Source organism: Malus sylvestris, chromosome 5, assembly GCF_916048215.2.
Source record: "Malus sylvestris chromosome 5, drMalSylv7.2, whole genome shotgun sequence".
Taxonomy (NCBI): domain Eukaryota; kingdom Viridiplantae; phylum Streptophyta; class Magnoliopsida; order Rosales; family Rosaceae; genus Malus; species Malus sylvestris.
This window is the reverse complement of record NC_062264.1, coordinates 28,062,084-28,206,262: the sequence shown is the minus strand read 5'-3', so window position 1 is coordinate 28,206,262 and position 144,179 is coordinate 28,062,084. Positions and strand designations below refer to the sequence as shown.

Genomic DNA, 144,179 nt, shown 5'->3' with positions numbered 1-144,179 from the left:
AGCAACACAACCCGCAGAAAAGTTGGAGAAGGTCTTTATCTCAAAAGATTATCCGGGTCGCATGGTGAAGATTGGCACCCCCTTGTCACCACCCATTCGGTTGGCATTGATCTCTGTTTTGCAAGAGAACACTAAGTTCTTCGCCTGGTCATACGAGGACATGCCTGGCATCTCTCCTGCTATCATCTGTCATCGCTTAAGTATTGACCCCAAGACCAAGCCAGTGAGACAAAAGCGAAGATCATATGATGATGAACGGTACGAGGCAATGAAGGCATAAGTTGAAAAACTCAAAGGCATAGGCTTCATCTGTGAAATCTATTATCCAACGTGGGTCGCAAATGTTGTCCCTGTTAAGAAGAATTCGACCGAGGAAAGTCTCCTGCTCCAAAAGGTCTTGTGGAGAATGTGTGTCGATTACACCGACCTAAACAAAGGATGCCGAAAGATAGCTTTCTTCTTCCTCTCATAGATAAACTTATAGACTCTACGACAGGGTGTGAACTCCTGAGCTTCATGGATGCTTACTCAAGATACAACTAAATCCTCATGAACCCTCCAGACCAAGAACACACAGCCTTCACTACAGACAGGGGACTATATTGCTATAAAGTCATGTCTTTCGGCCTAAAGAATGCAGAAGCGACTTATCAGAGACTGGTCAATTTAATGTTCGCCGAGTAGATTGGGAAGAGCATGGAAGTTTACGTTGATGATATGCTAGTCAAGAGCAAACATGTTGACCAACACATCACCAACCTATCTGAAACTTTCACCATTCTGAAGAGGTATCAAATGAGGTTGAACCCTAACAAATGTGCGTTCGGCGTAGACTCTGGCAAATTCTTAGGCTTCATGATAAGCCAACGAGGCATTGAGGCTAATCCCGAGAAGATCAAAGTAATCCTCGACATGAAGGAACCAGTAACTTCAAAAGACATCCAGAGCCTTACTGGCAAAGTAGCAACCTTAACTAGGTTCATCTCTAAGGCCACATACATATGTGCTCCTTTCTTCAAAACACTTAAGGGAAGTAAGAAGTACATTACATAGACTGATGAATGTGCCGAGGCATTCAAGAACCTCAAAGACTACATGAGTAAAGCCCATATGCTCTCCAAACCTGAGGTTGGTGACACTCTCATTATCTATCTATCGGTATCGGCTTCAGCAGTAAGTTCTGTTCTCATTCGAAATGATGGTAATGTCGAACGACCTGTTTACTACGCTAGCAAAGCCTTACAAGATGCAGAGACACGATACTCCAAGATTAAGAAATTGGCTCTAGCATTGGTCATGTCTGCTCGAAAACTTCGCCCTTACTTCCAAGCACACTCCATTATCGTGCTTACCAATCATCCTCTTCAACAGATACTCCAAAGTCCTGAAACTTCGGGGCGAATGATCACATAGGCGATAACATTGGGTGAGTTTGACATCTCCTACCAACCAAAGCCAACAGAGAAGGCCTAAGCATTGGCAGACTTCATTGCCGACTTCACATATCCTGTTGACATTGTTTCTACACCTAAAGAAGTGGTTTCATTACCCTCGGAAGCTTAGAAAATAGAACCAACAACCCCAGCATGGAGTCTATATGTTGATGGCTCGTCCAACCGACAAGGTTATGGAGCATGACTAGTCCTTACGACCCCTGACAAAATGGCGATGAAGTGTGCTCTTCGTTTCACATTCAAGGCGTCGAACAATGAGGCCGAATATGAAGCCCTCATAACAGGCTTACGTTTGGCCAAACACCTTGGGGTTAAATAAATTGATATCTTCAGTGACTCCCAATTGGTGGTTAACCAGGTCACCAACAACTTTGACATTAAGGATAGCTCCATGGCAGCATATCTGGCACAAACACAATTGTTGCTTAAGCACTTCCACTACCAGATCACCCAAATTCCTCAAGCGGCAAACTGCCATGCAGATGCTTTGGCTCGCCTCGCCTCAGCGGTGGAAGACAAGATTGGGAGAAAAATTCAGATCGAATTGTTGGCAGCATCAAGCACCATGGCTGCGGAAGTGTGCAACTTACAATAGGGGGATAATTGGATTACCCCGATTTGTAGATTCCTTGCTCACGGCACCCTTCCAAATGACAAAGTCCTAGCTAAGTAGATTCGATACAAGGTTACCCGTTACTTGATCATTAATGACTAACTCTACAAGCAGGGTTTTAACCTACCCTACCTAAGATGCCTTACGCCTGCAGAGGCGGAAACTGTCCTTCGGGAAATACATGAAGGAGTTTGCGAAGATCATGCTGGATCTCGATCCCTAGCACATAAGGCTTTTTGCCAAGGATATTACCGGCCAACACTCCACCAAGATGCCATCAGAATATCCCGTTCATGTGATAAGTGTTAACGCTACACAACTATTCCTCACTCCCCTCCCAAGCCGCTTATTCCTATGATCAGCCCTTGGCCCTTCGCCCAATGGGGACCTGATTTGATCGGCCCAATGCCAGGAGAGAAGGGCAAGGTCCGCTATGCAATCGTTGCAGTTAACTACTTCACAAAGTGGGCCGAAGTAGAACCTTTGGCAACCTTTACTGAGGCAAAAATAATAGACTTTGTACAGAAGAACATCATTTGCAGATCGGCATTCCTAATGCGATAGTCACTGACAAGGGGTGATAGTTCGACAACAATAATTTAGGATGTTCTGCTATAAGTTCAACATCAACTTATGTTTTGCCTCCCGAGCTCATCCCCATTCTAATGGACAAGTTGAAGCCATCAACAAAATAATCAAGCGAACTTTGAAAACCAACTTGGACAAGGCTAAAGGTTGTTGGCCAGAATTTGTACCCCAAGTTCTTTGGTCATATCGCACTTCGTATCGGACATTAACAAAATAAACCCCATTCTCACTTGCCTTTGGTACAGAGGTAATTGTCCCAGTTGAGCTTGAGTAAGCAACGTTCTGAGTCTAGAACTACGTCCAAAGTGAAAATGATAAACAACGTACCCTCAACTTATATCTAGTCGAGGAACATAGAAACCAAGCTCACTTGAGGAATGTCGCCTACAAGCAGTGCATCTCTAACTACTATGACTCAAGGGTCAAACCTCGTTCTTTCAAAGTGGGGGACTGGGTATTGAAGAAAAGATTACTCTGCGACAGAGTCCCGAGTGAAGGAACACTTAGTTCAAACTGGGATGGACCGTTTGAAGTTGTTGGCAGTAGTCGCCCTAGCTCCTACAAGCTTAGAAGCTTCGATGGCAAGACCCTTGGCCATCTATGGAACACTGATCACTTGAAGTACTATTACAAGTAAACTCACATTGTACAAGTGTTAAGCTTCAGTCGTTCGGCATCCTATGTAACGAAGACCATTTGGCATGAACTCAATAAAGAGGTGATTTAGACAACTTGGTCTTAATCCTCTTACATTCCCAGCAATCAAACACTCGGGTTCAAAGCTTCAACATGAATGCTCCCAACAGGAAATAAAGTATAAGTATATGTCAACAAGACTATACAAATAAACGAACAGTTCCACAATATATTCGTTCAATCTTACCCAAGTTATGGCTTATATCCGAACGAAAGATTTGCTCAAACATAGCCAGACATTCATCAATGATAGTGCAAATACTTGGTAATTAACATCAAACTATACGGTGCAAAGTCGTAAGCATCTTTAAATAAAAAGTTCTCAGGCTTACAACATGGCATATGCCATACAAACAACAAACTAGTACATCCAGAGTACATGGGACATGCCACACAAACAACAAACTAGTACATCCAGAGTACATGGCACATGCCACACAAACAATAAACTAGTACATCCAGGGTACATGGCACATGCCACACAAACAACAAACTCGTACATCCAGAGTACATGCAGAAAAAGAGGGCACTACGAGTCATCCTCATCTGAGGCCGAACCCCTGACAATATCATTATGAGTTTCAACCTCATCGTCATCACCACCTTCCTCACTCTCCTGAGACTGCTCACCGATACTAGCCTCTTTATCAGAGTCATCATCACTACTACGATCAACTGTGAGGACGAAGGCTTCACCTTTTTTTCGGTACTCATCCATCTCATGACGGTACTTTTGGATAATGTTTCCATTGTCGTAAAGCTCAAGGACGGCCATCCATTTCTTTTCTCAAAATTAGCCGCCTGGATGCAGTGAGGTCTAAAGGCATCGTGAAAGGCCTGGGAACCTAAAAACTCCTGCACGGCAGCATCCCTCTCAGTTGGGATACTCATATTCAGCCCAAAAACCTTAACCAAGGCATTATCCAACTCCTCTTTAACCTTGGTAACCTCAAGGATGGCTGTTGTTTGTACCATACTTAGGGCTTCCATATTTAGATCTCTTATAAATACTCGGGAGACTCAAATGTAATTATGTAATAAATGAAGGGCAAATATGAAAAAAGAGGATGAGCCCTTAGTCTATAAAAGGGCCTCTTCACCCTCACAATCCTCAAGCCTCACTCTCACATTACGAAGCCTCACATCCCCTAAACAGAGGCTCTTTCAAACTCTCTTTTTCTCTAGGGGACTCCCCTCACACTTGTAATCCATACATATAGTTAGAGAGAAATACAATCAACATCAGTGTGAACGTAGCCCAAACATTGGGGTGAACCACGATACATCTTGTGTTCTTTACTTTCTTGCAGATTCACGGTCGGATTTACGTTGTTCCAAGACCCTTCCGGTTTTGTGCATCAACATTTGGCGCCGTCTGTGGGAATCGACATGAAAAGCTATGTCGGTTCTTTTTCATTTTTTCATCTCACCACCATGAAACCTCACCACAACCTCTACCGTGAATCTGCAAAAACCTAAGAACCAAAGCTTTCCCAAATCCTACACGAGAGAAAGATATGATCACCTGCAACAACACCAAATCCCAGATCCCATATTTTTTTTGCTTTTCTCTCTGTTATTTCCTTCCAATCCAAACAACCAATTTTTTGAGCAAATAAAAGGGAACGAGCGAGAAAAGAAAATCTGGCTTCCCATCTCAGAGACCTCAATTTTCCTAATTTTCCCGAGAAAATAAGGTAGAAAAATGATGCAGAGGCAGCAGCAACATGACCAGCAGTCCAGGGTTTGGTACGAGCTGTCTGCTCTGGTTCTCAACCTCCTCCGATCTCCTTCAACGCCATTCAATTCTCCGATAACTCCACTGTGATGATGCCCCCGACTACGTATGTGTCGTCGTTGAGTGGCCGCTGGCAGCGTCGACAACGCAGATCTCACCGGCGAGATTCGCGTCGTTGATGCTGGGGATTTTGATGGCTCTGATGCTGTGCGGAACTGTGACTTTCTGCTTTAGAGCAACACATAGTAGAGAGAGAAAGAAGCCAAAAGAGAGAGAGAGGGAGAGGGATGGATTCATCGTCAGAACCCGAAACTCCGTTGCCGAACATCTACATACAGCCGGAGTGGTCCGAGGTAGCAGATAGTATAACATACGATTCAGTCACTTGGCCGCCACCCATTGCCTTAGTATGTGGCGCTAAAAACTGCAGAAAATCCACCTTTTCCCTTCACCTCCTCAACATTTTTCTCCGAAGGTATAAAAAAGTTGGTTACTTGGATACAAATGTCGGTCAACCAGAGTTCAGTCATCCTGGTTTTGTATCTCTCACTGTAATAGATGAAGTCACTCCAGATTTGACAATCCCGCATCTGAAGACACTGGAAGATAGACAGAGATGGCGGAGATGGTGTTGGGGGACAATGGATTGTTCTTGAACCATGTGAAGAGCGGCGCCACGATTCGCTTCAATGCATTTGATGCTCTGGTGGGGTGGAAGAAGGAAGCTCTACCGGCGGTTGAAATTCCTGCTGCAGCTCAATGGAAATTCTGAACTAAACCTTCCAAGCAAGTTATACTGGACTATGATTATACATTCACAACGCCATACTCTAGAAGTGAAACTGTTAAGTTTGATGCAAACAAGGTGTTGTGTGCGGACCTGCAAGCCTGGTGAACTCAATGATGGATCTACACCAAAGAAATCCAAAGAAATCCAAGCTGGGATTCACTGTGTACCCTTCTCCCCAGGTTTCTACATCTGTTATGGAGCCTTACAACAATGTTCTCTCAACCCATTCTCTGCGGGAGCACACTGATGTGTCTGTGTTGCTTGACAATGATGCCATCTACGACATCTGCAGAAACAAAAGCAAAAGAGAAAAACAAAAGTAAGAAAAAGAAAAAGGAGAAGGATAAAGAGAAATCATGATCAGGCTGCACATGTTTGTGGATAAACTTCCCGAAAAAAAAAATGGGTACGGTAAAGGCAAGCCATCAGAACATGCCATCAACTTTTGAAAAAGAAAACTTTCATTATGCATGTTCCCATTTTGAAAAACCTACCCGGAGAACATGCAAAAGTATCAAAGTATGAGAGGCCATGCCTGGTGACCAAACATGCCTCCACGTGAAGGTTTCCTCCAATAGCTGGACCGCTGAGGTTGATATGAAGGGAGAAATCTTGCTATTGCCAAGTCCTAGCAGTCTTTTTTGAATGATGTAATTTACTTTTCTTATCTTTTGGAGACATCTGTATAAACCCCATCAGAGGGTAATTAAAAAAAAACAGCAAGCCCAAAATAATGGGCTGGAATGTTATGTGGAGGGCGAATGCCCATATGCCCAAAAGAGCCAGGCCCTATGGCTCCAAAATTATTCGGCACCCTGCCGCTACTATCACCAACCAGGTGATTAAAAGTACGCCCAGTACTCCAAAATTATTCAGCACCATGTCGCTATTATCACCAACCAGGTGATTAAAAGTACGTCCAGTACTCCAAAAATTATTCGGCAGCCTGCTGCTATTATCACTAACCAGGTGATCAAAAGTATGCCCAGTACTCCAAAAATTAATCGGCAGCCTGCCACTATTATCACCAACTAGGTGATCAAAAGTACGTCCAGTACTCCAAAATTATACATAAGCATCACTCATGTCAATCATACATAAACATTCATGAGCATCACTCATATCAATCATACATAAACATTCATGAGCATCACTCATGTCAACATTCATGAGCATCACTCATGTCAACATCCATGAGCATCACTCATGTCAATCAACATAAACATTCATGAGCATCACTCATGCCAATCAGCTTTAAAAGCTTCATTTACAGAGCTCTAGCTTCGAAAGCTTCATTTACAAAGCTCCAGCTTTCAAAGCTTTATTTACAAAAGCTCCAACTTCAAAGCTTTACTTTCAAAGCTTCACCTATAAAGCTTCAGTGCATGGTATACAAAGACCGCATCCGAACAATCGCCACTTTAGCCCATACATGGATTGAATTTGAAGTCTCCAGCCAACAGACTCTATTGACTGAAGACTTGGGGGACTACACTATGTACCATATATTGGGTTTCCACAACTGGGCCTCATGAAAAATACTTGGGGGACTCTAGCCCATTATTTATGTAATGAGGAGCGAACCCTTATTATATAAAAGGGACTCCCTCACTTTCATTAGAAAGTACCCATTATTCATGTATTGAGGAGCGAACCATTATTTTATAAAAGGGACTCCCTCACCTTCATTAGAAAGCATCGCCGCCAGCTGAGCAACCGCTTCGCCGCGAGCATCACTCCTAACCCATCACTTATGTATTGAGGAGCGAGCCTTTATTTTATAAAAGGGGACTCCCTCACCTTCATTAGAGAGCATCGTCGCCAGCTGAGCAACCACCTCGCCGCGAGCATCACTCCTAACCCATCACTTATGTATTAAGGAGCGAGCATTTATTTTATAAAAGGGACTCCCTCGCCATCATTAGAGAGCATCGCCGCCTAGTGAGAAACCGCCTCGCCACGAGCATCAACTTTAGCCCATCATTTATGTATTGAGGAGCGATCCCTTATTCTATAAAAGGGACTCCCTCACCTTCAACGCCACAAGCCGAGCCAACTAAGGCAACATAAGCCACAAGCAGAGCAGCCTCGCAACATGTGCTACTTCTAGTTGAGCATCATTTCAGATTGGGCACCGCCTCATAACGAATATCAGTTCTAGACGACATCTAGTTACTTCGGCCCACACATGGACTGAATTTCAAGTCTTCAGCCAAAAGACTCTCTTGACTGAAGACTTGGGGGACTACTGTTTGTACCATACTTAGGGCCTTCATATTTAGATCTCGTATAAATACTTAGGGGACTTAAATGTAATTATGTAATAAATGAAGGGGCAAATATGAAAAAAAGGGATGAGCCCTTAGTCTATAAAAGGGTCTCATCACCCTTACAATCCTCAAGCCTCACTCTCACATTACGAAGCCTCACATCCCCTAAACAAATGTTCTTTCAAACTCTCTCTTTCTCTGGAGGACTTCCCTCACACTTGTAATCTATACATACAGTTAGAGAGAAATACAATCAACATCAGTGTGGACGTAGCCCAAACATTGGGGTGAACCACGATACATCTTGTGTTCTTTACTTTCTTGCAGATTCATGGTCGGATTTACGTTGTTCCAAGACCCCTTCGGTTTTGTGCATCAACAGTTGTCTTCAACTGTTCCTTAGTCGCTTCTAATTGTTTTTTGAGCCTCACGTTCTCACCATTCCGCCTCTTCAAACTCTCAAAGTTTTTATTCTTAAGACGGATGGCATCAGCCAAAGCTTTGCTCATTTTTCTGGATTCATTCACAAGCTGCTTATTCTCTTTAAACTTTGCCTTGTACTACTCGACCTTTCGTAATCTGTCATCATACTCGGTTATGACTTACATGAAAAGATGATAGTCACTACCAAGAAAAAGAGGGGAGAAAGTAAAGAAATGACAGAGTAACACTTACATAAGAAGATAGCCTCATCATCCGGTCATGATCTGATTCGTTCTCATCAGCGGCTCGCCAAGCTCATCAACAGTGGATCGACGTCCTGTCAGGCAATTATTGACATACCTAAAACTACTTGGCTGCATGGCAACCTTCAAGTTATTCCAATGGATGCTGCCAACCTCTTCCTTGTACTTCCTCTTACGGCTGGAGCCAAGGTCACCTTCTTGGTCAGTAGACTCCATGGTTAAAGGAAATATAGGGTTGATGGTAGAAAGAGAAGGCAGCAGTCGTCTCTCCTCCCCTGTAACTATGGTAGCAGCACACCCGATGGCCTCAACTTCAGCCTTCTTTGAGGCAGCAATCTTGAGGACCTCCTCTTGTGACTTAGGTTTAAGGGCTGGCCTCACCTGGTGCTTACAAGCTTTCTTGTGAAACAAAATGTCGTCTACGGGAACTAACATGGGTGCTTTCCCTTTCTTGGCGCTAGTCTCCCCTTTCTGCCCACTTTCTCCAATGAACAAGAAAAATCAAAGTAAGGAATGTAACTTTGTAAAAGAAAGAGGGGGCGAAATGAAAGATACAACTTACTTGCTTGTCTCTAGCACTCCGACACTAGGGGCTGGAAACCGTACTTTAGAAATATGGGTCGTAGCTTACCCAAATGTCTATCATTTTTGGGCACCCTCAACACCTTCTCTACGTCAGCTAGCTCCCGTCCGAATAGCTTAATGGTTCCTCTCATCACTGCACGAAGAAAAATGTTAGAAGCAAGAGAAAATCACAACAAATATCAAATAATGCAAATAATGGATACATTACAACCTACAGTCTGGAAATGAGTAGGAACACGTCGCTCAGGCGTGACACCCTTAGCATACTCCCAATCATTATAAAGAAAGCACTAATGGTTTTTCCAAGTGCAGTACGCCTTTTTCTTACCAAAGACAATACGCTATCTCTCACTCTAACATGCACACTCGGCATACCTAGTGCATGTTTTCATCGGGCGCATCTTATATCAATAGCGCCACTAATGAAAGGAAGGCTCACCTAACCCACATTCCATCCAAATAATATAAAACCCGATCAAGGTATCCCAAAAACTAGGGTAGAGTTGCCCAGGTGCATATCCAATGAAAGACAGCATCCGTTGCAACTAGGGGTGCAAAGGCAGCTTCACCCTTAAAGTCAATAATATATGGGTATAGAACATAACATGACCCTTGGGTGGTTCAGAGGACAATTCTTCATGATGCACCAAACACATTCCTACACTACGGAGGATACTACATGACTGACTTAGGGTCTCAAGTTGTTGTTCGCTATCTAACAAGTTTTGCACTAAATGGTCTGCTGTGAACTCAGAGCGAAATATGGGTATGGCGTCATAAACAATCCCCTCACCCACTGACAAGAATGAGGAAGAACCAATATTGGCTAAGGCTTGACAATTGTGAAGATCACCCAATCTCGAATTTTTTGTACAAGACTCCAACAAAGGCCCTGAAGACTCCAACATTGCAAGCTCAAACCTAGAGTACGAGTTAGGGGAGCCCTCATCACTAGGACTTCCAGACTTTGACATCTCCAACAAACAGAAACAAACTCTATCACCACATGAAAGATCGAAACATAAGGAAGTTTCTAGGGTATGGAGAAAAGCTCAATCAGTTCATTATGTTTTCAACCAAATACATGAACACTCAAACAATTCAACAAGAATGAAAGTATGCGATCTAGTGGAGAAGACTACCAACCTGAAGATGGTGCAAAGCAATCTCGGAATCCCTATCAACTATAAGAGCACTTTGTCTCCAAAAATCACTACAAAATGAGCAAATGAAGACAATGAAAATAGTGGAAACTTATCATTCTTATAGGGTTCAACATGGCCAAAGAAATTCAAAATTCAAAATTCAAAATTCAAACCATGAGAAAACCCCACATGGAAAGTCTTCAAACTCCCACACAAGCTAGGGAGTTTTCAAATTTCAAACTTGCAGCACCCATTTTCCCCCTCAAAAAAAAAAATCCGAAAAAAAAGGGAGAAGGTGAACACATTAGCTTCATCAAAGGAGTTCAACAACAATTTTCAAAAGCTTCACACACTCTTGATCAAGACAATGTGAAGCAAAACCAATTTATGGTGCCAACAAAAGCTTCATCAATGGAGGGCAACTATAAATGTCAAAAGCTTCACATACTCTTGATCAAGATAGTGTGAGGCAAAATTAATCATGGTACCCAACAAAGCTTCAACTCCAAAGCTTCACCAACAAAAGCTTTAACTCTAAAGCTTCACCTACAAAGCTTCAACTCCAAAGCTTCACCTACAAAAGCTTCAACTCCAAAGTTTCACCTACAAAGCTTCAACACCAAAGCTTCAACACAAAAGCTTCACCTACAAAGCTTCAACACAAAAGCTTTACTTACAAAGCTTCAACACAAAAGCTTCACCTACAAAGCTTCAACACAAAAGCTTTACCTACAAAGCTTCAACACAAAAGCTTTACCTACAAAGCTTCAACTCCAAAGCTTCACCTACAAAGATTCAACACAAAAGCTTCACCTACAAAGCTTTAACTCCAAAGCTGCACCTACAAAAGCTTCAACTCCAAATTTTCAACACAAAAGCTTCACCTACAAAGCTTCAACTCTAAAGCTTCACCTACAAAGCTTCAATTCCAAAGCTTCACCTACAAAAGCTTCAACTCCAAAGCTTCACCTACAAAGCTTCACCTACAAAAGCTTCAACACAAAAGCTTCACCTACAAAAGCTTCAACACAAAAGCTTCACCTACAAAAGCTTCAACCCAAAAGCTTCACCTACAAAAGCTTCAACACAAAAGCTTCACCTACAAAAGCTTCACACACTCTTGATCGAGATACTGTGAAGCAAAATCAATTCATAGTACCCAACAAAGCTTCAACCTCAAAGCTTCACCTACAAAGCTTAAACACCAAAGCTTCACCTACAAAGCTTAAAATATATATATATATATTTTTTTTTTCTGAAATTCGAAAATTCGAAAATTCGAAAATTCAGAAATTCGAAGAAAAAAAAATTCGAAAATTCGAAAAAAAAAAAAAATCCTAGGCATTCTCTTCTTTGGGCCTAACAACTTTCATAACAAATATATATGAAGCAGGAGTTTTGGGCTACCACTTAGAAAGGAAAATTGTGAAGTCTTGTTACTCTAGAAAATTGGCTACTAGCAAGACACCTCATTCGTCAACTCCCTCGACCGAAGACTTAGGGGACTCCTACCATATGCTACTGCACCTTGATACTCCGAAGTCTCATGACCATTCAGTGACTTGGATTTTTCAAGTCTCCAACCGAAAAGTTTTCCTCACTCGGGAAATTAAGGGAGCATTACCTCAACCTACATGCTTCACTCACAAAGTTTCAACATACAAGCTTCAACAACAGAAAAAAAATTCAAAGAACTTAGTGAATGAGGCCTTGATGTATTTAACACAATACGTTGAAATGAAGCAAAGCTTATTTATTGATATCTCCAATAAGTTACAAATATGTACATATACATGAATCAAAGTAAACAAATAAGAGGGATCATTCACAAAGGTTGCTCAGGAGAAGTCTCAGCAGTCGGCAAAGCCTTAAAAAGAGGATGTACCGGAGAGTGATCATTCAGAGCCTCAGTACTGGGCAGAACCCTAGTAGGAGAAGGCACCGAAGGTTGATCATTTGGAGCTTCATTATGCAGTACAGCCCCAGAAGACGAAGGCAATAAATGCCTTTGGAACAAACCCACAAACCTTTGATGATCAAGTAAAATCTGACCATCAGATTTCTGCAGCTGGTCAAGCTTCCTCATCATGTTTGTAGCATAGTCATGTGCGACCCTGTGCAATTGTTTATTCTTATGCTTGAGCCCTCTGATCTTCTGTTTGAGACTTATCACTTCAACTGCCAATGATTCAACTTGGCGGGTTCGAGTAAATAGGCGTTGGGCCATATTAGACACATAACCTGCACACTGAACACTGAAAGCCAGAGAATCCTTAACAGCCAACTCATCAGACCGTTTGGAAAGTAGTCTGTTATCTTTGGAAGTGAGAAGGTTCCTGGCCACCACCGTAGCGGTCATATCATTCTTCATCACAGATTCCCCAACGGTAAGAGGACCAGTACGAGATAAGAAGGATGGGCGTAATATGTTGTCTTGAGGAGGCATAGCTGCCTCTTCACCAAAGTTTAAGTCAAAACGACGGTCGAATGGGCCAGATATTTTCAGAAATGATGAAGGAGAAATGAGGTCCAATAAATCTCTGAAGTATGAAAATAAGAGGAAAATTCCTACAAGCAATAACTCTCTGAACATACTTCTTGCACACAATTGATGTACTTATAAAAGAAAGGGCAGCAAGGTCGTTTGTTCAAAAATCGAAAAGGCACTACTCTCCGGATTTTGAGAAGCAGATTTTCTTGAGTAAAATATGTCGACAATTCCCACACGCAACATCAGCTCCTCGGGTACCACAGATAACTTTGCCAAAGATCTTTGACAAAGTTTAGATACATAAAATTTGAAGGTCCAACTACCCTACCATTACACACAAGGGTAAAGGAACAACACCACTGCTTGATAACTGGAAAGTCCCTATGTGTGTCTACCTCCTTGCTCCATGGCAAGGTAAACTGGCAAAAATGCCCAACCTTTACTCACATCGAGAAAACACTCCCAACAAGATTACTTGCTCAAAAATCGAAGAGGCACCGCTCTCAGAATCTCGAGAGCCAGACTCCCACCAGGATTGTTTTCTAAAAAATCGAAGAGGCACCGCTCTCTGAATCTCGAGAGCCAGACTCCCACCAGGATGTAAGCTAAGAAGAAAGAGATCACAGACAGTAATCTTAGAGAGAATTCAGAGAAAGAGAATTATAGAGAGAGAAAGATATTTCTATTTCTTTTCTTAATGACCAAGCTATTACACTGGAAGAGTTTATATACTACACCTCTTCTTACATTTGTATATTCTTAACAACTATAACTAACTCTCCTAATCTGTTTACAAGTGTCACCATCCTATGTGTACATTATCTCTAACATCCCCCCTCAAACGCATGCATGGTAGAAGAACCAAGCATGAGATTGCTACAATGAGTTCGAAAGAGGGGAGCACTAAGGCCTTTGGTAAGGATATCGGCAAACTGCTCTCCTGAAGATACAAACTGCACAAGTAACTTCTTTTGAGCAATCCGTTCACGAACAAAGTGAACATCAATTTCAATATGTTTGGTCCGTTGATGTTGAACGGGATTGAACGAAAGAGCAATGGCGGACAAATTATCACAGAAAAGCACATGAGCACAAGACAGAGGAATGTGCAGGAATGTAAGAAGTTGCTGAATCCAATCAAGTTCAGCAGCAGTGGAGGACATGGCTCGATATTCAGCTTCGGTTGACGAACGGGAAACTGTTTGTTGTTTCTTAGAAGACCACGAGATGGGATTAGAGCCCAAGAAAACAACGAACCCAGTTGTAGAGCGCCTGTCATTAGGATCACCAGCCCAGTCTGCATCACTAAAAGCTTTTAAACCAACTTCACCAGCAGCATAAGTAATTCCAGAAGACAAGGTGCCTTTCAAATAACGCAGAATGCGTTTGACAGCAGTGAAGTGAGACACCATAGGGTTTTGCATAAATTGAGACACTTGATGGACTGAAAATGCAATGTCGGGACGAGTGAAAGTGAGGTACTGCAGGGCACCAACAATACTCCTGTATGTCCCAGGTTCTGAAAATGGAACTCCATCATCCTTCAGTAACCGATGATAAGGTAAGCAGGGAGTGTCACAAGGTTTGCAATCACTCATCTCAGTCTTGTGTAACAAATCTTGAATATACTTGGTTTGAGATAAAAACATCCCAGTTGCTGTGCAGGATATTTGAATGCCCAAAAAATAATGAAGTGTGCCCAAATCCTTGATTTCAAACTCAGTAGTAAGGGACTGGATGACCTGTTGTATAGCAGCTGTAGCATTCCCTGTCAAGATAATGTCATCTACGTAAAGCAGTAAAATCACTATCTCAGAACCAACATGCTTTACAAATAGAGACGAATCAGAATAGGTGGAGTTGAACCCAAGGGAAGGAAGGAAAGCTGTGAATCTCTCATTCCAGGCCCGGGGGGCTTGCTTCAAGCCATACAGAGATTTATGTAACTTGCAAACAAAATGAGGATGCACAGGGTCTGCAAAACCAGGAGGTTGTGCCATGTAAACCTCTTCCTGCAGTATGCCATGCAAAAATGCATTCTTGACATCAAGTTGTCTTAAAGACCAATGAAACTGAGCAGCTAAGGCCAAGACAAGCCTTACTGTGGTAGGCTTAACCACTGGACTGAAGGTCTTCCCATAGTCTAATCCTTCCTCTTGACTGAAGCCCTTTGCAACTAAGCGAGCTTTATGTCTTGCAATAGAACCATCCGAGTTCTTCTTTATTTTAAAGATCCATTTACAGCCTACGAGGTTTTTCTGAGAGGGCAGAGATACAAGAGACCAAGTACCTTGAGAATGCAGGGCAGCAATCTCTTCCTTCATAGCAGCCAACCACACAGAGGATTTCATAGCAGTCTTATAAGAAACCGGCTCAATGAGAGACATATCAACATCTGCAGATGGTGCTAAAGAACTGAAAAACACCTTGGGTTTGAATATACCATTTTTACTCCTGGTCTGCATATGATGCATATTCAATGGTGCAATAGGTAACACCACTTGTAACCGATCAGGACTAAACTCAGGATCCACAGGGAGAGAATGAGTAGTACGTGGTGTAGCAGTAATGGAGGGAGAAGAAGATAAGGAGGAAAATGTAGGTGAAGCAACCAGATTGGGAAAATGAACAGCAACACTAGAATCAGGGGATGGAGGGACAGGTGGATAGGTTGAGGAAGAAACCCGAGGATGAGGCATCACCAAAACATTCTGATGGTTAGGAACAGGTGTAAAAGATGAAGGTGGACAAGCTATGGCACCACTGAGTTGTTTGGACAATTGGAGGAGACTAGGATAAGGAAATTCATTCTCATTGAAGACAACATGTCTGGAGATAAAAAACTTTGCTTTGGACACCTCATAACAGATATAACCCTTATATTGGGAAGCATACCCCAGAAAAACACACTTGGTGGTCTTAGCTTGAAGTTTGGAGGTGTTGTAGGGTCTAAGTAAAGGATAGCAAGAACAACCAAAGACACGAAGATGAGTAATGACAGGATTTTGGCCATACAAAACTTGAAAGGGAGATTGATTTTGTAAAACTGGAGTTGGCATCCTATTGATTAAGTAAATTGCTGTGTGGCAAGCAAAGGTCCAGAATTGAGAAGGCAGGGTGGCATGTTGTAACAAAGTGACAGTAGTTTCAATGATATGCCTATGTTTCCTCTCAGCTAATCCATTCTGTTCAGGTGTATAAGGACAGGATTTATGATGTACAATACCATTAGATTTCAGAAAAGTTTGGAGCTTATTACTAATATATTCACCCCCTATCAGTTTGTAGTATTTTCACAGAAGTAGAAAACTGAGTGGATACAAATGCACAAAAGGTAACAAAAACATCAGTGAAATCAGATTTATTGGATAAGGGAAACAACCAACAAAACCGAGTGCACTCATCAATGAGAGTAACATAGTATTTATAGCCATCAATGGATGTACATGGTGCAGGACCCCAAAGGTCACTGTGAACAATTTGAAATGGTATGACAGACTTGACATGAGTGGAAGGAAATGGTAATTGTGTGAATTTCCCTTTAAGACAACTTTGACACATATGAGAGACAACATCCTTATTACATGGAATATTTGCTTGTTTAAGAAGTAAAGATACTACAGTATTGGAAGGATGTCCGAACCTAGTATGCCATAGACTGGAACCAACAAGATGTCCAAGAAAAGCAACATGTGAAGATTGAGAAGGGAGAAAGCTAGTAGAGAGTGAGTGGATAGGATAGAGTCCATTACTGCACGGGCCCTTGTACATGATTCTCCCTGTGCCCTTGTCCTGAATCCAGAAGTAAAATGCATCAAAGATTAGCCAGCAATTGTTGTCCAAACACAACTTATGAACTGACAATAAATTCTGTGTCAATTTAGGAACATAAACAATGGAACTTAATGTGATAGGATTTTTAGAAGTGTTAAGAATAGAACTGCCAATGTGAGAAACTCGCAAACCTTCACCATTGGCAGTTTGAACAACTTCATTGCTAGGATATGGAGAAGCTATGGACAGATTGTTAAGATCAGCTGTCATATGTGTAGTAGCACCAGAATCTGTCAACCATACTTGTGGTGATTGAGAGGTAGATGTCACAGAACCCATATGTGAGGATTGAGATGTGGGAGAAAAGATAGTATTCATAGCTTGCAGGGAAGAGGGTTGAGAGCCATGCAACACAGGAGGCACATTGTAAGAGTATCCCTGCATTGGAGTACCTGCCCGTTGAGAAAACTGAGATCCCATATAGGAAGGCCCATTTTCATTGTAGAAACAATACCAAGTTGTATGATTGAACTTGCCACAGATTTGACACTGTTGGCGATCAGAAGACTTATTGTAACAATAAGGGGCAGTGTGACCTTCAGCATTACATAATTGACAAGTCGGCAAGAAAGGTGCTGAGGGCGACGGACCAAGAACACCTGGAGTAGGTGTGGGGAAGACATGAGTTTGTGTATGATACATTGGTCGAGGAGTGTAGTATCTCTGACCTCCATTGAACTTGCCCTTCCCTTTGTTCTTGTGAACATACGGCTTGAAACCTCCTGAAACACCATATGACTGACCCCCAGTATGATGAAAAGAATGACCACTGCCAGAGTTAAATGCCTGATTAGAACCTTTGTGCACAGTGGATGAGGTATTATTTACAACCATAGCAGACAGAAAAGGAACATTAGGATGGCTGTCAACAATTTCTTATTCAGCAAGGAGTTGAGTCCGAAATTCTTTCATAGTCATAACACTTTCTCGGCCTCGAATAACCGTGCGGAATGTATTATACTCTGGAGGCAAACCATTAAGAGCCAGAATAATGATGTCTTCATCATCAAGAAATACACTAGCAGCAGACAAGTAATCCCTTGCTTCTTTGATCTTCTGTAAATATCGAGTGATAGAATCTGACCCCTTTTTAATGTTTTGAAGATTGGACTTCATCTGAAAAATGCTAGTCTTGGAAACAGTAGAAAACTGTTCCTTAAGCCGAGTCCACAACTCCCGAGAACTAGCACTACCAATGGCACATGACATAGCTACTGGGGACAAGGTAGCAGTAACAAGCTGCATAAGTGCTCGATCATGTAATTTCCAAACAGTATATTCATCTGTTTCTAAACCAGAGGAGGAAGTAGCAGAATTAGCTCCAGAATCACCAGAATTAGGAGCAAACCGAGCAGGACAGGGTGTGGAACCATCAACAAACCCCATGATTCCATTACTTTCCAGTAACAATTGCATTTGGAAATGCCAATTAAGATAATTCGAATCATCAAGCTTAACATTGATAGATGTTGAAAGAATAGAAATGAGAGCAGTAATAGGCGACTGAAGAAGTTGTAATTGAGATGCAGTCACCATTTATGCAGAAAGAAGATAGAAATCCGAGAGGAGAATTATCACAAACACCTGGTGTGCACCCTCTTGAAACACCGATGCAAGAAGATCAAGAAAAACCAAGAACCTCAGAAATCACAGAAGAAGAAGACCAGAATACGTCCAAGCACACAGAGATGAATTGACATCGAGAACAAGCAAGAATCACAAAGTGAGAAGATGTGCGGAAGCAGCCGAAGGATCGAAGAAAACAGCAAGAGCGAAAATGGCGATTGATACCATGTAAGCTAAGAAGAAAGAGATCACAGACAGTAATCTTAGAGAGAATTCAGAGAAAGAGAATTATAGAGAGAGAAAGATATTTCTATTTCTTTTCTTAATGACCAAGCTATTACACTGGAAGAGTTTATATACTACACCTCTTCTTACATTTGTATATTCTTAACAACTATAACTAACTCTCCTAATCTGTTTACAAGTGTCACCATCCTATGTGTACATTATCTCTAACACAGGATTGCTTTCTCAAAAATCGAAGAAGAAGATGACGTCGAAACAACGTCATTCCTGGTTCTGCGTCTGGCTGTTGGGCACGGCTCAGGAATTGAGTCGTTTGGCTTGGCTTGGTGCGAGCGTGGCTTCAAGCCACGACTCCAGCGTTTTATTTATTTATTTTTTCAATTTTCAGATCTGTAGTATTTAGGGTTTTCAGAACCCAAAAATTTATGCTTCTATTTTATTTCGATTCTTTGACTCACATATTCCACGTAGCAAAGTAATGCATGAAACATATATATATATATATATATATATATATATATATTTATTTATTGACAAATATATAAACATATACAATATATATATATATCGGAAGGAAAATATAAACATAGGGGGTTCATGCATCATGGGGAATGTTTTCATGCTTCACGATCGTTTCAAATATCTTACTTTATTTTAAGCGTACCTGATTGGCATAAAACAACAAAAGCCTTTGAATTTGTAGAAGATCATTCTCGGAAAGCCAGAATTGCATCTCAAATGCGTTGTATCACGTTCAACACAGAAAAAATTAAATTGAATCAATACCATGTAGATCAATTAAATAAAATAATAAATTAATCATAAAAAGAATGATTCAAACGTAATACTCTCCTGATTGAAGAATAAATTCTCTTGTTAGCGCAGCGTCAAGAGTGTGCTGATAACGTGTTGTATGCATAATTTACTGAACAATTATGAAGCCTAGAGAGAAAGGGAAAGTGCGGCAATAGTAGAGAGAGATGTGTAATTGTGGGATGTGTTTGATTCACCCTCATTGTGCCTTTATTTATAGTAGTAGGTTAGGTAAAAAAATTTCCTTGTAGGATTACAACATTTAATAGATAATCAACTCCTAATAAGAATATAAAATACATTTTCATATCTACTAAGATTTACACAATCACATTTATATTCTAATAGGAGTGCAATAGTTTTATTAATTTTGCTTCAATAACATGATTGGTCGGTCGGGGATCCCAATTTAGATGAGCCGGGCATTTTTCAACTTTTCATTCTTCCCCTCTTCAATTTCTAGGTCAATTGTGGAAATCGTCTCCCCATTTGATGTTGTTGATTTCCATTCCCTCTCCCTTCTCAACTTTGTGAAACTGATAATTCTTCCCCTTTGATCTATCTGCAAGCGAAGGATTTCTCTTTAAACACCTCTCTCCTCTTTCCAAGTACTATGGCCGGTGAAGGGGAAGAAAAAATCAAAGCAACTGCGGCTCAGCCTCCTAGAGGCCTACCACTAAATTGCCTGCTGTGGCCAAATTGGCTGCTGTGGCCATTGTTGGTGGCGATCGGCGCTCTAACTGTTCTTTTGGTCGCATGGCGGACAAAAACGTATGGCCCCGATTTCCGAGTCCAATCGGCCATCGTCTCCCAACTCAACGCGACTCAGTCCCAGTTAACCGCCACCTGGGACCTGTCCGTGGTGGCCACAAACGGCAACCCCGGCGAAGTTCACGACATGTACATCAAGAGACTGATGGCGTACATCTTCTACGGGGACAAAGAGAGGATGATGATGCTGGCAGTGAAGCCGGTGGGTATACGGCCGCGTCTCTTGTTGTCAAGCAAGAGGAACCAGGCCACAGCCAGTTTCCAACTCCAAGCGGTGGAGATGTACGTGGGACAAAATGTGTCCCAGGAAATATTGCAAGGGCTTAGCGCCCCTGGCTCTGCCTCTGGCGCTCTGGTGAGATTTGGTCTCAAGCTCGAGGTTTGGTATACGGGTATCGGCATGGTGTCGGATTTTAGAGCGCTCTTCTGCGACGGAGTGGTCGATTTTGGGGTTTCTCCGGTCAATTATGTTAATCATGGGACTGGGATTTCGACAGTTAAGGAGGGTCAGTCGACGGAATGCTATTATTACGAGGCAAAGGATTTTTATTACTAAGAAATAACTTGTAGACGTTTTTTTTTGTTTTTTTGTTAACAAACTAGCAGTTACTAGTCTCGTATGGAGGAAGTTGATTTCTGTTGGTTGAATTGGAAATGTTGGCATTGCAATGCTGCGGTTTGTTGTTCTTTTGTTGAATGAGTAGGTTTCATTAGTGTCGTATGGGAGTTGCTGTGTGTGACTGGAATTGGAAATGTTGCATTGCAATCCTGTTTGTTGTTCTTTTGTTGAATGACTAGTTTTTGTTTACTTCCGTTCGATTTTTCTGCAGAAAATAAGTCGATCAGCTTCAGGAACTAAATGACAGCTCTTTCTGGAACTAAAAGTGATCTGATTGAGAATGATGTCTAACTCTTTCTGTGGGTTGAATTGGAAGTGTTGGCATTGCAATGCTGCGATTTGTTGTTCCTTTGTTGAATGAGTAGGTTTTACTAGTCTCGTGAAATGTTGCTTTGCTATCCTGTTTGTTGTTCTTTTGTCAATCAAGGGACCAACTGCGTCCAAGGATTAGGAACAATTTGTGTCTTTACATTGCCACTAGTGTTGTCCTAGCCAGGAAGCACTGTTAATAGACTCTTGATTGGTTGATCATGTTCATACTATTGCATCTGACTTTCAGTCATACAGATACGAGGATACTGTGTTTAACCTATTTTTTTATACACAAAGCACGATGCTTCGGTGAACTTCTCGGATTCAAGATAGAGCTCGTTAACAGTAAGCCCTCCTGTGTCTCACTACACCTCAGCTTTATTCTTTCTTTGCTGGTGAACTGCGTTAGCTGAACAAAGTTTGTAATCCCTATGCACTGCCTATCAACGGCTCCATTGAAATCCACAGTCGGAAAGGTATTTTGTTTTCAACTAAATTACAGCTCTTTCTGAAACTAAAAGTCTAATTGAGAATGATGTCTAACTCTGACAGTAAGAGGAGGCGATAACTGAATCTAGAAGGTAGACATATTATATTTCTTGAGGATCTTAGCATGGACATTTCTATCGATATTGAAAGAGGGCACATGCTATGTACACTATATATATATATATATGTATTGATAATATGCATGTCAGAATTTGCTCAAGGAATTGTTAGTGCTGCAAGTAATCAAAGCCAAACAAGGAGTGGTTTTGGCCTTCCAGCCCATTTTACGTTGGCATAAGTAGTCATGACTCATGAATTATGTTAGTCATGACCCATTTTACCTTGGTTTTTGTTAAATTTGTTTTCTCTATCTTCCTTTCTATTACTGCCACCCCATCTGTCGCTTTGTGTGTTGAGTTTTTTCTTCCTTTTTGTTTCACTTGTTCAGGAGAAATCCGAAACTTATCAAGTAACTAATCGCACCAAAACCAGGCACCGACCATCCATTTCCATTTCCTCTCTTCCCTTGTATGTGAATCATGTGTGAAGATATAAGTTAGAAATGGATTGCGTCATTTTCTTGATTAAGTTGGGAAATCAATTTATTAGACCTTGGTGGTGTGGCAAATTGAGGACAACGATTATTGAAACGTTTGATGCATTAAGCTCTTTAATTTGCTCCTGTAAACTAAAGCTGCACAGATTCATGTCCTACTAGCATTAGGAAAGAACTACGTTTTCTATACAGTTAGATTAGGAATCCTAAACGCAGAATTGGAATAAGAATAAATGTGTACTTTCCTATCCCATATAGAATAGGAGCCTTAATTAGAAATAGGGATTGGAATAAGATATCATAGAAACAGAATTGGAATAAGATATCCCCGTAGAAACTCGGTTGAGTTCAGTATCCCATTAGAGGGTTGCTCATTTTACCATCCTTCGTACTAAATGGAAAAATCTATGCTTAGGGCTACTTCTATTTGGTGAAAGTAACTTCTGGGTGTCGCGTTATTTTACATTGAAGATGAATAGAGATTGAGGGTAAGTAGAGTGTGAAAGAGTTTTTGGATTTGGTTGAGTTCAGTTTTATGCTTCTTGTTTGGTACTAGCTAAGTTCTTGTTTGTACTTGGTGGAATCAGCCGGAGTAAGGATTTTGTGACACGTTGTTTATAGTATAAGACTAGCATTTAAGCCCGCGCGATGCCGCGGGTTGCAAAACTATGTTATACGTATGACATAAAAGCTACCTCTCAACCCATGCCAAAATGTTCCCAATCAAGATCAATCACAATTGTCACAGAGCAATGCTCTGATCAAAGCTTCTAAAAAGGAACATAGCTAATAAGATGTAATAACTATCAAACTCATATAAATATAAACACATATTCCATTACATTTCCAGTAAACTAAAACTCAAAAACTCTTTTTGACATTGCATTGTAAATCCCCTTCTAGACCAGAAAAGATAACCATATTTCCAAAAAAATATTTTATACACGCAGATAGATAATCAGGTAAACACATTATCCACTGGTTTACCATATGTTTTCCAAAAAAAAAAATTCAAAATTTTCATGCAATAAATTGGCCAGCGGTGCTGAATACTAAATTACGAATACAATTATATGTACTTGGCAAATGTGCCTTGAAGCTCAGAAATACAAAATACACATTAAAAAGCAAGGAATCGTTAACCCATTAAGGAAAATGTGCCTTGAAATGGGGGTACCGGGCAAATGTGCTAGGCAAATGTGCCTTGAAGCCAAAAACTCAGTAAAAAGCAAGGAATCGTTAACCCATTAAGGAAAAACAACAAAGAAAGCCTTTGGGTTACCATCGTCGAATGGTCTCATTTGCCTTGAAATGGGGGTACCGCCCGAGCTTGAATTTTCATGCCCTGAAAAATTCAGAAAAAGGACGTGTTTCGATCCCCAGATAGACGCATTCTACATAAGCAAAATACATGAAAATATAATGAAGTTCAGAAATCCAACCATGTTGGTTAAATTCCTCGTGCCAGGTCGCTCAAGGATGACCTGGTTTCACAATTCCAACTCGTGTGCATTTTTGTACACCATTTTGCACAGCCCTAAGATCCTGTATTACAATTTGAATTTCGCTTACACATGCATACACTACAAAAGTAGTACACTGATTTAAAACAAAGACTCTGACTTATCACTTGCAGCCATGTTTCCAATTGCTGCATCTCTTTGTTTTATTAATTTTTCTTTATAATCAAACATAAATCACATCGATAGTTCAAAGACCAAAAAAAAGAAAAAGAGAAAATAGAAAATCATATTGAGAACCACTACCAAAACACATTAATAATCTAACTAATGAACGCGATTTTAGAAACAAACCCCTGTTTGAGTGCTACCGATCAGATCCTGCCCTTGCATTGCTATTTCCACAGAGCACTCTCTACACAAAATCCCAAAAAAAAATTAATACATAGTAACCAACAAATAAAAAAAATATCTTCTTTTTCAATCATTTTCTCATATGGGGAACAACCTACTAATACCCTTCATGGCCAAAGCACTAAGAATAATTCATATATGTTTTTCAATTTTTAAATCACATACACAGCGGAATATAAATCTTAAAACTTTTATGACAAAAACAGATGCACTATTTTTCCAGACTCCCAAAGAAAAAAACAAAAGAAAAGGCAAGTGGAAGCACAAAGCTTGTGAAATAATTGCACAAATCTTGTGAAATAATTATGAATATTCTATAAAGAATCACATGCAGATCATTACCCGATTAATCACCAAAAGATCACAACAAAAATCCACTGCTAGAAATTGAAAGACATAGCATATTATCAGTTCAAGATTCTTAAAAAAAAAAAAAAAGTTTTACAACAAAGCAAGCCAATGAACAAAATCCACGAAGAAAATCGCAAAATTCCAAAACCTCTAAAGGATTATGAAAACAAAGACGCACCCAGAACTAAGAGCTCAGTGGAAGCTCCGTTTACACAAAAGCTATAACCAAATGTAAAATTTGGATTTTTATATTGTTTCTTCATTTTTAACAATATATGGACGGTGGTATCTTGGCTTCAAATTTTGAATTTGTAAAGGTTGCTATCATTTGATACACAACTGCAAAATTTGGATGCTCCAGTGGAAGATCAGGCTGCAAATTCAAAATTCAAAACACAAAAATCTAAATTAAACACAATTTAAAAGCGATTTAATAGTTACCAACGTTAAATCCACCATGCATCTAATAAAAAATACAAAATTAAACAAAATAAATACAGAAATAAGAAAAGGGTACCACATATTTGCATGTTGCTGATGCTCTTATTGAAGAAGTTGAACTTGAAGATTCTATTCAAGTTGAAGAGGAAGTTTCACCTCAAGAGTCTATTGCAAAGAACAGAGGAAAGAGACAAATTACCAAGCCAGCTCGGTATAGTGACTATGTTGCTTTTGCTCTTCCTATTATCATTGATGATATTCCATCCAATTTCGAGGAAGCCATTGAGAGTAAGGAGAAGAAGAGGTGGTGCAATGCCATGGGTGATGAGATGAATTCTCTCTTGAAGAACAAGACTTGGGAGTTAGCTAAATTGCCTAAGGGCAAGAAAGCTATCGGTTGCAAATGGGTGTATGCCAAGAAGGAAGATGCTGATGAGAAAAGCAATGTGAGATTTAAAGCAAGATTAGTTGCTAAAGGGTATGCACAAAAGGAGGGCATTGACTACAATGAAATCTTTTCTCCGGTTGTGAAGCACTCCTCAATTCGTATTATGTTAGCTCTTATTGCACAATATGATCTTGAGCTTGTGCAACTTGATGTGAAGACGGCTTTCCTGCATGGTGATTTGAATGAAGAGATTTATATGTGTCAACCAGATGGGTATATAGTGAAAGGGAAGGAGAACTTGTTTTGCAAATTGAAGAAATCACTATATGGCTTGAAGCAATCTCCAAGACAATGGTATTTGAGGTTTGATAAATTTATGAGAGGCCAAAATTATTCTAGAAGTCAATATGATCATTGTGTGTACTTCAAGAAGTTGCAAGATGGGTCTTTCATTTATTTGTTGATATATGTTGATGATATGTTGATGATATGTTGATTGCATCAAAGAATGTCGAAGAGATTGAGAAATTGAAGAAGCAAATGAAGAATGAGTTTGAGATGAAGGATCTTGGTGAAGTGAAGAAGATCCTTGGCATGGAGATCACTAGAGATAGAGAGAAGGGTTTGGTCAATTTGAATAAAAAACAATACCTTGAGAAGTTGATTCGGAAGTTTGGAGTTCATGATTCAACTAAACCGGTTAGTACCCCTTTGGCTCCTCATTTTAAATTGAGTTTTCTACAATGTCCTAAAACTGATAAAGAGAAGCTGCAAATGAAAAATATATCATATGCAAATTTGGTTGGTAGTTTGATGTATGCAATGGTATGCTCTAGACCGGATATTGCTCATGCAGTTGGCATGGTGAGTCGATATATGCATAATCCAGGTAAAGAGCATTGGCAAGCAGCTAAGTGGATATTGAGGTATCTCCATGGTACTCGAGATGTTGGTTTATGCTTTGAGAGGGATGACTCTGGTATTGGTCATTTTGCAGTTGGTTATGTTGATTCAGATTATGCAGGTGATATGGATGGAAGGAAGTCTACTACAGGCTATGTGTTTACTATGGCTAAAGGACCAGTTTGTTGGAGGTCCATTTTGCAGTCGTCTGTTGCCTTGTCTAGAGGCTGAATATATGGCAGTTGTTGAAGCTATAAAGGAGGCCATTTGGATACATGGGCTGATTAGAGATTTGGGGGTTGATCAGAAGCAGGTGGAGGTACATTGTGATAGTCAGAGTGCCATTTATTTGGCTAAGTATCAGGTTCATCATGCGAGGACCAAGCACATAGATGTGCGTTATCACTTTGTTCGTGAAATTGTTGGTGAAGGGGAAATCATTCTCCAGAAGATTCCAACTAAAGACAACCCCGCTGATATGTTGACTAAGGTTGTTAGTGTAGCCAAGTTTGTTCACTGTTTGAACTTGGCTCACATTATGTCTATATAAAGAAGGCGTTGAGCAGTAGGAGTTTTGGAGCATTTGGCTCGGCATGAGTTGTTCTCTTGCTAGTGTTTGGGAGTGATTTTTGTGTTGATTGTGTTGGTTGGCTTATCATGATGTTTTCGAAATTTGGCCAAGGTGGAGATTGTTGAATTATGGCCAAACAACTTTCGGCTATTAAAAAAGCAAAAGAAAAAAAAAGACAAATGATTATGTTTATTGAAAAGAAAAAAGGAAAGTCATGATGATGTTTGTAAAGTAATCATTATGTCTTTACTTTGGTTTTGTTTATTGGGTGTTGAGGATGGATGAAGGTGAGTATACGGAAGTGAGAAAGAGAGATGAAGGGTGCACCATTTTTTTTCAGTTTTAGTAGCCCATCTTTGAGAGAGCAAAGAGAGCTGCAGAGAGCATAAAATTGAGAGCAGAAAAAGAAGAAGAAGGCGCTCTTCTCTTTGGTTAGTAATCATCCACCAAAGTAGTTGTTGTAATAGCTTTGAGCTATATGTATAGAGAATTAATTATTCATTATATTTCTTTCTCTATTTGTTTATGTGGTGTGTGAGAGCTATTGGGTGTATTGGGTTATTTGGGTTATGAGATTGCCAACACTTTGTAAACTCTCATTTGGTTGATAGTGGATTATTAGGTGAGCTCATACTGCTCCGAGGACGTACTCCAGTTACACTGACTGTTGAGGAACCTCGTTAAAATCTTGGTGTTCTTTTATATTTTGTTCTTGCATTTTCATTTGATAAATTTCCTATGGGTTAGTTTGAGTTGGTTCCAACGGATTTGGTGCAATCCTAGCACAACAGTTATTGTCTCCTCTCTTCCTTTAAATAAAGAGACACCATACCGTCACTTTGAGTTCGAAATGGAAACAGAAATAGCATACTAATGGCAAGACCTGATCGAGGAAATCTCCGATGGAACATCTGGATTTGGCCTCATAGTGTTGGCTCGGTATAGGTTCTTCCCCGCGACTTGGCAAACTAAGGGTTGGAAAATTGAGGGATTAATTGTGTTGTAAGCCTCATACGGCTATGCAAGACAAAGTCTAGCCATAGGAGGGACATGGTTTGAGTCTTAATTAATTATTGATTAAGTTTTAGGTACACATTAATCTTGCGATTTTTTTCTTCGATCACATTACTGATATCAATTGTAATTGAATGCTACATACATTGTTGTTGAGACATGTACGGTTTGGGCTCGAAGGCCATGAAAAGGGGCGTTCATTGGGTAACTGATAGAACTAAGAAAACATTATGCAACTTTAGCTATAACCATGCTCTAATCTTTCCAACATTTAATTTTGTCGTTGTAATGTTATAGTTGTTGATTTTATTTTTATTTTTTTTATATCAACTATAGTTGACGATTTTTGAATGAGTGGATGAAATATCCTCCCCTTGTGTAAAATTGTGTTTTCAATTGTGTTTCTCTTTGAATGCGAAGTTCTTATGTGTGCTATACTTATCACATTAGGTGAAGTTGTAGGACTATATTAGAGCTGCACATTTGTATGTAACTTAGATTAAGGATTGCAGAGATTGATTTCAATAATACTTGTACTCTAATAAGGTGAGTGTATTACTAAATTTTATAGTTATAGCAGTCCTGATACGATTAGTAAACCTAATCAGATATGAATACTAGTGATAAAGTCTTGTTCAAGTAGAATAACATAAAAGGGAAGTTCCCTACTCAGATCTACCTCTTTTATTATATAACACAGTCCGTGCTCTCACATTTGATACACACAGAAATAACCCTTCTAGCCCCATTGAAAAACAATTGTGCTTGATAGGCTAGGCCTAGGCTAGTTACTCTGGGACTAATTTCATTGGAGAAATCAGGGTGCAAGAGGCCATGATTGGCCCTTTGAGGATTTGGTTTCGGGTTATCTTTGTTTTGTTTTTTTTTCGACAAAATCAGTACTCAATGACCAACTTTGCTAGACCAAGAAGGCTACCAATATGTTATGGCTGATTACTATATTGCCCTCATGTTTGTATTCATTATAGAGCTTGTCGAAGATAAAAAAGGGTAATTGATAATTCCCATGCACTCCCGTTGACAAGGAAAATTTGAAAAAATAACCAAAATTCGGGCACCAAATAGAATTATGGTCACCCTTTTAGATTTTGATAATTATAACTAAAAATTGAAATGAAAGTACTAATATTGTGACAACCCATCCCTAGTTTGACCGTCTCTTCGTGATGCATATGAGCTATTATTTTACCGTATTCTCGAAGTACTCGACGGTACGAACGCATAGGTGCAAGCGGAATTGAATTTGGACTTACGACGAAAATTTTACAAACTACGAAGTGCAATGGGCGTTTTGGTAAATTCACATTACGGAGATATTTTTCTGTATTTTTATTGGTGACTTTGAGCTATGTGCCATGTGGGGCCCACACCCCACTCTTTCCTTCTTTTCCGTGTCTCCCAATCCCTAGAAATTCCATTTTTTTCAACTCCCCATTCATTTGCTGCCACCTCATCTCTCATTCCCTCATTTCACTCTCTCTCATCTCCCAACTCTGTCTCCACTATCTCTCTGCAAGTGCAGAGAAACTGGACTATACCACCTTCGTTGTTCCGGCGAGCACCACCGCCATGAACCTAGGCTAGTCACGAACCATTGTTGGCTGCCATGATTTCCTCTCCCCCTCACTTCTCTCCCACTCGCTGTTTTCCTCGTCTCTACAGTTATGCAAACATTACCACAACGGAGCATTGTTGTCTTCCGTCGAAACCATCGAAGAGAGATCACCATCGCCGTCATCCAGTCAATTCAGTGCACCCTGGTTCGAGTGTGGCTGCAAAGTGGCTCTCGCCACTGTTCATTGTCTCCTCCGGCGAACCTTCATTTTTCCGACAAATGTGAACCTCGAAAACCCCAAAGTTCTTCGTAGATCATGTTTTGTAGCACGATTAGGGTAAATTTGAGGGATTTTAGTGATGTTGGATGTAGAAAACACCCTTGGAAATTAACCCAGCTTTCTAGCAAGAGACTTGGCGGCTTCGAGCCGTTTTCTGGCCACGACAGGTTCCCATGTTAGTATATTTCTCTTCCTCTCATTTCGAGCTTCAAATTGGTATATTAGACTGCTAGTTTTTGTTGAGTTTTGAAGCTAGGTGAAGTCGGGAACATTTCGAGGCCAAGTTTCCCGGGTTCCGACAGTTGCTGTGGCAACTGGCTGAAGAAGAGGAAGGAAAAAAAGAAAAAGAAAAAAAAAGGCCCAAGCCCAAACCCATCCCAAACCATATAGGACGTTTACCTAGGATCCGACCGGCCCAACTTCTAATTGGATCTGGAATATTCTTTGGAATATTCTTAGAATATTCCTTGTGTAGTCTTTTTCAAAATTTCTCGGAAACCCTCCTAGGCTAATTTCGACGCCCCGAGTCCGTTTTGACATCCATTTAGTGAAATTCCAAAGTTTTAACATAGTTGACCACCGGGGCGTTCGGTTGACTTTTTAGGGTTGATTGTTGACTTTTTATAAAATTTGCCCAAGACCCCTCTTAGCATATTTCGACGACCTGATTTCAAATCCGCACTCTGTTTTCCCAAATTCAAACGTTTTAATGACGTTTTACTAATGGGTCCCAATATTATGCTTAGGTGCGATTACCGTCAGAGACTCTGGCTTTTCTAGTTCGAACGGTTGCGACCTCGCAAGTATCTATGAGTGACTATTTTCTTTTATATATATATATATATATATAGTGTGTGTGTGTGTGTGTATCTATGAGTGAGTCTTTTCTTTTATATATATATATAGTGTGTGTGTGTGTGTGTGTGTATAATTGTTGGTTTCCATTTAGACATTTCATGAAGAGTTTTCTACAATACGCCTAGATTAGCGTGACGTTCATAAGATTTACCCTGTTGATGAAGTTTATGCAATTATACTACGTCCTATGCGATGCACAGGTATGCGTATTAGTATAGATACTTTAATAGTATTTATGGTTATGAATAGTATTTCATTGACTAGGGTTATTGAATTATCGAATTATCGATTTATCATTGCATGACCATATTTGCGTTATCTTCTCATCGTGTACTGTACTAGTGTTAGTACTCGCCCGGGCCAGGGTCAGTCTTTCATGTGTATGTTCACATTGCACCGTACACTCACTTTGGATCCATTGTAGGTGCCAGTCCTGTCCTAGATTGCTATAGGCAATTAGGACTCGTATGTGCATGCCAGTCTTTACATGATTGTATTACTAGAGCGTAAATTATTATTACCAGTCATGTTCATGTCAGAATACCTTTGTATGAACTCGTGTGTCAGCATATGTGTAACATATCGTATTTTTAATATGTATACGTTTGTTTAGTAAGTTTGTACAATCCCACAATTGTGAAAAGGACAACTAATTGCCACCAAGCTACTTACGTGGAGATTTCTGTATGTGAATTTGCATGCACTAAGCTGAAGGTGTCAATAAAGTTGCATGCAATCAACATGTGTTTGTGACTCACAGCTTTATAGGAAGAGCTGTCCAATTAATGGCTTAGTTTATCCAAGAGCCAAACGTATTAGATGTGCTGTCCATTTGTTCCAATTAAAGCATAGGGTTAGTCGGCATAGCATTACTATAAATAGGGATCTTTGCTTCAATGTTTTTGAAAATGAGCTAGCATTGCAATGCGTGCTTTGGAGCTCACGTACTATACACTGTGATTTCTTTCTTAAACTTATTAAACCTTTCTAGGGTTGTACTAAGGCTGATTTTCTGGGATACTTGAGGCTGATTGGTACTAGCTTCTTCTTGGGAGACTAGTTTCTTAAGCTTTTTTTTTTTTAAATAAAATGATTTTAACTCTGGGCTATTGACTTTACTTATCAACTCGATAAGGAGATCTTCTTGCTCTTCTTGCTTATTGATGACTGAAATCTTTTTACAACAAGCATTTGTACATCCTATTGTAATGTCTGGGGATGAAAGACTACTTGAGGAATTGTTGGAAGAAAACGAATGAGAACCTAAATCATCTTCTGATTGACTATTGTCTATGTCTTTTAATTCTAAAACTTCAATTAGTTGAAGTTTCTCTTCATCAGAGATTTTCAATTGGTTGATTGTTTTCTCGACTCTGCATTTGTTTGCATAATGACCGAATTTGCCACACTTGTAGCATTTTTCCTTTTTGGTTTTGGTTTTTAGAGTGGAATTTTCCTGAGGATTTTTTCTTCCACTTGTTTGACTTGGGTTTTTCGTAGAATTTATTTGGTTCAAAATTCTTATTTTTGTATTTGTTGTATTTGGGATGTCTCCTACTAGAGTATCTAGTTGTGTATCTATTGTAGGCTTCTGATTTTTTTTCTTTTTGTTGGATGGAGAAATAGGAGGTAATCTGTATTGTTCACAGAATGTTCCTAATTCGTATTTGGCTATTGATTTGTCTTTATTAACTTGTTTTGAAATTTTCATATCAATACACATTTTCAATCCTTCCTTCTGGATAATGTTAATAATATTTCCATAAGTAAGGGTATGATATGGTATGATACCTTCTTCATTAACTAAGACAGTTCTGATTTTGTGGGCAAATAGATTTTGTAATTCATTAATGAATTTTTCTTTCCAAAATGGTTGATTACTATCTTCTCTAAGCATGACTCTGGACATGAAAACATCTTTGTACCACCTAAAATCACTTAAGGTTGGACATCTTAAATTACTAAGTTGGTCATGAATCCTAGAGGTGACATTGCTAGATGTTCCTATGAAATGTTCTATGATAGTGAAGAGTAATGTGTTGACTGCATCTGGGACTCATTGTCCTATATGTTCATCAAAGATAGGTAATCCTTCCTCATTTTTCTTGACTGCATTTCTAATCTCATTTCATGATTGTTCAGTGAGATGTTTTTCCCACCAAGAATTGAGCATTCTTGTGAATCCAATGACCAAGAGGTCGACAACTTGTGATTGGCTAAGGTTATGATTGGTAATATAATTATTAGCAACCATAGAGATATGTTGTAATTTGTTTAAAAGTTCTTGTTCTGATCAATGGCGGATCCAGGATTTTAAACTCGGGGGTCTTATTAATAAAGGTCAAAGAATTTATAGACAAAAATAACTTTGAAAATATGGTCCTTTTGTCTTGAGCTTGAACTACCCGAACAACTAGATGGTCCTATTGGCTTTGGCTTAACATTTTTTTTTCCATATTTCTTATTTCTAAACTACATATTTAACAGAAAACACAAAACATATACCAATTAACCAATAAACAAAAATTCCATATTTCTATTTCTAAACTACACATTTTACAAAAAATACAAAACATATACCAATTACCCAATAAACAAAAAATTCCATCTAAATTCTAATGATCAAATGAGTATAAACATATAGCATATCAACAATCATATCAATAATAGACTAAAAATCGTCATCAATATCTAATATAATTTAATCGAGATTAGATTAGAATACCAAAAAACTTACTTGAATTGTGAACCAAATAGTGGTGGCCTAGAGATTTGGGGAGGTATGATATTGGAGTAATAAAATTATAATATGAGATTGGGTGTGGGATTTAGAATTTTAGGGTTTTGAAATCTGAGGAGTTGGGAATTGGAAATTGGATGAATATGTTAAAGCTCGGCATTGGGGGAAGCAGAAGAGAAATTTGGGTGAATATGTTATTGGGCATTGGGGGAAGCAGAAGAGTGGGAAACGGGGGAAGGGTGGGACAGTGGGGAATGATGTGGGTTGGGGGTGGGATTTAAAATAATGGACAAACACTTTGGGTGGGATTTAAAAAACAATTTAAAACAATTGGCCAAAACACTGTCGTTTTGGGCCAATTATTTTCTTTCTTCTCCAACAAGAAGATGTCGTACCTGCAACCTGCACTGCATGAGGGGTTCCCGAAAAATTTCTAACAGCGATTTAGGGTCGCCAAAGGGTCCTGGGACCTCCCAGGTCCCTCTATGGATCCGCTACTGGTTTTGATAAACCATTTATGTTCCATTCAAAGAGTTTATCGATTGAGACGGAAAATTGATTTTGGATGTTTCTTTCCTCAAACTGAATATCCGGAGGTGTTGGCCTTGGATACCAATTTTTGGTAAGAGACGTTGGATTGAATTTTTTGTGTGTGATTCGTTTGAGTTCAAGGTTTTGAAAGGCTTGTTCTACTTTCCTAATGGAATCTATTTCAGTATCGTTTTTCGAATACCAAATTGTAGAAATTGTTTCTACTCGAGACTTTTTTGGGTGTTGTAAGACATTGACTGTCTTTTCTTGTTTTAGTTCTTGCAACATTTGTTCTATTTTTTACTTGTGGAAATTGTTATCAAAGCGATGTGCTAGAGGAAGACTCTGGGAAATTGATTAAAGGTTTTTCCTTATGTGTTGTTTTTGGCTGGAAAAGTTTATCTATTTTTGTTTCTATTTTGTCTAATTGTTTTCCTATAGTATGTAGACTCTGGTTTGTGAAATTGTTTTGTTCAATAATTGGTTTGACTCCTGGATCATCTTTGGGAAGTTTGAAAGGAGTGGCTGGTACTTGTGTTTTTGCAGTTGAGATTAAAATTGTTTCTTGTGGGGGGGTGACTAGAAGAAACTATGGTTTTATCTTCTTTGACCCAATTTTCTTTGGTGATGACCTCTAGTCTGTTTTTAGATTCATAATATTTTCAACGAAATCAAAGAAAAATACTTCAAATCTGTGTTTTCTCATCAAATTGGTCCATTTTTCATAAATGTCCAATTTTTGTTCTTGTGTGTATTTGTTTCAAAAAATGTTCTTACGAGGAATGTTTTTTATTGCTTTGATGTCAGCAGTGAGTTTCTTCCATCGAATTTTGAAGGGTTTGTTGAGTACGAGCAATTGGTGATTGACTTGACTTGCTTCAAAGTCAATACTGTTGGAGAAGTTTGTTCTCCTTGATTTTGAGTATTGGGTCGGTAAACAGGATGAGTGACTTGGGAGGTTGTTTCAATTGATTTCAATTTGATATTTATCAAGTCATTGATTAATTCTTGTTGAGTGACCGTTGAACTGATTTCTATTGCCTTTAATGTTTTATTGACTAATGAATTGATTAAGTCTTGATCTCGACCCACCATAATTGCTGATGTGGATCCAGAAAAAGAATTCCTATTTGGATATAAGGATCTATGAGACTGAGCAAATTCTTGTAAATGGACATTTGATTTTCTCGCTGGACGATCAAAGTTGATTTTAACTGTTCTGTCAAAGTATTGTTCTATGTTGTCTAGATTGACTAAACTATTTTGGATACTAACTAGTTTGCTTTCTTTAATCAAACACCAATATGAAAGCAGATTGATATCTGACCACCTAATGGTTTTGGGTATTTTGATGTTGGTGTTTTCTTGGTTGGTTTGGATTAAAAGTGTATGGTCTCTAGGACTTTTGGCTAAAGCCTGGAAGTTCATGTTTGTTCATGTGACCTTGTAATAGATTCTGTAAATTAAAGCTAATGGTTGGACTCCTTCAAGGACTTGATATCCTGAAGTTTTGATGTTTAATGTGAGTGCTTTCAGCATTTGAGGATCTGAAAGACTTATTATGAGATATGGGAAACAATCAAAATGAATTGGTCCATTGTAAAGGTTGGTTCAATCATTCCAAGAATACTATCACTAAAGTCAGTGAATCTTGCATCTCAGAGACATAACAAATAGAGGTATTGAGGTCTCTTCTTGTTAAGGGTTTGACCGTTATTTGAACTAGACCTATATGAATGTAGTTATGACCATCTTTTATGTGAGTTTTGATTTGATTTGATGGGAATAATTGACAAGTTTCATGTTCTTTACTAAGAGCATATGCTTTTTCAACTATTTTGACATGGTGTTCATTTCTAAAAGAGACTACTGACCATTTCTTTTTGTAAATATTTTTTGTAGAAACTTTGGGGATATTCCAGTCTCCAAAGTCCACACTGTTATCTATTTGAAATTCTAATTTTTGTTCTTCATTTACTATGTCTGGGATTGTTCCTAAACTGGACCTAGAGCTAGTGCTGGTCATTGAATTAGATCTAAACAATCTACTCATATTGTTCAAAATCCAGACTTACAAAACAGAAATCCTATAAGCTTACCTTCCTCGATTGCTTGCTAAATTCCCTTTCCGTTCATGCGATCAGCTCATGCCAATCCTATGGACTTCTTATTTGGAACACGCCTTACTGTTTGGGTTGGGAATAAAACAATTAACTTAGAAGGTTAACAAACAAGATAAACTGTGTTGAAAGCTGAAAGATGAACAATTGAGATGATTATAAATATGATAACCCAATTACCACTCACTTGGCTCTGATACCAAATGACGCGAAACCAAATGTAATATGGGTGTCTAATGATGATAAGGGCAATTAGGAGGACAATCTTGATGATCATAGGATGAAGATGATAATTGGTGTGAAGGGTATCCACGATTAAATATAGCATGAAACCAAGTGTGATAAACAAATAGATAGAATTGGACAAATGTTTTATTGGTATTTACCTTGAATTTGAGATACTCGATGAATTGACTGTGAGAAAGAATTTTTAGCCATTCAAAATCAATAGTTATGAAAATATTCTTTATAATGAAAATAATGAATTCAAAGTAATGATGCAGATATATTTGAAAATAAGTTTTATTGAAAACTTACAATTGATTTATTGGCGATTAAGTCAGTAATTTGGAATGAATGCAAGGATATTGGTGCACACAGGCATCCTTGATCTTAAACTTAAAGTGTTTACAATTTTGGACTGAGATATTGTAAGCTGAAATTGTCTCTATTCTTGAGAATACGCAGAAGGTTCAGCCTCCTTGGAATGAACTTAAGACTTGATTAAATAGGCTGATAGTTGTTGATGATTGAAGCGGGAAACTCGGATGTACCATGAACTGGAAAGATGCTAAAGCTGATGGGTGAAAATGATGGTGTCGAATGACTGTAGAATCATGCGGTTTGAATGATGGATAAATAGTAAAAAGTGATTTTATTCTTCATGAATAGTAACTTGTCTGGAATCTGGAATGATGGCTACTGCTTTTGGTGCTGAAAATGACATGTTTCCTACTAGGGTCACATGCCAACTTGCTGGATGTTCACATGCTGAATTATTCGAATGGGTCATGGGAATCCTGATAATCTGCCCACTGGGCTTTCTGGCTTGATGAATAAGTTGGTTGCTGCGAGGATGCATATGAGGATTCTGAATCTGAGTCTTCAGGATGGAGCATCGCTGCTTCTGCAAGTAAATGTTGGGCTAAATCTTTAAGCTGAGATGATTTTTCTTTCTTTTTTTTATCCTGATGACTTGGATGATTTGGCAATGCCTTTGAGGGATGATGATGGACTAATGTCTGATAGAGATTGTTCTGGAATGATTGGCAATGCCTGTTTTATTGGTGGTAGTGGTAGAGTGGCAGGAAGCCTCATTTGCGGGTTGTGGCGAGGAAGTCTTCGTTCAAGAGCAGACATGCTTCCAACTTTGCTCATGGCAGTGATCATGTCTGCTCTTGAACGAAGACTTCCTCGCCACAACTGAAAGCATTCACATGGTCTTCAATTGTTGTCAACACGACTCATAATTACTCACAAATATATGAGCCAAACACAACAGTTTTGAGTCATTATTTGCATTATAATACCAAATAATTCTGCAGCAAACTGGTACTGTGCTTCGAAATGGTGTCCCCACTAGAATCATCCATCTCTTTGGTCGTGCACTTTTATCTTTGTTTGGTTTTTTTGTTTGTTGTATTCTTATTCAGGGAGTCGCATGTTCATCAAACCTACATATATATCAGGTTTATTAGATCTGACCATCATGTTCCTATGCACCAAACTATCAGTTTCATTCAACCTGCGTATCAGGTTTATATATTACAACCAAACTACCAAGTTTGCTACACCTGCATATTAGATTTATTAAACTACATATCAGGTTCATTTAAAAGAAACCTACAGGTTCATTCAGTCTAAACAGATGGTTCATTATCCTAGGACCTAAAGAGAAAAATAATCCTCTACTCAAATATTTAGCTTCAAATACAATTCCTATTGATTGAAAATTGTCGAAAGTATATTGGTTCATGTATACCAGCTCAGCAGATTCTGAAAATTTTCTCCAAGCAACAGCAACTTACCGCATCTTCCATATGGATGCAGACTATCTAATTGGAATCACCATTCGAATCCAACGTGGGTTATTGTTGAGACTATTAATCTCATATCGAGAAAGAAAAGAAATTTTGCATGTGGTTATCCCAACATATTAATAGAACTCTCACCATCAACCAAAATTCTGTCAAAGTACCATTCTAACCATCTAATTAAAACTAAACCTGGATAAGAAATATGAGTAGTAATGTAATTTCATACAACTATAATTTTGCTTTTTTTCTTTCAAAACTTCACCTACATGTAATTTTAACATATTTATAATTAAAAAAATAAAGGTAAATTAATTAAAAGGACTTGAAAACTTTGAGTTTTAACGATAAGGACAAAATAAAGGGTAAAGTGAATAGTAACATGTTTGATTTTTTAGTGTAAAAATATGGTTTTTCGTTAAAGTGAACAATACCGCGGGCTTTTCGGTAAAACTCCCAAAAAATAAAACTCTCTCCCTTCTCCCCACTCGCACGTTCTCTCACTGTCTTCCTCCCTTCTTCCATTTAAAAAAAAATTACACACATTTTGTGTGTGCCAATATGCTAGTAAGTAATTCGATTAATCTTCATTTTATGGTCCACGTCATCCGATTTGTGTTGTCCACGTGTTAAATTAAAAAATTCATTACAGGTGAGGTAACGTGTTCAAACTATCAATCTTACATCGATAAAAAAATCTTGCATGCGTTTATAAGTAATTGATAAACTTCACCAAATTATTTTTTAGTGCTGATAAAGCAACCCATATGTCCAATTTTCTCACCTACCTGCTAATAAAAACTTTATGACATATTTAACCATTTGTCAAAAGACTTTAAAACCCCTATTTAAAACTAATTTAATATATTTCAGACAAAAGAAAAAAGGAAATAAAAATAAAAAAGGTAAAAAATAAGATGAAGAGCCCAGTCTGTTTCTCCCTCTTCCTCCCACTCCTTCCCGTCTTTTTACCCCAACCCAATTCTCTCTTCCCCTTCTCTCCCATTTATCCCTCCTGAGTCTCCTCCATCCCCCCTCTCGCCTCTCCCCTCTCCCACAAACCCTCTCCATAGCTTTTTTTTCTTTCTAATTTTCAATTTGTATCAGGAAATGTGGTAAGAAATTTCGACTTAAGTTCATGAATCGAGCCGAACGTTCATACTGACTCCGGTTTTCATCTTGACAGAACCGCCAGAAACTGACCGAACTATTTTTTATTTTTATTTTTATAAATATCTAGTTCACTTGGCCCATTTTATATATAGACCCAAATGAAATTTAATAAGTCCAAGCCTAAAAGCCATAAATAAACCCCAAATGTTTAAAGCTAGCATTATTTTTTTTTTTTCGTCATCTCTTCCTCTCTTCTTCTTTTGCAGCGCACCGCTTTTCCATTTTCTTCAGTTCTCTTCTTCATTTCTTTCTTTGGTTCTCCTCATCCATTATCCCAACATGTAACCTCCATTTCATAATACCCCAAACATAGGTTTTCTTTCTTGTAACCTATGATTTATGTGTACTAATCGTTTATTTAGCAGTGTTGCAGGAAGTAGTATTGTTAGTCATTAGTTGAGTTTTATATTTATTGTTGGCATAGATTTGTGTATGGCATGCTCTAGCTCGGTATAGGGGTGGACTAAAACTAGTTAGGGGTGGGCATAAAAATCGGGAAGTAGAAGATTCGAAAAAATATATATAATTTTGGTTAAAAACGTAAACCAGTATGAACTGAATTGGAACTTTTCGACTGTTATAAAACGAAAAATCACGATTTAACGGTTATTTTAACTCCGATTTTAATTATTTTTTATAGCTACACTCCTTGATCCTATATGAATACAATGAATGAATTCGATCTTCAATTTAAAATATTTACACTAGTGGATACCACAAAATCTTATGTTATACTTAATGAAAGTATAAATAAACTCTAATTGTTAGTTAATCTATCGTTTTGATGGGATACGCATCCTACAAAACTAATTTTAACTATCCAACCGTCAAACTTATTTGTATATACTTTGATATCGCATACACGAAAAATCGCAAAAAGCAAACATTCAAAGATCAAGTAAGGAGACAAAACTTTTCGACGGTTACAAACAAAAAATCACGATTTAACGGTTATTTTAACTCCAATTTTGATGATATTTTACAGCTACATTCCTTGACCCTACATGAATACAATGAATGAATTCGATCTTCAATTTAAAATATTTACACTAGTGGATACCACAAAATCTTATGTTATACTTGATGAAAGTATAAATAAACTCTAAATGTTAGTGAATCTATCGTTTTGATGGGATACACATTCTACGAAACTAATTTCAACGATCCAACTGTCAAACTTGTTTGCATATGCTTCGAGATCGCATACTTCAAAAATCGCAAAAACAAACATTCAGAGATCAAGTAACGGGATAAAACTTTTCGACAGTTATCAACGAAAAATCACTATTTAACGGTTATTTTAACTTTGATTTTGATGATTTTTTCCAGCTACACTCTTTCACCTTATGTGAATACAATGAATAAACTCGATCTTCAATTTAAAATATTTACACTAGTGGATATCACAAAATCTTATGTTATACTTAATGAAAGTATGAATAAACTCTCAAGTGTTAGTGAATATATTGTTTTGATGTGATACGCATTCTACGAAACTAGTTTCAATGATCCAACCATCAAACATGTTTGTATATACTTCAAGATCGCATACGCCAAAAATTGCAAAAAAACAAACATTCAGAGATCAAGTGACGGGACAAAACTTGTCGACGGTTATAAACGAAAAATCACGTTTTATGTGACAACCCGTCCCGAGATATGATTATCGTTGACGTGAAATGACGGAAATACCCTCGAACGTTAATTGATGTGTGTGAGATTTTATTGGGTTAATTATTTTAGAGTGGTGACCCAATTAGAAATAAGTTTTTCTTAGTTTTTGATTGATGGCTTTTGGACCACACACTTACCCATCTTCTCTTTCTCCTTACCGTACACTCTCTCTTCACTATCTCTTCTCTTTCTTCGTACAGGAAAACCCCAAAATCCTTGCAAACCTTGTAGATCGAAGGTATTGAGAGCACCATTGTATTCCTTGCAAGCTTAGGATTACACCTATACCAATTTTAGAATGTAGAACCCCCATTTTCCCCGAGAACCCGAGAACCCAGAAATCTGCACTGTTCATGCACAAGTAAAATCGAAGGTTTCAGTGATTTTGGAGATCATAGGGAGCTTTTAGACGTCTCCACGAAGCTCAGAGTAGTTCGTTGACGTGTTTTGGACGTCGGGATTGTGAGTTTCAAGCTTGACCGGATTTTGTGGAATTTCTCTGGCGAGATCCCGTGACTTTTGGAGCTTCAAATTGTTTTCTGGCGACGACAGCGGTGACAGGAGGAGTGCCGGAGAAGAAAAGAGAATATTCCGTTATTTTAATAGAATATTCCTAACGGCGTCAGGTTAGTTTTAACGGAATCTATTAGATTTGACAGAATATTCCTTAACTGCCGTTACTGTTCCGTTACATGTGCCAGGCACGTGGCGGCGCGTGGGAGCTCGAAAAAGTATTTTAAAAGTATGGGGATGATCCTGAGGTTGTGTAGGTCACTGTAGTATATTCATATACTCAATTTGAGCTATATATGAGAAGTTATTAGCTAGTTTAGTTTATGTGCTTTAAAATAACGTATTTATAGCTATTTCTCATATAGGCGAGACCTATCCAGATGACGAGCGTAGCTAGGTTAGGCGTGTGGGTTACAACCCGGCTACATATCAGTGAGTGGCCTTTTGTTTTCAGTATATATCTATATACTTGATATATTTCCCAGAAATGCATTTTAAAGGAAAGTATGCTTTAAAAATATGTGGACGCTCAGGTAAGTACCAGGTAAGTTATGTTTGATTATGTGAAATATTGATAATGGAAATGTGAACTACAAACGGCTTGATCCCTGTTTAGGGTACGTAGGTAGCCTAACGTAACATTAGGTGCAGCCATACAACATATGAGATGAAATAAATGAGATATAAGTTTGTTTGAGGAATTGAGTAGTGTGATAAACATGTTTGGTTGATAATGCAAGATATGATTGAGAAACGATGAGCTCATAAACCTGTACCCCGGGTGATTGTGATTTAGCCAAAGAGAGCTGGCACATGCCTGTATATTATGTCACCTCCCGCACCATATGCTCACATAGGATCCAATTTAGGTGCACAGCTTGTCGTACAAACCACAAGAGATGGTTCCGACTCGTAGGTGACTAGCGATTTATCGCACAACTAGCATGAAAGCGTAGCATTGAGCATAACTATATTACACCCAGTCTTGTCGTACAGACCATTTCAGTGGTTCCGACTTGCGTGCAGTGTAGTGTGGTACAGGTCACTTGAGGTGACTCCGGCTAGATTGATTGATGAGCTATGAATTCATGCCGTACAGACCTCTGTATGGGTTCCGGCTGATATGTTGTTTTCCATGAGCTTATTACCACTTGTGTTACTTATTCTGTAATACGTTTTTGGCATGGCATACTTATGTTTATGATTATGTGAAGCATGATTTGAATATATATACTTATATTCTATTTCTGGGACAATTATACATGTTTTATGGCGAGGGGTTAGAGCTTTTGATAAATGAAATGGTTTTGAAAAGCATTGTTTTTGCCCACTCACGCTTTTGTTTTGCGCCCCTCCAGGTTTTAGTTAAGCTTTTTCATTGGTGGCTCACGAGGATTGATCGGAGGTTCTGACAAACTATCACAAAAGTAGGATTCACCTTCGGGTGTTATATCTTAGTAATTGTCCTTGACTGCAACTAGACATTCTTATTGCTCTGAATATGTATTTTTACACTTAGACTCGCACTAGCATCCTTTCTTAGCTAGTATTGCTAGTGATTCGGTTTTTATTTATTCGTAATTTTATTTATATTCTTAGCTTCCACACTGTGCATATGGTTACGTCACTCTCACGTGACGGCCAGCACGCCCTCCTTGGGACGGGGTGTGTCAATTGACCGGTTATTTTAACTCTAATTTTGATGATTTTTTACAGCTACATTCCTTGACCCTATATGAATACAATGAATGAATTTGATCGTCAATTTAAAATATTTACACTAGTGGATACCACAAAATCTTATGTTATTCTTAATGAAAGTATAAATAAACTCTAAGTGTTAGTGAATCTATCGTTTTGATGGGATGCACATTCTACAAAACTAATTTCAACGATCCAACCATCAAACTTGTTTGTATATGCTTCGAGATTGCATACGCCAAAAATCGCAATAAATAAAAATTCAAAGATCAAGTAACGGAACAAAACTTGTCGATGGTTATCAATGAAAAATCACGATTTAACGGTTATTTTAACTCCGATTTTGATGATTTTTTATAGCTACACTCCTTGACCCTATATAAATACAATGAATGAACTCGATCTTCAATTTAAAATATTTATACTAGTGGATACCACAAACCTTATATTATACTTAATAAAAGTATAAATAAACTTTAAGTGTTAGTGAATCTATCGTTTTGATGGGATACGCATTCTACGAAATTAATTTCAACGATCCAACCGTCAAACTTGTTTGTATATGTTTCGTGATCGCATACACCAAAAATTGTAAAAAATAAACATTCAGAGATCAAGTAACGGGATTTTTTATATGTTTCGTGATCGCTATCGTTTCGACGGTCATCAATGAAAAATCATGATTTAACGGTTATTTTAACTCCGATTTTGATGATTTTTTATAGCTGCACTCCTTGACCCTATACGAATACGATGAATGAACTCGATCTTCAATTTAAAATATTTACACTAGTGGATACCATAAAACCTTATGTATACTTAATGAAAGTATAAATAAGCTCTAAGTGCTAGTGAATATATCGTTTTGATGTGATACGCATTCTACGAAACTAATTTCAACGATCCAACCGTCAAACTTGTTTGTATATGCTTCGATATCACATACGCCAAGTAACGGGACAAAACTTTTCAACGGTTATCAACGAAAAATCAAGATTTAACGGTTATTTTAACTCCAATTTTGATGATTTTTTTACAGCTACACTCCTTGACCCTATATGAATACAATGAATGAACTCTATCTTCAATTTAAAATATTTACATTAGTGGATACCACAAATCTTATGTTATACTTGATGAAAGTATGAATAAACTCGTAAGTGTTAGTGAATCTATTGTTTTGATGGGATACGCATTCTACGAAACTAATTTCAACGATCCAGCCATCAAATATACTTCAAGATCGCATATGCCAAAAATTGCAAACAAGAAACATTCAGAGTTCAAGTAATGGGACAAAACTTTTCGATGGTTATGGACGAAAAATCACAATTTAACGGTTATTTTAACTCCGATTTTGATGATTTTTTACAGCTACACTCCTTGATCCTATATGAATACAATGAACTAATTTGACCGTCAATTTAAAATTTTTGCACAAGTGGATACCACAAAATCTTATGTCATGATGATCGATGAAAATTGAGGATTTTGTAAAAGGATTAACATGCAAGCTTTGAGTTCCATTGACAAGGTTTAAACTTTTGAGGAAGGCTTCTCAACCTTGAAAACAAAAACGCTTTCATTTTGCATATCCTTGCACATTTGATATTTTGTAATAGACTAGTAGTGTATGGATGTTTGTTTATTAGGCTTTTATTTTCGAGTGTAGATGTAGTACTTAAACGACAAATGTGTTTTAATGTTTTGAAGTAATATTTATGTGGCAATGTGTGGTATGTGGAAATTTTGGCAAAGTGACCTGACTTGTTAAGGACCCATTAAGATAATAGGTGTGACACGACACAACCTGTTAAGATAACAGGTGTTACACGAACAAGATAATCACGACCCGTTTGCCAGGCCTATCTAGCTCGGTATAGGGGTGGACTAAAACTAGTTAGGGGTGGGCATAAAAACCGGGAAGTAGAAGATTCGAAAAAATATATATAATTTTGGTTAGAATCGTAAACCAGTATGAACTAAACTAGAACCGTTGTGAACTGAACTGTACGGTTTTAGTAATAAATTTGAGCAAAATTGCACTGAACCGAACCGTTGATATTTTTCAATTCCGATTTGAAAGTGGAACTGAGCCGAACCAGATCTTGCCCACCCATATATTGGAAGGCATTTACATCGGAAATGGATACTAATGTATTTTGCACACATCTACACGTTTTTATGCTTGTGTTTATTAGAATTTTAAAAATAAAATATATAAAGAGATCAAATATAAAATGATTGCTAACAGTTTTTTGTGCCAACCTTCAAATGATATTTCGTTGTTGAAGAAGTTGTTCATATATTTAATGACTGTTTTTGGATACCTACCTTACCTTTATTGGGAAAACGATAGAAAGCTCGTCGAAAAATTCGGGAGTGACTGTTCGGGGTTCTCAAGTTTTAGTTCCAGGTTTGGAGGAACGAAAGGTATGGTTGTGATCAGGGGATTGAAATGAGGACGGTGGTGGTGTTTTGAAGGTCGATCCGCATGAGTTGGGCGGTTTTGTTTGTGTTACATAGAGAAGAGGGAGGATGAGGTTAAAAAGAGAAGAAGACAGGAAGGGGAGAGAGATTGTGTGTGTCGGTGGTATGGTTTCCCATAAAGGAAATACTTCTATAAATAGAAAATACGCAAATTTGACCTCCGAACTTCTATATGGTTGGCAATTTCCCACCTAAAGTTAATTTTAGCTGATTGTCCCGTCAGCTTTCATAATTAGCCAATTTTCCTCTCAAAATTTAATTTCAGCCAATTATCCCCAACTTTTAGAAATAACCAATTTTTCCCTTGACGCTAAATTTTAAAAAAATTTATCCAATTTTTCATCAATTTTGATCATGAGGACAACACATGACAATTGAATGGGAGCTAAAAGAATGGAAAATTGGTTGAAAGTTGGATGAAATTTTTTAAAATATAATGTTAGGGGGAATTGTATATTTATAAAATTTTAAGGGGGTAGTCGACTAAAGTTAAAGTTTAGGAGAAAAATTGGCTAATTATGATAGTTTAGAAGTTAATCGGCTATAATTAAAGTTCAGAATAAGTTTGGGGAGAAAACTGACAAATATCTTTAGAAAATATTCTACACAAAAAGACAACGGGATATTTTCTTAAATAGGAAACTGATATTTTCAAAACAGTCCGTGAAAATGATTACCAAATTGACCTTAAAGTCCCGTGCTTTGTAAAATATTTGTTCTAAATCCAAATTTATTTCCGTTCCACTTGCGCTCATGCGTTTATGATGACGAGTAATACAAGAATATAACGAGAAAAAAGACAATATGAATTAAGCTCAAATGTCCATGTAAAATTTCACTTTGCCCAACATGAGCACTTTTGTCAAGTTACCACTACCGGGAGAAAAATATACAAAATTGAGGACGAGTCGTCTCCTACAGCCATCAAATCTTATAAAGATGTTGACCCGTACTCTTTTATTTGCTGATTCCTCTCATTGAAATTTGTCGTGTTGCACAAAATTAGTTACGGATTGCAATGAAATTTGCCGTGTATCATTCAAGAGAGAACAATGAAAAGGAGAAGAAATAGGATGCCACAAATAAAAGTTGTGAAGCACTAATCCATTATTTGTCGTCAGAAGCAAGTTTGACGTCAACCAATCCGTGACCAATAACGGATCAGAAAATGTGGAAGAAGAAAGGTAACACGTCTAACATCAAATTATGATTTCAACGCTAGGATGCATTAATAAAGGACAACGAAAGATTTTTTTCATTCTTTTTTTTTTGAAAATTCGGGCATGGCTGCCCAAATTATTACCCACAACCAACATTACAACACAAGGATCCAAAATGTACAACACAGAGGCCCAAAAACAAAAAACACAAACAAACAACAGAAGCCCAACCAAAAGTTGAGACTAAAGCAAAGAAACACAGAAACAACCGGAGCCGACGCGTTTTCCGCCATAGCCGCTGTGGCAACCACCAAAACCGCAGCCGTGCATGTCGATCCAGCCAAAGTCGCACCCCAAACAACGCCGCACCTCACCGAAATGAACAGTGATGTCGTACCCGTGGTGTCATGTATAGCTTGCGCAGTTGTCGAAGATGCAAATAGCATCTGCTGCAAACTTTGAATTAGAGTGCACGTAAAACAATTAGCAAAAAAAGTTAGGAGTTTTCCCGCAAAACAAAATGGTGAAGAGAAACACACATTCATCATAGATACTTCTATGCAAAAGAGTTCAGTGTTATTGAGAAGGCATGTATTTTCCTTTTTTGAAGATTGGGAAGACATGCTAGACCACTACCATAAAGTCTACCGAATGCCAGACAGGCCCATGTTGCCAAATTACATCAAATTCTACCATCAACCGTGCAAATTTTGAATTTCTCCCTAGAAATACAGGAACAGATGCCAATAACTAGTTTGTTTAAGTGGGGTTCTGAACGTCATAGTGTATAGAATTGCTTGTCATATCAGGCTATAAGCGTTCCAGCAGGACTTCTTTGCTAACGTAATTAGTGTATTATGGATGTGGATCCATTCAGCCATCGAATTTTCAAAGCGAATGCAGCAAAAAGATATCAAAGAGCAGGCAATCATGCCTTATGACTACGTGCCATTACTGTCCGTATGAATGCAAACAAGAATACCATACAAAGCTAGGCTCACAGGTGATGATGGCTGCAACGATCATCAATAGTATAGGTCAGACCCCAAGAATAAAAACATAACGGGAACCCCAGAAGATAGGGAAGGATGGAACCATGGAAGGAAAATTTTAATGCTTAACTGGGATAACCTCCAGGGAATAAAGAAAGTATACAAGCAACGTGATCAGTAGGTAGAATGTCCATGATCCTTTCGTCATCCAGGTCCTCTCAATGACTACAACTAGAATCCAACTTTTTTTCTGCAGAAGATTTTGGAAATTTGGATATAACAGTAAATGCAGGAAACTTGAAAACCAAGAACACATACAAACCTCAGATAATAATTTCTCATCCTTGTGATAAGAATTTGATAATTCTCCAGCAAGTTCTGCATGCTTTCTCCTGTACACATATTAGATACTCCAGTAAAAGAAATGTGAAATGTAGCAGATAAGAAACAATTGAAATGTACACATATTAGATACTCCACTATACAAAGCATAATAAATTGACAAGTAAAAATGCATTGTACCTGAGGGAATGAAGATCAAGATGGATGTGCGCTTCATCTGATGATACAGTTGAATATCAGAGTGCGCAACGAACAATACTAACAAAGTAATAGAAATATTATTGATATCAAACGAGAATGCCGAAACGGCTACAAAACCCTAAGAGACTACATTGTGAATAACTTATTAAAACTAACTAATACAAGCACTACTATATATAATGAAAACTAAAGCAAACCCTAATCCTTAAAGGATATAGAAAACTAAAGCACAATCCTAACCCCAATAGGCAAGGAAACGAAACCTGAATACTAATGGGCAAGAAACTCTAATATCCTTGTCCCACAAGAAAACCACAAACAATAATAAAATAATAACTAAATTTTCCAACACCCCCCGTCAAACTCATGGCGGTATACAACATGGGTTTGCAAACAAGCAGATGTGGATGCAAGCTCCATTAGGCCGACAAGACAAGACAAAGCGAACAAGCGAGCAAACAAACGAACGAACAAACAAGCATGCGAGCATGGTAGTGATGCGAAGATGCGAGTTTTTGTAGCAGCGGTGGATCATGCAGGTGAAGTGGGGCGAGTTGAACTGGTGCAGATGCAGCAGATCTTATACTGGTGCAGGAGTGGTCCAGGAGTGGGTGATTCTGCAAGAGGGCAGGGTTGCAGCAGGTGGGTCGGGTCAGTCAGATGCGGCAGCGGGGATGCGGGTACAGCAAGTGCAGTAGCGGAGTCAGCGGGTCATGGTGCGGACGGCGGTGGACAGCTACAGAATCGATTCAAGCAGTGGAGTTGTGATTGCAGGGTGGCGAGGAATGCAATGTCGAGGGTGTGAGTTCAATGAATGACAAACAGCAGTGCGAAATGGCTCCAGCGCGGCCCGGCTCTGGTGGCTCAATTCCGGCATGGCTTCAGAAGACAAATTGATAATAACCAAAGCAGATTAAATCCTGAAGGATTGAACCTGCTCTGATACCAAGTTGAATATCAGAGTGCGCAACGAACAATACTAACAAAGTAATAGAAATATTATTGATATCAAACGAGAATGCCGAAACGGCTACAAAACCCTAAGAGACTACATTGTGAATAACTTATTAAAACTAACTAATACAAGCACTACTATATATAGTGAAAACTAAAGTAAACCCTAATCCTTAAAGGATATAGAAAACTAAAGCACAATCCTAACCCCAATAGGCAAGGAAACGAAACCCTAATACTAATGGGCAAGAAACTCTAATATCCTTGTTCCACAAGAAAACCACAAACAATAATAAAATAATAACTAAATTTTCCAACAGATACTTGAGATTCAGGTGCCATTAGAATTGCTTGCTGCTGAGCATTCTCAACTTGAGCTTCCACCCATTGTCTTTCACTTGTCCCAAAACTGCACAACATTCAGCAGTAACAGAGTCAGCAGGGATTCCAAATTTACTGACAACAAAAAAATGCTAGCATGAAAGTTGACAAGAAAAAAGGTTTAACCAGCCACAGATATAGAAATACCACATCTATTCGAGTACCATAAATAGGAGAGAGAGAGAGAGAGAGAGAGATTGATGATGATGGGGGAGATTGAACAGAATACAAATAACTAAAATGGAAAATATACTATATACCTCTCAAGGGCCAGAGAAGTAAATTAAGTTACTAGAATATACCCTCTCACTCGGATTACACAAAAGGAATATATCTCGAATTTCCACCATACTATTTATCTGTCAGCTTTTTGTACCTTGTTTTTAAATTTTCTTAAAGGAACTTTTGTAGCTTCTTTGTATATTTCTTAAAGGAAATAAAAGGATTGAAGTAAATAATAACAACAATTGTTCTAGTTTCTCAAAGAGGATGTAGGAATCTGAATCCAACAAAATAAGTAGGCATCATTCTATCAATTTCTATAAGTTAGAAACTTTCTGAATAGGGGAAAAAGTTACATACATTGAACGAATTCGTTGAAACTCAGAGACGCTGATGATGTGATTTTTTAAGATCTGCTGCAACAAAAAGGCCAAATAAAAGGCGTCAATATTGCTACTCTATATAAGTTAAAACAGCTAGGTAACTCTAGATTATGGATATTCACTTGCGCAAAGCATCAAAATTTGCATCAAAGTGATGGTGACATGAATACATATGGTTGGCATACATATTAAGTTTCTGTACATGATTAAGGCTGTGTATGGAATCACTACTCTACCACACCAGCGAATTGGACAAGTAGTTTATTAGAAAAACAAAAATAATCTTGCAAATCATAAAGTTGCAGCAATGCTGGCTAAATTTCCGACCTAAGTGAAAGCAACACTGGCTGACGAGTACATCAGAAGCTTGATGAGTAAGCATGTCAAATTGAGAATGCAGATGTCTAAGCTGACCCTGCCAACTGTAAAGCTTCAGCTTTATAGGCCAAAGTTGCATCCCTAAGGAAGGAAAGAAGTCTGTAAGTAGCTGGAGCAGGATTCCGCAATGCATCATCACTAGGCAAAAAAATGATTATGATTCTGTAATCCAAGAATCAATGGTACATCTAAAGATACAAAATGTCCATATCATACTGAACCTGAAAACTAGTTTTATTAGATAAAGTGAAGTTAGAACCAACTTGACATGATGTTAAATTACGAACGAGGATAAACTGCAAATCTAACACATGCAAAGAAACTTTAATAAGACCTATTTCACAGTCCATCATCAATGTAATTGCCAGTCATATCTTATACCAGAAAAAACGTGTCATAAAATCTTTAGTCCAGGTGATTCCATCAAGTACAAACAAGAACTTAGCTAGTACCAAACGACATGCATAAGCCTGAACTCAACCACATCCAGAAACCCTTTCACAACCTGCTTGCCCTCAAACAAATCAAGTCAGAACTTCAATAACCATCGCACCAAAGTAGTCAGATAGATCCAAAGCAAAAGGTAGCACAAGCAACGCTATCGTATAACGGATACTATGAATACAGGATATCAAATCTTCCACTACAAGAACAATCAGGGTGTCAGATGATTAATGAAGAGCATGGCAAGGAATCTTGAGAAGCAAAACCAAGATGAAGTGCAAGAGTTCAAAAGGCAACTAGCCGACTGATCAAATTACCCGAGCATGGAAAGACAGGAAATGTGGTGCTGCCGAGAATGGCCAACTACATGAAATGTGGGGCTGTCTACTAATTATTCCTAAAGAGTAAATAATCAGGAGTTGGGGGATGAGAAAACACATGTTTTGTCGGCATCATACATACACAAAAAGCACTATATCATCCACAACTATAATTCAAAGGACTGGCATTTTCTTCAAACATCTAAAATCAGTCAATTTGCTTATATACATCATTTTTGTTTGGTTCGGTTTGATGTTGCTAGCGTTTTTGCTTTACCCACGAAAGCTAAAAGCGATATCAACCAAATCTGGAGAATTCACAATAAGAATGGAATGTAATAAGCATACCGTGATAAACAGACATCCAATTCCTTTTACCTTCACCAACTCCGACAACATAATACAACAAGGTGCAGAGGGAATTATGACTAGGAAATCGCCCTGCACCTTGCAGGCTTCCCTTCAAGTATATCATTAAGTATATCATTAAGATGAAGAAGAATGTTACATGATTCACTACCATATAACAGATAAAATCACTAAATTACGTAATCGGTTTAATGAGATAAAAACATTAAATTAGGTAATCGGTTTATGAGCCCAAACCCTGCATTTCCCAACAGCAATGTATGTAATACGCAATCAAATCCGATAAGAAAAGACATCACTGGATTAATTTGAAATTAAGTAGCATCAATTTATCTCCAATTACATAACACTAGTCTGTCAACTGCAAGGGACTACATTTACCAACCCATAATAAAGAGTCAAACGATTACCAACACATAATAAAGAGTCAAACGATTTCCCTGCTACGGGTAGAATCGAACTCGCACAGCCCCATGCCGGGGCAGGAGAGCCGCAACAGACGGAATTCCTCAGGCTTCGAAGTGGTGGGAATGAGCCGATACCGAGCCATCACATTCAGGTGGACTTGGATTATCCCTCTGGAGATTTCCTCGATGAGCTTTTCACCTAAGTAGGCACGATCAGTTTGCATTTTGAAACTCAAGGTGTCCGTCTGGTTGGTCTCGCTGGTTAAAAGCAAGGGAGGAGGCAATGACTTGGTAGTCACCATAAAGCTGCCGCCAAGCCAGCGATCGTGCAAGAAGAGCGTGGCCTGTAGACGATCGTCAAAGTAGAGGTAGAAGCCGTGCTTGCTGTTGGGGTTTGTGACTACGAGCTTCAGCTTCCATTCAACAGTACACTCGGGCCCGGCCGCGCTGAGTCGGGAAATGGTAATCGACTCAACACTTACCTCCAATGGTGCCGGAAAAGGCGAGTAAGCCCTATAGCAGACCAGGATGAGGAACACAATACTCACAATAAAAGCAGCTAAACTGTTCACGACTAGAAAGGGCCGCTTGCTATAATCGGCCCTCACTGTTGAATAAGTATTGAGAACGAACACCGATGGCTTCATGACGATGAGGAGCTAGGTGGATCGATCAATGCCATTGGGAGAAAAGATGAACAACACGGGCCGAGGGAAAGATAACTAAAAGGATTATACGAGGAATCAATTAGAACCATTAACAATTTCATAGATTTCGAACCCAAAACAACAAAATCGATCAGAACCCAATAATAACTTCACAATCTACAAAACAAAATCATAGAAACAGGTCGTCGGATTTGGAATTTACCAAACACTGGACTACACTTATTAGTAGTTCAGTCCATTCCAATGAAACTTAATGAGTCCAAACAAAAATGCCCTAGGCGTTTGTTGCGCCAAACTATTTCGGACTGGACTAACTTCAAAGACTAAGCTGGAATGGTTTAGACTAGACTAAGCTGGACTAATTTAGTGAAGCGGTGCAGTGTTGGACTAAGAAACTGGATAATAACAAATTATAATATTATATTATTTAATATATAAATTATTAATATTTTATTATGATCTAGGTGATCGGAGATGACGAGGAGTCTATCGGAAGTGGTTGTTGAGCATGACGAGGACGAGAGAGGATAGTCTTAGCTAGTCACATGGTTATTGGGAGGTCTCGCTAAGACCTCTTAGTGAAGGGTTTTGTCCATGTTAGTCCCCTTTAGTCTCATTAATGTTAATCCCAGCATGGAACAAACACGGTATTGAACTAACAGCTAGTCCAGTCCAGTCCAGTCCCACTTAGTGAGGGCAAACAAACGCTTATAAGTTTATTGATGCCTATTTCACAATTTGTAAATTAAATTGGGATAATTGACACTTATTTGTTTTGGCGGAACTCAAATTGGAGACTTTTCTAAGAGCATTGTTGGAAATTTTAATATTATTATTACTATTATAATTATATTAAATAATTGAGTGGAAATTAGAAGTGGTGTCTTTTGGTAGAAATATGAATCTATCATAATAAAGAGTCGTAATTTTTTACTCTTCATAAATGGTCGCATGCTTTATAAAGAAGTATCTCAAATCTAAAAATAGGGAAGCCTCCTATAATCATAAAAACAACTTTTCATCATATATATTCATATTCATACATATAGTGCACTAAAAATTAGATAATCTCATTGAATCTATATGAGAGCATTTTCAACACAAATGTGTTTCATTTGAGCATTGTAATTTGGAGTGCTACTATTAGAAGGACGTGGCTATTGTATTCTGGGAGACAAGCACCAACCAACCATGAGCACCGTAGTGGTGCGTAAACTTATCTTAAGGACAGAGTGTCCAACACTTGTCTCGACCGTGTTTTCCAGGTTTTTCTAATCCATTAGTCAAGTTCGTTTAACATTGGTTAATCATGTGCATGCATTACTTTTACGAACGGAGCCACTATAGGCTTAGAGGGGTGGATGTCCCCACTCAGTTTTTTTGTTTGTTTGTTTGTTTTGTTTTGTTTTTCTCACAAAGATTGTACAGTTTTGCATCCCAATGACCGACCCTAAATAAAATACAATTAAACTCTATATGTTAATTGGTACTATAAGGGAAATGCTAAGGAGACTCTTCTAAAAGTGGGTCTCTCAAGGAACTCTCCATCATTTCATGTTTTTGGCACAATTTCGTATTAACATTATAAAACATTGTGCCAAAAACATGAGGTGACGGAGAATCCATGGAGTGTCCCACTTTAAGAGAGTCCCCTTAGCATTTCTCTTGGTATCAATATGATTGACTTCTCCAACAATGATTCTAAGTGTTTTGTATGAAAAACTTTATGGATTAATATGTAAGTGTTTTGTTTAGTAAATTTTTTTAGCTTTTTAATTGTGACTTTGTTGTTTAAGGATGCCCCCATTCACACAAATCTCTGGCTTCATCCCTGATTACTTTGATATATAATTGCATGAATTTTTTATTCATTTTCTATGTGATTTAATATGGTAATTATACCCTATTTTCCCAACAATCTTAAGACAAGATTAGGTTTGGTTGCTATAATCTTGTCATCAGTTCCGAATTGCATTACATAATTGGTAATTCATAAATGTTGTTTTGCATGATTGCATACTTGGGTTTTCCATGTTCGTTTTGATTATTAATTTAATAAGTGCATGATCACTTTGTAGACAACATGTGTTGTATTCATACATGTATTGTTTCGAAGAACATGCCAACTATATATGTGTTGTTGTTGTGTTTTTACATATGCTTAATGTCGTATAAGGTTCTAAAAGTCGTTAGGCGCTAGTCGGGCGGTGGGCTAGGGTCTAGCGCCTAGGCGGTTAGGCGGGGCCTAGGCGGATTTAAGTAAATCAATCATATTTCGTGTAAATAAGTGTGCTTATACTTGAAATATATATAATTTCGTCATAAACTACAAAATAAAATGCATATATATTTTGAAGTATTGGAACATAATGAAAACATGTGATATAAGGATATAATGTGTGTTCATTTAAGTATGCAACAAGTCTCTTACAATTTATTAGAAAAAAACAAAATGCAAAATGAAAGTTATTTATTTTCTGTCTAAGTGAGTTGTGACCTAGGCGAGTGTTTAGGCGGGTCTAGGCGGGTCCCTAGGCGGTCTAGGCGGTGCCTTAGTAGGTCTAGGCGCCCTCACGAAGATGTGATAGAATATGAGATGTGATATTTATTTTTTTTAAGAATTAACGTTTAGTCTGAGAAAATTAATTATATTTTTATGCAACCCTCACGAAGTTATAATTTCTGCAAACCTCATGAAGAGTTGCGACCCTTCATGAAAAGGAGATATCCAAACAAAGAAGAAAACGGTTTCTATATGGAAAGTAACACTATTCCTTGCCTGGAAATGGCAAGCCTTGCACAATGCTTAGTTTTCTGCATGCAAATATAGATACTTTCATTTCATGGAAGCAAATGGCAGAGTCATCACGGGTTTGGTTGGAGGATGGAAACACTCGGTTTGTTTAGTATCCATCGGTGAAAGATGGCTTGAAATATATATATATATATATATATATTTCATAAATTAGACAAAATCTGAATACAGTATGTGGTTTCCTATTTCTAAGTATGGTGAAATAGTATGTAATGGTATTAAAACAAACACAATGTGAGTAAATTGTGGGGGAGTGACATAGTTAATTTGAGATTATATGTTAACAATAAAAAGTAATTTGCTTCTAGAATGAGATAAAGATTATCTTTTACAATTGTGATTTTAAGCTATTGAAAGATTAGAGATCTTTTGGCAAATACCTTAAAGGTGAGGGAGTTTACCAAAGCATTAGTAAACTATTTGGTAATTAGGTCCGGATATATGTTTGGAGGACTTAACGTCAGAAAACAACTACTCGTAAACAAAATTAATTTTCATGCATGGATGAAATTTGTGATGGTCATACATTAAAGAGATAGTCAGCCTAGTGGATCCACTTATTAAGGTTTGACTAGAGAGTAAGTTGTATCATCGAGGGGAATGAGTTAAAAGCCCGTAATATAGTAGTCATAGTGGAACCCAACCTAGTTGACGGGAGATCTCAAGATCTAGGTTCAAAAATACAACTAAATTATGACAAATCAAAGTAGCATTATGGAGATATATTCTCATTCTACCCAGGCAAGACAAGTTGGAGTATCGCTTGGACAACCTCTAGAAACTTGCTCGAGTGGCTAAATAGGTTACAAGGTCTTTAATGTATTAAAGAAGGATGGAATTCTAATAACCTTTCCACTCGATTCTCGTTATTTTTTACTTGAATTTTCTCATTTACCCTTTTAACTTTCTTCTTACTCATGCTTGATGATCAAAACTAGGTAATTTTTAGATCACTCTGTAACTTTGCAAAATCAACAAAATTAGAAATTATTTAAATGTCAGTTCACATTGTCCATATTTTAATTCGTTAAGTGAAGAACATGGTTTGTCAATTTTATAAATAACCATTCATAATTTTCAATTGAGTTATGTTTTTTTTATTTATAAAAATGATCACTAAGAGTAACCTAAAAAGACCAAAGTGGATGATTAACTCCGGGAGGTCATATCATGGAAGTTAGAAGGAGCTCCTCCAGACAAGGGTGCAAACACTGGAGATCAAATACATAAAACTATCACCATTTTTGTTCAGTAAGATTCCAACTTCTAGCGGTTTTTCTTGGTGGGCTGAAATGACGTCCTAGCCTAGGCCCCTTCCTCTTTGGCCCATGCCATTGAACTGGCCCATATTTTCGACAACAAGCACCAACGTTGTAAGGGTCATTTCCGCCCATTCCCCACCTAGCCCTCCTCCATAGCACCTGCTTCATCGTCATCTCGTCCACCCCTATCTCCCAAACCAGCTCCGCCCTCTACGGCCAGATTTGAATATGGTCATCTTTTTAACCTTTTTTTGAGATCTAGCTATTCAGTTGCAATAATTGATTGAAATTCAACGATTAGATTTGAATATATCCAAAGTTAGTTTAATTAAATTAGCCATAAACTTAAAGTATAAACATAAAACTCATAAATTATTGAGCGGCTATGTTTAGCGCCTTCAGTTGGGTGAAGATGGTATATGAGTATAGCCTGATACTGTTTATTTCAAAATAATATTTTACAGGACTATAAATTTTGTTAGGACTATATCTAGCCTTTTCGGTTAAAAATAGGCTTAGGTTTCTATGGTGGGTACTTGGAGAGTAATATCTTATTCTTTGGGCCCTTTATAATAAGCTCAATAGGCCCCCCAATTCTGTCAAAACCCCAACTCAAAGCCCTATAAGTTTATTGATACCGTATTTCATAATTTGTAAATTAAATTGGGATAATTGACACTTTTTTATTTTGGCGGAACTCAAATTGGAGACTTTTCTAAGAGCGTTGTTTGAAATTTTATTATTATTATTATTATTATTATTATTATTATATTGAATAATTGAGTGGAAATTAGAAGTGATATCTTTTGGTAGAAATATGCGTCTATTATAATGAAGAGTCGCAACTTTTGACTCTTTATGAATGCTCACATGCTTTATAAAGAAGTATCTCAAATCTATAAATAAGGAAGCCTCCTACAATCATAAAAACAACTTTTCATCATATATATTCATATTCATACATATATTCATACATATAGTGCACTAAAAATTAGATAATCTCATTGAGTCTATATGAGAGTATTTTCAACACAATTGTGCTTCATTGGAGCCTTGTGATTTGGAATACTACTATTACAAAGATGTGGCCATTGTACCCTGGGGGATAAGCGCCAACCAATCATGAGCACCATAATGGAGCGTAAACTTATCTTAAAGACAAAGTGTTCAACACCTGTCAGAAGATTAATGAAGAGCATGGCAAGGAATCTTGAGAAGCATAACAAGATGAAGTGCAAGAGTTCAAAAGGCAACTAGCCGACTGATCAAATTACCCGAGCATGGAAAGACAGGAAATGTGGTGCTGCCGAGAATGGCCAACTACATGAAATGTGGGGCTGTCTACTAATTATTCCTAAAGAGTAAATAATCAGGAGTTGGAGGATGAGAAAACACATGTTTTATCGGCATCATACATACACAAAAAGCACTATATCATCCACAACTATAATTCAAAGGACTGGCATTTTCTTGAAACATCTAAAATCAGTCAATTTGCTTATATACATCATTTTTGTTTGGTTCGGTTTGATGTTGCTTGTGTTTTTGCTTTACCCACGAAAGCTAAAAGCGATATCAACCAAATCTGGAGAATTCACTATAAGAACGGAATGTAATAAGCATACCGTGATAAACAGAACGTCCAATTCCTTTTACCTCCACCAGCTCCAACAGCATAATACAATAAGCTGCAGAGGGAATTATGACTAGGAAATGTAGCCCTGCACCTTGCAGGCTTCCCTTCAATTATATCATTAAGATGAAGAAGAATGTTACATGATTCACTACCATATAACAGATAAAATCACTAAATTAGGTAATCAGTTTAATGAGATAAAAACATTAAATTAGGTAATCAGTTTAATGAGCTCAAACCCTGCATTTCCCAACAGCAATGTATGTAATGCGCAATCAAATCCGATAAGAAAAGACATCACTGGATTAATTTGAAATTAAGTAGAATCAATTTATCTACAATTATATAACACGAGTCTGTCAACTGCAAGCAACTACATTTACCAACACATAATAAAGAGTCAAACGATTTCCCTGCTACGGGTAGAATCGAACTCACACAACCCCATGCCGGGGCAGAAGAGCCGCAACAGACGGAATTCCTCAGGCTTCGAAGTGGTGGGAAAGAGCCGATATTGAGCCATCACATTCAGGTGGACTTGGATTATCCCTCTGGAGATTTCCTCGATGAGCTCTTCACCTAAGTAGGCACGATCAGTTTGCATTTTGAAATTCAAGGTGGCCATCTGGTTGGTCTTGCTGGTTAAAAAGCAAGGGAGGAGGCAATGACTTGGTAGTCACCATAAAGCTGCTGCCAAGCCAGCGATCGTACAAGAAGAGGGTGGCATGCAGACGATCTCCAGAGTAGAGGTGGAAGCCGTGCTTGCTGTTGGGATTTGTGACTACTAGCTTCAGCTCCCATTTAACGATACACTCGGGCCCGGCCGCTCTGAGTCGGGAAACGGTAATCGACTCAGCACTTACTTCCAATGGTTCCGGAAATGGCGAGTAAGCCATATAGCATACGAGGATGAAGAACACAATACTCACAATAAAAGTAGCTAAATTGCTCACGACTAGGACGGGCTGCTGGCTATAATCTCTCCTCATTGTTGAATAAAAATTGAGAATGAACACCGGTGGTTTCATGACGATGAGCTAGGTAGATCGATCAATGGCAGTGGGAGAAACGATGAACAACACGGGCCGTGGGAAAGATAACTAAAAGGATTATACGAGGAATCATATCAGAATCCATTAATAATTTCATAGATTTTGAACCCAAAACAACAAAATGGATCAAAACCCAATAATAATTTCACAATCTACAAAACAAAATCATAGAAATAGGTCGTCGGATTTGGAATTTACCAAATGAGGAGAGCAGGTAGAGGGAGTAGGACGTTGAGGAGGATCAGCGAGGAGGAGGACCGGCGAGAAGGACGACCGAGAATGAGGAGCAAGCAACGCTTTCGAAGACGGGCTTAGCAATCCTGTGAGAATTGGGGTTCTCGCCAAGAACTTTTAGCGAAGGGGTTTGTCGGAGCGAGTACCGGCTAATCCCATTAAACTTAAACCCATGCAAAACAAGAGTACACTAATAACTAGTCCAGTCCAGTCCAATGAAACTGAGCCCGAACAAAAACACCCTATAAGTTTATTGATGCCTATTTCACAATTTGCAAATTAAATTGGGATAATTGACATTTATTTATTTTGGCAGAACTCAAGTTAGAGACATTTCTAAGAGCATTGTTGGAAATTTTAATATTATTATTAGTATTATAATTAAATTAAATAATTGAGTGAAAATTAGAAGTGGTGTCTTTTGGTAGAAATATGCGTCTATCATAATGAAGAGTCTCAATTTTTTACTCTTCATAAATGGTCACATGCTTTATAAAGAAGTATCTTAAATCTATAAATAGAGAAACCTCCTATAATCATAAAAACAACTTTTCATCATATATATTCATATTCATACATATAGTGCACTAAAAATTAGATAATCTCATTGAGTATATATGAGAGCATTTTCAACACAAATGTGTTTCATTGGAGCATTATAATTTGGAGTGCTACTATTAGAAGAACGTGGCCGTTGTATTCTGGGAGACAAGCGTTAACTAACCATGAGCACCGTAGTGGGGCGTAAACTTGTCTTAAGGATAAAGCGTCCAACACTTGTCTCGACTGTATTTCCAGGTTTTTATAATCCATCAGTCATGCTCGTTTAACATTGGTTAATCATGTGCATGCATTACTTTCACGGATGGAGACACTATAGGCTTATGCCCCCACTCAGTTTTTTGTTTCTTTGTTTTGTTTCGTTTTGTTTTTCTCACAAAGATTGTACAGTTTTGCATCCCAATGACCGACCCTAAATAAAATACAATTAAACTCTATATGTTAATTGGTACTATAAGGGAAATGCTAAGGAGACTCTTCTAAAAATGGGTCTCTCCAAGAACTCTCCATCATTTCATGTTTTTGGCACAATTTCGTATTAACATTATAAAATATTGTGCCAAAAACATGAGGTGACGGAGAGTCCATGGAGTGTCACTTTGAGAGAATCTCCTTAGCATTTCTTTTGGTATCAATATGATTGACTTTGATGAGTCCATATTATACCATATATTTTACCCTTATCTTAGTATTAATATATTAGTTATGTTGATAGAATTTTGATACTTTGAGTTATATTTCTAATGTAGGACATTCAACTTCCTCTAGAGCAAAAAGTGATCAAACGGATGAATTTTGGAGTGATTCCAATTGAGGATGTTCGTGAGTCTTTCCAGATGATTGTATCAAAGTTTCAGATATTTCTACCAAGTCGTTTGACCGTGGAGATAAAATAAAGGCCCAGCGTGCAGCTTTCCCAGATTGACGTTTCTGGACATTTTAGGTATTTTGGAGGTCAAGATGGCACATTTTGAGGAAGATTCTGTGGATCTGTATGGGACGTCTCCAACTTTTAAAAGAGACCTTTTGGGACCAAATCGGAGTTGATTTGTTTGGTCAAAAGTCGATTTTCTGAGAAGTCTGAATTTTAGTTCAAATAGGAAACCTTTTATTTTCTGGTTTATTATTTTATTATGTTTCCTAGTTTTATTCTAAGACCTTTGAGTGTTTTATTTTGTATTAGTATAAATAAGGTTTTTTAGCCATTAGGGTTGGGGGGAAGGAAAGGAGGAAGCACGCACACTTTAGAGAGCTTTGAAGTTTATTTTCTAGGTGTTTTCTATCCTTATTCTCAATAATATTTTGTTTTATGATTGTTGGTAACTAAGTTCGTTTGCTACGGCAAAGCCTTGAGCCTTAGCAAGAATATGTAGTCCTTATTCAATTGCTTATTGTGGATGCAAATTTTCTCCTCCTCGATCTTGGACGATTTTGCACCTACAAAACAACTAGCACCTTAGGTTGATCAAGGCAGAATACAGTTTCTGCTCTCCACAATTTTGGGCTCCAATATACATCAGTGGGTACATTCAAGCACACAGATAGAGATTTATGAGCATGTGAAGAACATTATCATGCATGAGACGCAAATAAGACTCCTACACTAGGAGGAGAGTGAAGAGACATACATCAGACATTCATTTTCTAATTTTCCCTAATCTAAGCTTAGACTTGAAATTGAATTTAGAGGATTAAACATTTGTACCTCTGAGTGGGTCGACACCAAGATCGAAGTTTGGGGGTGGATCTCCACATTTTGCCTTCAGAGCAATGAACAGATAAAGAAGATGGGACTTGCGGATGAGCTACAGGGTGTTTGTTTGTGTTGTGGATGAGAGATGCAAGACTGGGGAGGAAGAGAGCCCTCACGGCTCTGGGCTCGAGGCTAGACAGAAGCAGCTCTACGTTTTGGGGTTGGAAATGGGAAATGAGAAATGAGAAATGAGAGCTAAACTTATTTATATATGAATCTGCCAGGTTCACATCAGAAGGTTTCGCAAGTGTGGGCTTGCCCGTCTTGGTCAGCGCCTCTCCCATGGCTTCAGGTCCTGATTTCGAATCCCAGGTGTGTCCATTCCCTTTGTTTTATTTTTAGGACTTATTCTTTTTGTTCCTTTTCGTTTATTTTGTTTTTCCACACCTTGAGGACAATGTGTGATTTAAGTTTGGTGGTGGGAAATAAGAAATTTTAGATTTTTAATTTTTGAGTCAGTTTAAAATTTCGTTTTTAAGTTAATATCCATGGATTTTTTTAAACGTTACAACAAATGGACATGGTGAAGGTTAATCTCACAGTAGAGTCTTTTATATTTATCGTCAATTAGACACTAATTCGGGAATTATACTTTGAAAATTTGCACATTCATATCAACATGGCTTGTGGGGTGTGAGATTGAAGCACTTGCTTTTTGCCTAAGTATATTTTAATTTTTGTTTAAAATAAAGTAAAGTTAGTTATTGTTATAAATAAAATAATAATTGTCCTACCCGAGGCTTTGCCTAGTAACCGAGCCAGTCCTGCCTGATCAACAATGTTTCTCGCATCAAACGGTAGAGTTTTGGCATGGGACAGGGTGGTTAGTTAGTTTCGTAGTCTTTCTAGCTCGGGTTAATAAGTCCTTAGGGGTGTTCTACACCTAGTGACCTAAAGCCCAAGTGATTTGGGAGTCATTGACCTAAAGCTCGTTACATGGGTTGGATCGAAAGTTTAATGGAACTAACATTGCACGACAACTACTGTTATTGAAAAAAAAAATTGAAAAAAAAAGAGAAAAAAAAAAATATATCAAGTTATTATGTGTGAAGTGTTAAATAAAAAGATGAGTGGTAGGGATTTTAATCGAGTCTCCTTAGCTATGTTGGTTCACTTTTACACCAAGGAAGTTCATGAATTCTTTTCTAATTGATTCTAAATGGCTTAGACTCTATGATGGGATTGGTTAAAACTTTTGAAAAGATGTTTTAATTTTTAACATTTTCTATGGATGGTGACTTGAAGGTGAAAATTGTCTTAATTAATGTTTGTTTAAGTTTCTAGTTTGTTAGTTTTTATCTTTGTTTTTTAGTTTTGTTTTATTGAGGACAAGCAAAAAGCTAAGTTTGGGGGTATTTGATGAGTCCATATTATACCATATATTTTACCCTTATCTTGGTATTAATATATTAGTTATTTTAGTAGAATTTTGATATTTTGAGTTATATTTCTAATGTAGGACATTCGACTTCATCTAGAGCACAAAGTGATCAAACGGATGAATTTTGGAGTGATTCCAATTGAAGGATGTTCGTGAGTCTTTCAAGATGATTGTATCAAAGTTTCAGATTTTTCTACCAAGCCATTTAACCGTGGAGATGAAATAAAGGCCCAGCGCACAGCTTTTCCAGATTGACGTTTCTGAACATTTTGGGTATTTTGGAGGTCAAGATGGCATATTTTGAGGAAGATTCCTTCTGTGGATCTGTAGGGGACGTCTCCAGATTTTAAAAGAGACCTTTTGGGACCAAATCGGAGTTGATTTGGTTGGTCAAAAGTCTAATTTTATGAGAAGTTCGAATTTTAGTTCAAATAGGAAACCTTTTATTTTCTGGTTTATTATTTTATTATGTTTCCTAGTTTTATTCTAAGACATTTGAGGGTTTTATTTTGTATTAGTATAAATAAGAATTTTTAGCCATTAGGGTTGGGGGGAAGGAGAGGAGGAAGCACGCACACTTTAGAGAGCTTTGAAGTTTATTTTCTAGGTGTTTTCCATCCTTATTCTCAATAATATTTTGTTTTATGATTGTTGGTAACTAAGTTCGTTTGCTACGGCAAAGTCTTGAGCCTTAGCATGAATATGTAGTCCTTATTCAATTGCTTATTGTGGATGCAAATTTTCTCCTCCTCGATCTTGGACGATTTTGCACCTACAAAACAACTAGTACCTTAGGTTGAGGCCAAAAGCCTCACGTGCTCACGATGAATTTTAGAGAGAAATAGTGTTTAGAGTATTTGGGATTTTAGAGAGAAATAGTGTTTAGAGTATTTGGGATTTTTTTTGTAAGAGAATTGGAATGACTGGTGAAAATGAGAGCCTATTTATAGGGCTAGGGTTCTTGATTTAATATGATTTTGGGAGTTATGTGATTAATTGACTAATTAATTTGGTAAAATAGGATTATTACCAAATGAATTAGCTAACTAATGGGATGAATAAGCAAAGTATGGCCAATTCCTTTTCTAGCAATAGATGGCCGGCCATTTAGTGCATATTTGGGGATATTTGGTAATTGAGATTTTATGAAATAATTAGCTAATAATTCCCTATTTATCTTAGCTAATTATTATCATAAAAGGGAAAGATATGGTAGAAAAGGTAGGAAATAAAAGGAGATGGCTGGTTCCTTTGGGGGAGTGGGTAATCGGCCAAAAGAGGTATCTTTTGGGTGTGATTGGTGATTTAATTGGTTGATTAATGAATTTAGGAATTAATTCATTAATTAGCCAAATTGATGCTTTCATTGAGAGTTGAAATCCATACTCGTAGAAGACTCTCGCACAAAAAGGTTTTTTTCTTTATTTTCTAGTCCATTTGAATATTTTTCGTACGTTCTTATTGTTAGAATTTTTTACTTGCAAAGGTTCTTTGATAAAACGTATAAGCAAAATTTAATGGCTAGAAATTTAGAAAATTCCACAAGTGAAATTTCTAATGTTCAAGAAATGGGATTGCGGAGATTCGTGAGGCTAAATGAGACAATAAGTGGAGCAGCACCACCACCACGAGTTTCCACCATGAGAACCACCACGGTGGCTACCTCGGTAGCCACCCGTGGCAAGGTCCATGGTGCCTTCACCACGGCTCAAGCTGTGCCATCCAAGGCTCACAACACTAAGGCCACGGCCCAAGTCGTGCCATCCAAGTTTGCACGGGCCCGGGCCCAAGCCTCGCATTCGCATGCATCACATACTAAATAGCATGTTCCCACCAAGCAACCTGCTCTCGCGGCCCAGCCTGTTCCTGCCAAGCAGCCTGTTCTCGTGACCCAGCCTGCTCTCGACGAGCAGCCCACTCCCATGGTCCAGCCTGCTTCTGTCGAGCAGCCCACTCTCGTGGCCCAGCCAGCTCCCGTCGAGCAACCCACTCTCACGGCCCAACCTGCTCCTGCCAAGCAGCCCGCTCTCGTGACCCAGCTTGCTCCCGACGAGCAGCCCACTCTCGTGGCCTAGCCAGCTCCAGTCGAGCAGCCCACTCGCACGGCCCAGCCTGCTCCCGTCGCCTTCCAAGCAGCCCAAGTCAGCCCAAGACTATCTCAACCATCCGGGCCTACCATCGAGCTGGGGGCATTCTCACCATATTTTTTCGGGGATTTGACATTTCCCAACTCAAATCTCGCGCCCGGAGTCTACCACCCTTCCACTACCCAAGGAGGCGCATTCTTTCCAAGCTCTTCCAATCCAAATGGCGAACAACACTTGTCTCGACAAGTCATAGAGTTGACGAGCACCCTTGCACAACAGACAACCTTGGTGAATCAACTTTTGCAACTCATCGGGATCCAACGTGCCCCGGACGAGGTATCCCGAATAAGGACAAGGGCAGATGGACTTTTCCAGTAGTGTCCCGGCAAGCAGCCACGAGCCGAACGTTTGGGCAGTGTACATTCCCGTCTTAGCGCACGAATGAGCATACACTATTGACTAAGCCCACGGATGAACATACATTCACGGTTGGGGTCATACTCCGATAGTCAACATGAGCAGCCTTTCGGGCAAAGTGTCAATTCGGGGCTAAGCCCACAAGGAGCATCCTCCACCTCACATCAGAGTAGGCAGCACGATTGACGGAGAGAAGCAGTCACTCAATCCAGCTCAAGTTCAACCAGCAGCCTGCGAAGAACTCGCTCGCCTGCTAGGAACACACCACATGCACTGCATCCGCGACATATACGAGCTAAACACATGGAAGAGCAGCGTAGACCAGCAAGTCATGGCTGAGGGCAGCTGAGAGCTCCACTACCCTAACAAAGGCAAATTCAGGAAGAAGTAGAGAGACTCTTAAGCAAGTGATTGCATAATTTCCAACGCAACGAGGTCATCGATGAGGCACTACGACGGAACATGACCAACATAAGCAGGTCACCCTTCACGGACGAGATCGAGCAGGCAGAGCCTCCACGCGAGTTCAGCATGCCACATTTCACATCTTTCAAAGGGGATGAAGACCCGAAGAGACACTTAAAGCGCTACCGAAGCGCAATGATCCTTTATCGAAACAACGATGATCTCATGTGCAAGATATTCACCACCACTCTACAAGGCGAAGCGCAAGATTGGTTCTACACCCTGCCGCCACAATCCATCCGAAATTTCTACAAACTTTCTTTGGTTTTCACCAAAGAATATTCATCTTATCGCTCGATCAAAAAGAAGTCTGACCATTTGTTCGACATCAAGAAGAACCCAAAGGAGTCGTTTCGCGACTATGTGAGGAGGTTCAAAGTAGAGAAGGCAAAAATAGTCGGATGCAACGACTCGATAGCTAGAGCAGCCTTCCAAAAAGGGCTTCCACCAGATCACCCGTTATTCAAAAAATTGATCATGAAAGAAGATCTAACTCTAGCATACTCTTTTGCTTTGGCAGAGAAGCATGCACTTTAGGATGAGGCTCGCCAATGCACATTCAAGGACTTGAAGAAGTACCCGACATCACCTCCCTAGAAGCAGCGAATGACTTATTCGCATGTTTGACGGTATCTAAAGTAGCAATAAGCTCTACCATCATGCGAGAAGAGCTGGGGACTCGACTACCTGTATTTTACAGTTCAAAAGCTATCCTTGATGCTATTAAAAATTCAAAAGCTAACTTTGGCGATAATTGTTATAACCCAAAAGCTTAAGTTTTACCTTGAAACACAAGTAGTCATCATCATGACGCACTATTCCGCCGAATCCAAACCAGCAACGATAAAGGCGTAGACCCTGGCAGATGCAAGTTTTCTGACGAACGCAACAACTCAGCCCAACGATGCCCCGAAGGCAGCCTAGCACACTTTAGCCACACCTGCTCCCTCAGTGGAGATTTCTGGCGTTTGCATGTCGACGACGCATCTAACTATGAAGGCTCGTGAGCAGTCGTGGTTCTTGCCACCCCAGACGTTTCAATGCTCAAGCAGGCGATCACTCTAAACTTCAAAGCATCTGACAACGAAGCAAAGTAAGAAGCCCTACTAGCAAGCCTTTGAATGACAAAAGACTTGGTGGTGAAAAAGCTTTCAATTCATTCCGAGTCTTAGCTAATCTCCAACCAGACTACTAGGGGCAAAGGCATGATGATCGTGGCAACTGACTACTTCACCAATAAGAAAAGAAAATGGCCAGACGAACTCCAAGGATGTCTATGGGCATATTGCACAACCAAAAGACGAGCAACCGAAATGAGATGGCCACAAGCTTAGATCTGGCAGAAGAGAGGCGCGAACAGACTATCACTCGCATTGCAGCCTAACAGCATTAGCTCATCTCCAGCTACAACAAAATGGCCAAGATCCGGCAGTTCCAGCCTGGAGATCTGGTCATAAGAAAAACCTTCATCATTACCAGCAGAAAAGGCTTAAAAAATATGGATCTCATCTGGGAAAGTCTGTACAAGATCAGCAGAGTAGGTGGCAAGATTCGGCAGCATCAGCTCCTCTCCAGCTACAACAAAAGGGCCAAGATCCGGCAGTTCCAGCCTGGAGATCTGGTCATAAGGAAAACCTTCATCATTGCCAGTAGAAAAGGCTCCAAAAATATGGATCCCATCTGGGAAAGTCCGTACAAGATCAACAGAGTGTGTGGCAAAAACAATTACACCTTCGCCACCATAAAACGACAAAAATATCGAAAAACAGTGGAACGCCTACAATCTGAGGAAGTACCATGTGTGATCTCTCGCTACATCAAAGCCCAAAGACTCAAGCAACTCGACGGGCACTACCTCACCAGCCGAGGATTATCCAGTTGTTATGCAGTTCTTACTTTACATCTAAGTTCTCATTCGTTTAACTCATTTTTCAATGAGGAATTCAGAAGTAATCACGACTTGGCTTGGTTGCATGCTTACAACAACCGATCACTCCTACACTTCAAAAGAAGACCGCGCCTTTCTTAAGGACTTACCGCAGGAATTGTGCCCCCGAGGGACCAACCATGCTCTCCAGTGCGAGAGGGTAAACTAATTGCTCTCCAACGCGAGAGGGTAAACCAATTCCCAAACACCCACATGGGTCAGCTCTCCAAGAACGGGAGGATAAACTCTACACTCCGAATATCCAGACGTGGATGAGTCGGGTTGCCCTAGTATAACTAGATGCACGATGGCTTGTGCCGGGATTCCTAGAAGTAGCCGCAATGGTATTTTTCAAGGCTTAGCTAATTGAAGGATTTTGGGTCTCTTGGCCTAATACGTGGGGAACCGGGCCCTAAAGACGGAGAGGGCACATTACGCAGTACATCCGATGGACGGCTGCCCTGGAATCCTAAAGCTGCTACCGAGTGCACTAAGGTAGCCTACAAATTCCAGAAGATTGCCTACGGCTTGCCCTTCGAGCAGTAAAACCGCACTAGACTTATACAACCACACATTCTTGTGAAAGGTTAAACAAGCTAGCACGCATATACGAAGTTTTATCCACTGCCGACATGCTACGTAGTCGATAAGCTTCACCTCTGCCAAGCACAGAATAACCTACACCAAGTCCTAAAGTGTTGTGATACTTGCTACGCAACCTACAGAATTGGAGAAAGTCAAGGTTAACAGCCTAGTGGTTACGCGGACTTGTCTGCTTCTGTAAGTAAGGCATTCGGCTGCCAACCCAATGGCTAACAACTTTGCAAAGTTCTACACCAACACCTACGGCTGCATAGGCTACGCGAGCTTGTCTGCTTATAAAAAAGTAGCATGTTTGCCACTGGTCTATCAAGTCTAAAGGTTAGGGCATGAACAAAAGAAGCAATAATGAAGAAAAGCTAAGGAAAACATGTTTATAAACAACTAGCAAAGGCCGAATGAGTTCAAGCAAAACAAGAGCTACAAGGAAAAACAAAGAAAATCTTAAAGGCTACCTAGATGACTACACTTTAGTAGCCTGGACATCCCACGACTATTCGGTTGCCATACCTTCAGCAGCTGTGAAGCTCTTAGCAGCGGCATCACCCCCGACTGCTCTAGCTTGGGCACCAATTTCTCCAACTACTTCACCAATACCAACATGGACGCGCTGTAGCTCATCCACTTCTTTCTTCAAACTTTCGTTGATCTTTAGTACACTTTGAAGTTCCAACACTTAGGGTTCAAGCCTATCGACGATTCTCTTGAAGTGGATCACTTGATTATAAGCCGCAATCAACTTTTCATCCTTTGCATAAACAGCGAAAAAAGTCTTTGGTTTTTTCTCAGCCGGCATCTCTTGAGCAGGCAGGGAAGATCCTTTTTCCCACCTTCACTTGCAACAGGATCCACAACGGTGATTGGACGAACCAATGCATTCGCCTTGATCATATTCACCTCTTATTTTGGGAGCAGCCCACGTTTCTCCTGACGAAGAGAGTTAAAGTAGCCAACGTCATTTATGGTACCCAGCAAGGGAGTTCAACCCAACATTCTAGCAGCCCATGAGACCCACAATCTCCTCATTTCTCTCAATCGCCAGTCTGGTCCGAGTCAGGTCCAAAAGCCTAAAGGACATGATCCATGCGGCTCGCCTAGCACTGCGCCTCAACGCCACAATCCGTGACCCCAACTGCACAAGCTGCCCTTGGCTCAAGCCAAGACAAGTTGCCCAAGCAGTGGTCCCTACCACGACATCTCCTCGACCCATGCCGAGCCAACTCCTGGCCCCTGCCAGCCGATGTGCTGCACCACCCCGACGACTGCCCTGCAATAGCACTATCCAAGAAGAAGGCACGAAAAATTAAATTTTTCTTACATCGGTGCGGCACGGAGAAGACGAATAAATCAACGAAAGACGGTCATTTGCACGGGCAAGATGTAGAAGATTGCTAGAGGAGGGGGAACAAATATCCTCTAACTTTCTCTCTCTTGTTGGGTAGAATAAATCGCTCTCCAAAGTTGATTTAATAACCCACTTAAGGTAGACTTAAATAAGTTTTGAGAGAAATTTATTTCCCTTTCCTAGAATGATCTAATTTCCAATTAAAGAGAGAATTTACATCAAAATAAGAAGCAATCCTATGTTTCCTAAAGCAAGAAGATCTCTACACCTGCTGCCCTTTCCTGCGAGCAGCCTAATTGTGTGGGGGCATTTGTGGAGCAAAAAATAATCACAAGGCGACACGTGGATTTTTGGGTAAAAAGGACAAAAATACCCTTGAGGCGTACCAAGTTTCTACACGCGAGCAATAGACAATCATCCTCAACCAAGTTAAAAATGCTCCAAAAAAGGTAACTAATTCCAAATTATCTTATCCATCCTCATTTTAGGTAATTACTTCATAACCTATAAATTGTTCCATATAAATAGAGATTAATTAGCTAATTAATGAATTAATTCCTAAATTCATTATGATGAAAATGCTAAATTAAGGCATAAATTTAATTAGTAAATCAATGGGATAATGATGAAAATTTCAAATTGGAAATCCAAATCAGAAATACATTATCTGCATATGAAGCACCAAATCTAATAAAACAATAAAGCACACAACATCAACATGTTAAAACACCAAAACCAAGAGCTTCTTCGCCTCTCCCTCCCCGCCCTTTGATTTATCAATCTAAATATTTATCAGGAGTCAAAAATAATACTCACTTAAAACAATGAGTACATTCTAATCCAACAAATACTAAAACAGAATAGTGCCAGCATAAAGACATGGCACGTTAACCTTTAGGACATCTAAAATATCATATAATTTCCAATAGGACACTATAGATTTTAGGGGCTCATATACAATTAGCCTAATCTTTTTCTTTCATCTTGGCCTATAAATATTAAAATGCAACCAAATCTTCAACATTGAAAATGAGAAGTGACTCTGATTTCTTTATAAGAAAAGTCAATAACCTTCCAATTGGCCGATGCTTATCCAATAATCCAAATATATTCGTATTGAACTATGATATGACACCATAAGTTTCAAGCATATAAATTAAATTTGTAGTAAAAAGCGTAGGCAAATGAAGAGCAATGTTCTCTTTCATAATGAAAAATTTATCTCAACCTTATGCTTGCAATGCATCATTTGCTTCTTTTTTGTCTTCAGCATCTACAGTTCTTTGAGCCGGGTTCTGCAGCGTCTGCATTCACCTATATAGGGTTTAAAATTTTTTAGTCAGAGAGTAAGGAGAAACGTAATGAAATGCTCCAAAGGGTAAACCCCAGCAAGCAATAGAGTATTTTTGAATGCAAAATGGCAATTAGGAGTCATAAGTACCTTAAAAAAATACTTCTGAAACGCAAACAGTCCTATATAAGGGTAAGAAAATTATTAGAGCGGAGAATAAAGTACTCACTATAAAACATATTAGTTCTTTAGGAAAAATAAAGCAGGGATCAAAAAGGATAATGAAGCATACCAGTAGGTTCCCAACATCAGATAATGATTTCTTTCGTGGCCCAAGATTGTCATTTGATTCTGCCGGCTTCTGAACTAAAGCATTCTGAAGTAGCATTGCACCTTAGGAAGCCACTGAGCTATCCTTCTCCACTTCAGTTGTATCTGAGCAGTTCAAAATGCCATCAGCCGTCTTTGATTGTGACAACTCATTCAACTTAATTTGGTTATCATTTATAGCCCAAATCAAACTACAACTTTATCCCACAAAATCGAGGAAAACTACCTGTGTCCAATTTCATGTCAACACCTCTAACTTATATCGCATCCAATTAAACTACTACAACAACATATTGACAAAGTGAACATGGATCATTCAAATCTAACTATTTTTGTGGTTGTTACTCTCCAAAGCCTGATATTCATAAAACCTGTGTCAGCTTTAAAAAATCTGACTATTTTCTGAATCACCAGCTACCATTCTTTAAAATCAGTTTCCTGGGAACAAAGATCATTCAAATCTCACTATTATTAAACCTATTATCAAGAACAAAGATTCTTAAACTTCCTATTTCCATATATGAATTAAAGGAGGAGAGAAAAACAGAGTTTTGCATTAATGTACTAAATGGAAACTAAACACAGTATTGTATTCAACTTTCACAATACGAAAAAAATTAAAAACTTGGTTCCACAAAAGGCCTAAAGAGAAGCTGAAATTGCTCACCTTGAGTTGCAAAACCCCAAAAAACGAAAAACTAGGGTCCCTGAAACCGAAAACAAAACCGAAGTAAAAACCCATATGGAGCCAAATTAAACACACGCAGGTAGCTGAATTAAATACCCACATGCAGGATCCGATGGTAATAACAAAACCCTCAAAATGGCAAAAAAAAAATTTGAACAGAAAACCCATCTACATATCCAAAATCACAGAAAAGAAATTGAAAAACCTAAACTGAGAAAGCCATAAAAACTCACCAGTAAACGCTAGCTTTTCTGAGTAAAAAATTTCTCCGAATCTAACTGAAGAACCGAAGAAACTTCTACAGGTTGGGTGGTTTTTCAGCAAGAAAGTGCAGTTGGTAATTCATGTTGAAGCTTGAATGTTTTTGGTTCATGATTTTCAGATGGCATAACATTCACACATACATTGTCACACACACACACACACCCATTAAGATCAGCAACAGCACCTCCGATCTCTATTCTCATTAATCTCACTGCCAAAACCGAGCAACCAAACACAAACCCATATTACGAAATTAACATTTAAAGGAAAATGGAGCTCATCTCTCCCTCCTGTGTGAAAATTTAAGCACCGATACATAAAATTTCCCAAATATAAGCTTGATTTTAAGTTGGGAGCAGATCACTAAAAACCCTACAAACACATAAATGGTTTGGTTAAAAGATGTGCTTAAAAGTAAAATTTCCGTGAGTTTGAGTATGAGTTTGTAGGATCTTCAAAGATCATATGCTACTTGAAATCAGCGTTATAATTTGTGAGTTTTATGTGAATGATCCATTAACCTTCAATCTGAACAGTTAAAACGTAAGAAAAGCTAAAATATATTTACTCAGATTGATCAACTTGCTTAGTCTAATTCCCAAACTATGTAATGTACAGCATGGTCATCTTTACACAATTATCATGGAACAAACCACAACCAAATTCATGGATTTTAATTTAAAAACAAAGGTAAACATATGGTAAAAATTACACTAAGTATGGACATTGCATTTTAAAAAAAAAAAACTAAATGAATGGATCATTTACCGTCCAGTTGATATTGGACTCTCTCATTACATTATTAAGGCCTTCTTCGTACTGAAGAGATAATAAACAAAGCTTAAGTCAACTAAACTAGAGGCAAAATAAGAAATAAATCATAATTATAAAATAACAATAAATAAAAACTAAAATGGTGATAAAAAATTTGATCAAAGTGAACAGAAGATGATCTTACAATGTCATACCCCATGATCAATGATAATTTGATACAATGCTACATGTGGAAATTCCTTAGACATCTACTTTGATATATAATTGCATGAATTTTTGCTTAATTTTTTATGTGATTTAATATAGCAATTATACCCTATTTTTCCAACAATCTTAAGACAAGTTTGGGTTTGGTTGCTATAATCTTGTCATCAGTTCCGAATTGGCATTACATAATTGGTAATTCATAATTACTTTGCATGATTGCATACTTGGGTTTTCCATATTCGTTTTTATTGTTAATTTAATAAGTGCATGATCACTTTGTAGACAACATGTTTTGTATTCATACATGTATTGTTACGAAGAACATGCCAACAATATATGTGTTATTGTTGTGTTTTTACATATGCTTAATGTCGTATACACGAAGTGATTCATAAATTCATATACTGTTTGTGAATTTAATTAGGATTTGATTGGGTTCAAATTAAGAGAGAATATTAGAGCATGCATAGCACTTCTTTTGTCTTTTATATATGTGACAATGATACGTATATAATCTTGTACTAGTTGACAAAAGGTTATTTCCTCACGAGTTTTCACAGGGATTGGTTATTTGGTGAAGCAAATTTTTGTAATATGATGTTTTCTCTAATTACATTGGTTTTTTTGTGTTAGATTAGTCACCGACGAAGTTTGAATGCAAGCCTTCGTACAAAGGCTCAACTCATTTTCACCCATGTGGTAAAAGATCACTTGCCTCTACTTACATTGGTTGAAAAGTTTATAATTCTCGTGAATGAATATTAGATGTGATTTTTTTTTTTTTTTGTTGTTGTAAAGAATTAACGTTTAGTCTGAGAAAATTAGTTATATTTTATGCAACCCTCATGAAGTTATAATTTCTGCAAACCTTATGAAGAGTTGCGACCCTTCATGAAAAGGTGATATCCAAACAAAGAAGAAAACGGTTTCTATATGGAAAGTAACACTATTCCTTGCCTGGAAAGACCAAGCCCTGCACAATGCTTAGTTTTCTGCATGCAAATATAGATACTTTCATTTCATGGAAGCATCACGGGTTTGGTTGGAAACACTGGGTTTGTTTAGTATCTATTGGTGAAAGATGGCTTGATATATATATATTTCAGAAATTAGACAAAATCTGAATACAATATGTGGTTTTCCTATTTCTAAGTATGGTGAAATAGTATGTAATGGCATGAAAACAAACACAATGTGAGTAAATTGTGGGGGAGTGACATAGTTATTTTGAGATTATATGTTAACAATAAAAAAAGTAATTTGCTTCTAGAACGAGATAAAGATTATCTTTTACAATGGTGATTTTAAGATATTGAAATGTTAGAGATCTTTTGGCCAATACCTTAAAGGTGCGGGAGTTTACCAAAGTGTTAGTAAACTACTTAGTAATTAGGTCCGGATATATGTTTGGAGGACTTATGGTCAGAAAACAACTACTGGCAAACAAAATTAATTTTCATGCATGGATGAAATCTGTGATGGTCATACATTAAAGAGATGGTCAACCTAGTGGATTCAATTATTAAGGTTTGACTAGAGAGTAAGTTTTATCATTGAGGGGAATGAGTTAAAAACCTGTAATAGAGTGGTCATAGTGGAAACCCAACCTAGTTGACTGGAGATCCCAAGATCTAGGCTCAAAAAGACAACTAAATTATGACAACTCGGAGTAGCATTACAGAGATATATTCTCTTTCTACCCATGCAAGACGAGTTGGATTATTGCTTAGACAACCTCTAGAAACTTGCTCGAGTGGCTAAATAGGTTACAAGGTCTTTAATGTAGGGGTGGGTTGAAAAAACCGAAAAAAAACTGGACTGAAAACCGAACCGAACGAAGTGAACCGAACCGAAATAGGTTGGTTCGGTTTCGGTTTGGATGGTCCAGAAACCAGACCGAACTGAATCGAACCGGTTTATATTTAATTATAAAATTGTACATAATATGTAAACAAGTAATTCACTCGACACAATTTCACCCTCGTTCATTTTTTTCGAAGAGGGTTTTATTAATTTGAGTTCGACCCATTCTAGGCTACACGCCTATTAATTACATCCCTTCTTTTGGGAAAGGAATACCCTTTGATTCTAATATGAATAAATTGTAACTTGGGGATTTGGGTGTTTATTTGATTTTGTGACTGCACCTAGGTAGAACCCTAGATTGCCTACGTACCCTCATTGAAGGATCAAGTCACTCGTAGTTCATGATGTATTTGTTGGGGTTTGATGCCTTGTGCAGTTTTAGGTCGTGTGGGCGAGGACTTTAAGCCATTGGAGCATTTAATGCCTTGCGCAGTTTTAGCTCGTGCGGGCGATGAGTAATTGATGCCTTGTGCAGTTTTAGCTCATGCGGGCAAGGAGCAATATGCAGCTTCATGCCATTTAAGTTTTGTTATGGCTTCGTGCCCTTCGATACTTGATACGGCTTCGTGCCATTTGAGATTTGTTGCGGCTTCGTGCCCTTTGATATTTGACTTTTCTTCGGCTTTGTGCCATTTGGAACTTGACATGGCTTTGTGTCATTTGACATTTGTCTCCTTATCCGTTTGTATTTGTACTTGACAACGGGTTTAGCTTGGATTTATCTTGTCATGGTGCCTTTGTCATTTTGTCTTCATGCTTCTTGATTTATGCACAACATTTTGATGGAAAGGGATCATGTTCGTAGTGCCAATATGATTGGCACATCAAGTTTGTTTTCTTCTTTTGTTGTACCTTTTTCCTTTCTCCATTTTTTTTGTGTGTTTGGGATCCATCAGACTTTTGAGAAGTAATTAAGAATTAAATCAAGCCACTTGTTTCTCTTTTTTAAGTCAAGTCTTTGAAATGATTTATTTTCTTCCTTTTGATTTCCATGTAAGCATCAATTCCCAATTAATTTAGGAACGTTGCAAGCTTCCCGTTTCTCTTCCTTGTAGATTTGGATTTCTAAGTCCAAGCAGAACTTTCCGTGGCATCCAAGTTTAGCACAAAAGGCCTTTGGGGGAACTCCTAAAAACAGCTCCCATGTTAATTTTGTCCACAATTACTTCTTACTGGGGACCACTCTCTGTGACCCCCATGTGATGAGCAAGACTACCTATTTCTTCCACTTTTCCCTGAAACATCCTTAGAAGAATGGCGCAGCAACAACGAGCCTAATTCTTTGAGTCGTGTTCAACTTTGCCAACAATTTTCTGCATGGTTGGTGATTTAATGAAGGACCGGTTTCCGTGGACATGGTCTCTATACTAGTAGTTCTCAGAATCAAAATTGATAAGCTCCTATATGAATAAAAAAGAAAACAATAGCTTTTCCATTTTTTTTAATTTAATCTCCATATGGAGCAACATTCTTATTTTAAGAGGGGAGTAATTTATCTGTAGCAGAACTTCATCCCTTCTTTTCTTTGCTGATGCTTTGTCTCTTATGAATTCAAAAAGGAGTTACAATGTAACCACTTAAAAGAAAATAGCAACTCCATGACCGAAATCAGCAGTAGCTCGTTTGTATTATGACTTTCCTTCTTTTTAGTAACTCATTCTTCTTATATAAATTTGTAACGAATACTCAAAATCTAGAGGCCAGGTGTTTCGAACCCCTAACCTCCAGGTTAAGGGTGTTTGCTTCGGCCAACTTGACAACAGGTTTTGTGTTGCTATAATCGTATTAGTAAAATATTTATATGATTCTGGATCGTATAATCCTAAACGGCATCATTCTATTTCTCCCCCACCCACAAGCGTAACCCTAAACCTAACCCTGTGTATTCCTCTCTGCTCTCTCCCATTTTCCCAGTCGCGCAGCAGCCTTCTTCTTTCTCGGTCTTCAATCACTCTCTCAAGCTCTCTGTCTCTCATTCCCAGCGACGACTCGCGACCCTTCTCACTCTCAATCTCTCACACCTTGCTGTCAGTCTTTCATCTCGCCTTTAACTTCTTCTTGCCGTTTCGAGTCTCCACAACAAAAGGTTAGTCTCACACTCTTACTTCTCTGCCGATTTTCTATTGGAAACCTAGGTTGAACTTTCACAAATGATCACATAAGTATGTGTTTGTTTCGGTACTCAAATGCTGGGAGAATATGCCTTATTCAATTAAGGAGCAAGCATGGCCTTAAATAGCCTTACAAAGAAAGATGAATCCTGAAAATAAGCAGCCCAAGTTTTACAACCCTAGAACGTGGTATTGGACTAAGTCAAGCAAACAACAGAAACAAATAACTTATCCCTAAAGACTAGGGCTTATTAACCATAACTGAAACAAACCCTACAAACTAGGAACTAGGAGACCTAACCCTAACGGCTAGGAAACCCTAACAGCTTCAACATCCTCCTTTAAATTGATTGCGGTCAGCAATCAGTTTATATCCATGAATGATTGAACACCCAATAGCCCTCGCAGTTTCTGAAACACGTCTAGCTTCAGAGGCTTGGTCATGATATCTGCAACCTACTTCTGTGAAGAACAATGAACCAATCCTACAACTTCATCCTTGGTGAGCTCTCGAAGGAAATGGAACCGAATATCTATGTGTTTACTATGCCCATGCATTACTGGATTCTTCGATAGCTTAATAGTAGAACTATTATCACACAAAATTGTTGTGGACTTGCACAGTTCATGATCGAGATACTGTAAGATCCTTCTTAACCAAACTGCTTGACATGCACTTGAAGCTGCAGCTACGAATTCAGCTTCAGTGGTAGATAACGTAACCACAGGTTGTTTCTTTGAGGACCATGAGATTGCCCCTGAACTCAACATAAAAACGTATCCAGAAGTGCGTTTTCTGTCATCCAAATCTCTGGCATAATCACTGTCAGTGTACCTGAGAAGTTCTTATCTTCCTCCCTTCTTGTAGAACAGTCCAAAATTCACCTTGCCCTTTAAGTACCTCAATATTCTTTTTGCTGCTTTAAGATGTAGTTCAGTAGGTCGTTCCATGAACCTACTAATTAAGCTGATGACATACATCATATCGGGTCGCGTTGCAATTAAATACATAAGACTGCCTACAACTCCTTTATACAGGGTGCTATCAACTTCTATTCTTTCTTCATCCTTTATTATTTTGAACCCAGGGACAATTGGGTTATAAACTGCAGTGCATTGATCCATGTTAAACCTTTCTAACACTTCTTGAGCATATTTCCGCTGACCAACATAAATACCTTCCGACCTTTGGAGCACTTCTAAGTCAAGAAAGTAGCTCATTTTCCCAAGGTCGGTCATGTCAAACACAGTCATCATTGAATGCTTGAAATCTCTAAACATGGACTCATCATTCCCAGTGCATATAAGATCATCAACATAAAGGCAAACAATTAACATTTTACCTTTAATCAGCCTTTTGACAAACAAGGTGTGTTCATGTGGACACTTCTCGAAGCCTTCCTTCATGAAATAGGACTCAATGGGGCTATACCAGGCTCTAGGAGCCTGTTTCAGACCGTATAGAGCCTTTTTGAGCTTATAAACCTTGTGCTCCTGCCCCTTTTGTTCATAACCTGGAGGTTGTGCAATGAATACCTCTTCATTAATTTCACCATGGAAGAACGCTGACTTTACATCCAACTGATACACATTCCAGTCATTTCGAGCTGCGAGTGAGAGAATAACACAAATTGTATCCAAATGAGCTACGGGCGCAAACACTTCTGCATAATCAATCCCATATTGCTGGCTATACCCCTTTGCAACCAAACGAACCTTGTACTTGTTCACTTCTCCTTTCTCATTGAGCTTCGTTTTGTAGATCCATTTGACCCTAACTACTCTCCCTTCTGCTGGCATTTCGACTAGCTCCCATGTATTATTTCTTTCTATTGCATCAATTTTTTGACTCCATCGCTTTTCTCCATTTGCCACTTTTCACAGCTTCCTCATAAGTGATCGGGTCTGCTTCGGCAAATAAAGCTAGATGAGCCATGTCTTCCTCCTCGGAGAGACCTTCTCCACTCACATAATCTCTCATCCACACTGGTTGTCTTCTATCTCATCTCGCTCGGCCGGCTATGTCTGTTTGATCATTATGATCAGAATCCTCGTTGTATGGTGCTGTTTTTTCTATCGTCGATTCTGCTACATTGTTTTCATTTCTTGGGTTGCCTCCTTCATTTAATTCCCATTCAAGATCGGCTATGGTTGTCTCATGATAAGTGTCATCCCAGTCCCAAGCTTTGTCTTCTTCAAAAACCACATCTCGACTTATCACGATCTTCTTAATGATTGGATCATATAGCCGATAAGCTTTGGATTCCTCGCTGACTCCAAGTAGAATGCATTTCTTACTCTTATCATCAAGTTTGATTCTCTTACTGTCAGGAACATGCACGTCTGCTATACATCTGAATACCCTAAAGTGCTCCACTGATGGTTTAGAGCCACTCTAGGCTTCTCCTGGCGTCATATTTCTCACTCCTAGGGTTGGACTTCTGTTGAGCACGTGAATGGCCCAATTCACTGCTTCTGGCCAGAAAGTTTATGGCATTTTCTTCTCTGTAATCATACTTCGAACCATGTTCATAATAGTTCGATTCTTCCTTTCCACGACACCATTCTGTTGAGGAATGTAGGCAGCTATTAATTGCCTTTGAATCCCATGCATGTTGCAAAACTCAGTAAACTCATATGAAATGAACTCGCCTCCATGATCTGTACGTAGAGTTCTTATGCTTAAACTGTTTTCCTTTTCAACCCTAGCCTTAAAAGTTTTAAACACACTGAGGGCTTCTGACTTTTCAACCAAATGATACACCCAAGTTTTCCTACTGTAATCATCAGTGAAAGCAATGATATACCTCTTTTGACTGTTGGAGATTGGATTAATAGGCCCACATATGTCTGCATGCACGAGTTGAAGGCTCTGAGTTGCTCTCCACGTACTTTGTTGGAAGGAATCTCGTTGTTGCTTTCCCACCAAACACTCTTCACAAACTTCCTTGTGTGCTTTGAACTTTCGTAAACCCTTGACCATATTCTTTTGCTAGAGAACCCTTAGACCGCTCCAACCCAAATGTCCATATCTGCGATGCCATAGTTGAGGTTGATCGTCCGTCATAGTGTTCAAACATTGATGTCCTTGGGGCTGTATGTGGGCTTGTAAGATGAACATGCGATTTTCTGCCATCATGGTCTCCCAAATTAATCCTCTTTCTGGATGATAATCCTGCATCTTCCACTTTTGATAAAAATGGTGAGACCCTTCTCTTGCAGTTGTCCAATACTTAGTAAATTGTGTTTTAACCCTGGCACATAAAATACTTCAGTGATAACTTGCATAAATCCGTTGACTTCCATACGGACATTTCCTTTTCCTAGCACATCCAAGCTTGAATTATTCCCCAACTTTACAGACTTTTTGGAATGTATTATCTAAGGCTGTAAACAACTCATTCTTACCACACATATGATTGCTGCATCCCGAGTCCAGGAACCACAATTCTTCTCTGTTGGCCTCATTGATATCCACATAAGCCATCAATAGCATTTCTTCACTAGTTTCTGCATAAAAGCCTTTTGAGTCCTTCCCCTTCTTAGGACACTCCCACTGAAAGTGCCCAAGTTCATGATAGTTGTAGCACTCAAGGGTAGTTCTATCTAGACTGTTTCTACCCCTTCCTCGTCCTCTTCCTCTGGAACTGCTACGACCACCTCTCCCACCTTGTTTGAGATCATGAGTCACCTGTAAGACTTGCTCATCCACTGAGTGTCGCCCTATTCTTTGCTCATGCACAAGCAAACTGCTTTGTAGCTCATCTATGGACAAGATATCTAGATCATTTGATTCTTCAATAGAGTATACAACATAATCATATTTGGCAGTCATTGATCTCAGGATCTTTTTGATGGCCACCACGTCTTCCATTTTTTCCCCATGAATCCTCATCTTGTTGGCTATAATGAGAGTATGTGCAAAATACTCGTTCACTGATTCCCCTTCCTTCATGTGCAGAATTTCAAACTCTTTGCGAAGAGCTTGTAACTGTGCCCGTTTAACTCTTGATGTGCCTTGGTATTTCTGTTTCAAGGAGTCCCAGATGTTCTTCGAGGTCTCCTTCTTCAATATTGTCTCCAGGATTGATCGGTCAATGGCCTGGAACAAGTAATTCTTGGTCTTCAAGTCTTTGAGTCTCAAATCTTCAATGGTCTTCTTCTGTCCATCTATGAGATCATCTGCTGCTGCAGGGATTCCGGTCTCTACCAAGCTCCAATACTCCTTGGAGCGTAGGAAATTCTCCATAAGCATGCTCCAACGATCATAATGTCTGTCAAACCTCGGAATTGTAGGTTGTACAAAGCTGCTTTCAGTAGTCATGGCGTCGTTGTTGAGCGATGAAACTAGCTTCAATCAGGCCCCGTGGTGGGGCTCTGATACCAGATGTTGGAAACCTAGGTTGAACCCTCACAAATGATCACGTAAGTATGTGTTTGTTTCGGTACTCAAATGCTGGGAGAATATGCCTTAGTCAATTAAGGAGCAAGCATGGCCTTAAATAGCCTTACAAAGAAAGATGAATCCTGAAAATAAGCAGCCCACGTTTTACAACCCTAGAACGTGGTATTGGACTAAGTCAAGCAAACAACAGAAACAAATAACTTATCCCTAAAGACTAGGGCTTATTAACCATAACTGAAACAAACCCTACAAACTAGGAACTAGGAGACCTAACCCTAACGGCTAGGAAACCCTAACAGCTTCAACATTTTCTGGGTTTCTTTTTGCAACAACATCTATATAGATTGTAATTTTAGATTTTTCTGAGAGGGTTTTGGTTTTTGGCTCACTGGAAGTTATCAAAATTTTAACCAAAGGACATTTGAAATGCTGTTCATAATTTAATAATATTTAACTTCTTCACAGTGAAGTTGAGAGGGACAACCAAGTCCTCAGGTCTCTCTCTGTGCATGTTTGAATGTTTGATTAATGATTTTGTTTCTCCTTTTTTGCTTTGATTTGCAGATTCTTTCTATGCTGTTAGAACGATCTGGAAGTCCAGATGCGTTAAAACGTCACAAGTAGGTAAATTTTGAAACTTTGATTACTTTTGGCTCCGAATGTGAAAGTTTTGGAAAGTTTTGATTTTTTTTTGGTTTTGTTTTTTTTTTTCTTGTTAACTCCGCCTATGTAAGTTTATCTTACGTGGCCGGTCCCAAGCCCGGATAAAGGAGGAGGGGGAGGGCGTCAGGTAGTCGACAGCCGGCACTCCATGATCACGTCGAATCCTTATGAAAATGAATCCAGAACAAAATCGCGCTAAAGCTAGGGCGTCACCCGTAAGTGGCGCGCTGTGTGGCCCGAGCACAGTGATAAGTGAGCAAGGGTCGCTGTATCTCCATCGGCACCCAGATGCAGTGTTAAATGAGCAAGGGGGCCATAGAAACTTCTTTTCGAACGACTCCACTCAAAGTTGTTTGGGAGCATATGCTCCTATCAACTTTACACGGGACACACAAAAGAAGTACTTTGATCCTATTAGACGGGGGATGGTGAAGAAGCTAGGACAGAAGGGTAGAGTTCAAGAGAGCAAAATGCGTTTAGGAACGTGGAATATAAGAACCTTAACGGGAAAATCTATGGAAGTAGTGGAAGTTATGGTGAGGAGAAGGATAAATATTATGTGCCTACAAGAAACTAAGTGGGTTGGTAGTAAGGCAAAGGATCTAGAAAACTCAGGGTTTAAACTTTGGTATTCGGGCACAAATAGAACGAGAAACGGTGTTGGCATCATCGTGGACAAGACCTTGACACAAGATGTTGTAGATGTAAAGAGGGTAGGAGATAGAATCATGGCAATCAAGATTGTAATAGGACAAGAACTTATCAATGTGATTAGTGCGTACGCACCTCAAGTAGGGTTGGATACCAGTTCGAAGGAGAAATTTTGGGAAGACCTTGGAGACTTGGTGCAAGGAATTGCTCAGACGGAGAAGTTATTTATAGGAGGAGATTTAAATGGACACGTGGGCAGGGAGACAGGCAACTATGGAGGTTTTCATGGTGGCCATGGTTTTGGGGAGAGAAACGAGGATGGGGAAGCTATCTTGGATTTTGCAATGGCATATGATCTCTTCTTAGCCAACACCTTCTTTAAGAAGAGAGAAGAACATGTGATCACCTACAAGAGTGGATCGTCAAAAACACAAATAGATTTTCTTCTAATGAGGAAAAGGGATCGTATAACTTGTAAGGATTGCAAATTTTCCCTAAACCCTAAACCTTTTCAATAGGATTTTGAAAACGAAGAAGATGCCAAATGAGTGGCGAACGAGCACTTTGGTGCCTATCTACAAGAATAAGGGCGACGTACAAAATTGCATGAACTATAGGGGTATTAAGCTAATGAGTCATACAATGAAGCTCTGGGAGAGAGTCATTGAGCATAGATTGAGGCAAGAGACACGGGTTTCGAACAACCAATTCGGGTTCATGCCAGGGCGCTCAACCATGGAGGCAATCTATCTCTTACGAAGATTGATGGAAAGATATAGAGATGGGAAAAAGGATTTACACATGGTCTTTATAGATTTGGAAAAAGCGTATGATAGGGTCCCAAGAGACATTCTTTGGAGGATTTTAGAGAAGAAAGGAGTACGAGTAGCATATATCCAAGTTATAAAGGATATGTATGAAGGAGCACAGACTGCCGTAAGAACTCATGAAGGACAAACTGAAAGCTTTCCCATAACTGTAGGATTACATCAAGGCTCATCCTTAAGTCCTTACCTTTTTGCGTTGGTAATGGATGAGTTAACAAGACATATTCAAGATGATATTCCTTGGTGTATGCTTTTCGCAGACGATATAGTGTTGATAGATGAAACTCAGGAAGGGGTAAATGCAAAGCTTAACCTTTGGAGAGAAGTGTTGGAATCTAAAGGTCTTCGCCTAAGCCGATCAAATACAGAATATATGGAGTGCAAGTTCAGTGCAAATGGAGGCCAAAACGAGTTAGGGGTGAGGATCGGAGATCAAGAAATACCAAAGAGCGACCGTTTTCGTTACCTAGGATCTATCTTGCAAAAGAACGGAGAATTAGATGGAGATCTCAACCATAGAATACAAGCTGGATGGATGAAGTGGAAGAGTGCATCTGGCGTGTTGTGTGACCGCCGTATGCCACTGAAGCTCAAGGGAAAATTTTATAGGACGGCAATAAGGTCGGCGATGCTGTATGGCACAGAATGTTGGGCGGTGAAGCATCAACACATACACAAAATGGGTGTAGCGGAGATGAGGATGCTTCGTTGGATGTGTGGGCACACGAGAAAGGATAAGATTAGGAATGAGGATATCCGGGGTAAAGTAGGAGTAGCCGAAATGGAAGGAAAGATGACAGAAAATCGGTTACGGTGGTTTGGACATGTACAAAGAAGGCCTACTGACGCTCCGATTAGAAGATGCGACTATGAGATAGAGGTTCAGGGCCGAAGGGGTAGAGGAAGACCTAGGAAAACTTTGGAAGAGACTCTAAGAAAAGACTTAGAGTACTTGGATCTAACGAAGGACATGACACAGGACCGAGCACAATGGCGTTCTAAGATTCATATAGTCGATCCCACTCAATGACTTGGATTTTCCAAGTCTCAAACCGAGAAGTTTTCCTCACTCAGGAAATTAAGGGAACACTACCTCAACCTACATGCTCCACTCACAAAGCTTCAACAAAAGAAAATTCAAAGAACTTAGCGAAGAAAGTTTTGGTGTATTTAACACAATACGTTGAAATGAAGGAAAGCTTATTTATTGATATCCCCGATAAGCTACAAATATGTACATATACATGAGTCAAAATAAACAAACAAGAGGGAGCCTTCACAAAGGTTGCTTAGGAGAAGTCTCAGCAGTCGGTAGAGCCCCAGAAAGAGAAGGCACCGGAGGGGGATCATTCGGAGCCTCAGTACTGGACAGAACCCTAGAAGGAGGAGGCATCAGAGGTTGATCATTTGGAGCTTCATTACGCGGTACAGCCCCAGAAGACGAAGGCAATAAATGCCTTTGGAACAAACCCACAAATCTCTGATGATCAAGTAAAACCTGACCATCAGATTCCTTCATCTGGTCAAGCTTCCTCTTCATGTTTGTAGCATAGTCATGTGCGAGACGGTGCAACTGTTTATTCTCATGCTTGAGCCCTCTAATCTCCTGTTTGAGACTCATCACTTCAGCCGCCAATGATTCAACTTGGCGGGTTCGAGCAAATAGGCGTTGGGCCATATTAGACACAGAACCTGCACACTGAACACTGAGAGCCAGAGAATCCTTAACAGCTAACTCATCAGACCGTTTGGAAAGTAGTCTGTTATCTTTGGGAGTGAGAAGGTTCTTGGCCACCACCGTAGCGGTCATATCATTCTTCATCACGGAATCCCCAACGGTAAGATGACCAGTAGGGGAGACGAAGGATGGGCGCCATATGTTGTCTGGAGAAGGCGGGGCTGCCTCTTCAACAAGGTTTAAGTCAAAACGACGGTCGGAGGGGCCAGACATTTTCAAAGGTGTTGAAGAGAGAAGAGGTCGAACAAATCAAGATCTTATAAGTGCAAGAATAGAGCTTCTACTGGTGGAGATTCAAGTGTGCTTTGGAACTTAATGTCAGCCCCTATAAAAATCTGCACTCGACGGAGCTTCAGAAATCGAAGAGGCGCCTGCTCAGAAATCGAAGAGGCGTTTGCTTTCTCAAAAGCTGGGCTGCTCAGAGACCACGAGGGTCGATCTCAGAAATCGAAGAGGCGTCTGCTTTCTCAAAAGCTGGGCTGCTCAAAGACCACGAAGGCCGATCTCAAAAATCGAAGAGGCACCTATTTTTCCAGCCTTGTCAGCACCTGTCACACGCACACTCAGCTTTGCGGAGATTATGGGCATTCTGTCGAAGACTTCTGGTCAAGTAGAAAGCACATGAGTCTTACTGTTCAATCACCCACTTCCCACACGCAACAGTAGCTCATGGGTACCACAGATAACTTTGCCAAAGTTCTCTGCCAAAGTTGAGCACGTGAAGCTTGCAGCTCCCACTACATCGCTTTGACCAAGAAGGGTAAAAGAATAGCAAAGAAACAGCACTAACAAAGTTTAGACACATAAATTTTGAAGGTCTAGCTACCATATTATTACCCACAAGGGTAAAGGAATAGTACCACTGCTGGATAATTGGAAAGTCCATGTGTGTCAACCTCTGTGCTTTGTGGCAAGGTAGACTAGCAAACATGCCCAACCTTTACTCACATTCGAGAAAACATTCCCAACAAGATTGCTTGCTCCAAAATCGAAGAGGCACCGTCCTCCGAATCTTGAGAGCCAGACTCCCAACATGACTACTTTCTTAAAAATCGAAGAGAGGATAAAGGAACAGTACCATTGCTGGATAATTGGAAAGTACTTATGTGTCAATCTCTGTGCTTCGTGGCAAGGTAGACTAGCAAACATGCCCAACCTTTACTCACATTCGAGAAAACACTCCCAACAAGATTGCTTGCTCCAAAATCGAAGAGGCACCGCCCTCCGAATCTCGAGAGCCAGACTCCCAACATGATTACTTTCTCAAAAATCGAAGAGACACCGCTCTCCGAATCTCGAGAGCCAGACCTCCAGCATGATTGCTTTCTCAAAAATCGAAGAGGCATCGTTCTCCGAATCTCGAGAGCCAGATTCCCGATAGGATTGCTTGTTCAAAAACCGAAGAGGCAACACTTTCCCAACTGCAAGAGCCGGATCTCCTTGGATAAAGTTGTCTGTAATCTTCACACGCAACATCAGCTTTCCAGATACCACAGACCACTTTTTCAAAGTGCTCTGACAGAGTTAAAACATGTGAAGCTGGTAGCTCCCACTACCGTGTTATGACCAAGCAGGGTAAAAGAATAGCATTACTACTTGTTGTTAAGGAGACTCCTATATATGTCGACCTCCATCCCCAACGGACAGACAGACCTGCAAAAATGCTCAACCCTTCCTCATATCTGAGAGGGCACTCTCAACGAAGCCTTTCGAAATATTCAGCTTTCTTTCCCCCCGATAATACCTCTGCAAACAAGCTATACTAGAGCAAGAATATCTCATATCATTAGGGTTAAAAGCAAGAGTATCCCATATCATGCTTTTTCCCTGTCTTTTTCTTTGGCCTTGTTCTTACCTGCAAGACAAGGAGAAAGAGAGCAATCAGTCAGCACTTGGAATCAAGCTTCCAGCCAGGAACTTACTGCCTGGAACTTACTTACCTAGCATTGCTCTCGAGTACTCATCTTCAACATCTTATGCTTCCAGGGAAGATACCGCATCTGCCTGAAGAACAGATAGGGCAAGTGAGAAGGATACAAGGAAGCATGTGGAGACAAGCGTAACAGCACATGTGTCGATACATCCATTACTCTGTCAAAGCAAAAGTATCCCATATCAGCAGGGTCGAACGTACTCTAGATTTGATGGACTTGTTTTGACCCTCAAATTCTTCAGTCGGCCTTATACTTTGGAGGAAACCAGAAAATCCTCCTGCTCAGAGTTCAAGAATAAGCCTGTGGAAAGTTACTTCTTCAAAAGCAAAAGTATCCCATATCATCTTTTCTCATTTTTCTTCTCTTTATCCTTCATGCTGCCTACAAGATAGGGAGAATGTGAACAATCAGCCGGAGCTCTGATTGCTTACCTTGTCTGTCACCTCTTTCAGCAGATCCCCTAGCTCGGCGACTTGGGGGACTCCTACTACATGGTTTGTATCGCGCTTGACCAAGCCTGAAACTACAAGTAAGCTTCAAGTGAAATTGATACATTACCTTGTGCATCTCCACCAGTTAAAGATACCAACCCTGGATGGAGAAAGAATACTTCCAGAGAAAATGCCACATCTACCTATGAGACAGATAAGGCAAGTCAAGACGATACCACACTCCGATACTTAGAAGTTTCGTGATTACGAGATCATTCTCCCACAATATTTCCTAATGTCATTTGTACTAAATCATTCACCTGTACACACTAAAGGAGAGCTTGAACCTATGTACTTGTGTAAACCCTTCACAATTAATGAGAACTCCTCTATTTCCGTGGACGTAGCCAATCTGGGTGAACCACGTACATCTTGTGTTTGCTTTCCTATCTCTATCCATTTATATACTTATCCACACTAATGATCGGAGCAATCTAGCGAAGATCACAAAAAGCGGCCGTTTTCGTTACCTAGGATCTATCGTGCAAGAGAACGGAGAATTAGAGGGAGATCTCAACCATAGAATACAAGTTGGATGGATGAAGTGTAAAAGTGCATCCGGCGGGTTGTGTGACCGTCGTAGGCCACTGAAGCTCAAGGGAAAATTTTATAGGACGGCAATAAGGCCAGCGATGTTGTATGGCACAGAATGTTAGGCAGTGAAGCATCAACACGTACACAAAATGGGTGTGGCGGAGATGAGGATGCTTCGTGGGATGTGTGGGCACACGAGAAATGATAAGATTAAGAATGAGGATATCCGAGGTAAAGTAGGAGTAGCCGAAATTGAAGGAAAGATGAGAGAAAATCGGTTCCGGTGATTTGGACATGTGCAAAGAAGGCCTACTGACGCTCCGGTTCGAAGATGTGACTACGGGACAGAGGTTCAGGGCCAAAGGGGTAGAGGAAGACCTAGGAAAACTTTGGAAGAGACTCTAAAAAAAGACTTAGAGTACTTGGATCTAACGGAGGACATGACACAAAACCGAGCGCAATGGCGTTCTAGGATTCATATAGCCGACCCCACTTAGTGGGAAAAGGCTTTGTTGTTGTTGTTGTTTTTTTTTTTTTTCTTGTTCTAATTGTCTCGTGATTTGTTTGGTCGGAAATTGTTCAGACTCCATTGATGTTGGCTGCAATGCATGGCAAGATCTCCTGCGTCCAAAAGCTTCTTGACGCAGGAGCAAATGTATGTGAAAATCCGAACTTTTTTTTCTTAGATTTGAAATTTTGGTTTTTATTTCCAAATATTAAATATCAATTTGATGTGGGATATTTATCAGGAATTGATGTTTGATTCCCTGAATGGTAGAACCTGCTTGCATTGCCTGAATGGGATATTCATAGTGGTTTGATCCCCTCTGTGATTAATCTGGCTATTTGCTTTTCGAACTTTGTGGGATTGGATATCAGAGGATTTGCACGAAATGGATGCAAGCTTTGTTTTCTTAGGAATTTTTTTTGGCTATTGAAGAAGGAGGAAAAAGAAAGAAAAAAACTGAACCAGGCTGAAACCAAACCGAAAAAAAATTGAACCGAATCGAAATTTCGATTCTATTTCGGTTTTGGCAAAAAACCGAACCGTTTCAAACCGAACCTAGTCCTACTTTAATGTATTAAAGAAAGATGGAATTCTAATAACCTTTCCACTCTATTCTCGTTACTTTTTACTTGAAATTTCTTGTTTACCCTTTTAACTTTCTTCTTACTCGTACTTGATGATCAAAACTATGTAATTTTTAGATCACTCTGTAACTCTGCAAAATCAACAAAATTAGAAATTATTTAACCGTCAGTTCATATTGTCGATATTTTAGTTCGTTAAGTGAAGAACATGGTTTGTCTAATTTATAAATAACTATTAGATGACTAAATAATTTTCAATTGAGTTATTTTTTTATTTATAAAGATGATCATTAAGAGTAACCTAAAAATAGATAGTTTGGATATTGTGCAACATTACAGCATAAAAGAAGAGTTAAAAAAGTAAGCTAACCAAATTATATAGACATTGAAGAAACAAATTTAGAGATTGAGGTTTATCTATTAGAGGCTGCGAAAACATTGGTGGTGGACACGGTTAGGACTAAGCTAATTAGTTTAGACATATTAGCTAACCAAATTATATTTCTAGCTAGTTTCTCCCTATCCAATCATCAGATAGGTAATACCAACCGAATTGGTGTGTGTGACTGCTAAACGTTGCAAAAAGAAAAATATAGAGATTAACACGGAGGCATGTATTAATGTGGTAATGGCATTGGCATCCACACGGTACTCGCATGTAATGAAATAATCGTGGCATGCAGATTGTAAAACACGGTGGCAAGGAAATTGGGTTTCAATGGAGGTGCATTTGGTGAGTTCTTTTGTTATCCTGGTTGTCTTAGGAGTCAAGTTGCGGGAGCTAAGTCGGAGCTTTGCAGGTTTTGGAACTCTTGCATGCTATCGTCTCTGCCTCTGTGTGTGTGATAGAGAGAGTTTAAGCTGTATTTATCAAAACCATGTAAAATATGAATTTTAAAACTGCTTCACCTTTACGTGAAAAGCAGCGAAACTTGCTAATTTCTTGATAGTTTTTCTTTAGGAGAAAGGGAAGCTAGAAAGCGTTTTCTGGTTTTCCTTCTTCTGTGAAGGGCAACTGCAAAAGAGAAGGCAGCACAAGGGGAGAACTTGTACCGTTGTTTTAGTTGAATATCAGAGTGCGCTACAAACAAGATTACAAAATAATAAAAATTTTATTGAACCAACGAGAATGCCGAAACGGCTACAAAACCGTAGGAAGCTACATTGTGACTGACTTGTTACTCAACTGACTAACAAGCATGCTATTTATAATAAACTAACCCTAGCCCTAAAAGGTAAGAAACTGAAACCCTAATGCTAATGGGTTAAGCCCACAAAACTAAGCATTCAAATAAACGTAAATATACTAATATTTTCTAACACCCCCGTCAAACTCATGGTGGTACACGACATGGGTTTGCCAAAGTAGATGTGGATGCAAAACTCCAAATTCCAGTGCTAAAAGGTAAGAAACCAAAACCCTGATGCTAATGGGCTAAGCCCACAAAACTAAGTATTCAAATAAACGTAAATATACTTGTTTGTACCATACTTGACCAATCCTGAAACTACTGAGTACCGGTCAACGTTATACCGTCAAGGACCCAGAAGAGTTTCCCTCCAACCAGGAGGCCAATCACAGCGCGACACATGTCGACATCAGAAGGCAATCATAGCGCGACATGTGTTAACATCAGAAGCCAATCACAACACGACACGTGTCAATGTCAGAATGAAACTAGAAACTCTCTTCTATAAATAGAGATCATTCTCTCACAATATTTCTTAATGTCATTTGTACTAAATCATTCACTTGTACTCACTAAAGGAGAGCTTGAACCAATGTACATGTGTAAATCCTTCACAATTAATGAGAACTCCTCTACTCCGTGGACATAGCCAATCTAGGTGAACTACGTACATCTTGTGTTTGTTTCCCTATCTCTATCTATTTATATACTTATCCATACTAGTGACTGGGGCAATCTAGCGAAGGTCACAAACTTAACACTTTCTGTTGTACCAAAGTCCTCACTGATTTTATGCATCAACAATACTAATATTTTCCAACACCCCCATCAAACTCATGGCAGTACACGACATGGGTTTGCCAAAGTAGATGTGGATGCAAAACTCCAAATTCCAGTGCTAATGCAGATGCCAATTTCTGAACAAACAAACAAAAAATCCAACCAATTTTATCTTCTTTTTTTCTTCCCCCTTTTTTTATTTTTTAATCCCCTGGGACTTTCTTCTACTTGTGAAAAACAAGACCTGGGACTTTCTTCAACTTGCAAACAACCAAAGCAAGTGCGAACTGCAGAGGTGACTCCGAGTGCAATGTAGATACAGGTTCAGGTTGCAGATAGCGGGTGCAGATTCAGATCAAGGTGGTGATGCAGGTCAGATTGCGAGGGACGGGAGTGATGCGGTGTAGTGGATTTGATGGGATCTCATCTCTGGTGCAGAAGCGATTGCAGCAGATGGTTCGTGAGGGTGGGTCGCAGGCGGTGCGGGTTCATACTTCAAGGAGCATACGGGTTAGGGTGCTGATGAGACGGTGCGGTGCTGATGAAGGTGGTGTAGCGAGTGCTGTTCAGGTGGACGGGAGTCGCGGCGGGGGTGGTCGTGTCGTCTCCAGCGCAGCGCGGCTCTGGAAGCTTCACTCCAGTGATTAGGCTTCAAAATTCTCATCTTCTACATACTTTTTTTTAATAGAAACACATATCCTAAACAACTCAAACACTTCTTCAAAAAAAAAAAACAACTCAAACACCACAATAAAGCAAACCAACAACGAAGAAGCGGGAGCGATAAAGGAGTGACGGACGGACCGATACCAAACACAAGCAGATTAAATCCCGAATGATGGAACCAGCTCTGACACCAAGTTGAATATCAGAGTGCGCAACAAACAAGATTACAAGTTGAATATCAGAGTGCACTATAAACAAGATTACAAAATAATAAGAATTTTATTGAACCAACGAGAATGCCGAAACGGCTACAAAACCCTAAGAGGTTACATTGTGACTGACTTGTTACTCAACTGACTAACAAGCATGCTATTTATAATAAACTAACCCTAACCCTAAAAGGTAAGAAACCAAAACCCTAATGCTAATGGGCTAAGTCCACAAAATTAAGCATTCAAAGAAACCTAAATATACTAATATTTTCCAACAATTTTGTCTCTCTCTAATAATAAAAAATAAAGGTAGTCTTTTTGTTCATATCCAAATATATAACTCTATATGTATATACACAAAAAGGCATTTCAACAGTTTAAGGAGCCAAAAATAGCACATGTGAACTACGACTAATTGATCGAGACAATGTATCTCTATTCTCTTTTAATCAAGTTCGAACTCATCCTAGTTGCTAATTAAAGTAGTTTATCGTGTGTATATATATATATATCAAAAAAGGTAATGCTAGGAAGACAAAATTTACAAATTAAATAATGAGTCACCAATACGAATGACCACGATCTTAAAACACAACGTGGAAACTCAGGGGCTTTTCTATAATGAACCAGAGTTTTCTAATCTATTATTTCATGTTTATTTAACATTGATTACTCATGTGCATGCATTACTTTGATACATAATTGCATAAATTATTTCTTGTTTTCTATGTCATTTAATATAGCAATTAGACCAAAATTTTTTAAATATTTTTTTTCCCTATTATTTTTTTATTTTTTTTTTTTTTTTTTTTTTTTTTTTTTTTTTGAATTTCACCACATATCAGAGTGAATGACATATATACCCTTAAAGTTGCACTACAATTACAAACAACAAATTTTTGTTTTGTGTGGTCAATGAAGGTCCATGCAGGAAATATACAAAAGGACCGCCGATTCATACGAAGGTGGAAAAACATCGGTTATTTTTCATTTTTGCAGGTAAAGTTTGGCCTTGGATGGTCATAATATAGGTACTAGGTAGTGTAGCTTAAAATTTGTGGCCATGGTCATAATATAGGTACTAGGTAGTGTAGCTTTGGATGGTCATAATATAGGTACCAGGTAGTGTAGCTTAAAATTTATCTTCTTAAAATTTTGTCCAGACTCTCCTCTCCTCAGAGCAACTCTATCCTTGAAGTCATTCCCTCAGGCAATCCACTATTCAATCCACCATGTAAACAGTAACTGCTCTAATAAACAGTAACTGTCTTTTGCATCTCCACCTTTGCACTTGAATAGCCCTAGCAATAGGCAATAAAATATTATTAATTTTTTTTTTTTTACAAAATAATACTAAATAAATTTATTTGTAATTTCGGATAAGATATTTTAAATCGTTCTCATTACGACACGTGTCATTTACTCAAAACGACTATTATTGGTCATAGATTTCGATAAGATTTTTATCCAATGTCATCGTGCCACGTGTCGTTATCTTTTTAGAATCTTTAAGGATAGATTTCGATCAGATTTTAAATCGTTCTCGTTGCGCCACGTGTCATTATCCGAAAAGATAATTATTGATGATGGATTTCGATAAGATTTTTATTCAATGTCGTCGTGCCACGTGTCGTTATCTTTTCAGAATCTTTTAAGATAGATTTCGATCAGATTTTTAACGAATGACGACATGCCACGTGACACTATCTACAACCTAATCATTTCAGAATCCTTTATATAATCCATCATTTCAGAACCCTCCCTCTATCTCTCTCTCTCCCTCTCTCACTCTCTCCCTCTCTCTCTCTCGACGAACGCACTCACCCCACTTAAGGCCACCGCCTTCTCCGACTCCTTAGGTACAAAGGCAAAGCCTTTCACTCCGTTTTTTAGCTAAAAGTTGCTTGCTTACCTTTATTAATACATATATATTAATAAGTATGTAAAAGTTGCTTGCAAAGCCTTTGTTTTTTAGGTACAAAGGCGTTATATATATATATATATATAGTTATATATATATATATATAGTTATATATATATATATATATATATTGATGAGTTTGATTGAATATTTTCTGAATTTATTTATGGGTGTGTAGTTCATCCCCAAATTGAAAAACTCTTTATTTATTTTTTTAATTATTAGTACATGTTTTTTTGTTTGTTTGTATGTAATTTTTAATTAAATATGTAAAAGTGAGAGGCCGAAGGCAGTGTGTAGGCTTCTAATTTTAAATTAAATATATAGAGTGCAAGGCAGAAGGCAGTATTTTGTTTCTCAGCCACACTTCCACATGCATCCACCACACCCTGCAGGCGGTGGAGGCCGACCTACGGAGGAAAAGAAACAACACTTTTTTTTTTTTCTTGGTTTTTGATCATTCTGTTGTATCGTGATGTACTTGCTAGGTCTTTCATGGATAACCAAGGACACGGTAATCCGGCAGCCGATGCCGTAGCCGGATGGTGCATGAGTCTGATGCGTGCTGGGGTACTGGTTCTGGCATTCGTAATTGGAATGATTGTTCACTTTAGTCAGGCTGAGGGTAGTGTTAAGCATGGATTTCAGGGCTTCGTCGAGTCTCTGTATTTTGCTGTTGTTACTATAACAACAGTAGGGTATGGAGACTACTTTCCCAATACGGGTACCTCGAAGTGGTTGATGGTATTAGTCTCAGTGTTTTTAGCAAATCCAAGTATGTGTATCATTAATAAAATCATAGGTAAACTCATATCTTGGATTGTTTCCAAGAGTAGATTTTATCAAAGGCCTGTGCAACATCAGATAGGTTCGGCAACCTTTTGTATGCTTATCCTGGTAGTAATCATAGGGCCTGCATTAATACACCTATTGGAGGTGGAGCAGATGAATTATGCAGAGGTCTATTACTTCAACGTTATATCGTTGATGACGGTTGGGTATGGCGATTTTTCGTTCAAGTCTACCGGTGGACAGCTTTTCGCTTCATTTTATCTGCTAAGTGGACCACTGCTGGTACTCCGATATTTAGACTTCGTAGTTGGCTCTCTTCTCCAAAAGTGGGCGGGGTAATTAAATTTACTTTATTTACATATACCTATGTCTTTGTGACTCTTTGAAGTAAAGTTTATAATCTTTTTTTATATGCAGACCAAACTTAGAACAACAGTTACGCGACGCCAGGGCAGCTAGAGCACTTGATCGAGCTCTTCCACTGGCAGTAAGGATAAGAAACCAACCAGGAGTAACACAAAATGTGCTATCAAAAGTAACGGAAGCATCGGAAAGGATTGTGGCATCACAACAAGAGACACGAGAATTGCTTCAAGCATTGAAGAGATCCCAAAAGGCACAAGAACGACGACGTACGGCCTACAATGGTCACGGACGGTTCACAAGGGACCTCGTCAATGAGATTCAGGTATTTTCAAGGACTATTGATTGTAATTTGTTTGTATCTTTTGATTTCTTTTCTTACTAGTGCTTTTGATTTAATGAAGTATGCAAGAAACGGAAATGTAGAACAAGGAGCTGATCGAAACCCACATGGAAGGTAGAGATCCGAGGATGTCTTCTACTGGACATGAATTCTCAACTTGCTCAGCCATTGTGAAAGGAAGGTTTCCATGGCAAGTTCTTGCAGAGGCAGCCCTGCAGAATCTCGATAGTTTTGCCTGTTTGTCAACTACATCCCGATGACCATTCTTGGCATTCAAGTTTTACTTGTTTATGTGTTGTGCTACTAAGCTTGTTCTATGTAGGGGTAATCTATGATGAAATAATGAATTATCTAAAAATTCTTGTTTTACCAGATAAAGCTGACCTTTTATCCTAGTAATGCTATAACCGGATTAAAGCTTAAATACGAGTCTCTAAATTCTTAAAGCTTTTACCTAACCCCATAACAATCGGTCAGATTGAAAACACATCAACACCTTATCAATTGCATTAGTGCTGGCTCACAAATTGGGTTTGGCACCAATAACCCAATTTGAAAAATTAATTTATGGCTTCCAATTTTACAAAGTTGCAACTTTGAAAAATTGGCACAGCATATATAGCACTTGAATTAAGAGATAGATGAGAATACCCATCAAAATTACAGAAAGAAAAAAGGCAAAAATAACAATAACATACCAAAGAGTAGTGACGGGTTTGGGCTCATTATTTTCGTATTCCAATCCCGAATTCCTTGTGTGTACACCCACTCACAGAATTTTTCCAAAAACCTTACTGCACCCCAAGGGTGTGTTTGTTTGGCTTCCCTAAGTTTCACTAGACTGGCTTGGCTTAGCTAAGAATGTTAGTCTCTGACTTTAATGAGACTAAGTCTCACTCGTTCGGACTAAATGCTTCACTGAGAGTTCTTAGGCGAGACCCCTTGAAAAGTGGCGGACTAGCTAGGACCGCTCGCCCTCGTCTGTTGTCTGCTTCACACCTCCTCTGAAACTAACATGCATCTCTCAAAGATGCCTAGAAAACCAACCCAACACCAACCCACATGAATCTACATGTCAAAGATGCCAGCAGCATCTGAAATGCTTTAACCGACCAAGGAACTCAAAAATCCCAGAAAGCCAACAAATTTTCATCATCGATTACCCCATAAATTCATACGGGTTGTCCCCAGAAGCTTCGATATCAGCAATTCAACATCCAAAATGCTCGAATTAATTGCAAAAACCCAGTTCAAAATCAGATCAACCAAGTTGCCCAAATCAACCTCGTCGCCCAAATCAACCTCGGCGCCAACTCCGACACAAGATCCTTGGCATTTCTCTAAATCCGGCTGCAAAAATGAAGAATTTTGATCTGGGGTTTTCACAAAAAAAGGTGACTTGAGCTTTTGAGAGAGAGAGGATGTTGGATGGAGTGCTTGTAGATGTATCATTGAAGAAGACGACCAGAGGATAATGGAAAGGAATAAAAATGGCAAAAGTGGATTAAAATAATGTAAGAAGAATGACTAGATGATGCTGGAATGGATTAAAAAAATGGCAATAGTAGGTTAAAAATTGTAAAAGTGAATAAAAAATAGTAAAATATTTTAGTCCAGACTTTAGTATGGCACTGCACCAAACACTTCACTAATCTTATCCTGCTTAGTTCAAGCCAAGTCAGTCCAGCTTAGTCCCTGAATCTAGTCCAGTCCGAGATAGTCCGGTGCAACAAACGCTTATCCTAGGACCTAAAGAGAAAAATCGTCCTCTTCTCAAATATTTAGCTTCAAATACAGTTCCTATTGATTGAAAATTGTCGAAAGTATATTGGTTCATGCATACCAGCTCAGCAGATTCTGAAAATTTTCTCCAAGCAACAGCAACTTACCGCATCTTCCATATCGATGCAGACTATATAATTGGAATCACCATTCGAATCCAACGTGGGTTATTGTTGAGACTATTAATCTCATATCGAGAAAAAAGAAATTTCGCATTTGGTTATCCCAACATATTAATACAACTCTCATGATCAACCAAAATTATATGAAATTGTCATTCTAACCCTCTAATTAAAATTAAACATAAATAAGAAATATGGGTAGTAATATAATTTCGTACAACCAAAATTTTGCTTCTTTTTTTTCAAAACTTCACCTACATGTAACTTTAACATATTCTTGATTAAAAAAACAAAATAAATAAAACTCTCTCCCTTCTCCCCACTCTCGCATTCTCTCTGACTCTTTTCCTCCCTTCTTCCATTTAAAAAACAAAAATAAATTTTTTTACAATCATTTTGTGTGTGCCAATATGCTAGTAAGTAATTGGATTAATCTTCATTTTATGGTCCACGTCATCCGATTTGTATTGTCCACGTGTTAAACTTAAAAATTCATTACAAGTGAGGTAACGTGTTCAGACTATCAATCTTACATCAAGAAAAAAATCTTGCATGCGTTCAGTGGCGAGGCCACGTGAGGGCGAGGAGTGGCGGTCGCCACTCCCCTCGCCGGAAAGACAAGGCTGGAGCGCTGGCCAGCCCCTCCCCTCCTACTGTTGTAGCGCTGCTGCTCTTCATCTCTTCCGGTGTTGTCTCTGTCTGCATCTGCTCTGCGCGCAGCAGAGCTGCATTCAATTGTTTTTTCAAAACACCCAGGCCAAAACGACGTCGTCGAAAATCGCCGCTGAGAGTAAGAATTCCGACCGATTTTTTGAACCTGCTGCGCTGCTGGGTTTTGATATCAAGGGAAGACGACGATCTTATTTTGTTTAGAACCCAACGACGTCGTTTACATTATTATATACTTTGGTTATCAAAACTCAATATTCCTTTAATGAAACGGTGCGGTTTGGCTCCTTTATTTTCATTTTTATTTTTTAATTCTATTGATGTGGTTTCTTTTCCAACCGCAATACCCTTGCACAATTAAAATTATCTTCCCTCTATCTCATTTGTTTAAACTTTTAGACTTAAGAAAAACAAAAGGTTGTCACTCGGTACTACGGTATGGTGATATTTATTTTCATTTGAAAGTGAGAGGTCTTAGGTTCGAATCTTGTACATGGCGAATTCGATACCAAATTAGATTATCCATCATGTAGCTTAGCTGAACTCCCCCTCCATTAGGTTGTTCATCGTGTGACTTAGCAGAACTCTCATTCCCCTTAGTGTAAAAATATCGATGTACTCAAAAAAAAAAAACAAAAAAACAAAAGGTTGATGTTTGTTATTGTTCTTTTTTATTTCTTGTTATTATTTCTAGTATTTAAAATTATTTTATCTTATTTTCTTTTAATTCTTGAGAAATAATGACTTCAGAACTTGTTTCATATATACAAAAAGTTTTGTGGGGAAAGGTATTCGTGTTCATATTATGTGAGAAATGTTTTTGTTTTTATTGAAAGAAATGTTTACATAGAGAGAGATGTACAACAATTATGTGATAGTTTGGTTGTTTAAATTGAAAGATGATCTTGCATTTATTGATAATGAGCTTATTATGCGATATCATGACATGAAACATTGCCGATAACAATTACAACTTGTTTGTATCGATAAATTATGAACAACATTACAATTGTTTACTAGCTAAAAGAATTTAATTGTCTAATTTTTTTTCAGAATCTACTAACGCTTTTAAATTCGGCCACTCCCCTCGAAAATTCCTGGCTTCGCCACTGCATGCGTTTATAAGTAACCGATAAACTTCACCAAATTAGTTTTTAGTGCTGACAAAGCTTCTCACCTACCTATTATAAAAACTTTATGATTGATGTGTACTAATGGTTTATTTAAGAGTGTTGCAGGAAGTAGTATTGTTAGTCATTAGTTGAATTTATATTTATTGCTGACACAGATTTGTGTATGTATGGCATGCTCTAGCTTGGTATTAGGGTGGAGTAAAACTAGTTAGGGGTGGGCATAAAAACCGGGAAGTAGAAGATTCGAAAAAATATATATATTTTGGTTAGAACCGTAAACCGGTATGAACCGAACTGGAACCGTCGTGAACCGAAATGTACAGTTTTAGTAATAAATTTGAGCGAAATCGCACCAAACTGAATCTTTGATATTTATCGATTCCGATTTGAGAGTGGAACCTGGCCAAACCAGACCATGCCCAACCTATATACTGGAGGGCATTTACATCGGAAATGGATACTAATGTATTTTACAATCATCTATACGTTTATATGCTTGTGTTTATTAGAATTTTAAAAATAAAATATTTAAAGAGATCAAATATTAAATGATTGCTAATGGTTTTTTGTGCCAACCTTCGAACGATGTTTCGTTGTTGAAGAAGTTGTTCATATATTTATATTTAAAGACTGTTTTTGGATATCTACCTTACCTTTATTGGGAAAACGACAGAAAGCTCGTCGATAAGTTCGGGAGTGACTGTTCGGGGTTCTCAAGTTTTAGTTCCGAGTTTGGAGGAACAAAAGGTATGGTTCTGATCAGGGGATTGAAATGAGGACGGTGGTGGCGTTTTGAAGGTCGATCCGCACGCGTTGGGCGGTTTTCTTTGCGTTCCAGAGAGAAGAGAGAGGACGAGGTTAAAAAGAGAAGAAGACAAGAAGGAGAGAGATAGTGTTTGCGTCGGTGGGATGGTTTCCCACAAAGGAAATATTTCTATAAATAGAAAATACGCATATTTGTCGATTTGTCCTTCGAACTTGTATATAGTTGTCAATTTCCCATCTAAAGTTCAATTTTTCCCCTGACGATAGATTTTAAAAATTTTCATAAAAATTTTCATCAATTTTGATCAAGCGAACAACACATGACAATTGTATAGGGGCTAAAAGAATGGAAAATTGGCTGAAAGTTGGATGAAATTTTTTAAAATATAACGTTAGGGGGGATTGTATGTTTATAAAATCTTAAGGGGGTAGTCGACTAAAGTTAAAGTTTACAAGGAAAAGTGGCTAATTATAATAGTTTGGGATTAATTGGCTAAAATTAAAGTTCAGGATAAGTTCGGAGAGAAAACTGACAAATACCTATAGAAAATATCCTACACAAAAAGACAATGGGACATTTTCTAAAATAGGAAACTGATATTTTCAAAACAGTCCCTTGAAGATGATTACCAAATTAACCTTAACATTTCGTGCTTTGTAAAATCTTTGTTCTAAATCTAAATTTATTTCTGTTCCACTTGCACTCATGCGTTTAAGATGATGAATAATACAAAAATAAAACAAGAAGAGAGACAATATCAATTGAGCTCAAATGTCCATGTAGAATTTCACTTTGCCCTACATGAGTAGTTTGGTCAAATTACAACAACCAGGAGAAAATACACAAAATTAAGGACAGGGTCATCTCATACAGCCATCAAATCTTATAAAGATGTTGACCCGTACTCTTTTATTTGCTGATTCCTCTCATTGAAATTTGTCGTGTTGCACAAAGTTAGTTACGGATTGCAATGAAATTTGTCGTCTATCATTCAAGAGAGAACAATGAAAAGGAGAAGAAATACGATGCCACAAATAAATGTTGTGAAGCACTAATCCGTTATTTGTCGTCGGAAGTAAGTTTGACGTCAAGCCATCCAGCCTATGACAACCAAATTAGAAGCACATTTGGAGTAACAAATTGGCTAAATTGGATTAATACTTCCCGTGATGGTAGGATAATCAGAAGATAATCCCGTCGTGAAAAAAATCGGATTTAAATCCTTGTGGTGAAGTCCGTTAGGATTCAAGTCCAAAATTAACATCTCCTTGTCGTTGAAGCCCATGAAGCCCAATTTCCTTGGCATGGTGTTTTACAATCTGCATGCCATATACGTTTGCCAATGTTAGTCAGGCGAATAGGCTCCAGAAACTAGTTAACTAAACCAATATAGGCGCCAGAAAGCAGTTACCTCATTTTTCTAACGATGCTCCAGCGTCACCTCTTCAACTGCAGTAGAGAGTTTTGCATTAATCTTCTCCACTTCATCAAGCTCTTTCATTAATTGCTGGAGAAAAAATAAAATTGTACAAAGATATATCAGTTTGTGTAGGAAAAAGGCGAGAATATACTAAAGGATTACCCCCAACTAATTTGATGCACGTGTGACAAATAACGGATCAGAAAATGTGGAAGAAGAAACGTAACACGTCCAACATCAAATTATGATTTCAACGCTAGGATGCATTAATAAAGGACAACGAAAGATTTTTTTCATTCTTTTAGTTATTCATATAACCGTTTTGAAGGGAAACATGTTAACCACTGTGAGTTATTTCAAAGCGAATGCAGCAAAAAGATATCAAAGAGCAGGCAATCATGCCTTATGACTACGTGCCATTACTGTCCGTATGAATGCAAACAAGAATACCATACAAAGCTAGGCTCACATGTGATGATGGCTGCAACGATCATCAATAGTATAGGTCAGCCCCCAAGAATAAAAACATAACGGGAACCCCAGAAGATAAGGAAGGATGGAACCATGGAAGGAAAATTCCAATGCTTAACTGGGATAACCTCCAGGGAATAAAGAAAGTAGACAAGCAACGAGATTAGTAGGTAGCATGTCCATGATCCTTTCCTCATCCGGGTCCTCTCAATGACTATAACTAGAATCCAACTTTTTTTCTGCAGAAGATTTTGGGAATTTGGATATAACAGTAAATGCAGGAAACTTGAAAACCAAGAACACATACAAACCTCAGATAATATTTTCCCTTCCTTGTGATAAGAATTTGATTCTCCAACAAGTTCTGCATGCTTTCTCCTGTACACATATTAGATTCTCCAGTAAAAGAAATGTGAAATGTAGCAGAGAAGAAACAATCGAAGTCTTCCACTATACAAAGCATAATAAATTGACAAGTAAAAATGCGCATTGTACCTAAGGGAATGGAGATCAAGATGGATGTGCTCTTCATCTGATGACACTTGAGATTTAGGTGCCATTAGAATTGCTTGCTGCTTAGCATTTTCAACTTGAGCTTCCACCCATTGTCTTTCATTTGTCCCAAAACTGCACAATATTCAGCAGTAACAGAGTCAGCAGAGATTCCAAATTTACTGACAACAAAAAAATGCTAGCATGAAAGTTGACAAGAAACAAGGTTTAACCAGCCACAGATATAGAAATACCACATCTATTCGAGTACCATAAATATGAGAGAGAGAGAGAGAGATTGATGATGATGGGGGAGATTGAACAGAATACAAATAACTAAAATGGAAAAAATACTATATACCTCTCAAGGGCCAGAGAAGTAAATTAAGTAACTACTAGAATATACCCTCTCACTCGGATTACACAAAAGGAATATATCTCGAATTTCCACCATACTATTTATCTGTCAGCTTTTTGTACCTTCTTTTTAGATTTTCTTAAAGGAACTTTTGTAGCTTCTTTGTATATTTCTTAAAGGAAATAAAAGGATTGAAGTAAATAATAACAACAATTGTTCTAGTTTCTCAAAGAGGATGTAGGAATCTGAATCCAACAAAATAAGTAGGCATCATTCAATCAATTTCAATAAGTTAGAAACTTTCTGAATAGGGGAAAAAGTTACATACATTGAACGAATTCGATGAAACTCAGAGACACGCTGATGATGTGATTTTTTAAGATCTGCTGCAACAAAAAGGCCAAATAAAAGGCGTCAATATTGCTACTCTATATAAGTTAAAACAGCTAGGTAACTCTAGATTATGGATATTCTCTTGCGCAAAGAATCAAAATTTGCATCAAAGTGATGGTGACATGAATACATATGGTTGGCATACATATTAAGTTTCTGTACATGATTAAGGCTGTGTATGGAATCACTACTCTACCACACCAGCGAATTGGACAAGTAGTTTATTATAAAAACAAAAATAATCTTGCAAATCATAAAGTTGCAGCAATGCTGGCTAAAGTTCCGACCTAAGTGAAAGCAACACTGGCTGACGAGTACATCAGAAGCCTGATGAGTAAGCATGTCAAATTGAGAATGCAGATCTCTAAGCTGCCTCTGCCAACTGTAAAGCTTCAGCTTTATAGGCCAAAGTTGCATCCCTAAGGAAGGAAAGAAGTCTGTAAGTAGCTGGGGCAGGATACCACAATGCATCATCACTAGGCAAAAAAATGATTATGATTCTGTAATCCAAGAATCAATGGTACATCTAAAGATACAAAATGTCCATATCATACTGAACCTGAAAACTAGGTTTATTAGATAAAGTGAAGTTAGAACCAACTCGACATGATGTTAAATTATGAACGAGGATAAACTGCAAATCTAACACATGCAAAGAAACTTTAATAAGACCTATTTCACAGTCCATCATCAATGTAATTGCCAGTCATATCTTATACCAGAAAAAACGTGTCATAAAATCTTTAGTCCAGGTGATTCCATCAAGTACAAACAAGAACTTAGCTCGTACCAAACGACATGCATAAGCCTGAACTCAACCACATCCAGAAACCCTTTCACACCCTGCTTGCCCTCAAACAAATCAAGTCAGAACTTCAATAACCGTCGCACCAAAGTAGTCAGATAGATCCAAAGCAAAAGGTAGCACAAGCAACGCTATTGTATAACGGATACTATAATTACAGGATATCAAATCTTCCACTACAACAACAATCAGGGTGTCAGATGATTAATGAAGAGCATGGCAAGGAATCTTGAGAAGCATAACAAGATGAAGTGCAAGAGTTCAAAAGGCAACTAGCCGACTGATCAAATTACCCGAGCATGGAAAGACAGGAAATGTGCTGCCGAGAATGGCCAACTTCATGAAATGTGGGGCTGTCTACTAATTATTCCTAAAGAGTAAATAATCAGGAGTTGGGGGATGAGAGAACACATGTTTTGTCTGCATCATACATACACAAAAGGCACTATATCATCCACAACTATAATTCAAAGGACTGGCATTTTCTTCAAACATCTAAAATCAGTCAATTTGCTTATATACATCATTTTTGTTTGGTTCGGTTTGATGTTGCTAGAATTTTTGCTTTACCCACGAAAGCTAAAAGCGATATCAACCATATCTGGAGAATTCACAATAAGAACGGAATGTAATAAGCATACCGTGATAAACAGACATCCAATTCCTTTTACCTTCACCAGCTTTGACAACATAATACAACAAGGTGCAGAGGGAATTATGACTAGGAAATCGCCCTGCACCTTGCAGGCTTCCCTTCAAGTATATCATTAAGATGAAGAAGAATGTTACATGATTCACTACCATATAACAGATAAAATCACTAAATTACGTAATCGGTTTAATAAGATAAAAACATTAAATTAGGTAATCGGTTTAATGAGCCCAAACCCTCCATTTCCCAACAGCAATGTAGGTAATGCGCAATCAAATCCGATAAGAAAAGACATCACTGGATTAATTTGAAATTTTAAATAACACGAGTCTGTCAACTGCAAGCAATACATTTACCAACACATAATAAAGAGTCAAACGATTTCCCTGCTACGGGTAGAATCGAACTCACACAGCCCCATGCCGGGGCAGTAGAGCCGCAACAGACGGAATTCCTCAGGCTTCGAAGTGGTGGGAATGAGCCGATACCGAGTCATCACATTCAGGTGGACTTGGATTATCCCTCTGGAGATTTCCTCGATGAGCTCTTCACCTAAGTAGGCACGATCAGTTTGCATTTTGAAATTCAAGGTGGCCGTCTGGTTGGTCTCGCTGGTTAAAAGCAAGGGAGGAGGCAATGACTTGGTAGTCACCATAAAGCTGCCGCCAAGCCAGCGATCGTGCAAGAAGAGCGTGGCCTGCAGACGATCATCAAAGTAGAGGTAGAAGCCGTCCTTGTTGTTGGGGTTTGTGACTACGAGCTTCAGCTTCCATTCAACAGTACACTCGGGCCCGGCCGCACTGAGTCGGGAAATGGTAATCAACTCGACACTTACCTCCAATGGTGCCGGAAAAGGCGAGTAAGCCCTATAGCAGACCAGGATGAATAACACAATACTTGCAGTAAAAAAAGCTAAACTGCTCACGACTAGAAAGGGCCGCTTGCTATAATCGGCCCTCACTGTTGAATAAGCATTGAGAACGAACACCGGTGGCTGCATGACGATGAGGAGCCAGGTAGATCGATCAATGCCAGTGGGAGAAAAGATGAACAACACGGGCCGAGGGAAAGATAACTAAAACGATTATACGAGGAATCAATCAGAACCCATTAATAATTTCATAGATTTCGAACCCAAAACAACAAAATCGATCAGAACCCAATAATAACTTCACAATCTACAAAACAAAATCATAGAAACAGGTCGTCGGATTTGGAATTTACCAGATGAGGAGAGCAGGACGAGGGAGTAGGACGAGTGAGAAGGATCAGCGACGAGGAGGACCGGCGAGAAGGACGACCGAGAATGAGGAGCGAGCAACGCTTCCGAAGACGGGCTTAGCAATCCCGTGAGAATTGGGGTTCTCGCCAAGAACTTTTAGCGAAGGGGTTTGTCGGAGCTATTACCGGCTAATCTTATTAAACTTAAACCATGCGAAACAAACACTGGATTACACTTTTATTAGTAGTCCAGTCCCAATGAAACTTAAGTGAGCCCAAACAAAAACACTCTATAAGTTTATTGATGCCTATTTCACAATTTGTAAATTAAATTGGGATAATTGACACTTATTTGTTTTGGCGGAACTCAAATTGGAGACTTTTCTAAGAGCACTGTTGGAAATTTTAATATTATTATTAGTATTATAATTATATTAAATAATTGAGTGGAAATTAGAAGTGGTGTCTTTTGGTAGAAATATGAATCTATCATAATAAAGAGTCGTAATTTTTTACTCTTCATAAATGATCACATGCTTTATAAAGAAGTATCTCAAATCTATATATAGGGAAGCATCCTATAATCATAAAAACAACTTTTCATCATATATATTATAGTGCACTAAAAATTAGATAATCTCATTGAGTCTATATGAGAGCATTTTCAACACAAATGTTTTTCATCGGAGCATTGTAATTTTGAGTGCTACTATTAGAAGGATGTGGCTGTTGTATTCTGAGAGACAAGCGCCAGCCAACTATGAGCACCGTAGTGGCGCGTAAACTTGTCTTAAGGACAAGGTGTCCAACACTTGTCTCGACCGTATTTCCAGGTTTTTCTAATCCATTAGTCAAGTTCGTTTAACATTAGTTAATCATGTGCATGCATTACTTTTACGGACGAAGCCACTATAGGCTTAGAGGGGCGGATGCCCCCACTCAACTTTTTTGTTTGTTTGTTTGTTTTGTTTTGTTTTTCTCACAAAGATTGTACAGTTTTGCATCCCAATGACCGACCCTAAATAAAATACAATTAAACTCTATATGTTAATTGGTACTATAAGGGAAATGTTAAGGAGACTCTTCTAAAAGTGGGTCTCTCAAGGAACTCTCCATCATTTCATGTTTTTGGCACAATTTCGTATTAACATTATAAAACATTGTGCCAAAAACATAAGGTGACGGAGAATCCATGGAGTGTCCCACTTTGAGAGAGTCCCCTTAGCATTTCTCTTGGTATTAATATGATTGACTTCTCCAACAATGATTTTAAGTGTTTTGTATGAAAAACTTTATGGATTAATATGTAAGTGTTTTGTTTAGTAAATTTTTTTAGCTTTTTAATTGTGACTTTGTTGTTTAAGGATGCCCTCAATCACACAAATCTCTAGCTTCGTCCCTGATTATTTTGATATATAATTGCATGAATTTTTTATTTATTTTCTATGTGATTTAATATGGCAATTATACCCTATTTTCCCAACAATCTTAAGACAAGATTAGGTTTGGTTGCTATAATCTTGTCATCAGTTCCGAATTGCATTACATAATTGGTAATTCATAATTGTTGTTTTGCATGATTGCATACTTGGGTTTTCCATGTTCGTTTTGATTGTTAATTTAGTAAGTGCATGATCACTTTGTAGACAACATTTGTTGTATTCATACATGTATTGTTTCAAAGAACATGCCAACTATATATGTGTTATTGTTGTGTTTTTACATATGCTTAATGTCGTATAAGGTTCTAAAAGTCGTTAGGCGCTAGTCGGGCGGCAGGCTGGGGTCTAGCGGCTAGGCGGCTAGGCGGATTTAAGTAAATCAATCATATTTCGTGTAAATAAGTGTGCTTATACTTGAAATCTATATAATTTCGTCATAAACTACAAAATAGAATGCATATATATTTTGAAGTATTGGAACATAATGAAAACATGTGAAATAAGGATATAATGTGTGTTCATTTAAGTATGTAACAAGTCTCTTACAATTTATTAGAAAAACAAAACAAAATGCAAAATGAAAGTTATTTATTTTCTGTCTAAGTGAGTTGCGACCTAGGCGAATGTTTAGGCGGGTCTAGGCGGGAGCCTAGGCGGTCTAGGCGGGAGCCTAGGCGGTCTAGGCGGGTCCCTAGGTGGTCTAGGCGGTGCCTTAGTAGGTCTAGGCGCCCTTAGCATTAATCGAGGCGATGGCCAGCCGCCTAACGCCTAGGCAGGGCCTAGGTGGCGCTAGGCGGGGATTTTTAGAACAGTGTACACGAAGTGATTCATAAATTCATATACTATTTGTGAATTTAATTAGGATTTGATTGGGTTCAAATTAAGAGAGAATATTGGAGCATGCATAGCACTTCTTTTGTCTTTTATATAAGTGACAATGATACGTATATAATCTTGTACTAGTTCACAAAAGGTTATTTCCTCACGAGTTTTCACAGGGAAAAGTTATTTGGTGAAGCAAATTTTCGTAATATGATGTTTTCTCCACTTATATTGGTTTTTTGTGTTAGATTAATCACCGACGAAATTTGAACACAAGCCTTTGTACAAAGGCTCAACTCATTTTCATCAATGTGGTAAATGATCACTTGCCTCTACTTGCATTAGTTGAAAAGTTTATAATTCTCGTGAAAGAATATGAGATGTGATTTTTTTTTTTTTTAAAGAATTAACGTTTAGTCTGAGAAAATTAATTATATTTTTATGCAACCCTCACGAAGTTATAATTTCTGCAGACCTCATGAAGAGTTGCGACCCTTCATGAAAAGGTGATATCCAAACAAAGAAGAAAACGGTTTCTATATGGAAAGTAACACTATTCCTTGCCTGGAAATGGCAAGCCCTGCACAATGCTTAGTTTTCTGCATGCAAATATAGATACTTTCATTTCATGGAAGCAAATGGCCGAGTCATCACGGGTTTGGTTGGAGGATGGAAACACTCGGTTTGTTTAGTATCTATTGGTGAAAGATGGCTTGAAATATATATATATATATATATATATATATATATATATATATATATATTTCATAAATTAGACAAAATTTGAATACAATATGTGGTTTCCTATTTCTAAGTATGGTGAAATAGTATGTAATGGTATTAAAACAAACACAATGTGAGTAAATTGTGGGGGAGTGACATAGTTAATTTGAGATTATATGTTAACAATAAAAAGTAATTTGCTTCTAGAATGAGATAAAGATTATCTTTTACAATTGTGATTTTAAGATATTGAAAGATTAGAGATCTTTTGGCAAATACCTTAAAGGTGAAGGAGTTTACCAAAGCGTTAGTAAACTACTTGGCAATTAGGTCCGGATATATGTTTGGAGGACTTAACGTTAGAAAACAACTACTCATAAACAAAATTAATTTTCATGCATGGATGAAATTTGTGATGGTCATACATAAAAGAGATAGTCAGCCTAGTGGATCCACTTATTAAGGTTTGACTAGAGAGTAAGTTGTATCATCGAGGAGAATAAGTTAAAAGCCCGCAATATAGTAGTCACAGTGGAAACCCAACCTAGTTGACTGGAGATCCCAAGATCTAGGTTCAAAAAGACAACTAAATTATGACAAATCAAAGTAGCATTACGGAGATATATTCTCGTTCCACCCATGCAAGACGAGTTGGAGTATCGCTTGGACAACCTCTATAAACTTGCTCGAGTGGCTAAATAGGTTGGAATTCTAATAACCTTTCCACTCGATTCTCGTTATTTTTTACTTGAATTTTCTCATTTATCCTTTTAACTTTCTTCTTACTCATGCTTGATGATCACAACTAGGTAATTTTTAGATCACTCTGTAACTTTGCAAAATCAACAAAATTAGAAATGATTTAAATGTCAGTTCACATTGTCGATATTTTAATTCGTTAAGTGAAGAACATGGTTTGTCTATTTTATAAATAACCATTAGATGACTAAATAATTTTCAATTGAGTTATGTTTTTTTTTTTATAAAGATGATCATTAAGAGTAACTTAAAAATACCAAAGTGGATGATTAACTCCGGGAGGTCATATCATGGAAGTTAGAAGGAGCTCCTCCAGACAAGGGTGCAAACACTGGAGATTAAATACATAAAACTATCACCATTTTTGTTCAGTAAGATTCCAACTTCTAATGGTTTTTCTTGGTGGGCTGAAATGACGTCCTAGCCTAGGCCCCTTCCTCTTTGGCCCGTGCCATATTTTTTACAACAAGCACCAACGTCGTAGGCTCATTTCCGCCCATTCCCCACCTAGCCCTCCTCCATAGCACCTGCTTCATCGTCATCTCGTCCACCCCTATCTCCCAAACCAGCTCCGCCCTTTACGGCCATATTTGAATATGGTCTTCTTCTTAACCTTTTTTTGAGATCCAACTATTTAATTGCAATAATTGATTGAAATTCAACGATTAGATTTGAATATATCCAAAGGTAGTTTAATTAAATTAACCATAAATTTAAAGTATAAAAATAAAACTAATAAATTATTGAGCAGCCATGTTTAGCGCCTTCGGTTGGGTGAAGATGGTATATGAGTATAGCCTAATACTGTTTATTTAAAAATAATATTTTACAGGACTATAAATTTTGTCAGGACTATATCTAGCCTTTTCGGTTAAAAATAGGCTTAGGTTTCTATGGTGGGTACTTGGAGAGTAATATCTTATTCTTTGGGCCCTTTATAATAAGCTCAATAGGCCCCCCAATTCTGTCAAAACCCCAACTCAAAGCCCTATAAGTTTATTGATACCCTATTTCATAATTTGTAAATTAAATTGGGATAATTGACACTTTTTTATTTTGGCGGAACTCAAATTGGAGACTTTTCTAAGAGCGTTGTTTGAAATTTTATTATTATTATTATTATTATTATTATAATATTAAATAATTGAGTGGAAATTAGAAGTGATATCTTTTGGTAGAAATATGCGTCTATTATAATGAAGAGTCGCAACTTTTGACTCTTTATGAATGCTCACATGCTTTATAAAGAAGTATCTCAAATCTATAAATAGGGAAGCCTCCTACAATCATAAAAACAACTTTTTATCAAATATATTCATATTCATACATATAGTGCACTAAAAATTAGATAATCTCATTGAGTCTATATGAGAGCCTTTTCAACACAATTGTGCTTCATTGGAGCCTTGTAATTTGGATTGCTACTATTACAAGGACGTGGGCGTTGTACCTGGGGGGACAAGCGCCAACTAACCATGAGCATCGTAGTGGGGCGTAAACTTGTCTTAAAGACAAAGTGTCCAACACTTGTCAGAAGATTAATGAACAGCATGGCAAGGAATCTTGAGAAGCATAACAAGATGAAGTGCAAGAGTTCAAAAGGCAACTAGCCGACTGATCAAATTACCCGAGCATGGAAAGACAGGAAATGTGGTGCTGCCGAGAATGGCCAACTACATGAAATGTGGGGCTGTCTACTAATTATTCCTAAAGAGTAAATAATCAGGAGTTGGGGGATGAGAGAACACATGTTTTGTCGGCATCATACATACACAAAAAGCACTATATCATCCACAACTATAATTCAAAGGACTGGCATTTTCTTCAAACATCTAAAATCAGTCAATTTGCTTATATACATCATTTTTGTTTGGTTCAGTTTGATGTTGCCAGCGTTTTTGCTTTACCCACGAAAGCTAAAAGCGATATCAACCAAATCTGGAGACTTCACAATAAGAACGGAATGTAACAAGCATACCGTGATAAACAGAACGTCCAATTCCTTTTCCCTTCACCCGCTCCGACAGCATAATACAACAAGGTGCAGGGGGAATTATGACTAGGAAATGTAGCCCTGCACCTTGCAGGCTTCCCTTCAAGTATATCCTTAAGATGAAGAAGAATGTTACATGATTCAGTACCATATAACAGATAAAATCACTAAATTACGTAAACGGTTTAATGAGATAAAAACAATAAATTAGGTAATCAGTTTAATGAGCCCAAACCCTGCATTTCCCATGTAATGCGCAATCAAATCCGATAAGAAAAGACATCACTGGATTAATTTGAAATTCAGCAGAATCAATTTATCTTCAATTACATAAAACCAGTCTGTCAACTGCAAGCGACTACATTTACCAACAAATAATAAAGAGTCAAACGATTTCCCTGCTACGGGTAGAATCGAACTCGCACAGACCCATGCCGGGGCAGGAGAAGCGCAACAGACGGAATTCCTTAGGCTTTGAAGTGGTGGGAATGAGCTGATACCGAACCATCACATTCAGGTGAGCTTGGATTATTCCTCTGGAGATTTCCTCGATGAGTTCTTCACCTAAGTAGGCACGATCAGTTTGCATTTTGAAACTCAAGGTGGCCGTCTAGTTGGTCTCGCTGGTTAAAAGCAAGGGAGGAGGCAATGACTTGGTAGTCACCATAAAGCTGCCCCCAAGCCAGATCGTCCAAGAAGAGCGTGGCCTGCAGACGATCGTCAAAGTAGAGGTAGAAGTTGCTGTTGGGGTTTGTGACTACGAGCTTCAGCTCCCATTCAACAGTACACTCGGGCCCGGCCGCGCTGAGTCGGGAAACGGTAATCGACTCGACACTTACTTCCAACGGATCCGCACAGTGCGAGTAAACCCAGACGAGGATGAAGAACGCAGTAATCACAATAAAAGCAGATAGAATCCTCACGACTAGGACGGGCCGCTGGCTATAATCGGTCCTCACTGCTGAATAAGTATTGAGAACGAACGCCGGTGGCTTCATGACGATGAGCTAGGTAGATCGATCAATGGCAGTGGGAGAAAAGATGAACAACACGGGCCCGAGGGAAAGATAATGTTAGGTCATCTCGAAGGCTAAAGGTTAAAAGCTAGGAAATAGCCTAATTTGATCGAAAACTTTCGGTATTCCCAATTCTGTCATAACCCCAACTCAAAGCCCTATAAGTTTATTGATGCCTATTTCATAATTTGTAAATTAAATTGGGATAATTGACACTTTTTTATTTTGGGGAACTCAAATTGGAGACTTTTCTAGGAGCATTGTTGGAAATTTTATTATTATTATTATTATTATTATTATTATTATTAAATAATTGAGTGGAAATTAGAAGTGATGTCTTTTGGTAGAAATATGCGTCTATCATAAAGAAGTATCTTAAATCTATAAATAAGTGAAGCCTCCTATAATCATAAAACCATTATATATATATATATATATATATATTCATATTCATACATAGAGTGCACTAAAAATTAGAATCTCATTGAGTCTATATGAGAGCCTTTTCAACACAATTGTGATTCATTGAAGCCTTGTGATTTGGAGTGCTACTATTACAAGGACACCGTAGTGGGGCGTAAACTTGTCTTAAGGACAGAGTGTCCAACGCTTGTCTCAACTGTATTTCTAGGTTTTTCTAATTCATTATGTCATGTTCGTTTAACATTGGTTAATCATGTGTATGCATTACTTTGATATATAATTGCATGAATTATTTCTTAATTTTCTATGTGATTTAATATGGCAATTAGACCTTATTTTTCCAGTCTTAAGTTTAGGGTTTGGTTGCTATAATCTTGTCATCAGTTCCGAATTGGCATTTCATAATTGGTAATTCATACTTGGGGTTTCCATATTCGTTTTGATTGTTAATTTAATAAGTGCATGATCACTTTGTAGACAACATTTTTGTATTCGTACATGTATTGTTTCGAAGAACAGGCCAACTATATATGCTATATATGTATTGTTGTTGTGTTTTTACGTATGCTTAATGTCGTATGCACGAAGTGATTCATAAATTCATATACAATTCGTGAATTTATTAAGATTTGAATGGATTCAAATTAAGAGATGATATTGGAGCATGCATAGCACTTCGTTTGTCTTTTACATAAGTGACAATGATATGTGTATAATCTTGTACTAATTGACAAATGGTTATTTCCTCACGAGTTTTCACAAGGAAAAGTAATTTGGTAAAGCAAATTTTTGTAATATGATGTTTTCTCTACTTACATTGGTTTTTTATGTATTCGATTAGTCACCGACGAAGTTTAAACACAAATCTTCGTACAAAGACTTGACTCATTTTCACCACTGTGGTAAAATGTCACTTGCCTCTACTTGAATTGGTTGAAAAGTTTATAATTCTCGTGAAAGCATATGAGATGTGAATTGTTTTTTTGTTGTAAAGAATTAACGTTTAGTCTGAGAAAATTAGTTATATTTCATGCAACCCTCATGAAGTTATATTTTCTGCAAACCTCGTGAAGAGCTGCGACCCTTCATGAAAAGGTGATATCCAAACAAAGAAGAAAACGGTTTCTATATGGAAAGTAACACTATTCCTTGCCTGGAAAGACCAAGCCGTGCACAATGCTTAGTTTTCTGCATGCAAATATAGATTCTTCCATTTCATGGAAGCAAATGGCAGAGTCATCATGGGTTTGGTTGGAGGATGGAAACACTCGGTTTCTTTAGTATCTATTGGTGAAAGATGGCTTTATATATATATTTCGGAAATTAGACAAAATCTGAATACAATATGTGGTTTTCCTATTTCTAAGTATGATGAAATAGTAGGTAACTAGCAAATACAACCGCGCGTTGCTGCGGGAACTATTTGTTTCAGGCGTAATCGAATGAATAAAACACATTTAAGTTGAATAAGAATGTCCCCATGATTAGTCTTCTCGTTTATTTTTCACAAACCAATCACATATTTAAAATCCAAGTAAGAAAGCTTTGCAAAGATAAATAAAAAATTTATATAACTAATTAGACTTTGAACATGCAATCAGGGCACATAATCGTATACCTAAAAATAGTAAGGAACTGGCTTCTTCCTCCCACAACTAGAGTTCTTGAAATTTCCAAAGAAAGTAAATCCGTTAGCAATTCAGAGAACTTGGAGGACCAAATCGTATTAAATTTGAGTTAAATGAGCAAAGGTACACCTATTAAATGAGATACTAAACACATTTCGAATCTATGAAATAGAAGAACAATCATGTTAAGACTCCCAAGATGGTGTCCTGAGCACAAAATTATAGGTTAAAGGTAAATCCCAATTCAAAGCTTCAACCTTTTAACCCAAAATGAAAACAAAAAGCATGGAGCATATATTTGAGTTTTATTATTAGATTTTCTAAATCCTCAATTTGAATATGTTGTAAAGATAATACCACCAACTAAGGGTGGCAATTTGACCACCAACTAAGGGTGGCAATTTGACCGTTGTTGTGCATGTCATGTCGACTCTATGCAACTGAATATATAAAATAAGGACAGCAGCAAAGAGCACCCATCTCTGCATTTCCACCAATATATACAAGAGTCAAAATTTGAGTTTCTGAAGACAAATGACACTTAAAACGGGCTCACCATCTCTTATTACCTATTCGCAGTGTATAGTACGATCAAGTATCACATTCATACACAATAACATCTAGTATTAAAGCTCTTTTGAGTTTCACTCCAAAACCTCAAGTTACAGCTTTAGATTATAATCACATTCATACACGATAATATTTAGTACTAAAGCTTTTTCGAGTTTAACTCCAAAACTCAAGTTACAGCTTTGGATTATACTGTTCCCCTTAGATAATGATCATTCACATTCAACAAAACCATTCCATCGGCTTCATTGATAAAGATTCATCAGCTATTTAACTCTACAAATAAGATAAACATATAAAATTTTGAATTCAAATCGAATCACACAAACAATATGAATTGAGAACTATACCTTGCATGCATGCCAAAATCCTGCCAAGATAAGAGGTTGGAGTAGCCAAAACCCGAACCCCTTTGCCTGCCATTGTCAATACCCCAACTGTGTTCTCCGGATTAGCCTGCCCAGTTTACAAACACCATTGCTGAACAATTGAAGTGGTTTTACAATTTCGTAAAAAGAAAAACTTAATTAAAAATAGAAAGCCACACCTCAGAAACTATCCAATCTCTTCCCTGGATTGGATTTGATTGCCTCAGATTCTACTCTTTCAGCCGCACCCTTTGGAGTCTGGAGTTTATTTGGAAAACGTCCCAGAGTCCAGTTGTGCAGGGAGATTCACGCAGAAGCTACAGCACGAGCCGTCAGATTTGGACAAAGTGGTGGTGGTGGCTGTCTAGAGGCATATCAAAGCAAAAATTTTAACCACAATCCATCCCAAACTCTCAGAATCAGAACAAAAAGAGGCATGAAATCACAGGATTTAAGTGAATTAAGGCAGGGATGAAACTCATCTTATAGTCAAAATATCAACTATTGAATTCCATGTTGCTTCTGCAATCATTTACCATTCTAAAACCATTATTAAACCATTACCCTATATCCAGTCGCTGTAGCCTGCAAATGAGTCGTGGATATGAATTTTAGTCAACGTTGGAAAGATTATGTAGTATGGTAGGTAGATAGGAAAGTAAGAGGACTTACTTTTCCACCACATCGTCACCTCTAGCTCTGTTCCAAACAACGTCCCAGTACCTGTATTACAAGTTTCCACATGTCAAAGTTCAAACGAACCACAGATTATGCATGTATTTAGTAAACGAATGAAATCAGTGCTGATATTTGTATATCGAAGATATAAAACCGTGTAGTTGACCTCTATTCGATAAAGGCACTCAAAATCGAAAGATATGGTGGTCATGCAGATGCTAAGATTAGCAATTGGATTGGCTTTTGTTCTACAATTGGGGATGCAGATGCTAAGATGGCTTTGGAAAACAAAGTAATTGGAGTCATACCTTTCCAAATCAAGAGAACAAAATTGGCAAAATTTATCATAAATTAGAGGCATACCATTCTGAAGTGTGGAATTGGAGTCAGCAGAAAACTGGTAGTACCCTGAAATTAACAACAAATTTAACAAATTGGATGATGAAAATCAAAACAGAGAAGCCCTAAGAAGCAATTAAGAGGGAAAGAGAGTACGTCTACGATGAAGTTCAGATTGAGAGGGTGTGATAAGAAGAAATATTGGAAAATCTAATATACACGAAATATTCAGGATAAAGAAACTTCAAGTAGACAAATATAAAGATGAATGGGAAAAAAACATAAAATTCTAGAAATAGAGGAAAAAAGAAGATCGCTATCTAGCACCTACACACTGTTGCATTGAGTGGGGTCAAATCCGGGAGGCAGATTTCCACTTGGGATGGGCTCCATATGCACATTGCAAAAAGTAGAAAGAAGATAAACAAATAATTCTAGAAAATCTAAGACCGTATCACAGATGATGCTACCCCCAAATAATCTATGAAAACCGAGAAAAGTATGAAACCAAAGAATTCAAAACAAAATTTTTGCAACCAAAAACAAATGTAATGACAATATACATTTGCTACTCTGATAAGTTCCGATCACCCATTCAAAATTAATTACAAACAGAATAAAATTTGAGCAAGTGATAATTGTAAATCGTTTGCAATGCTGACATGCATAAGCAGTTCAGAGACGATGAATAACTTTTTTTGTTTATAGAAGTTGAAAACATAATTTTGAGAGACGATGAGATTTTGGAAAACCAAGAAAGTCTGATTCCTAAATTAAAAGGGGATTTGAATTCCAAAGAATTTGTGGAAACCGTAGAACAATTTCCAATGTAACCTTCTGGTAGAGTTTGCTATACTGAGAAAACCCCAATATTCACTTTAAAATAATGAAATTTACACCTCTTTTGATACATTCATACCCCAACAGTAACAAATTTGTGTGAACAACTAAACCTATCACAACCTTACCAATACGCCAATCTTCTGCACATTCTGAAACCCACAAATATATAAATCGAGACAACAGACGAACAAAAAGACGGTAACTTTCCCACGTTTCCTCGGCAACCAAACAGGGAAAGACGAAAAAAGAATCAAAACCCATGTGAGAAAATCCAAAAATAAGCCAAAGGAAAGAACTATAGCGATACCCATAACTCCACTAACGACACTGCGGATGGCGCAGTTGCTCCAAATGTCTTGGCTGCGCATCTCCTCCACCGTAGGTGGCCGTATCGGCTCAATCGGCGGCTTCTCGACCTCTCTCGAGGCCCTAGGTTCGTTCTGCGGATTCGAGGCCATTACTGTAAAGCTTGAATGGGCAGCGAAATCAGCAACAACCCATAAACAGTCAGTTGTTTTGGGAGTCGGAAAGGGTGAAATTTTGGGATCGGTTAAAACGGGTGGCGTTTTGGGTTCGCCGCCATAGACGTTTTGAGAGAAGTCTGAAACACATTCCAAAGAAATTATAAACTAGGAAAGAGAAATAAATTAGGAAAGAGAAAACATCCAACAGAACAAACCAGAACTACAAATTAGAAAAGAGAGAACATCACCAATAAGTAGCAACCTGTTAAGCAAACGTAAGAAGGATTAAATAGCCCAAATCAGAACAAATACCTTTCCTCCAATGCTGAAAAGCTCCGCCAGATCATGGAATTGTTGAAGAATATCACCACAGATAGTTACAGGGCTTTTCACAGGCTGCAAAACATAAGACCCAAAATGGTTATTCATTTACCTCAAGACATGTCCCAATCATTATAGGTCCAAAACCTCTATGAAGCAATACAAAGAAAGACATGAAACAGAAACTTGCAACTAAAAAGGCCCACCTGGACATTGGTTTCTTCCATTAATATTTCCTTGGCCTTCTCGCAAAGCACCCTTACCTATATTAAACAAAAAAATTAAGATGACAATTATTTTACATCTTAAATAAACTCCCAACAAACGAACAAACATTAAATTGAACATGCGTGCACTTTCAATAACAGATTTCCAATTTCTTGCTCATTAGCACCTTCAATGAGCAATTTTTTTGGTCTTATAACGTGTAATAGTGTATGGGCTAGTGTACCACAGAACATAGCCATGTTCTGAAATTCAAGAAGCACTAAAGCAACTCACTTTCAAAGCTAACACTCTAGTAAAGTATGTCATCAGCCTAGCATACCCACACAACCCTTCATCCCTCCCCAAGAAATAAAGCATACACCGCAGAATGCACATTATTTGGCAAATCAAAAGGTGTATAGAGTTTCCTCATAGAATAGAACGTAAACTAAGGACGTTTAACATTACTGATTTTAGAACTGTCTAAATAAGGAAGAATTCAAGGTATCTCCTTAACAATGTATTACAATGATCACATTTAGCCAAAACCATACTCAAATACCACGCTCCACAAAGTCTCTGCTAATCATAACTCCACATCGGTTTTGAAAACCTATTGAAAGTAGGGGTGAGCACTTGGAACCGAAAACCGAAACCGAAACACGAATCGAATCGAACTGCACCGAACAGTTTGATTTTGCGGTTTTGAAACGGTTTCGGTTTCGAAACCGAACCGTGGCAAAGAAAATGGTTTGGTTTCGGTTTTGGGTTTTCAAAACCGCACCGAAACTGAAACCACACCATATAACAAAATTAATAAATAAATGTTATATTTTAAACTTTTAATTAGTTCAACTAGGTTACTAGACTATCATTATCATCTAGTTTTGCACTTCGACTCCTGAAGGCTGAAACACATCTTCATCTCCTTAACTCATCTTCTTTAAACTCATCTTTGTTGCAGTTTTTTGCTGCAGTTTTGCTGCATTTTTGGTGCAGTTTTGGTGCAGTTTTTTTGCTGCTGTTTTGGTGTTGTTTTTCTGTTGTTTTGCTGCTGTTTTTGCTACAATTTTGCTGCATATTCATTAATTAATATATGAGGAAACAAGACCGTCTTATGCATAAATAGGTGTATATTTTAAATTGTACATGTTTTTCTTAAAAACCAAACCGAAACCGTTTGAAACCACACCGAACCGAACCAAATGGTTTGGTTTATTTCGGTTTTGCTTCAAAACCGCACCGCACCGCAAAAAGTTTTGGTTTCGGTTGTGATTTCACTCGAAACCGCACCGAACCACACCGCGCCTACCCCTAACTGAAAGATTCAGTTTTTGTGGCCTTATACTTAGAAACGCAAATTTTGTTTCTCTTGTTCACAAACCCACACGCAGAAACCCGCAGTGTCACAAAAAAGGGGATCTGACCCACATTGCCAATACCCAATCCTAACAGCAGAACAATTCATTACACACCCCAAGTTCATGTATTTCTTTAGAATTTTTAACCCCGCGGTAAATCCAATAAAAAGATTGATCCACCTAAGTGAAATCAAAACATTCATCCATGGATCCCCAAATTATATGAAATCACAACCCTAGATCAGTCCCATAAGAACACTAATTCAGCTAAATTCAATTCACAGATCATGCCCATAGTCGCAAACAAAGAAATGCACCACATTTTTTTGATCTGCCCCATCAAGCTCTAATATTTCATAGCCCGATCCGTCTCATTTCCTAAAACTCAACACAAATTCTCACCAAAAACACATTTACACAAAAATTAATTAAAAAATAAAAAGAAATGGACAAAAATTAAAATTAAAATACTTGAAAATGTGAAAAGTTAGAGGCTTTGGGTACCTCTTGTTCGGACAAGGGCTTGCATTGCATGAGCTGAGCAATCTGTTCATCCAGGTTCCCATGTGTGTTATAGCTGTGATTATCTTAATCACAAGCTTAGTTATTAAATAAGTATTTTTTATTAGTTATGCCAGCTGGTATGTAGTGTTGGAAAAATAATATATGTAACCAATTTTGGGGAAAATGATAGACGGATATATTCAAGAAAAATATTGAAAAATATCTCTTCTCTTTCTCTATCTCTTCCCATAGCTTTCGCCAGTGTTGTGCTGCTTGCAGGTTAAAAGCTAGAAAATAGCCTAATTTGATCGAAAACTTTCGGTATTCCCAATTATGTCAACTCAAAGCCCTATAAGTTTATTGATGCCTATTTCATAATTTGTAAATTAAATTGGGATAATTGACACTTTTTTATTTTGGCGGAACTCAAATTGGAGACTTTTCTAGGAGCATTGTTGGAAAAAAATTTATTATTATTATTATTATTATTATTAAATAATTGAGTGGAAATAGAAGTAATATCTTTTAGTAGAAATATGCGTCTATCATAATGAAGAGTTGCAATTTTTTACTCTTCATGAATGGTCACATGTTTTATAAAGAAGTATCTCAAATCTATAGATAAGTAGAGTGTACTTAAAATTAGAGTCTCATTGAGTCTATATGAGAGTCTTTTCAACACAATTGTAATTCATTGAAGCCTTGTGATTTGGAGTGCTACTATTACAAGGACGTGATATTTGTATCCTGGGACACAAGCACCAACCAACCATGAGCACCGTAGTAGGGTGTAAACTTGTTTTAAGAACAGAGTGTCCAACACTTGTCTCGACTGTATTTCTAGGTTTTTCTAATCCATTATGTCATGTTCGTTTAACATTGGTTAATCATGTGCATGCATTACTTTGATATATAATTGCATGAATTATTTTTTAATTTTTCATGTGATTTAATGTGACAATTAGACCCTATTTTTCCAGTCTTAAGTTTAGGGTTTGGTTCCTATAATCTTGTCTTCAGTTCCAAATTGGCATTTCATAATTGGTAATTCATACTTGGGGTTTCCATATTCGTTTTGATTGTTAATTTAATAAGTGCATGATCACTTTGTAGATAACATTTTTGTATTCATACATGTATTGTTTCGAAGAACATGCCAACTATATATGTATTATTGTTGTGTTTTTACGTATGCTTAATGTCGTATGAAGTGATTCATAAATTCATATACTATGCGTGAATTTATTAAGATTTGATTGGATTCAAATTAAGAGATAATATTGGAGCATGCATAGCACTTCTTTTGTCTTTTACATAAGTGACAATGATATGTGTATAATCTTGTACTAGTTGACAAAAGGTTATTTCTTCACAAGTTTTCACTGGGAAAAGTTATTTGGTGAAGCAAATTTTTGTAATATGATGTTTCCTCTACTTACATTGGTTTTTTTTGTGTTCGATTAGTCACCGACGAAGTTTGAACACAAGTCTTCATACAAAGGCTCAACTCATTTTCACCACTATGGTAAAAAGTCACTTGCCTCTACTTGAATTGGTTGAAATGTTTATAATTCTCGTGAAAACATATGAGATGTGATTTGTTTTTTTGTTGTAAAGAACTAACGTTTAGTATGAGAAAATTAGTTATATTTTATGCAACCCTCATGAAGTTATATTTTCTGCAAACCTCGTGAAGAGTTGCGACCCTTCATGAAAAGGTGATATCCAAACAAAGAAGAAAACGGTTTCTATATGGAAAGTAACACACTACTACAAAAGAGCCTTATAGTGTCAGTAGGTGGCGTCGGTTTAATAATATAGTGGCGGATAAGATCGTTGCGACACTAACTGAAGATGATGTCGGATTTACTGTCGCTTATAAGCGTTATAAAATGTCTACGTCGCTTTTAACCAACGTAAACATTTAATGTCGCTTAGAACCGACATATATTTTAATAATTATTAATACTAGCATCGCTTTAAACAAAACAGTGTTGCTTTTAAGCGACATAAAGTATGGGTGTTGCTTTTAAACGACACAAAGTATTGTTTTTAAATATTATAAAGCCTGCGTTGGTTCTAAGCGACATATATTTTAGTTTTTTTAAATATCTATGTCAAAATGATAGATTCACTAACACTTAGAATTTATTTATACTTTCATTAAATATAACATAAGATTTTGTGGTATCTACTAGTGTAAATATTTTAAATTGAAGATCGAATTCATTCATTGTATTCATATAGGGTCAAGGAGTGTAGTTGTAAAAAATCATCTAAATCGAAGTTAAAATAACCGTTAAATCGTGATTTTTCGTTCATAACAGTTGAAAAGTTTTGTCTCGTTACTTAATCTCTAAATGTTTGTTTTTTGCCATTTTTGGCGTATGCGACCTAGAAGCATATATAAACAAGTTTGATGGTTGGATCGTTGAAATTAGTTTCGTAGAATGTGTATCCCATCAAAACGATAGATTCACTAACACTTAGAATTTATTTATACTTTCATTAAATATAATATAAGAATTTGTGGTATCCACTAGTGTAAATATTTTAAATTAAAGATCGAATTCATTCATTGTATTCATATAGGGTCAAGGAGTGTAGCTGTAAAAAATCATCAAAACTGGAGTTAAAATCACCGTTAAATTGTGATTTTTCCTTGATAACCGTCGAAAAGTTTTGTCTCATTACTTGATCTCTGAATGTTTGTTTTTTGCAATTTTTGGAGTATGCGATCTTGAAGCATATATAAACAAGTTTGAAGGTTCAATCGTTGAAATTAGTTTCGAAGGATGCGTATTCCATCAAAACGATAGATTCACTAACACTTAGAGTTTATTTACATTTTCATTAAGTATAACATAAGATTTTGTGGTGTCCACTTCTGTAAATATTTTAAATTGACGATCAAATTAGTTCATTGTATTCATATAGGATCAAGGAGTGTAATAGTAAAAAATCATCAAAATCGGAGTTAAAATAGTTGTTAAATTGTGATTTTTCGTTTATAACCGTCGAAAAATTTTGTCTCATTACTTGATCTCTGAATGTTTGTTTTTTGAGATTTTTGACGTATACGATTTCGAAGCATATATAAACAAGTTTGACAGTTGGATTGTTGAAATTAGTTTCATAGAATGCATATCCCATGAAAACGATAGATTCACTAACACTTAAGAGTTTATTTATACTTTCATTAAGTATTGTTGATGCACAAAATCAGCGAAGACTTTGGTACAACAGAAAGTGTCAGGTTTTGTGACCTTCGCTTGTTTGCTTCGGTCACTAGTGAGGATAAGTACGTAAATGAATAGAGACAGAGAAGCAAACACAGGATGTACGTGGTTCACCCAGATTGGCTACGTCCACGGAGTAGAGGAGTTCTTATTAGTAGTGAAGGGCTTACACAAGTACAAATGATCAAGCTCTCAATTTAGTGAGTTCTTGTGAATGATTTAACACAAATGGCATTAGGCAATATTGTGGGGGAATGACCCCTATTTATAGAAAAACTTGTAGCTTTGTCACATTGACATGTGTCATGTTATGATTGGTTCTTGATGTCGACACGTGCTGCGCTCTGATTGGCTTCTAATCTTGACACGTGTCGAGTAGTGATTGGTCTCCTGGTCGGAGGGGAACTCTTCTGGGTCCTTGACAGTATAGCGTTGGCCGGTGCTCGGTAGTTTCGGGATTGGTCAAGTATGGTACAAACAGTGCTCCCCTAAGTTCCCGAGTGAGGGAAACTCCTCGGTTGGGGACTTGCAAGATCCAATCCCTTGAGTAATCACGAAACTTCTAAGTACCGAAGTGTGGTCTGATCTTCATCTGCCCTTCTCTGGAAGTACCTTTCCTCCATCCAGGAATGGTGTATTTAGCTGATGTTGACGCACAAGGTAATGTATCAATTTCACTTGAAGCTTAGTTGTAGTTTCGGGCTTAGTCAAGTGTGATACAAACCCTATAGTAGGAGTCCCCCAAGTCGCCGAGCTAGGAGATCTGCCGAAAGAGGTGACAGACAAGGTAAGCAGTCAAACTTCCAAGTAAGCAACCCAGGATCAGAGGTTTGACTTCGGCTTCCGGTTGATTGTTCTCCTTCTCCTTGTCTCTCATTAAACTGCCAGGATAAGGAGAAGCAAATGGATAAGAGATGATATGAGATACTTTTGCTTTTGAAGAAGTAACTTTCCACAGGCTTATTCTTGAACTGTACTGGAGGGTTTTCTGGTGCCCTTCAGAGTATAAGGCCGACTCAAAAATTTGAGGGTCAAAACAAGTTCATCAAATCTAGAGTACGTTCGACCTTGATGATATGGGATACTTTTGCTGTTGACGGAATAATGAATGTGGTATGGAAAGGTGTCGTGCTGTAGTGATCTGTTTCAGATCACCGTTGAACCTTCTGCTTCAATCTTTTGCATGGCAGAAGTGGTGTGCAACCTTTGCATTTAAATGGTCCTTCAGAACATTCCTTCATAGTGACTCATCCACGCTTGGCAGCTTCAGTGTAAAGAGCCAATATCTGATCAACTGTCATGAGGTATTTGCCGGTGGAATTCGTGACCTTGACAGCAGTTGAGGATGAGTACTCGAGAGCAATGCTAAGTAAGCAACCAGGCAAAGGCTCCAGGCAGTCAGTTCCAAATTGGAGGTTTGATTTCAGGTTCCGACTGACTGCTCTCTTTCTCCTTGTCCTGCAGGTGTGGACAAGGACAAAGACAAAGACAGGGAGAAAGCATGATATGGGATACTCTTGCTTTCGACCCTGATGATATGAGATACTCTTGTTCTTGGTGTGGCTTATTTGCTGAGGTATTATCGGGGGGAAATAAAGCTGAGTATTTCGAGAGGTTATGTTGAGGGTGCCTTTTCGAATGCGAGAAAGGGTTGAGCATTTTTGCAGGTTTGCCTGTCCGTTGAGGAGGGAGGTCAATGTATATAGGGATTTCCCAATAACAAGTAGTAATGCTATTCCTTTACCCTTCTTGGTCACAGCAATGTAGTGGGAGCTGCCAGCTTCACGTGTTTTAATTTTGTCAGAGTACTTTGAAAAAGTGGTATGTGGTATCTGGAAAGCTGATGTTACGTGTGAAGATTACAGACAAGCTTTATCTAAGGAAATCTGGCTCTCGAAGTTCTGAGAGTTGTGCCTCTTCGGTTTTCGAACAAGCAATCCCGTCGAGGATCTGACTCTCGAGATTCGGAAAGCGGTGCTACTCCGGTTTTTGAGAAAGTAATTATGTTGGGAGTCTTTTCTCGAATGTGAGTAAAGGTTGGACGTTCTTGCCAACCTGTCTTGCCGCAAAACACGGAGGTCGACACACATAGGGACTTTCCAGTTGTCAAGCAGTGGTGCTGTTCCTTTACCCTTATGGGTAATAGTAGGGTGGCTGGAACTTCGAAATTCTCGTGCCTAAACTTTGTCAGAGATCTTTGACAAAATTATATGTGGTACCCGAGGAGTTGATGGTGCATATGGAGAGCGGTGATTGAACAGTAAGATTCACGTGCTTTCTACTTCACCAGAAATCTTCGACAGATTGCCCGTAATTTCCGCAAAGCTGAGTGTGCATGTGACAGGTGCTGACGAGGCTGAAAAAGCAGGTGCTTCTTCGATTTCTGAGATCGGCCCTCGTGGTCTCTGAGCAGCCCAGCTTTTGAGAAAGCAAACGCCTCTTCGATTTCTGAAGCTCCGTCGAGTGCAGATTTTTATAGAGGCTGGCATTAAGTTCCACAGCACACTTGAATCTATACCAGTAGAAGCTCATTTCTTGCACTTCTAAGATCTTGATTTGTCTGACCTCTTCCCTCTTCAACACATTTGAAAATGTATGGACCCTCCGACCGTCGTTTTGACTTGAACCTTGGAGAAGAGACAGCCACGCCTTCTCCAGACAACATATGGCGCCCATCCTTCATATCCCATACTGGTCCTCTTACCGTTGGGGATTTTGTGATGAAGAATGATATGACCGCTGCAGTGGTGGCCAGGAACCTTCTCACTCCCAAAGATAACAGACTACTTTCCAAACGGTCTGATGAGTTGGCTGTTAAGGACTCTTTGGCTCTTAGTGTTCAGTGTGCAGGTTCTGTGTCTAATATGGCCCAACGCCTATTTGCTAGAACCCGCCAAGTTGAATCATTGGCTGCTGAAGTGATGAGTCTCAAACAGGAGATTAGAGGGCTCAAGCATGAGAATAAGCAGTTGCATCGGCTCGCCCATGACTATGCTACAAACATGAAGAGGAAGCTTGACCAGATGAAGGAATCTGATGGTAAGGTTTTACTTGATCATCAGCGGTTTGTGGGTTTGTTCCAAAGGCATTTATTGCCTTCGTCCTCTGGGGCTGTACCTGGTAATGAAGCTTCAAATGATGAACCTCCAATGCCTCCTCCTTCTGGGGTTTTGTCAAGTACTGAGGCTCCGGATAACCACCCTCCGGTGCTTTCTCTTTCTGGGGCTCTACCGACTGCTGAGACTTCCCCTAAGCAACCTTTGTGAAGGCTCCCTTTTGTTTGTTTATTTTGACTCATGTATATGTACATATTTGTGGCTTATCGAAAATATTAATAAATAAGCTTTGCTTCATTTCAACATGTTGTGTTAAATACACCAAAGCCTTCTTCATAAAGTTCTTTGAATTTTTGCTTTTGTTGAAACCTGTATTGTTGAAGCTTTGTGAGTGAAGCATGTAGTTTGAGGTAGTGTTCCCTTAATTTCCCGAGTGAGGAAAACTTCTCGGTTGGAGACTTGAAAAATCCAAGTCACTGAGTGGTTGTGAGACTGCCGAGTATCAAGGTGCAGTAGCATATGGTGGGAGTCCCCCAAGTCTTCAGGCGAAGAGAGTTGCCGAATGAGGTGTCTTGCGTGTTACTAATTTGTCAAAGTAACGAATCCTTGTTTCGATGTCACACATTCGTATATGCTTTATCTAAAAATATTTCCAACTTTTGTGTGTTTGATGCTGCATGCTATTGACTAGACAAGATCAAGTGCAATTAGTAGCTTTTCTCTCTTTTTCATCTTTTCTTTGGTGGAATTGCTTTTCGTTTCCACTAATCAGCCTGAGTGGATGCAAGATAACACCTTTCTCTATAGCTCAGATTGCAAAGTTGTCTTCATGAAAGTTTTTCCTTATCTTGTGAACTACAACATATCCAAATTTGAGATCCATCGGAGTAGTACAACTTCAGAAATTCAAGTATGATGAGTAACTGTTCATCAATGTTCTGTTAATCCGTCAGACTTGTTGTGAGCTTCGAAACTCCATTTTCTCTTGTTCAGATCAACATACGTTCTTCATCGAAGTTGTTCCTTAACTTGTGAACTACAACATATCCAAATTTGAGGTCCCTCGGAGCAGTATAACTCCAGAAATCCAGGTATGATGAGTGACTGTTTATCATTTGTCTGTGTGAGCTTTGAAACTCTATTTTCTCTTGCTCAGATCAGCATGCTTTCTTCATTGAAGTTGTTCCTCAGCTTGTGAACTACAACATATCCAAATTTGAGATTCCTCGGAGCAGTATAACTCCAGAAATCCAGGTATGATGAATGACTGGTTATTATTTTTCTGTCAACCCGTCCGATTTGTTGTGAGCTTCGAAACTCCATTTTCTCTTGTTCAGATCGGTATGCTTTCTTCATTGAAGTTGTTCCTCAGCTCGTGAATTACAACATATCCAAATTTGAGATCCCTCGGAGCAGTATAACTCCAGAAATCCAGGTATGATGAATGACTGGTTATTATTTTTCTGTCAACCCGTCAGATTTGTTGTGAGCTTCGAAACTCCATTTTCTATTGTTCAGATCGGCATGCTTTCTTCATTGAAGTTGTTCCTCATCAACTCTTTCATAACATATCAAAAATTCAGGATGAACTAACGGTTAAATATTTCCAGATCTTCGAAACATCACAACAGCTTCGAAATCTGCAAGAAGCCGACTATCATGTTTGGAGCTTCAACACTTTAATTTCCGTCGCTCAAACAGAAATGGTTCCTTCTTGAAAGTTGTTCATATGCTCAAGAACTATAGGGTGTCAAAAATTCAGCTCCATTGGAGAAGAGCAGAGGTTGCAGAAATTTGATAGATGAAAGGAGGCGGAAGAGGGAGAGAGAGAAAAAGTCTCTTGGGTTGGATTTCTATTTTGGGGCAGATTCCAATTTTTGTAGCACCTTCATTATTGATGAATTGCTTGTACTTTTGTCCATTATGAAACTTGGGACTTTGGCTTGTTGTTGGATCTATTATAATATGTTTGGGAACATATATAAGTGAATAAATAAGAAGGAAAATTTTGGGCCCTTGTGGGTGTAAAACAAAAAATGTTTATGTTTACCCAAGTGTTTTTGTACAAGTTCAAGGGCATCTTGGGTTTTGTGAACAAAATTTGTTTATTTGGAGCAAGGTTTTGTGTTGAAGCTTTGTAGGTGAAGCTTTGGTGTTGAAGCTTTGTAGATGAAGCTTTCGAGGTGAAGCTTTGATGGTGAAGCTTTGTAGATGAAGCTTTCTGGGTGAAGCTTTGATGGTGAAGCTTTGTAGATGAAGCTTTGTAGATGAAGCTTTCGAGGTGAAGCTTTGATGGTGAAGCTTTGTAGATGAAGCTTTTTGGGTGAAGCTTTGATGGTGAAGCTTTGTAGATGAAGCTTTGTAGATGAAGCTTTCTAGGTGAAGCTTTGATGGTGAAGCTTTGTAGATGAAGTTTTGTAGATGAAGCTTTCGAGGTGAAGCTTTGATGGTGAAGCTTTGTAGATGAAAGTATGTAGAGGGAGCTTTCTAGGTGAAGATTTCAGTGTTCTCTTTCAAAAAAGATATCAATGCTAACCGAAGGGATGGTGACAATGTGGTGCCAATCTTCACCATGCGATCTGGATAATCTCTTGAGATAGGTACCTTCTCCAACTCTTCAGCAGGTTGGGCTTGCTGGGTGAAAGAGTCATCTCGAGGATCATCGGGTTGATTGTTGCTATCAGGAAGATCCAAGTTCGCTTCATCTAGGCTGGTCTTTGTGACTTGGTCATGTACAGACAGGGTTTCCTTGGGTCCGGGCAAGTGTTGTTGCTTAACTGAAATGTTGTAACATGATCGTGCAGTAAGCTGATCTCCTCTGATGTAGCCGTTGCCATGGGGGGTTGGAAATTTCATCAACAGCATATGCGTGGATACCATAGCCTTGAGATCATTGATGCCTGTGCGCCCAAAGATGACATTGTATGCCGTTGGGCAGTCAACCACTAGGAAGTTAGTGGTAATGGTAGCCGTGTAAGGGCCTGTACCAATAGTAAAGGGTAAATGTATGCTCCCTAAGGGTTGCACGATATCACCGGAGAAGCTTATCAGAGGAGAAATCGAGCGATCGAGCAAGTGTTCAGCTACACTGAGTGCCCTGAAAGCTTCGGCAAACATGATATTGACCGAAGCCCCTGTGTCTACGAGGATTCGTCGAACATCAAAGTTGGCTATGTGAGCCTCCACGATCAATGGGTCGTTATGAGGGTAGATGATGCCTCTTTCTTCCTCAGGGTAGAAACATATCGGATCCCAGTTAGGCTTTTGATACTTCCCTCCCCTGATGTCTTCCACGTGAAACACTTGGTGACCAGGCCTCAGAATTCGTTCACTGTTTTTCATGGCCCTATTGGAAGATTCAGATATGGGTGTGCCGCCGCTTATGGAATATATGACATTCACCTGGCGTTGGTTACGGTTATCCCTTTGAGGGTGAAGGAGGAATTGATCAATTTTTCCTTCTCGTGCCAAAGCTTCAATACGATCACGGAGGATGATACATTTCTCGTTATCATGGCCGTTATGCTCATGGTAGCAACAAAACATGCCCGCGTTATTCGGGGGCGTGTAATCTGGGTGCCTCGGCTTTGGCTTTGGTATTAGGTGAGCTATGCCGGGGTAAATGGCCGCGCATGTGGCATTCAAGGGCGTGTATGTCTCATACCTTGGGGTAAGGGGTATCTTGACGCGGGTTTGACCCACTGCATTGACTGCCTGGGGGCGAGCGTTATTGTGGCGATACCCTTGGTTATCGGGATAGTGTCCCTTACTCTTTTTACTGAAATGAGAGTGGTGAGGATGGAAATCCTTCCTCTTGCCTTGAAATTGATATGTCTGTTGATTCGGCGAAGCATTATGCAAGGCATGGGGAGGTGCCACTGCTGTTTGGAAAGTCGAGGTCTTCTCATTTAGGTGAGTCTGGCTTTCATCTCCCACTTGTTGATAAAGGATGGTTGTAGGAGGTTTCTCCTGATATGTCTTTGCCTCGGCGGAGGCATGGTTATAAGCCTGCGCCATCACCTCAGAGTAAGTCTTCCAAGTATTGGCATTGATCATGTATTTAAAGAAACAATCACGTAGGCCTGCCGTGAAGGCTTTGAGGGCAGTCTTGTCGTCTGCCTCGGCACACCGGGAGTATTCATGGCTGAAACGGCCAGCATACATACGTAATGACTCGTCTGGCTTCTGACGGATAGTGTACAAGTCATCTGCAGAGTGCAAGCGATCGGTTTGGAAAATGTGTTGGGAAACAAATAGTTTCCTCAATTCCTCAAATGAGTCTACCGTCTCAGGTGTAAGACGACAATACCAATTTAGAGCTCCGCCAGAGAGGGTGGAGGGGAAGAGAAGACATCGCTCCTCGTCGATGTGCATCCGGTATGCCATGGTGGACTCAAGGAGGTTAAGGTGCTCAATCGGGTCCTCTTTTCCAGTATAAAGTTGCAAGCCAAGCTTTTGCTTTGTCTTTGCTTGAAGGGGGGTGTTGAGGATCCTCCTTGTAAGAGGGCCAGGCCTGGGTTGGTTCCAGTCAGGTATTTCAGCCTGACGTTCAGCCTTCAACTTGTTTACTTCCTCAAAAAGTTGTAGGACAAGGGGGTCCTGAGCGGAGTTATGTGTCACTGGAGCTTTCTTTCGTAAATCTCCATCTCCTATTGGAATTAGGAAGGTTTGATCAAGGGCATGTGATTTTTCCCTGGACTCGCTGTACTGGCTTCCAGGGTATGTCTGTCGGAACACCTCTGAGTCCCCTGTACCCTCATGTCTCTCTAGGACTTGTTGCCCCTTCCCCAAATTGGTGGCCGGCTTGGGCCGTGGCAGGGGACCGAGTCTCTCAGAAATCCTTGGGTCATTAATCTTTGAGCTTATATGGATGGAATTCTCTCGACGTTGCTTCAGGAAATCCCGACAATCGCGAAAGACGGCTTTCGATCCTTCTGCCCCTTCAGCAAAGAGGTGTCTCCCTCCACTTCTCATGGTTCGGGTCGAAGCAACTGGGTTAAGAGAAGCCTCATGTTGATTATCAAGTCGAGGGGTAATCTGTTCCCTATCAGGGATATCTATGTCGAATGCATGTGACCCTCCATGTTGGAGGGCACCCAGTTGATGGTTGACTTCCATGGGGGCAACAAGCTCGCGTGTCTGAGCTTGCCTAGCTTCGTGGAGTGTCTCGAAGAGCTTCTCATATTGCTCCTGGAGGACCTCATTCCTCATTGCTATCTTGTTGTTCTGAGCTTCCAACTCATCGACTTTAGCTTGAAGAAGAACTCGTTTTCCTTCATTCTTTCGTTGTTTCGCACTATGTGCAAGGGGGGTGTCATTCTGTGTGCTGTGGCTTCCTTCGCTTCCCATGCTGGAGAGGGATGCCTGGTCAAAAGAAAGTGTACGAATGATAGAAACCAGCTTGACACAGCTGAAGAGAGTAGGAATAAGTGTCGTTTCCCACAGACGGCGCCAAATGTTGATGCACAAAATCAGCGAAGACTTTGGTACAACAGAAAGTGTCAGGTTTTGTGACCTTCGCTTGTTTGCTTCGGTCACTAGTGAGGATAAGTACGTAAATGAATAGAGACAGAGAAGCAAACACAGGATGTACGTGGTTCACCCAGATTGGCTACGTCCACGGAGTAGAGGAGTTCTTATTAGTAGTGAAGGGCTTACACAAGTACAAAGGATCAAACTCTCAATTTAGTGAGTTCTTGTGAATGATTTAACACAAATGGCATTAGGCAATATTGTGGGGGAATGACCCCTATTTATAGAAAAACTTGTAGCTTTGTCACATTGACATGTGTCATGTTATGATTGGTTCTTGATGTCGACACGTGCTGCGCTCTGATTGGCTTCTAATCTTGACACGTGTCGAGTAGTGATTGGTCTCCTGGTCGGAGGGGAACTCTTCTGGGTCCTTGACAGTATAGCGTTGGCCGGTGCTCGGTAGTTTCGGGATTGGTCAAGTATGGTACAAACAAGTATAACATAAGATTTTGCTAAATTTCAAACAGAAATTAGATTTTTTGTCGGTTTTTGCTTCGCCACTGATAAGGTATATTGTAGTAGTGACACTATTCCTTGCCTGGAAAGACCAAGCCGTGCACAATGCTTAGTTTTCTGCATGCAAATATAAGATACTTCCATTTCATGGAAGCAAATGGCAGAATCATCACGGGTTTGGTTAGAGGATGAAAACACTATATATATATAGGAAATCTTTAAGGGAATGGATCCCTTTTTTTTTTTTTATAAAAATAAGGATTACTTGTGGGATCCATATTACATCGAATTTTAACAATCCAACCCGTCTTTTTTAAATTACACATCATAGATGATCCTTGCAAAATATTAGCTAAATCGAAAATGAGACATCTGATTAGGTTAAAAAAAATTAATGAATGTTTTGTTATATAAGAAACAATGAAATTTTATCTTGATAATTAAATAAGCAAATGTTTTAAAATTGAATTGAATTTTTGCAAGGATGATCTATGAATTGAGACTTACAAAATAGACGGTTCGGATCATTGAAGTTCAATGTAGAGTAAGCCCCACACCTAATCCCCACTTAAAAAAATTAGGATCCCTTTGCATAAAGGGCATATATAGATACACACACACACATACATATATTATATATGTATGTATGTATGTATTTGTCTATATATATATATACACACACAAACCTCCCTACACAATTACAATTGGTTTCAGAAGTTGGACAAAATCTGAATACAAGGGCTAAATAGGTTACAAGGTCCTTAACGTATTAATGAAAGATGGAATTTTAATAACCTTTTCACTCGATTCTCATTACTTTTTACTTGAATTTTCTCGTTTATCCTTTCAGCTTTCTTCTTACTCATTCTTGGTGATCAAAACCATGTAACTTTTAAATCACTCAGTAAACTTCAACTCTACAAAGTCAACAAAATTAGAAATTATTTGATAGCCAGTTCACATTGACGATATTTTAGTCAAGTGAAGAACATGGTTTGTCTATTCTATAAATAACCGTTAGATAACTAAATAATTTTCAATTTAGTTATTTTTTAATAAAGACGATCATTAAGAGCAACCTAAAAATAGGTAGTTTGGAAATTTTGCAACATTACGAGATAAAGAAGGGAGTAGGATTCTCTACCCTCCTAATCTCTCTCCCCTTCCATCCTCTCATATTTGAACGGGACAAGGATTGTCTGCCCTCCACTTCCGATGCCATTTCCGTGCCCTCCTGTTTTGTGTGGTCATGGTTAAGCCACGTCAATATTTTATATTGTTTTTTTATAGATATAATAAGATAAAAATGAATAGTAATATAAAATGTTGACGTGGCTTAACCGTGACCACACAAACAGGAAGGCACAGGAAGGGCACCGAAAGTGGAGGGCAGACAATCTTTGTCCATTTGAACGGTCACGGTTAAGTTACGTCAACATTTTATATTGATTTTTTATAGAGATAATAAGACAAAAATCAATGTGTGAAAGAAGGGGAGGAGAGGGGATGTGAATAACAGGGTTGAGAATTTTACTCTAGAGTAAAATAAGAAAGTCCAAATGAAAAAGTTGCTAAAAAAGATTAATTTTTCCAGAATATAGTGCTAAATTTATACCAAGTGGTTAGTTTACTACAGGTTTGACCAAATATTTTCTAATTAGTTCAAGGGTGGTCAAATTTAACAGAACAAAAAAAATTTGCTTTTTATGATAGGGAAACGAAACCTGTGTTGCCAAATTTTTATCTGTATATTTTTATAGTCACACATTTGCATACAAGGGATGGATGCTTTTTAGAATTTGAACACCTTAATCCCCTTTAGTTCCCTAACCCCACATGCATCCTACTTTAGTAAACAAAAAGAAAGTGGAGGATTATAAAGCAACCATAATGAGAGGATATCACGCCTATCTAATCTATCGATATCCATACAAAACAACACCACATCTAAAATCACTCCATCACATAATATCGATTAATTTATGCCAATAGGTAGTCTCCGTCATTTGTCTCGATTTTCACTTTCGCGTTTCTACTGTAATATTTTCTATTGCCTTTTTTTTTTTCCTTTGCAATTCATTATGTTAGCATTGTTTGCCCGTTAAATAACCCGAAATTTGTTCCAAGTTGAATTTTTCAAATGAAAAACTAATCTAAAATAAAGTTAGACGGAAAAATCAACTCCAATGGACTGAACTAAAAGTGAAAATAAAAAGAAAAACAAAGACGGAAATGCAAGAAAAAAATTTACAAGAACAAAATTGAGAATGTTAATAAACCATGTGGACTAACAGTGTAAAATTGACCTATAATTTTAATTCTTGCCCAATTTCCCAAACCTAAAGTTATCGTTTACGTGTGTTGAGTGCCTTTTGTATCAATCACTGTTCTGGGTGGGTGTTATATATACTGTTCCTATCCCTTTTCTTTTTTCTTTCCTCTCTTTTCCTTTTTCCTTTTATCATGAAAAGGAAATATCCAATACCCCCCACATGTGATACCTTTTCTCCTACGTAAAATCTTGGTAAAATCTTTGTATCCCAAACCCAACCCTATTTCCCTCTTTTCAAGCGATATGTGAATATTCAAATATATATTAAACCCCACACATCTGACCAAAAATAAACCCCAAAAAAAAGAAAGCCCTTTCTCTTCCTTTTACAATATCTTATAAAATTAAAATTCCAAGTTCCAACAATATTTCACAATGAAATAATATAGGATTAAGTCCGCATAACTACTCAAATTTAGAGCTGAATCTAAAATTGGTTCTAAAATTTTAAAATATTCTAAATAACTACTTAAGGTTTTAAAAATTGAACATCTATTTAGTTCACTAGCGTTCAGGGATGACATGACAAATAGTAAGCGTGTTTTAACTCTTAAAATCATCTATGCAAATTTGAATCTCTAAATTAACGTCATTTAGCTAAGCAAATTTATGGTAGAACTTGGCAAGAATGAGTCAATTAAGGGATTAGAACTCAAAAAACGTCAATTAGTGAAAACTAACTTTAGTATTTGTCCACCTCATCATTTTAGGTTAATAAGTTATTACTTAATTTTGGTAAAGTTTCCGATGACCTACCAGATATCTAATTTTCAAAATTTTAATTAATTATTTGAAATGTTTCAAAAGGTTAAGACTAATTTGAAATCACCACAAAAGATTGAGGAGTTTTTGCTCAATAATATATATAAAGATTCGGTAAAAACAAAGTTACAAGCTCCCCAAATCCACTGACAAGGAGAAAGACAAATTAATCCTTCAGTAGCTAAATATGTTCATAATCTTGGAAGTGGAAAACTTGAAACACTAAACCACTTTGCTCTTTAATTTCCTCGTATATTTACTAATAACTCCGATATAAAATCTCCTCTCTACTGCTTCAAGCAACACAGGATGGCAGCAAGCAGCTTGAAAAGAACCCAAATCCTCTCTTCTGCAACCAAAAAGTTGAAATAAAAAAAGAAGAAAAAATAATTACTATAAATTTATTAGAAAGAACTTTATACAATAAGGTCAAAAAAGAGGTTAAAACTAAAGTCCTAATAGATGGCAATTTTATTTAAAGGTGCAATAATCTTTCACATAGGTAAAGATAAAGAGACTTTGGAGAGCTCCCTTTACCTTTTTGGATTTTGCATAGAGGAGGTCTGGTGAAATTTTGTACAAGTCTTCATCCACTGGCTTTGGTGTAGGCCTGTGCCTTGGTGGAGGGCTTGGTGGCTCCTTCACATCACTCACCACCCAACTTTCCTCTTTTGCTTCTTTCGCATGTGACTGCCGCATTTTGTTCTGCAGAATTTGCCACCAATAGTAAAAAAAATCAATCAATCATTCATCCTCCATCCATCCATCCATCCATCAAACCATGCAAGTATTTTGGAAATAATCACACAGTAAACATGTTAAGAATTTAATGAAAAATAGGACACAAGAGACACCGAGACGTCAATAAAGTGTGCTAAACTGTGGTTTGTATACAGTTCTTATCAGTTTAGTGTCCCTCCAGTCTTATTTTTAAAAGTTCGTAACGAGTGATATGTGCGTGCATTTCTCTAACTAGATAAAATAAGGTTTTATGGTTAGGATTAAGTCCTAAAGATTATCTATGATCAATGTGGAATTTGAAGCAAAATTTGGACTTAGAAGACAAGTTGGACATTAAGAATTTAAAATTTACCCTTCTGCGAGGAACAACAATCATGGCAGGTGTGACAACATGATTCTCATACAGATCACCAGCAACGTACAGATCACGATCTTCATCGTGTCCATCAGAGTAAGTATTGTAGCGCAGAAGCCCAGCCTGCCTTGCCGACTCAAAACACTGAGTAAATGGAAGGTCTTGGTTCCAATCCCAGCTCCCAAACGCTGGAACTTGACTCCTCATCATCCTAAATTCCTGTTTATACACAAAACCAGCAAATTCATATCAGAAAAAAGTAAACAAAAGATTTAACATCGTCAAGATTAAACTCCAAAAGGGTATTAAAAACAAGGCTTACTTGATCCATTGAGTGTGAAAGTTCTTTGAGCAGAAGAGAAGAGATTTTGACCTGAGAGACTCAAAGGGTTGCAAAATGTGGTGCCTTTGTTTTTCCTCCCTTTCTTTTGATGTTGGGTGAATGTGAGCGTGGGTTTATGATAACCTATTTAAAAGGAAGGCTGGGTAGAGAGAGAGAGAGAGAGAGAGAGAGTCATAAAGTAGGGGGTATATAGGGATCCAAAGGTTAACGCATACTGGCAGGGAGTAAAATACGCAAATTGGTATGGTAAAAATGAAAAGAAAATGAACCCAACAGAGTATGGAAAACGAAGTTTCACGGGAGCAGACAGAGAGACAAAGTGGGAAGGTATGAGAAGAATGCTCTGCTGAGTGAGCTTTTACCCTTTTGGTTTCCTTTTTTTTTAAACTCTGCCCCTCTCTCTTTAACTTTTCTCAGGTCTTTGCTTTGCCTGGTTTGTCTCTGCTCTCACCAGATCATGCATATTCCAAAGCCTGAGAAAGAACCCTTCTTTCTTTTCAATTTTCACTCGGGTTGTTTTAAGGCTTATTTATTGATTTTCTCAGGCCTTTTATAATTCCACTTTGCCTCTAAACTGAATTTGTCTCATTTTATCGTCTGAAACTATTAAAAATGAGTCATTTCACCCATTACGTTCACACTAGTAGAAACTTGGCAATCTGAAAATTTCATATTAATCACCAACCACAATGGTTCATCTTTGCCAACATGGTTTTGATGTTCAGACTATCAATTCATTTAATATTCATGAGAATAGACAAAAATGGGGTGAAATAGCTCGATCAAGGCAGTTTCAAAGAATAAAATGAGACAAATTGTTTCAGGAGTAAAGTGAGGTTAAAATACAATTTCAAAGAGCAAATCAATAAACAAGTTTTTGTTTTTCAAAATTTCTACCAATTTCTCTATACAGTGTTACAAAAAAATTTGGTCGTTAGATTGTTAAATCTTACTTATTGTGTCTCCACAAACAATTTAACGGTTAAATATAGCATTGTACAAAATATCTGGAAACATACTAGAAATCTCTTTCTTTTTTTTTTACAAGAATTTTCATCTCGGTTTTCTTTTTTTGATAAAATTTTCAATTGAACTTTGCTTTTTTTACAAGAATTTTCAATTGGGTTGTTCAGTCTCGTGCCATTAGGGTTTGGGCACTTTGTCTTTGCTCTGTTTTTTAAACCCCACACGCGCACCAGAGTGAACATGGTGCTCTGTGCTTTTATTAACTTTTGGTGCTTCCTCCAACCAAAGTTTTAGAAAGCAAAGTAATTGAATTAAATACATTAAATATTTGGAAATTTTAGCGATTTTTTTTTATTGTTCACTTTAATAAAAAAATTATATTTTTATACTAAAAATTCAATTATGATAATATTTATTTTACCATTTATTTTGTCTTTATTATTAAAATTCAAAATTTTCATATCATTTTCTTTATTTTCCTTATTTTTAATTTTGATTTAAGACCAGTCAGTAGTACATTTGTCCGTGGTCTGAGGTCAAACATTAAGCAGTTGGCATCAGCATGTTGAAATATCAGACTTAAAGTTTCAAACTCGCAGATTGCAGAAGCATGCAGTGGTAGACAAGCTGATCAGGATGTTAAGGATAACTAATTTTATTAATTTTATAACATCAGATAAGAAATCTAAAGGCAAAAACACCTGCAGCCTAGCCTAGGGAACAGAAGCATGAAATGTATGGCCTACCATAGGCTTTCTAACTCTCCCCTCTAAAAAGTTTGGACTTTCATGGTTTTGGTGGTATTTGCCTTGTCAATTTAGATTTTAATTTTCTATATTTTTCAGTTTTATTTTGAAAATCGCAAATCTTAAGCCGTGTTATGTCAAAACGGAATTTTTGTTCATATGTGTTACGTGATAAGAGAAACAAAAATGTAAAGATGCATGTAACAAGCGAATGAATATTAAAATTTCTTTGGATAAAAAGTTAGAGAACCTGTTCAACTAGACCAATAATATTGGCATGGAGATTCCAAACCCATTCTGGTTTACGTGGCTCACAAGAATCAGCAGAGAATACAGATAGAGATAGAGATAGATCAAAATTCAAAAGGAGATATACTATGAGGGACCTCTTTAAGAACCCTGAATCTTGTTTGCTTGCAAGAAAGAAGTTTTTGCAGTCTTCTAGAAATTAAAGAAATTATTCCAAGTCGTTTTCTTCTTGCTTAAGTCGTTTTCTTGTCGCTTTTTTCCCCCCTTTTTTCATTAGCTTTCTCAATTTGTAATTGCTAGTCGGTCATGGATAAGTGTATATATTACCTATATAATTTGGGAGAAATGATGTCTTGGGGTTTAAGAAAGAAACTAGATACACAACATTCTAATTAATTCAAATCTGTTTATTGTGATGACGTGTTTACTTGCGATTACAAAAATAAATATAATTGTTTATAGGGTAATGATAGGTGGACTCATAACAAACCAGAAATGAAAGAATGAAGAAGAAAGTATGAAGAGCAAGAGAGAAATGTGAGAGAGTTTTGTATTCTGCCAAAAAACTCAACTTTACAATATAGTCCTTCTCTGGTATTTATAGTAATCTAGTAGCTTAATGAGTAAGCTTTCTCTCTAACTAACTAAGTCTACCTGATGATGACACTTGGCACTACAAGATTATGACACTTGGCATTACAAAATTATTCCTAATTATCCAATCATCACTCAATACTCCCCCTCAATCCAAACTGGGAATTCACAGAATTCCAATTTGTGATTGGTACAGTAACCACCCAATCATCACTCAATACTCCCCTTTCCAAATTCAACTAGGAAAAACAAGCTTGAGATTTGAACAATGCTGCAAAAACAATGGTCCATGAAGTCCTTTGGTAAATATATCGGCAACTTGATCAGAAGTGGAAATATAATCAACCTGTAAATCTCCTTTCTACACTTTTTCATGCACAAAGTGGAAATCAATGTCTAAATGCTTGATCTTCTTATGAAATACTGGATTTGAGCATAGTGCAAGAGCAGAAATATTATCACAATGAAGAAGGGGAAGTTGTGGTAGAAACACCTTCAAATCTCGGAGAATGAGCCTAATCCAAGCTACATCAGCAGCAGAATTAGCCAAAGCTTTATACTCTGCTTCTGTTGAACTCCGAGACACACCTGCCTACTTTTTAGACTGCCAAGAAACTGGATTTTGTCCAAGAAAAAAAAAAAACTAGTTGTGGATCGTTTGGTATTAATATATGAGGCCCAATCAGCGTCACTATATGCCATGAGATCAAGAGTAGGTGTACAAGAGTATGTAAGACCACATTCCACAGTCCCTTGAAGGTATCTAATGATTCTCTTGAAAAAAAAAAATGGACATCAGTAGGATGGGACATCAACTGACAAGCATAGTTGACAACATAAGCAATATCCGGTCAAGTAAATGTTATATTGTAATGCCCCTACCAAACTTCAAAACAATGTGGGATCAGTCATCACCGTTCCTTCATCTTTAAGTAGTTGTGTATGAGGTTTGCAGGGTGTGGTTGAGGCTTTGCAAGAGACCATACCAGCTTTCTTAATCAGATCCTTAGCATACTTAGACTGTGAAATAAACAGGTTACCATTATCTTTGTAGGTAATCTGTAACCCAAGAAAGAAAGTGAGTTTGCCCATGTCTTTCATTTCAAACACAGCACCTAATTCATCAATGACTTGCTGAATTAACATAGTATTAGATCCAATGATGATTACATTATCAACATATAGCAGCATAATAACCACATGTCTATTCACAGATTTGACAAACAGACTAGTATCAGAATCTGAGACAATAAAGCCCAAATATGACAAATATGATGTGAATTTTGAATTCCAAGCACGAGGTGCTTGCTTGAGGCTATATAGAGATTTGACCAATTTGCACACATAATATAGATGGTTTGGATCTTTAAAGCCTTGAGGCTGCTTCATGAAAACTTCTTCTTGTAATTCCCCGTGAAAAAAGGCATTATTCATGTCTAATTACCTTAAAGACCATTTATTTGCAGCTGCCAGTGCTAAAACAATCCTCACAATACTATGGCGGACAACAAGACTAAAGGTTTCTTCATAATCCAAACCTTGTTCCTGGCTAAACCTTTATGCAACCAACCGAGTTTTATACCTTGATATCTTCCCTTCTTGATCCCTCTTAATTTTATAAACCCATTTACTACCATTTACATTCTTGCCTAAGGGTTGAGGAACTAACTCCCAAGTTCCTTGTTTTTGTAAAGCAAGAAACGCTTTAGTCATGGCATCTCTCCATTCAGAAATAGCAATAACATGATTAAAGGATGATGGTTCAATAGGTTCAACAATGGTTAGAACCACAGTGAAACCAATACAAGAAAGAGTACATGATAACCAATCAAAATTCTTACACCCATGTGTAACAACAGAAAAAGCTTTATAATCTCTCCTAGTAATAGCACCAGTTTTTAGTCTTGTTTGCATTGGATGAGTAGAAACAAGGACATCAAATTCATGATGTTGAGTAGGACTAACTAAAGAAGTTGAATGAGCAGATTCCAGAGAGAGAGGTACCTCAATTTGAACAAGGTTATGGACAGGTAACATGGCATCTTGTGAGGGAGGAGGAAAGAGTTGTACCTAGAGGTGAGGCCTATAGTTGAAAAGAGCCACTCGAATGTTGATCCAAAGATGTAGACACCATTGATGAAGAATCTGAAACCCGTGAATCACCCCCTAACTGAGCTAATTGTTGTGAAACCCCAATACTTGAAGACTGAGATGTACTTCTAGAATACACAAGCAACACTATTGGAACAAGGATAGGATGTCTACAAGTAGATTGAGTACTCTCATTCAATTGCTGGAAATTTACTGAACCTTGAAAAGGAAAGACCTTCTCATCATGAATCACATGCCTAGAAATGAGCAGCCTTCTTTTTGTCTTGTGATAGCACACCACTCCTTTATATCCTAACACATATCCCAAGAACACACATTGATCTGTTCGAGCTTCCAGTTTAGTCTTATTATAGGGTCTCAAAAGAGGATACATTGTTGTACCAAAAACCTTTAAAGAATGCCACTGAGGATGATAACCAAATAGTTTATAGAAAGGAGACTGCATAGCTAATGACTTACACACCATTCTATTTATAAGAAAAATTGCATGAGCACAAACATGAGTTCAAAAATTATGAGGTAATGCTATTGTAGACATAAGAGTGATTGCAGTTTCTATAATATGGCGATGCTTTCGCTCAGCAATTCCATTTTGTTGAGGTGTATGAGGGCATGACACTAAGTGCACAATTTTTTATTCCAGAAATTTCTTAAAGTTTATACCAGTGAATTCCCCACCACCATCAGATTGGAAGAACTGAATTATAGCATTGAAATGATTTGAATAAATGCATAAAACTTTTCGAACACAGAGAAAACTTGAGACTTATACACCAAAGGAAAGAACCAAGTAAATCTAGATCCACAAAAATCACATAGTATTTATATCCTTCAACAGATACAATTGGACACAGTCCCCATACATCACTACTGACTCTTTCAAAAGGTCTCTTAGCAATAGAAGAACTAGCAGAGAACACTTGTCTAGTCATTTTCCCACTAAGATAGAATTGACACACATGTCTATCCACATCAGTAGTATACAGTATTTAGGAATGAGAAAGCATACTATGTAATACATCATTTGTTGGATGTCTTAATCTATGGTGCCACAAAAAAGCATTCACAGCTTGTCCTAGAAACGCCTTTGGAGCTATCTTTAACTACTGCATATTATTCTTAAAGAAAAGACTATTTGGAATATAGTACAGGCCTACATTACTCATTCATTTCATTAAGATTGCCTTTGTTACCTTGTCATGCACCCAAAAACCTCATTCATCAAGAATTACATAGACTTTGTTATCTTTCCATAAAGTATACACAGATAATAAGCTTGCAGCAAGAGAAGGGGCATGCAACACAATAGTAAGATATAAGAGTTTAGAGTGAGTTCGAAAAGAAGATGAACCGATATTCTTCACTGGTAAACATTCTCCATTGCTAACAGTAATCTTTTTGTAACATCCCACATATCCCAGGGGAATGGATCCTTTATTCCTTATATGTATATTCTCATATCTACCTAACATGAGGCTTTTTGGGAGCTCACTGGCTTCGGGTTCCATCGGAACTCCGAAATTAAGCGAGTTTGTGCGAGAGCAATCCCATGATGGGTGACCCACT

The 144,179-nt window shown here is 38.3% G+C and overlaps 3 protein-coding genes and 4 long non-coding RNA genes across 18 annotated transcripts; 1 reads left to right on the top strand and 6 right to left on the bottom strand.

Moving 5' to 3' along the window:
• Positions 1–23,735: 23,735 nt before the first annotated feature.
• LOC126622013 (uncharacterized) lies at positions 23,736–24,900 on the bottom strand. The gene is made up of 3 exons (XR_007623248.1): positions 24,666–24,900; positions 24,077–24,137; positions 23,736–23,807 (listed from the first exon to the last, which is right to left on the bottom strand). It is a non-coding gene; the product is annotated as an uncharacterized LOC126622013 (long non-coding RNA).
• A 21,877-nt stretch (positions 24,901–46,777) lies between these two features.
• On the bottom strand, positions 46,778–118,949 carry LOC126622010 (uncharacterized). 12 transcript variants are annotated; one of them, XM_050290648.1, is made up of 12 exons: positions 118,578–118,949; positions 117,452–117,496; positions 117,083–117,133; positions 116,588–116,995; positions 116,393–116,498; positions 115,463–115,507; positions 112,391–112,518; positions 104,276–104,407; positions 103,924–103,981; positions 103,241–103,372; positions 47,776–48,037; positions 47,035–47,666 (listed from the first exon to the last, which is right to left on the bottom strand). In XM_050290648.1, the coding sequence occupies exons 5-12, from the start codon at positions 116,401–116,403 to the stop codon at positions 47,595–47,597; spliced, it is 840 nt and encodes a 279-aa protein (XP_050146605.1). In that variant the 5' UTR covers positions 116,404–116,498; positions 116,588–116,995; positions 117,083–117,133; positions 117,452–117,496; positions 118,578–118,949; the 3' UTR covers positions 47,035–47,594. The 12 variants fall into 12 exon arrangements, with proteins under 12 accessions (XP_050146610.1, XP_050146605.1, XP_050146604.1 ...); XM_050290647.1 differs by having other exon boundaries at positions 116,393–116,774; positions 116,975–116,995; XM_050290656.1 differs by having other exon boundaries at positions 47,776–47,895; positions 47,968–48,037; positions 116,393–116,995; positions 118,578–118,944.
• On the bottom strand, positions 48,248–49,458 carry LOC126622016 (uncharacterized). Its single transcript, XR_007623251.1, has 2 exons — positions 49,374–49,458; positions 48,248–48,451 (listed from the first exon to the last, which is right to left on the bottom strand). It is a non-coding gene; the product is annotated as an uncharacterized LOC126622016 (long non-coding RNA).
• On the bottom strand, positions 49,462–50,540 carry LOC126622014 (uncharacterized). Its single transcript, XR_007623249.1, has 3 exons — positions 50,456–50,540; positions 50,106–50,158; positions 49,462–49,551 (listed from the first exon to the last, which is right to left on the bottom strand). It is a non-coding gene; the product is annotated as an uncharacterized LOC126622014 (long non-coding RNA).
• Positions 51,954–59,483, bottom strand: LOC126622011 (uncharacterized). The gene is made up of 2 exons (XM_050290660.1): positions 59,291–59,483; positions 51,954–52,528 (listed from the first exon to the last, which is right to left on the bottom strand). Exons 1-2 carry the CDS (start codon positions 59,453–59,455, stop codon positions 52,067–52,069), a joined length of 627 nt encoding a protein of 208 aa, XP_050146617.1. The 5' UTR covers positions 59,456–59,483; the 3' UTR covers positions 51,954–52,066.
• Positions 118,950–128,259: 9,310 nt separating the features above from the next.
• LOC126622015 (uncharacterized) lies at positions 128,260–129,592 on the top strand. Its single transcript, XR_007623250.1, has 4 exons — positions 128,260–128,513; positions 128,579–128,676; positions 128,760–128,857; positions 129,033–129,592. It is a non-coding gene; the product is annotated as an uncharacterized LOC126622015 (long non-coding RNA).
• Positions 129,593–136,583: 6,991 nt separating this feature from the next.
• LOC126621036 (uncharacterized) lies at positions 136,584–138,121 on the bottom strand. Its single transcript, XM_050289397.1, has 4 exons — positions 137,926–138,121; positions 137,601–137,822; positions 137,045–137,212; positions 136,584–136,856 (listed from the first exon to the last, which is right to left on the bottom strand). The coding sequence occupies exons 1-4, from the start codon at positions 137,932–137,934 to the stop codon at positions 136,803–136,805; spliced, it is 453 nt and encodes a 150-aa protein (XP_050145354.1). The 5' UTR covers positions 137,935–138,121; the 3' UTR covers positions 136,584–136,802.
• Positions 138,122–144,179: the final 6,058 nt, after the last annotated feature.

Bases quoted from the DNA above. Each gene is read 5' to 3' on its own strand.
- LOC126622011 (XM_050290660.1), bottom strand. From the start codon at position 59,455: ATGAAACCACCGGTGTTCATTCTCAATTTTTATTCAACAATGAGGAGA. The intron at 52,529-59,290 runs GTAAGTGCTGAG...GCACCATTGGAG, and splicing joins CATTTCCGGAACCATTGGAA to GTAAGTGTTGAGTCGATTAC.
- LOC126622010 (XM_050290648.1), bottom strand. The intron at 103,982-104,275 runs GTCGGAACTTTA...TTTTTGTTGCAG, and splicing joins CCAGTGTTGCTTTCACTTAG to CAGATCTTAAAAAATCACAT. The intron at 48,038-103,240 runs GTACAATGCGCA...ATATGTGTACAG, and splicing joins CTTGATCTCCATTCCCTTAG to GAGAAAGCATGCAGAACTTG.
- LOC126621036 (XM_050289397.1), bottom strand. The intron at 137,213-137,600 runs GTAAATTTTAAA...CAAATTCTGCAG, and splicing joins TTGTTGTTCCTCGCAGAAGG to AACAAAATGCGGCAGTCACA. The intron at 136,857-137,044 runs GTAAAGGGAGCT...TTTTGGTTGCAG, and splicing joins TCTATGCAAAATCCAAAAAG to AAGAGAGGATTTGGGTTCTT.